General features: G+C 45.4%; 1 protein-coding gene across 2 annotated transcripts; it reads left to right on the forward strand.

The window, feature by feature from the left end:
- Nucleotides 1-10,818: 10,818 nt before the first annotated feature.
- On the forward strand, nt 10,819-93,292 carry RCOR1 (REST corepressor 1). Of its 2 annotated transcripts, XM_052693428.1 has the most exons (12): nt 10,819-11,051; nt 11,125-11,184; nt 50,568-50,651; nt 68,557-68,609; nt 72,650-72,811; nt 75,383-75,501; nt 78,852-78,930; nt 83,614-83,808; nt 84,822-84,899; nt 85,605-85,662; nt 86,186-86,415; nt 88,911-93,292. In XM_052693428.1, the coding sequence occupies exons 1-12, from the start codon at nt 10,862-10,864 to the stop codon at nt 88,950-88,952; spliced, it is 1,350 nt and encodes a 449-aa protein (XP_052549388.1). In that variant the 5' UTR covers nt 10,819-10,861; the 3' UTR covers nt 88,953-93,292. The 2 variants fall into 2 exon arrangements, with proteins under 2 accessions (XP_052549388.1, XP_052549389.1); XM_052693429.1 differs by lacking the exons at nt 10,819-11,051; nt 11,125-11,184 and adding an exon at nt 50,470-50,491.
- The last annotated feature ends 31,715 nt before the right edge of the window (nt 93,293-125,007 follow it).

The raw sequence follows: 125,007 nt of genomic DNA on the forward strand, positions 1-125,007 counted from the left end.
AAAAAATTTCCCTTCTTCTAAGAAAGGACTCATTAACTGTTGTGCTCCTCTGAGTCTGGGTGCTTCCCCATTCCCAGAGGCACAGAACTGAGCCTAATCACCAATGAGAACAACTGTGGCCTTTATTTTGGTGCAAAGCTGCACGCAAAAAAAAAAAAAAAGAAAGTCTCCTGTGTGTACAGCTGTAACACTTGCACGATTGTAGGGAAAATGGAGGAGCCCACAGCTGATTTCCAAGTCTACATCTTCCTTTTTCCTGTAATGAGTGCGATACATAATTTACACATGAAAAAAAAAAAAAGGCTTATGAAGCTGAACATTTTTTTCTTTCTGTTTATTTTCATTTGATTGCAGAAGGGCTGGGGCTGCAGCAAGCTGAGATAAGAGCCCTACCCATGCCCTGCTGCTGCGTGCACTGTATGGAGGAAGGATGGAGGGGCTGATAGTGCTTGAGGTGCTGCCGCAGGGACGTGGCTGGGTCTAACAGTTCTCAGAGAGGCCTCTCCTCTTCCCTGTTCTGACAAGGAAGAGCATGGCAGGGAGCTCTCTGTGCTGGGGGGCAACGGCAGCTTCGTCACCAGGATCCCTGCCCACACCCTGGGCTGCAGCCATAAAGTGCCGGCTGAATCCAATACTGTAAAAATTCCTCCCTGGGTGCTGTGGCAACATCACTTGGGCAATCTGTGGGCTTTGCCACCACTGAGTCTGTTAAATAGCTTGTTAGCAGCAAGGATGGCGGCGGTAAAACTTGTATGCATGATGAAAAGCAAACAATATCCTCTTCTAATCCGGTCTTTAAGGCCTGAGTTAAACAACTGTTTCAAGGGAATGCTAAGATAGAAAAGTCCATCCTTAGCAGAAGACAAATGTTTAGCTGTCTGAAAGTCCCAGTTTGTTATGGAGAGATAACAGCTCCATTAATTAGATGATCAAATATGACTTTATTAGTGAGTTGTTGAATTGGTGTGGCGTGGCTCTTGCTTGTTTGCGAGATGGCGAGCATCTTCTTTTGAGCATTTATAATGAAATTCTTCCAGCGATTCACTTACCGTAATTGCTGTAGTTCTCTAATCCGGGTATTTGCATCAGGGTTGATTATGACCTGGTTCACTGCTTTTATCTGTGCTGATTTTCAGCAACAAGAAGCCAAGCAGGTCTCTGCACAGCAGAGCGGGCCGCATTTCTGGCCTCATCCCCACCACTTTGCAGGGACTGCAGCAAAGCTACAATCGCTCTATCTGCACGCCAGACTTCTAGCACACAGTACTCATGTGTATCTCAAGGCGGGACAGACATCAATTAGCACTGCTCGCTAATGAGTGCACAGCCAGCGAACCTTGCAGTGCGCAGCGCTGTGTGAGAGGCTGAGTGCTGCTGGCAGCTGGGGGCACCCTGCAAACAGCACTGCACTATTAGGGGCATTTCTGAGCTCTCTGAGGAGTGTGATGTCCACCTGCAGTAGCACAGGGCCTGGATGAATGTGAAAGCTGAATGTGAAATGGGCTGAGTTAGGAGCAATAAGGAAAGGCGTTTGGGGTGTGCTGGAGATGCTGGGCCTGCTGTGTCCCCATCACTCCTGGTGGTGCTGTTTCTGTGGGGACTGATTCCCTTGCTGTAAGGAGCCATCTAGTGAGGGTTTACTGCACATAAAATCAAAGGAACCTTTTTTTTTATTTTGTATTTTTATTTTTTTACTGCTTCTGTAAAAAAATAGGACACATGAGCGAGCAGTGGTATTTTCCTTTTTGCCTGCCTTCCCCCCACAGACCTGCCCTCTGAACAGGCGAGAGTGAAATTGAAGACATGCAAGGCCTCGACATGGGGCCCTAAGTGGGGCTGTAGGGCTGGGCTGTCCTGCTGTGGGCAGCAGCCCCGTCTGGCCCTGTGATAGATATAATGTTTGTGGTTTTATGCTCATTTGTTGGTTTGCTGGGAGGTGTACTTTAGAGAATGATGAAGTTAAGCAGATGAAAACGCTGGCTTAGGGCTGTGAGGGTCAGCACGCTGCAGAAACATCTAGTTATTGCTCCTGAGCATCAAAAGCATGGCTATGTTACAAATCTATACTGGGTGGATGTTGCAGCCTGTAAGGTATTGCGGAAGGCACTGTGCACAGTGAGTTAAAGATTAAGCACAGCGCTGACAGCAGCTCTGAACTGCTGGCAGCAAGCTTTGGGAATACCCAAGTGGTCTCAGGATGGATCGGCAGTGATGATGTCTCCCCAAGATCTGGAGCCTCCATCCTGATGTTCACACCAGAGCCTCTTCCTCTTCTTCCTCTTTTTCCTCCTCATCCTTTGCTGGCCCCTTGTAGCTTCTCAGGGTGGAAGCTGACAAGCACGTGGGCAGCTCCACATCACTCCCAGAACTGTGCTGTGCTGCCACTGGATCAGCCTCCAGCTCCTGCCTTGCTGTTCCCCACGTTCTCCCAGCTCAGCTGCACTCCCCCAGGCTTGGCCAGAAGGGCAGCCACCATGCTGAGGAGAAATCTGGCACAAGAGTACACCCCTAGGGCAGGGAGTGGCTCCAGGCACTGGTTGCACATCAGGACAGGGAAAGCAATCCAGCTGTTACAAACAAGCCTTGATTCTGCAAAACCCATGCTGTGAATTATGAATGTCTGTCATTTTACAGTAACTATTCCTTGCCTTTTGTTTTGAAAATGCAGACAATTTTTTTTTTTTTTTTTTTTTTTACAGTAAGAAAATCCCTATTTTTGGTAGACTGAATGCATTTGACTATATTCATGACTAACAGGTTTTGTGCAATAGCTGACAGTAAAAGGTAAAATGCAAAAAAAGACAAACAGAGACAAATGGATTTGCTGTAATGGCTTCATTATGGATTTTAAAAAGTTTGCTTTTTCTTGCAGTTTGTTGTCAGAAGGAATTGACTGAATTCAGTCAAAACGGTTTGTTCTTTGTCTGTGGTCACCATAGCTACCATTTCAATCTGTTAACATAAGTGGTATTATTTTGTTCCTTTCTCTTAAACTCTATTCACAGATGCTGTTAAGATTTTCCTTTGTAAGTATCCGAAGGGTCTGGTGCAGGTCCGGCTCTGTGCTGCGCGAGCACCGGGCAGTGGGCGCTCGGCATGGACCTGCAGGAGGGAGGAGATGCTGCTGCGGCACGGGGAGGCTGCAGGGCGTGGGGCAGCTGCTGGGAGCCATGGAGCTGTGCCTGGAGAGGTGGGCGCTTGCCGGGAATGCTCCGGTAGATCCCCAGCTGCTGCACATCAGTACAAAGGCAGCAATGCCCGTGGAGGCGGTGTGCCTGCGGATGGTGTCGTCCTGTGAAGTTACATGTCACATGGGTTTTCCGTAAGGAGACATGAGATGAAGGAAGGCTACGCTGTTTAAATAAATAAGTAATAAGGTTTTATAGCCTCTACTCTCTCGCTTTTACCAGTGTCAGAATAGGCTCAGGTTGCCACTGAGTGTGGGCGTGTATCCACTCTGCACAGCACGAGTGATTGGGACATTTACTGAATAGCAGATCATCTGCATTTCACATCTTAATTGGCACTGAATGGGTGGAAAAAGTCAGCTTCTTTTTTTTTTGCTGGATGTGAAGATGACTGAGACTGTTTGTTGTCTTTTCCAGAAGCGAAGTAAACAGGTAAATGTATTGATGTGTGTCTGTGTGCTGTTCAGCTTACAGTGGGAGGCCATAAGAGGAATCAGACAGTAAAATATAGTTTTATTTCAAAAACAAAGCTCTCACTTTAAAGAATAAAGTCACTCAGTAAAGAATAAAGTTGAGTCTGTTTTTTTTTATTTAATTAAATTAATTATTTTTATTACAAAAGCCTTTGGTTAATTCTCTGCGGGTCTGATTTGCAGAGCGTCTGAGCTCTCTGCTTTCTGCCTGCTTTTAACTGGAGCTGTAGGTATTTGGCATTTCTGGCAGCCAGGGCCCTCTGCTAACGCCTGCAGAGAGTAGCTGGGGAAAGTGTGAGGAGCATTATTGTAATGAGGGGATAATTCTGTCTCTCCTTCCTGCCTTTCAGTGCAGATGAAAGAGCGCCAGGGAGTCACGTTCTCTGCACCGAAAAAGGGAATTCTGATTTCCAGGCTCTGGCTCCCCAGGGGTGGGGATGCTCTCCTATCACAACCCACAGCAAGGCACATCTGCATTTCCAGTGTAAGGCCTGTTTTTAAGGACTCCTAGCTCAGCTATAAAAATTCACTTAGCACGCATGACTAGAAACCAAATTGACAAGATAGACCAGAACTGCTCTGGGAGAGCCATTAGTTCCCCTTGTATGAAAAATCCACATTCAGAAAGAGAGAATATTGTTCACATTTAAGCAACAGGCCGCGGCTGTTCCTTCTAAGTCATGACAGCCAGTATGGAAACAGTCATTTCTAACATCGCTCCTGTGCTGCAGGCACAGACAGGGGGGGCAGCTCCCTGTGCCTGGAACTCAGCTCGGGATTAACCCAGAGCCACCCGGTGCCTCTGAGCAGGTTTGGATCTGTATACTGAAGGTTTACGCCCATGCAACTGAAGTCGTGGCATTTTCTCAAATTGTTTTAGTTGCTGATTAATCCCTCACTTGCTGCCAAATTGAGGTTGCATTGATTTTCTCTTTTCTTTTCCAGGTTTTCATGTGTTGAAGTGTTTCTTTATATAAATAGCAGTGAAGAATGAGCTTTGACTTCTTGCTCCTCCCCCCAGCCATCAGCAGCATTTGAAATATCCAGATTACATGTGGAATAAATGGAGGAGAACGTATTACATCAAAGGTTGGAGCTCTGAGTTTCTACTCTCTCTTAGAGAGGTTAGCTTGAAGCTATGACTACATGCTAGGAGAGCAATTGCAGGTGAGTTTCTATTTCCCTTCCCATGGGAATGCCAGACTGCTCCTGAGGAAAGCTGCTTCCACCACTCCAAAAAATGTTGATTTAAATGCTGAAGTGCAAGGAATTGTATTGTGAACCTTTTTTTTTTTAAACAACAACAACAAACAAACAAACAAAAACCAAAAAAACCTGCCTTAGCATTTACTGTTAACCCCCTGACTGTACGGCATCCAATCTTTCTCCCAGTGGGTCCTGTGACACAGAGCTCCCTGAGGGGATTGTGCGGACTTCTCATTCTAAACTCCAGTCACCCTAAATACCATGGCAGCTGTCCCCCACAACACCATCTCCTGACATCTAACCACACCAGCTGCCTCACTGCTGAGATGACGGCGGAGAGAAATTGAAGAAGTTTATAGAAAGTGAGTGGTGTCTTCCGGACCAGCTCTGCGCTCACTGCAGTCACTGCTATGATGAAGCAGCTCCCAAACAAAAATCTTCATCCCCTCATTTTTCTAAGGAATGATGATTCTCTTTGCAACTTATGCTCCTGTTCTGATATAGATCTTCTCTACCTAGACACAGAACGGAGTGGAGCAAAGCCATCGGCTATCCAAGGCTTTTCTGCACTGATTTTGCTAAGTGCCTCCCCCTCAGGAAGGAAAAGGATGTCTGCCTGCCCTTCCTTGTAATACAGGCTCAGTTTCTCTAAGGAGGCACCAGCTATGGGGGGTTAATGCTCCCATGTCACCCTGTCACCGCTTTCTACTTTCTCTTCTTTTGGCAGCTCAGAGGTGTGGGGTGGGGAGCAGACAGGAGGTGCATTTCCAAAGCCTTAAGGAAATCAGCTTGCTTTTGGGCATCAAGGACAAACAGGGCTCTGCAGCAACCTCATGTTTAATTAGCAGAGAGATGTTCCCAAGAGGAAGGAGACCAACACAGGGTGCTAGGGAAGGCCATATGCCCTGGGAACCTGATCCCTGCTTGAGGAAGCTCTCAGTGCACAGATGTGTGACTCCTGTTCCCCTTGGTTTTGTGAGCTATGAGAAAGCTCGTGACCAAAATGAAATAATGGGGGTTTTGTTTACACCTTACTGGGTTGGGATTGGATGGGAAGCTCTTCACAGCTCTGCCCTCCTCAAGATACGTCTGCTCCGTCCTCCTGGCATTGCCAGCCACTGCCCATGCAGGATTTCTCCTCCCCAGTGCCAGCCCACTGTGCTTTTCCTCTCGGGTCAGCCAGGAGCCGTCCCAGCCCCACACACTGTTCCACTGCTGCAGACCCCTGGTCTCTGCAGGCTGCCACATGGCCCTCCTCCTGCATCCTCTCACCCCACCACCACCCTCCTTGTGTTTGTTTTTTGTTTCTGCCAGCTTCCGCCTTGCTGCAGGATATGAGCCTTTCTCTCAGGGAAATAAAAATTTGGATTAAAATTTGCCTTTATTGCTCCCTCTCCAAAATTAGGCTGAAAGGAAGAATTTTCAGGGGAGCGCAGGAGATTTAAGGACATATTTTTAAGGTCTTTTAGTTACATTAAAATGAAATTAGATGGCCCTTGGGATTTTTCAGCAGAAGTGTTATTTTTTTTTATATAATTTCCACATAGTAACTGTTCATATCTTCAGGGATCTAAATGCCTCCAGACTTTTGAACACCAAAGTCCCATTGAAACCAAAGAGAACTGGACATCAGCTCCTGTACATTCCTTCCAAATTCTAGCTGAAGTAGTTGTCAAACTTGGAGCAAGTTCTAACGTAAAAGACTGTAAACCTGATTTCTGCTCTGCTTTAGCAGCAGTTCAGCACCAGAAAAAAAACACACGCACATTGTTGGCTCCATGAACATCTCGTTCTAAGGGTCATGTTTTCCTGATTAACAGCCTTCCAGTATTAAAAACAATCAGTCCAGAGGGTGATTAATTGTGCCTTCTGCTGCTAGCAACCAAATACATCTGTATAAACATACATATATGTACATATACATATCTGTATACAGCCGTGTAAACACACACGTACGTTCTCACTGGGGTAAGCATTTTCAGTGTGCCTTTTCTCAAGGAAAACACAATTCAGAGGAGGTGAGAGCTGCTTTTCACCACTCCAACGAAGGGGAGCAGTTTTACTTTCTGTAACCCTTTGCTGCGAGAGCTGTCAGTGAGGTGGCTGTGCCAAGAGCAATGCTGTCGTGGTGCAGACAGAGCTAATCTGGTCAGGGTGGAAAGCAAGAAATAAGCAGAAAACACTTTGCTTTTTGTCCGGGGTGTGGAATCTGTTCACTGCCAGGCATTCCTGCTGTGTTTTACTCCAGCTGTGTTCTACTTGTAGGACCCAGAGGGTTAACGGCCATAACATTTTTTTTTCATTTAAAAGTTGGCAAAGCAAGCAGCTTTTCCCTTGACAAAGATAACCGAATTTCAGTAAATTATTTAAAAAGACAGTCCTGCCTGGTCCAACCTGTTTGGCTGCAGCAAACATACAGCAACAACACTGCACTTTCCCCCCCATTTGATTTGATATCTGGGCAGATTAATCACTCAGTAACAGTTATGTCCAGAGCCCCAGTCAAGCTCAGGGGATTCAGGTGACTCAGTGCTGATGTGGAACTCCCCGCAGCCATCCCACATGCCTTAGGGAGCCCGGCAAGCCTCATGGTACAGGCAGGCCCTTGTAGGGACATGGCCAAAGGGCAGGATCCATGCAGGGAAGCAAGACCCTGCACCTACCACAGTTTCTCATTGCTCATGGGGTTTCCTCCTCATTGGCTCCAAAAGAATGAAGATTTAACATCAGGTATCTCCAGAGCAAGTGAGGTGAGCTGGGGGGCTGGGTTTGTTGCTTCAAACCTTGCTTTTCTAGCATTTGAAGCATTCAGAAACTGCATAAAGTGTGTTCACTGTTGGGGCTGAAAAATAAAATACAACTCTGTGTGTTGTGTACAGGCTCTGTGTACACAGTCGCCTACACTTGGTGCAGAGTTTTCTTTATGGCCAGAAAAGAATTTTTCAGTTTGCTTCCAGAGAAACGCTGAATCTGCCACGCTGTGTCAGGACACTCATGCAGAGCATCGAGGGTTTGGGATGAGAAAGAAACCCAGCGTTGTTCACAGGGAAGCACAAACAAACGTGAAAGCTTTCTCAATGGTTAGAAACAAAAAGCTTCATCAGCATCAAAGTTCACAGCTTCTGCAGAGAGGCTTGAGAGAAACCCCATCAGACTGCAGGCAGTGCTGTTAGCCTGCACGATGGCTGTGACACATGCAAAGTGGCTGTAATGTGACAGACCTCGGACTTCCTGCCCTGTGACACACACACACACACACACACACACATCCCTGCACCCAAGTGAGATGGGGCAGGGTCTGCCTGTGCCAGGGCATCTCCCAACCCATTGCCTGGGGAGCAGTGAGGCTGGGGAGCAGCAGGGTGCTCCTGTCCCAGTGATGGCTTTGCTGTGGTGGCTCTTATCACCATGCAGCCTGCTCCTACGAGAACTGTGTGTGGCACAAGCCTTCAGAGAGACAATGCATGAGAGGTCTGTGCCATGCACTGCTTTCATCAACTCAAACATTGCAGTCATGTTGTGTTTTGTGCAACTGATGCAGACTTTCATTCTGAAGCTTCAGTGGGTGACAGCTATGAGCAAAGGAGGAGGAAGTGAAGGAAGCCCAAAATTAGGCCTTGATTTGCAAAGCTGCATGCAAGTGTCTCAGTGAGAGTACAGCTGTTCTCCAGCTTCAGGCCTGAACTGAAGGCTAAGATACATGTCAGCCTGGCTCCGGGTGGGACCTGTAGGGCAGACTGAATCCTTGTCACTGAGGCTCAATTTTAAATGAAAAATCAAGTGTTCCCCTCCTGACCATGCGGTTTTTGGAGCAGAAATATCAGGGCACAGTGACTGAGAACAAATATTCTACCATGCTTACACTTCTGTGTACCATAAAAACATATTCCACACTGAAGAAGCAATACACTTTGCACCAGGAAATGCTTGCAGCTGCCAGTGCTGGGGTTTAAGGACATCACTATCCCCTGATTTAGAACTGATATTTGTTAAGGTAGTGACACCAAGAGTCGCTGTCATAAAAGTTTGGGTTTGTGAGCTAGAAAAAGTTATACTCGTGGAGTGTAAATAAACTTGTGTGTGTGTGCAGTAGATGAATACCATGTCGATTTAATATTTATGTGTCCATGTATCGTGCACAGAAGGAACCGATTACCCATTTGTCAGTGTGCACACACGGTGCACAGTGAGCGCAGAAGAGAAAGTAAATATCGAGGTCACCGCTCCGAAATAAACTAACACGCGTTTCAGAAATGATTACACACGTATTTATTTTCCTGATTTTAACGGAGAACGCGACAGGCGGAGGTGAGCGCGGCCCCCCAGGAGGAACTGCCAAGACGCCGACATCGCGTTGGGATCTGCGCAGGAAGAGCTCCGTGCGGAGCCGCAGCGGCCGTGGCCGCTTCCCCCTCCCCCTGTGTAAATTCTCTTGGATTAAAATGGCAGAGGGAGGAGGGGAGCGGCCGGGGCAGTTTGTCTGATAGGAGATAACCGCTGCAGTCAGACTGCAGGTTTAATTGCGTGGGCCAATAAAAATAATAATTTGAAAAAAAAAAACCCAACAACTTGCCACAGAAGTTAAAATCCAAATAAAAGGCACGCCCCGCAAGCTGCTTTACACGATTATGTATTGTTTCACCTCGGCCCAGCGCTGCCCGCAGTTGGTGCGCTGCGCCCAACGCCGGGACGGCCCCGGGTCCCCGGCAACGCTGCTCAGAGCGCACGGGGCGCCTCAATGGGCGGCTCAGGGAAGGAGGAGAGGACAAAGCGGGCACTGAGGCTGCTCGTTCCGCTGCCTCGCGTGGGCTCCCTCCCAATTTTTGGGAGCATCACGTGAGCGGTCCAACAGCACCACAGCCTCACGTGCGGCTCCGGGACGGCACTTCGCGGCAGCCCCGATCCCCCGTGTCCCACCGGGCTCCCAAGCCACGGGCTGCTGGGCTCTGCCAGGCGCAGCGGGGCCTCGTTAGCACAACGGGAACGTGGGGGGAATGGGGTGCGGGCCCCGAGACGAGCTTTAAGGTTCCTGACGGGAAGAGAGGCCGGGCTGCCGGCCGTTGCTACGAGCCTCGGCCGGACCCGTCTCATCGCTCGCTGCGCCGCTACCCGCCCTGCCGCCAGGGGGCGCCCGCGGTACCGCCCCGCTCCGTCAGGTGACCCCGGTGCCCCGCCCTGGCGGCTCTCCCCAAAAGTTGCTTCCTGCCCTCAGCCGCTCCAGGTTTCCTCGAGGCTCCCTCAGCACACCGCTGAGGTGCTTCACTGCCCCCCGGAGCAGCAGCCATCCCGCGGAGCCCCGCAGGCCAACCCGTACCCTCAGCGGCCCCTATCCCCCAGCCCTGGCACCGGGGGCTTTGTATAGAACCCATTCAAACCACGCGTAACCTTCCGCCGCGGGGGGAGAGGGGGGAGGGGGAAAGTAGTCCCTTTGCGCCCTTCTCCCGGGCCGAGCCGGCGGCGACCCCGCGGCCTCTGGCGTTCCCTGCGGGCCACGCCGTGCGGCGACCAGGCCGCCCGCGCCCCCGCCGCGCTCTGTGAGGAGCCCTCAGCCCAGAGGCACTCGCGGGCGGAGAGATCCCGCACGGAGCCCGGCCCGGCGCTACGCCTCCACCTAACCTCACAAACGGAAGCGCCGGGCCTTGGCGATGGACGGCGGGCGACAGCCAATGAGAGAACGGGATGGCCTCCCAAAATGTAGGTTGAGCCAATGGGAGCAAGGGTGGGCGGGGCCTAGAGACGGGCTAGCAACGCAGGTTGAACGGAGTCCCAGCGCAGGGCTGGGATGAGCCTCAAAGTTCGGGGCGATCGCGGCGGGGGATGTAGCGCCGCCGCCTCGGCTCCCGCCCGCCTGCTGCCGCCCGCCCCGCCCGCCCGCACGCGGCGCCTCCCCCCGGCCCGGCTCGCCGCCTCCCTCAGTTTTTAAACTCCTTTCCCCCCCCCCCCCCCCCCCTTCCCTCTCCTCCCCCCGCGTTGTTCTCCTTCCCCCCACCCCAAATGCCAGCCATGATCGAGAAGGGCCCGGAGGTGTCGGGGAAGCGGCGGGGCAGGAATAACAATACCTCCGCCGGCGCGAATCATAACAATAACGGGAATAACAAAAGTTTGGCTGCTGCCCCCAACGGGAACAGCAGCAGCAACTCCTGGGAGGAGGGCAGCTCGGGCTCCTCCAGCGATGAAGAGCACGGTGAGCGCAGCGGGGCTGGCGGGCGGCGGGCGGCGGGCGCGGCGCACGCGGTAACGCTCTCTCTGCTCCGCAGCCGGCGGCGGCATGAGGGTCGGCCCGCAGTACCAGGCGGTGGTCCCCGAGTTCGACCCCGGTGAGTCGTTGGGGGCGGAACTTGGGCGAGGGCGGGCGGGTGGCAGCCCCCGGTGTCCCCGCGCGGTTCCCCCCCTCCCCACCCTCCCTCGCGATCACACCCCGCGTGGGCTGACCCTCGGCCTTTCTCGGGGCGCCGACCCGCTGCCCGGAGCCGTGGTGCGAGGACGGAGCCCGATGCTTTCCGGAGGGCGCTTTGCGGGCGGCACCGGGAGCGGGTGGCTGCCGGCCGGGAGATGGCAGTTGGCTAACCGATCCCCCCCCCCCCCAACCCCCCCTTTTTTTTTTTTTTTTCTTCTCCCTTCCCCGACTCGTGTGTTCAACCAACTTATGAATGCCTTTGTACCTATCTCGGTCCGTATTTTTTTTTATTGTCATTATTTTATTTTTTTCCTCTCTCTCCATGAAGCCCTCCGACTTCCCCCCCAGAAATATTTCACATTCCAGCTATTCTGCTGCAGCGCTTTGTAAGCTAATTTAAAGTGGTAGGAGAGCAAATTTTGAGCAGACAAAGGAATTGTGGCTGTACGGAGAGGCAGGTGCTGGCTGCACGGCACTGGTGATGCATCTCGGCTGTATCTGGGCGCATAAAGACAGCCCGGTGACCTCCTTAGTTTGAAATGTAAGCGAATTTTGTTGCATTGTTCCTTTGTGACCTGGGCTGAGGCTACCAAAGCCCTCCTCCCATCTGGACACCTCACGTTCGGAGTTGTCCCTCGCCTTGCCCAAACTTAATGCAATCCGCCGTCCCTCTCTCTTAAAACAAAAAGAAGGATTTGGAAAGCTGTGGTGGCTCCTGATCGAGTAACCCTGACAGCAACTATTGTGTGCGTTTGGGAGGAGCGTTCCTCCTGGCCGCCCTCGTGCTGCCTGCTAATACGTTGGATGCCCTTTTATTATTATGTGGCACATATATGTCTATTTTAACTGTTAACACTCTCTGGAGGTGAATGTTTTTTTTTTTTTTTTTTTTTTTTCTTTCTCAACTTCGGTGTTACTTCTATTGATTTACAGTATACTTCTTCCCCATTCCTTTCCCTGTGTTTCTCACAAAACCCGATGGAAGCTCTGGGCACATGGGAGCTCCATGGCTGCTGGACCAGGAGGAGAAGCTGTGTGGGTGTTGGTAGTTAGCGGCAGTTGACACGGTTTTTTCACTCTGTAGGTCAAATGCAGCATCACTGTAACGCACATCGTGCTGGCTATCAGCCAGGTATTGCAACAATACTTGGGCTTTTCGGTCACCACTGTAAATGATGTTCTTTTGTGCAATTCATTTCTTTAACATAATAGGTGGGGGCTGGGGGGGGGGGGGGTACAGCATGCTTCTTCCTCTCTATTATGCGTTCAGTTATACATTGTTCTGATTTTAACTTTTAGATGTGCTGTGACCTATACGTAGGTTATTACTTTCTTCACTGTGTGTAGTGAAAGGGCGGGGGAGTGTGTGATGTGGAGAAACCACCTTTTTTCTGAGTAAATACACCTCAGCACAGCTTCAGCAGGCATGCTGGTTTGGCTGCACAGTGGGCAGCAAGCCTTAAGTACATCCACCTCAAGTACACAAGCAGTTTTCTAGTGACCTGAATGGGCACTGCATCCTTTCTTTACTTCCTCCTCCCCCCCCCTCCTTTTTTTTTTCCTTTTTCTTTTTAAAATGTATACTTTTCAGTTAGTAAGCTTCAGGTGAACTTTTGTCTGCTCATGTACTGGAGCCAATGTTGCCTGTCAAATTACTTGAGATTAATTTTTCATTGAATTGTTCCCTGAATTCTGTGACTTCTCAGTCCTCGAAGCTAAATGGCTGTGGTATGCTTATTGATGTGCCTCTTTCTCGCTATTTTTAGGAAAGCAGATCCTAAATAAGCCTTAAAGAAACCCTAAGCAAATCTGAATACACTGCACTGAGACCCTTTCAATAAACTGTAAAATTGGCCCATCTTGCTGATAATTTCAAAGTTAAATGAGTGGAATGATGTTATCAGAAGACACTGTATCTGTTTCTTGGTAGAAATGTTAGGGACTGCTTGACCAAAAGATCCTAAAATTTGAGGGTTACTTGGTGTGGAGTCCTGGTGGCTTTCACCTTCAGATTGTCTAGCTGATAAAACGCACAGGGCTCTTGCTGCTCCAGCTGTGTGTGAGGTGAAACATGGCATAGAACAGGGAGTCTGTGTGTGTCTCTATATATATAGAAAGAGAGATACGCAATGAATTTAATGAATAAAATAATGAATTCAATTATAACTTTAGTTAGATTGAGGTATATTTGTAGTGCTGACTCTTACATCACCATTTTTACGTGGGTGTTCCTCTGTCCCCACGCATTAGGGCAGAGAAAGCATTTTGTTCTGTTTATTTCTGAGCCACAAGGTAGCTGTGGCAAAGAGCAGGTAAATACGGAAAGCTTTCCTGAAATCTTTGTGTGAGGCTGGGGTGTGCAGAGAGGTAGGCAAGGCTATGGCTAGAGTACAGAGAAGTGGTGGGATGCCAGTTTGGGCCTCATGAATGTAATAGCTTCAGTGCAAAAGTACTGAGCTGAAGGGGCTGAAAGTGGAGTGTTTCCACAGTTCTTGTCTGGGTTCACACAAGAATGGTTGCTCAGGACCTCTTGATGTGGAGGAGGACAGTGGTTGTCTCTTTCAGGAGCAGACGGGGAAAATGATGAAGAATTGTGTTTCTTTTTTGGCATAATTCTTAAACCCAGCGAGTTTTTAATGCCCTGTGTGGCCAGGGAAAGGCTGTGGATGCATGAAGCTGGCAGTCTGGCTCGTAGCCCCTCAGCTGCCCCTTTAGAGGTGGCAAGGCCTGCTCTGGTGCTGGCAGGGCCTATGGCTTCCTCACTGCCTGCCTTCTTTCCTGTCCCAGGCCGCCATTTGGAAACAGTTCTTGCTGCACCGATCCCTGCTTCTCTAGTTCTCTCAGAAACAAGTCACCCGTCTGTTTCCTATAGTGTAGGACTTAAACTCTCTTATAGAGTAGTTGTTCACTAACAACGAGGCTTGTGCAGAAGTAACATTTGTATTTGATGAGCTGATGTAACTAACCGGGGAGGAGAACAGGCAAACTTCTGGGTTGAAAATACTGTGCCAGAGCTTGCTAGAATCAGTAAAATTTATACTTCAGCTGAGTTTCCCTATCTGGACTCTGTTTCACAAACATAACATGAAAATTTGCTGTCAACTCTCCTGTGCCTTCTTTTATTAGAGTTCATAGTCAAATATTTGACTTCCACCTGAAAATTGTGTATGTTGAACAAAGGCTGTTATCACCAAGTCAGCATTTCTTGAGAGTTCTCCATCTGAGACACTGAGGATTTTGAGGACAGAAAACTATTATGGTTCTTTTAATCTATATATATGAAACCCACATGTCCTATTAATGGAAAAACTTGGTGGCAGGAAACATTGCATATCCTAAAGCTAAATAAAAAATCTTTCATATGGGGAAATACTAATACTGTACTTGACCATTTTACTTGTTGCTTATTAATTTATATGCCCTTGCTGCTGGAGTATTGAAAATAGGAGGAAGAAAACATTAGTGAGTGCTTTCACTCGCACAGGGAATACAAAAGGAAGATGAAAGCTTGCATAATTTTGAGGAGTGTTAAGCCTCTCCCTTTAGGAAGTGATCTGTTCCACATTGTGGTGTGTATTGGAGGGCAGACCAGCATTTTTTTTCTTCTTTAGAGCACTACAACTTTATATTCCTTTCTTCCTCATAACTTCGTTTTTTACTGCCATGATATTGTGTGTCTTTGAATATCATTTTTATCAGTCATCTTTGCAAAGTAGAAATAGATGAGGAAAAGCTGATTCAGTTCAGCAGTGTCCTGCTGTACAGATCCAAAGTTGAGCTGTGTCTTCAGTGACTTGTTTCCAATACTGATCTCTTCCTGTTATTTCTTTGTCACACTCTAACAGTTTAAACAGTGGGAGGAAATACTCGATAGTACTTCCAGATCTAGGTGCCTACTGGAAGGTGCTTGCTGCCGTACGTCGGTGGAATCCTTGAGGATCTTGTTTTCTGTCCCACGCAGCTAGCTGTACTGCATGCTCCTGTGCAACCAATCTTCTTCTTTTCTTTCACAGCCAAGGCTGTGTTGTTTCAGTGTTGCAAAAAGAAGGGGGGGAGGGGGTAACACCCAAAAAACCTTCAAACAAAACCTTACCTTTCTAGCAGTCAGAAAGTGTTAATGCAGTCGGCTGAGAAGGAGAGAAATGCTGTCTGCTGCCTCTGATCAGAGTGCTGGTAGGGAAGTGGTGGTGCTGTGTGCTGTAGAGGGAGGTGCCTGGGGGGAGTTGGGATGCATTCATCCAACTCTGGCTGTAAGCATGGCCACCCTCCCCCTGTTTAGGATCAGAGGTGGGAGGTTATTGTGGACCAGCCCCTAGATGGTTGACACCTTTAGAATAGCTGTATTTCTTTGTTGCAGGGGTTAGGTTGTGTCTTCAGCTACTTGGCAGGATTACCCAGAAAGGTGCAGCTGAGTCATGGCTGCAGAGGCACCTATTGGGCTACACAACAGGGACTGCCACTCATTTAACAAGGGATTGTTAAAAGGCCCCTTATGACTTGCACTTGGCAAGCCCAGCTCCCAGCCAGCTTGTTCTGTTTCTTTGTTTGCAAATAAAACTGTTAGTCCTGTACCTAACAGTCTTAATAGTTTGCAAATAGACTGAGCACCCAGTAACTATAAGAGAAAATGGTATTTAGATAAGTGGACTCATAAGAACAAGAAGCAGAAAAATAGTGTGCTCTTTAAGTGAGATGTTGGGATCTATATCTAAGCAAGTGGAAAAGGCGCAACCACGCTCCTTCTACTGGAAATACTGGTATCCTGGAAGGCTATCTCATTTCCTCAAATGGCTTTGCCTTAAACACAACAGTCAGGAACTCCCTTAGTGCAGCAGTGTGTTTGGGAAAGAAGAGAGATTAACGAGGATGTTTGATCTAATCAGAAATACCAAACAAAAATATGATAATGACCAGTGTGTTTGGGCTGACAGAGGCCACATAGTTTCTTGATCAAGCCTGTTGTGTCTTGATCTTTTCACTGTTACCTGAGGAGACTCCAAAAACTTTTTCCCACTTTGGTGTTGGATATATGCTTGGAAATGAGGTGGTTAGGCTTTTGAAAAGGGGGAGCCTTATGAATTCTAGAGAATGTGATTAGATTGTGGGTCTGTTTGGAGAAGAATGGGCACCTAAAACCATTAAGCTTTGTTACAACATAACTTCCTACTTCCTAACTTGAGTTTTCAGGTAGTATTAAGTGTTTTAAATTCTGGTTGACCTTGTTCTCCTCTGCCCCCCATGAAAGATTTAGCTACTGTGGCTTGTCTTTGCAACTTCCTGCTGGGAGATGCCTCCCCTAGTTATAGTTTGCTTAGCCTCTTTCTCCATCATGGGCTGTATTGGTCTTGCCCTGCTCCTGCCACAAGGCCAGCCTCTTTGTACTCCCTGTACTGCAGAGCAGACAAGGAGCTCCTGTTGAATGCCATTGCACAGAACTTGATTTTTCAGCTGTCTCAACTCTATCTAGGTGTAAGTGGTTCTTAAGGCCAGGCTGGTCCCTGCTGCCCCAGGGGAGGGGAGATGGCTTCTGCCTCTCCTTGCTGTGCTGGTAGCTCTGCCTGTGGCTGGGGGAATGCCTCTGCCAGTCTTGTTCCTCATCAGTACATGAGGCTCACACAGTTATGTGGCAGGCAGGAAGGGAGGGTGAGGGGGGGAACTGCCTGACCACTTCCAAATCAGGAAAGTGGTGGTCACTTGTAGATGCTGGCACTATTTTATTTTATTTTATTTTTTAAATTTCCTTAAATCCAGACTGGAGACAAAGGTAAAGAGAGCAGAGCTTAAGTTGAGGAATTTTCAATCTATATCTGGCACCCTAGCAGGAGCACAGCTGTAGGTTTGGTGCTGTACCTCTTACCTATGAGCTTCTGTCCCCATGGGGACCATGTCTTAATCTGCATGGCTCCACAGTTAGCTTTCAACTCACCTGCCTGTCCTGTGAAGGGTGCAGAGATCTCATCCCAAGGCAGGGTTTCAGAGCTCTCTTGTTCCTCAAATAGTACAAGAAGTCCCTTCCCAAACTTGAATGTTGTAGTAAACAAACAAGTCTCTGGTGCAGCCAAAGCCTGTGGCTTCCTTCCCTGCCTGGCACATGTAGTGTTTATATGGGGAGGTAATAGCTGCCTCATGCACTGGCAGATGTATTAATGGCAGGACTGGAATTAATACTAGGTAGAGGGAACGCTTTGTTCTTCATAGCTGGTTCCTGCTGCTTAATGAGTTGCTCTTAAAACTCTTGTTTTCAGTTTTCAGCCCTGGTTAGTTCTGTGACTTGGCCGAGTGAGAGCTTAGAGCTCCCTGTGATTAGTCATTATAATTAGCTCAGAAGTCTTTGCCTCTGATCAAGGTGCACTGTATAATGCGGCTTACAGTGGGCTCTAGTTCTGTCACATACATTCAGTGTGCTATAAATGACAATGCATTGTTAGACATCTGTATGTATTCTTTTTTTAACCTGTGTTGCAACTTTAATAAACTTCACTGTGAACTGGGCAGGTAAATCTGAGTAATGGCTTCTCAGAACCGTGGTACTTTGTGTCTCTACTTCCCTCAGATACAACAACTTCTGGTTATGGCAAAGACTCACCGTGACAGCTGTAAGTCAAAGGCAGTAGTAAAGCACTGACTGATCCCATTGGTGAGGCTGGAGACTGAAACAGAGAGAAAACTTTGTGGTGGCAGAAAAAGCATGCTTACTTCCCAGGAAGTGTGTACCTCTGTGCACTCTGTGCACTGGGGAAGCTTCTCTTTCGAGGCTCTGATTTGGCTGTGTGACATGATGAGCAATGCCATGTTCTGAAGTGTTTAAGCTCAAAAGAAGAGTTCAAAATGCAGTTCTTCAAAATATAAAATTGATGTGTAAACTGACGGTGATCTTAACAATGCTTTTATAAGGAATCTTAGATTAGGTTTCTCTCCACAAGCTTTAATTTATAGTTCCACATGAAAGTTTTGGCTTCTTGCTTTTCGAAAGTGCAAGAGGACGTGCTGTGCTATGCCTTGCTGAAGGCAGCATACTCTACAACTGGGTTGCTTTTGTGCTCCTGTTACAGTTTGTTTTGAAATGGAACAGACTGATGTGACTGCTTTTAAGTATTGTAGTCAAACTTGCTAAAATGGCTTCACTTCTCGCTAAAGGGTTTTAGACTAAACAAGTGTGTTTACCTTTCCAAGTATCTTCAGAAATTCAGCTCTGTGCAGCAGCTAGCTCTTTGAACTTCATAAAGGAAGTATTGGTAAACGCTGCCTCTCTGGGGGGAGGAGGCTGCAGCAGTGTGATAAAATGGCAAAAATCCCCTCTTAGAAGGAAATTCTCTGTGCTTCACCCTTCAGCACCATCTTTCAGCTGTGCAGGTCCCCCTGGGGGCCATCAGCAGGGCTCCCCAGGTACTCTGTGCATGTGTGTAACCATGTATCTCTACAAGAATGCTCCCCCATCCATCAGAGACAGCAGGAAAAGTCATTCTGGCCTCAAAGTTAATTCAACTTCCTTGCTACCTGCCTTATTTCTGTACTCTTCAGCTGAATGGATTTTGTGAATAAATCTCTCAATCATCTGAAGAGAGCCTAAGGCTTGTGGTGTAGCTTTTGAATGGGAGGGATTGAACCATGCAGCTGCCTGTTGCAGACCTGCTGTCCGTAGGTATCTTGGTAGCCCGTCATGTGCAATTTTAGACAAGTAGATGGATTGAGCTTTATCTTATGTAACTACTTCCATTTGAAAGTTGGGTATTGAAAATAATTACCAGTGTACGTGACTTGGAATTGGAGTCCTTTCAGACTGCTTAACCCTCCTGTGAAAGCGCTGCTTGACAAATGTGGAATCATACCTTTGGCTTCTGGGTTCAGAACCCCCAACTAGCATGTACAAGCAAAACTGATACTTGCTTAATGTGCAGCCTCCTCTGTTAGCTGTTTCGTAGTGAGAGCCCCAGCAGAGGGGTTGCGAATGGCCAAAGGTTTGGAAGAACCACTGCTGTGTCAGGAATGGTCTCTTCTTTTCAACTGGGAAGCCAGGGCTAGGGAAGTCTGGTTTACATAACAGCATTGTTTCAGAAGCAGCTCTTTACTCAGAGCTTGCATTGAAATGGGGAACATTTCTGTTTCTTCTCCACCGTTTTTGTTGGGGGTCCAACCTTGTCCCTCTGCTCTTGTTAATAGCATCATTTTGAGTTTTGGGTGTGTATTGGCAGGAGGTTTTTTTCACTCCCCATTTTAATTGTGCTAAAAGCTATCTTTCCCACATACCATATAGCCGTTTGCTGGAGTTGCATTGTTCTGTGCTTTGGTTGCTAACAGCTGTGTAAGAAACTGAAATCCCAGCTTGTTGTACCACTCATTGTATATGATCTGGAGGTGCCAGCAGGTATCTGTTCCCTTCCTGACAGCCCTCCATCCCTGTCAGGATGTACCAGGTGCAGCATTAGTGCTGCTTTGGTGCTGTTCTCTGTCTGTGAATGCCAAAGGTGCCCCAGTGAGACCCTCTGCAGCCACCAGGCGCTGTGCACAGCAGTAGCCATGGGAACGCAGGGAGGATGACACAAGTTTAAGACTTCAACTTGTTGCTAGGCAGACCCAGCTCGATGTGGGGATTAAGTAGTCTTAACAGCAACAATAAATCACCTCTGGTATTCCACCTCTTGTGGAGGGAAGGCAGCTTGATGCTCCCCACATTTTGACTTCATCTTTGAATGGACAGGATCAAATCTGTGATGGAAGGGTTCACTGGCACCAGCCAGCTCTCCAGGAAACCTGTCCTGAGCAGCTGTTAACAGAGACACAGTGGCTTGTTGAGAAGAGGGAAGGGATGGGGCAGAGTTCTAGCAGGTCAGTTTTTGTCCAGTGTTTCCTTAAAGAACAAAGTGCTGCAAGGTAAAGCCATGCGTCGTCCCATGCAAAACTGTTGTGTGGCTCATGCAGTCTAAAAGTTGTGGCCTGCATTAAAATAGATACTGCTGAAAGTGGCGTATGCTCTAAACAAAGGTCACAGGCTTAAAATATCACAAGATTGCTTCTTAACTCTGGCTGTAAAACCTTAAAATTATGGCTAAGGCAAGATAGACACCTTATAAACTCAAAATGCTGTTGCAGACTGTGTTAGCCCAGCTGCCAGCATGTGTTGGGTGAGCTGGGTTAGAGCTATTAGCTTGGGCACTTCTGATAGCTCACCTTGTGTTTTGGCTCATCCTGTTTAATAAACAAGGGCAGCATTCCCTCGCGTTATTTTTGGAGTTGATGCCTGACAAAGGATGTATGGTAAATTATAGGGACTGCAGTGAAAGGGACTGCAGACTCAACCTCTGAGGAGAACTGGGCCTCGTGCTCCTTGAGGACTGAACTGCAGCGTGCCTTTGTCTCTGCACCTGTTGGCTCCCTGTACTCGAGCAGTAATTGGTTCTGCTCTGGCCACTGGTTTAAATGGATCTTTTTATTTTATAAACATTTGCTGTGCAGTAACTGTCAGTCCTGTTGGAATAAGGCCATCTATAGAGATGCTCCCAACTACCACCTGCTCGTTTTCTTAGGAAAATACACTCTTACCTAATTTAACCTCCCCCAGCAACTGCTTTGAAGTTGTTTTCCCCCTTCACACTGTGGCTCACTACTGCCCATTTTCCCTCTGATCACTTGAACAAACTGCGATTGTCCTAGCCTGTCCTTCCAGAAATTCCTTGCTTTTGAGGCTGAAAAATGGTTGCATGGTTTGTGCCCAAATATTTTTGTAGTCAACTCATTTAGAAGGTTTCTTTCCTTTAATATGCCTCTGCCTTTTTTCATCCCCAAGTTGCTGTTTGTGGTTCTCCCACTTTTATTACAACTAATGTACAGCTTGCAGATCCTATCTGTCCACCTTGTTGTCAGCCCAGCCCTACTCTGATTTCTGCTCTCTGTGCTCCCAAGACCTCTTACCATGTACTCTGTCACTTCCTAAGAGGCACCTTGTCTATATCAGAGTTGTTCTCTGAAGTTCCCTCTTATCACTTGAGCAAATAACTCAGCCTTCCTTGCCTTGGGATGCCTTGGGATGGTGGGAGAGCACCATCTGAGAGCCCAGGGTTGTGGCAGGGTGGGCAAGTGCCCTGCAGTACTTTCTTTTTCTGCTATAGGCTTGGTTGCAAGGCTCAGCTTTGGATGTGCTGAGCTTGGTGGTGCAGGGGGAGGAGAACAGCTGGATCTCATCTGGTGTTCCCATTGCCTCCCTTCTCCTGGTGAGCTCTGTGCAAATATTGAATGACTCGGGGGAGAGGCTTGCTGGTGGGAGCTTGGTGGCAGAGGGAAGGTTTTTCAGAGCTGTCCTCTGGCTTCCAGCCTGAGATCTGAGTTGCTTGGCAAATTGTTTCCTTCTGTGTGTGCTGGCTCTGAGCAGCGGGGCTGCTCTCTGGGAAAGTGCCACATTGTGCTTTAGTATTTTGGGTGGGTTTCTGGTTCTGTAGATTTAGTTTTGAAGGTGCTCTCCTCTGAAATCTGGTTTGGAGAGGGAGTGAGTGGGATTGCTTTATTTTCTCAGGCACCTTCAAGTGAGGCAGGAAGCTGTCCTGCGCATGCAGTACATGTACTGTCCTTACAGTGCAACCAGGGCAGGCACAAATCCTGCCAACGTCCTGTAAATTGGCAAGAGTATCTGGTTGTGTATTTAGGTAACAGATGACTTTTTTTGTTTGGTGCTGAAGCAGAGGCGGCTGGAGCTGGTGCTGTAAGTGTGCATAGCTGGTGCTGTGATGCAGGTAGTGACTTAAACAGCATTGTGTGCTGGTCTTGGAGCAGAGCTTTGGTAGCCTGAGATGGGCTGTTGTTGTTTGAGAGAGCAGGTGTGTGCTGGAGGAGCTGTGTGAACTCTCGAGCTGCATAAAGCGTGTGTGCAAGTAGTTAAGTTAGGCAAATCAGTGTCTTTTATTGCAGCAGTCTTGTTGAGATTGTTTTGGAATATAAGGGAAAAATAAATGCAAAACTTTGTAAACCCTTAATAAAAATATTTTTAGAATTCAAGGAAATCAATAAGGCGTTGGGGGAATTAGGCTTGGCAACAGTCCTCATTGCTCTGAAACTTGCAGGGAAGGGGACGGTTTCACATCCTCTTTCCTAAGTCCTTGCAAAAAGGCTGTGGGACCGGACTCCAGCCTCCTCTTCAAACCAAAGTCTCCAGCTCAGCTGGGAGGAATGCTGCTCTGTCTGGTTATCACTTGTGCTGGCAGCTGCCTTTTTGCCCAGAGCAATGCCTCCTGAGCGGCAGCAGCATGTCCTTTTGTGGCAGCTGGAGACAAGGGGACTACTGGGTGCAGCAGCGCTGCTTGCTAAACGATTTCGGTGTCTGCTGGGGCAGAGGGTGGGAGTAGGTGTAATGAGCTCCTGTGGAAGAGCTGGGCAGGAGAAACCTTTCCAGTGACTACATAGTGCCGATATAAAAAAAAGGCAGCATGTTTAATTTGCTGGAGGTTGGACCAAGCTTGGGGCAGGTGCGCACCCAGACCATTCTTAATGTGGATAGATACCTGCTGAATTGTTTGTCAAACGTGAGAATAAAAGGCAAAGGGCTGCGTTAAACCGTTTTCGATGCTGCGTCTTAAAAATAGCTTACATTTCTGAAGTGAGCAGCAGTTGCAACCAGGGTTTTAAAAATTGGCTCGGTGCTTAGAAGCCATAGTGGGAAACACCTGTGCTGCAATACGCCATGCAGCATCAAGGGATAGAATGGTTGGGTACTGCTCACTCACTGTGCTGTTGGGTGGCTGCTGAGGGGTTTCTCCTTGTGCGCTGGGTTTGCCTGAGTGCTCCTTTTGCTGCTCAGTTCTTGCTTTTTTTTCATCAGTAGGAAAAAAAAAAATCATGGAATCATAGAATGGTTTGGGTTGGAAGGGACCTTTAAGAACATCTAGTTCCAAACACTTGCTGTAGACAGGGAGACCTCCCTCTAGATCAGGTTGCTCAAAGCTCCATCCAGCCTGGCCTTGAGCCCCTCCAGGGAGGGGGAATCCACAACATCACTGGGGGCAGCCTGTTCCAGTGTCTGACCATGCTCACAGTAAAGAATTTCTTCCTAATATCTAGTCTAAACTGGCTTGATATCTGTATTTCACTGCTCTTCAAGTGATGCTGAGCCTCTGGAGTAGGAAAGAATGGATCTAGTTTGTCTTAGCTCAGTTTTACCCGTGTAGAGCTGTGGCATGCAGTTGAGACACCGATGCTGTCTTCAGACTAAGGAAGACACTACTGCACTAATGTGCTAATTTTATACTCTCTCTTGGCAGGTTGCCTTTGTAATCAAAGGGCTGGAAATTTTTCAGTTTGAACAAAATGTTCTAAGTAGCTGTTCTCTTGGTAGAAATGGATTTGGTACGGGATTCTACCTTCAAAATAAATCCATCTTTCCATATCTCCTTGGGTGCAATATTTTTAACTGTAGTTCCCTTTCTGACTAAGTGAAATTGCGGTCAAGATCTGGCTGAGACTTAGCTGTGGAGTTTCTTGAACGGAGCTGTATGTCACTGATCTCTGCCCCTCTGATGGGAATGGAGATGGGGGTATTTTTAGAAATGGTGGTTCTAGCAAATTTCAGTGGGATCGCCCTATTATGTGATTTCCACTCCTGCTTGGTTAATAACTGCGTACAGCCTTGGTATGGTCAAAATACAAAAGCTTGGTTTGAGCATTTGCTGTATTCTGGTGAGTTGTACAGTACCCAGCATGTGGGAAATTATGCAGCTGAGACTTGCTGTCTGCTTCTCATCAACAGTGTAATAGTAATTAAAAACATCTCTTGATTCCTTTGGGATTTTTGTCCTTGGTTTTAGGGAGTCGGTGAACACTGACTAGGGAACATATGTATCCACATTTTTTTTTTCCCAACTGAAATATCCATGAGTGCAGAACAGTCACAGTGCGATCACATTTTTAAAGTGGTTAGAAATGAAATGTTAACTCAAAGGCCATGTTCTGTTACTAGAAAGCTTTAAACAAATGGCAGAATTGCTTCCAGGTTGTACGAAACTTTTGTCCTTCTGTTGCCTTTTTAAAAAGTATTTTCCAGTATTCTTCAATCTATATAGATACTATAATGAGAGCTGGCTGCTAAACTTTGTTGCTTTGAGTTTGAGATGAAACAAAGCTCTGTATGCCATATGTTAAAAGGACGAGCAGATTTGACAACAAGAATGTGTTCCATCTCCTTGCATTTTGGCAAGGCTCTGTAGTCTTGGAGGCTGGCTGTACGGAGAGGGGAATCAGAGAAGATGCAAGAGGGACACAGCTTCCAGCTCTGCTAACCTTGCAAGTGTTTTAGAAGGGGGCAAGAAGAGGAGAACCGGCACAGAAGGGTGGAAATGTGGCAGTGGAAAAATTCTTTTAAATAAAATCTCATGCTCTCAATGTTCTCTTTGAAAGGTATTTTGTGTTCCCGTTCTTTCATTGTTCGGTAGATTAAATAGGTAGTTGCCAGCTCAGGTAGGTGTAAATCTAACCTCCTTGCCCTTTGGAGAACATGATCTTGAGATGTATTTCTGAGACAGGAGATGTGAACTGGAGAGGTGGGAGTGGTGGAAGGAAAGCTGTGTTCATGACAGCATCTCACTAGTCAAAGGCTGCTGTAGTTGATGACCTTGCTGAAGTGTGCTGGCTGCAGAGTGCACTGTTAATTGGTACTGCAGAGCTGGGCAGTGTGGTGGTCACCGTGGAGATGATGACTGTCTTGCTGTGACCTGTGACAAAGGTGTGCAGGGGGTTGCTCGTGAGCAGTTCAGCTGTCCTGGCAGCGTGCATTCCTCTGTTCTGAAGCCAGGCAGTGTTCCTTTGTATCTCCACTGGGGTGCAGGGACCTTTTGTGTAGTTCCTTGTGCTGCAGCAGGCCGTGAGGGAGCCAAATGGCTGCTGGCTCTGCAAAGCACATGGCAGCCAGCTGCAGGCAGAGCTGAGCAGGGAGCACCATGCAGGCTGGCCCTTGGCACGTTTGCTTGGCTAAGCAGAGATGCAAGGCATATGCTCTGCAGGGTCAGGTGTCTGAATTCACCTTTGAATGGATCTCCTCCAATCTTGTCACTTCAGGTGAGTAATACAGGTCTTATTCTTCTATCTTTATGTACTTTAGTCCTACAGCTTCTTACCTAAACATTTGTTTGACTTAAAGGGTCCCTATGATTCTTTCTCTTTCCACCTCCAACATCTTCTTTCACCAGACTCCTTTGCCTGTCTGTATGCTACAGCTGCTGCTTTATGCCTGAGCTGCACAGAACACAGTATCTCTTTCAGGGGTGGAAATAGTCTGTACCTGTATTCCTGGAGCTCTGTGAGGCTGGAATGGGGCCTGCCTAAAGTGATCACCTAGGTCATGCCAGTTCCGGTGCCTCACTCCATGCAATGACTCAACCTCCTGCTCTGAAAAATGAGCAGCACAGCCATCACTCATGTGCCACGCTAGTGTGGTGCATTCATTGCATGAGCCTCCTCTGCTCCTTGGTGTTCTTTCAGCAACAGGTGGTTATGCTGATGCTTGATTTGGCTAGGCATAACCAGGGCACTCTTCTTTAAGAGTAGGCACTTTATGCTGGCATTGTTAGGCACAAGATCCCTGTCCTACTTGGATCACAGTACTGTTATGCTCTGTTATTTCACAGATGTGTCCGTGTCAAACAACTAGGGTGACAAAGATCTTGTCAAAGCAGGTGTTCAAGTGGCTATTTAGCTTGCATTGCAGTGAGCCGTCTTCATGTAACCACAACTGAGTGAATCAGAAGTGCCAGTGAACTTTGGAGGTGGTAGGAATAGAGCTTCTGAATAGCATAAAGTAAATTTTTGGCTGTAGCCAAGCTGAGCTAGGGAGTTAGTGAAGCAAGTAAGGGGATGAAATAATGACTGTGGACAGACCCTGAAAAGAGCTGGGTGGGGGAAGCTGCCAGCTCACCAGAAATGGCTGTTCTGTGTGGTTGTCTAATTGGCAACGATAAGGGAAAAAGCACGTAGGACATTGGGATTTCATGCCAGTGTCTGAAGGGCTTGGGGGCTTGGTTGACCACGAGGTGATTTGTGAAGCTGGTTGATCATTTCCTTCCAGTGCTTAGAAACGTAATAAAGGGAGAAGGTGGGACATTGAGGGGAGAAAAATAATTTGCTTTCCCTTTTTCGGTTGTTTGAGGCTTTGGACTGTAGAATTATAAACTTGTGTTGGGATTAGAGAAAATGGATTCTCTTCAGAGTTCATGGCTCTTGGTACCTCTCTCCTCATAGGGAATCACGGGATGCTCATGTGCAATGGGGAAAGTAGCCACTATTCGTAGTTAGGGCAAGTCTTTAGTACACAGTTAATCCAGATACTAAGATGAGCAATGAACACCTCTGCTCTACACGTGTCTTCTCCATAGCTGACTCTTAATTGAGTTCTTGTGGATCTTTTTCTGTTAGCCCCCAGCTGGGTCACCCCTCTTAATGCTTATGCAGTGTAGGTTGGGCTTAGATGAATGAGAAACTAGTTGAGATTGTTTCAGCTTGGTATGCAGATATAGTGATATTTTCCTCTCCTTATTCCCCCTTCTTGTTCTGAAAAGCATTCTCCACTTGATTTTTTTTGTTTTAATTTATTTTTTAAAACGAGGAAATATCAAGGCTCTTTTTAACAAGGGCAGGTAAGCTTGGATTAGGTTACTTTGCCCCACAGCGAGGAGCGCTGACATCTGAAGATAAGGGGGGGAGGGAGAAGAAAACTCAAAAAAGGGCTTGGCTTCATTAAGCAAAGTCACCTAAAATGTTGACATCTGAGAATCATTTCTACTTGGCATAGACTGTGACAGGTGTTTCACCATAGGAAACTCATTACTTGACTTCCAGAGTGACCTTGGGCAGAAAGTTGAACCTTTTAGTTTCCCATTTTCCGTTGAAGCTAACTGTTGTTCAGCATGTGGGTGGAGTGGAGAAGCAGGCTAAAGCATTTCAGAATAAACCAGACAATGTTTTACAAAGCAGGACTGGAATCCCCCATGTAATTTGGTGGCAACTAAGATAAGGGAGAGGAGATGCCAGTGTTTGTGGTCTGTCTTGCTGATGTATCTGAAGTCTGATCTGACCACAGTGGATTAATTCATATTGTGAACAGGGAGAATTTTCCACTGTAATCTATCCTGCAAAAGTCAAAAGCATTTCTTATGGCAGGATAACTAAGGTGCATTAACTATTCCACTGTGAATTCCTGGTAGAGACAGTGTGCTTTATTGCAAAGCAGGTGCTGGGCTTGTCTAGCCATTGCATGGAGCTGCCTGTGGGCATGTGCCAGGAGTGGGGAAGGGGGAGAGAGATCTCCTTAGCAGGGAAGGCAGGAGCTAGATTTGCACCTTCTCTTTCAGCCTGCTTAGAAGAAAGAGGGATACAAGGCAAATAAACATGTGTTGAAGTTAAACTCTTTTGCCGGACCAGTGCTATGCATTATGAATAGCACTGACTTCTCTTGAAGTTTAATCCTGTCCCTCTGCTCTTAGTGGAGTGATGAGGGCCTGGAAGGCTTCCTAGGCTGTCCATCCCTGCCTGTATAAGAACATGTTTCTTCAGGTTACCTGAACTCCTGGTTGATATTGCTGCCTCTTGTGCTTGCTCCTGTAAGAGAAGCTGCTCCTGGGACCACACGATGATAAAACCTTCCGCCCTGCTTTTGCTTTGTCCTGTGCTTCTAGAATATTGCTTCTGCAGGGGAAGCCTGGCGTGGTGGAGCAACTATAGTGCTGGAGCTTGTTGGAAGAGAAACCTTCTTCCACCTTAAGCAGAGGGTTTGGAGGATGTGACTTGGCAGTTTCTCTTCCACACTTCTTTCTGTGACTGCTTCACCAGAGGGTTTCTGAGAATCCGAAGGCTTGTCCTCTGAAAATACCAAAGGGGAACACAGAATATCTGAGAAAATAAGAAAACTCTTGAGGCAGTGTGTTCTGGCATACTGGATTCAAGCATGTGCCTGGAGCCCCAAATTTCCGGCACTGAGCCCTCATCTACTGCTAAAGAAGCAGAAGTGATGCTAACAGGAGTGTGTTCGCTTCTCCTGGACTCTTCTTTAGCTGCCTCCCTAAATAACACCCTCTGTATCACTCACACCTCTGTCTCATGCCTCTGAGCTAAGCTAATTTTTCCCTGTGATGGTGTAAAACGGGGAACAAATTCCAAATCTGTATTAAATGACAATTCTGTCACTATCCCCTACTAAGAGTTGAGAGGACAGCTGGTCTGTGGAGACACCGCAACATTTGTTATCGCCGTGTGTAAGGTAGCCAGAGGGTGCTGAGTTCCTGCAGCATCCTGTGGAAGCCCTTGGTAATGGCAGTGTGTGGCACTGATTCCTTCAGCCATTCCACGTAAGGTATGTACCTGTTATTTGGGAATCTTAACAGAGCTTATGTTCAGTCAGCCCTTGGAAAGGAGAGGGTGAAATAGGTCTTAAAGAGTGTCAGCTGTCATCTCTGAAAATCACTGTCAGTTGGATAGTGGGATTATCCTGCACTCAGTTACGATGGTGCCTCAGGGTACCCTGAAGGGAATAAAATCCTTGGCAACTCTGATACAGAGACATAATGCAAAGAGGCCGTCCTGTGGTTCAAGGCCTACTGATGACCTGCTTTACCAGATGCTATCACGATATGGATAGGCAGGATCGGGTCCAAGGCTATGACCAAGTGCACCTTGCTGCTGTAGCTTGGCATGTATGTTAGGTGAGCGTACTGGTGAGCAGAGAGGAGGGCAGAAGATCAGAGCAGCAGTGAGGTTTCTGCTGGATCTAGCAGTTGAGCAACCATTGTCCTAAGCATCACACTGTGCGAAAAGTGTGCTGAGAGAAGAATAAAACCAGCACTGGCTCGGCAGCCTGCTTGTTAGTGTGCACACGAGTGTCTTGGAAATGGTTCATTAAGGTATATTGCTAGCTATACAGAATATCTTGTGTCTCAGAGGAATTGGTCTGTAGCAGTGCCTTGGTTATCGTATGACTTTTTGTAGGGTATATCTATCACACTAATAGAAATCATCCAGCTGTCATGTCTGGCAACAAAAAATTCGAGCTACTTTTTCCTGTAAACTTGCTGCTAAATGGTCACAATGTAAACAAATTGGTGGACTAAGCCTGAAATGCATGCTGCTGGCTTGGCCCTTGCTTGGTGTTGTGTGCAAAGGGGTCCCCAGGCACAGACTGGGAGGCTGGCTGCTTGCAGCTTATCTTTTCAGCACTGAATCATAGAATACCTGTGGTTGGGTCGGACCTTTGCTGTTATCCAATTGCACTTTCCCCTTGCTATGGACAAGGAATCTTCCTACCAGCTCAGGCTGCCCAGGGCCCTGTCCATCCTGGCCTTGAGTACCTCGAAGGATGGGGCATACACAGACTGGGAGAAGAACTGCCCTACTGAAAAGGACTTGGGGAAATCTGTGATTGCCGTGAGCCAGTGTGGCACTTGACCTTGCTGAACTTTGTTAGGTTCTCATGGGCCCACTTTTCAAACTTGTCCATCTGGATGGCATCCTTTTTTTCTTCCATGTCAAGTGTAGCACTCAGCTTGGTGTCATTCTTAAACTTGTTGAGGGTGCACTCAGTCCCACTGTCTAGGTCATTGATAAAGATGTTCAAGAGCACTGGTCCTAAAACAGACCCCTTCGGGACTCCACTCACCGCTGGCTACCACCTAGATATATAATAATTGACTACAGTGCTCTTCTTTATGCTTTTCAGCGAGTGATCTTTCTCAGAAACTGGCTTAGAGATATGGAAGATAGGGGTGTGCAGCACCATGTTGTGGCTGTAGTTCTGCACGTAGCGGAGCAGAAAGTGATGTTCCTGGAGTTGTGAGAGCAGTCCTTGAGGTCTGTCATTAGTCACATTGTGAATGGCTCTGCTTGAGGGCTTGCAGCATGGTGCTGCTGCTAGTCTGCAGAGCTGTTTCCACTACTTGGCTTTATCAATCAGTTAAAAATAAATTTGGAATTTCTGCATTGGCTGTTTGCTCAGCATTGAGGTGTAGGTGTAGGTTGGCTGCTGGCAGGAAGAAATCCCTTATCTGGCTGGGAAAACCCACCTTTCTACTGACAAAACTTGCTGGGAGATGGTTTGCTATAGTAGTACAAAACACAGCTCTGCTAGTGTTGCAGGATATACAGTGGGAATGCTCTGGGGATGGTTTTGTACTTGACTGCTATGAAGTAAATCCATGAACTTCAGAGCATCAGTGCCATGAGCCAAAGCCCGGTGAGGTCAGTGGAACAAGATCCCTGGGGTCAGAGAACTAGGCTGGGCCTGTACCTTTCTGCTTACTCTCCCAGATTGTGGCATGATAGTGTTTTTTTCCATCTCCCTGTAGTGTTTTTTTTATGTAGCTGTGAGATTTAACTCACAGTATTGTTTAATAATATCACCTGTGATCCTCCAAAATTATAGATTTGCAAGAGACTTGATTAGAACATAATGATGCATTAAAAAGTGCTTTCTAACTGGTCTTGGAGCTTTTATAAGAATAAAGGAGAATAAGATACAAAATATTTCATTTTCGTTTGTGAAGGTTTTTTTTTTTTTTTTTTTTTTTTTTCTAATAGCTGTCTTTAGCAATCATTTCCAGGTGGCTCACCTGGTGATGGGGTAACACTTGCTGCTCTGAACTTCTCAGGCTCACTTCTGCCAGCCTGTTTCATAAAGGCTCTGCTGTCCTGTTCACACTACCTGGCTGTAATAAATACACTGCTGTGGTGCACAAAAGAAGGATAGGAAATGGAGGGACGAAACTTGTATTCAGAACTGTTCTGATGGTAGTTGCTTGGTTCTGCTTCCTTCATTTTCCTGTGCATTAGTCTTCGGTGTACTTATTGCTGGAAAGGATAGGCGGAAGTACAGTTTTTTGTGTTCTGTGGTTTAGCAGTGATAGATCATTAGCTTCGCTAACTAACTTACACTCCTTCACTACTGCATTTTCTTCCTGGGTTTTCCAGAAGATCTTGCTGACTTGCATCAAAACAGGAAGTCTGCAGTGCTGTAAACAACCAGGTGGTTCGGTCTGATTTTTTTTTTTTTTTTTAATCCAACATTTTACTGGCCACATTAGAATTCCTTTTAGTGGCTCCAGTTGTCCTGAGCTAGGTGTTTAGACTGCCTTGTGACACACAGTAGCCTATCAAGGCTACTGGCATTGTAGAGATATTTGAGGGAGAGTGGAGTTGGTCCTGCCTTGAATCTCTGTAGTGTTTTGGCAATATTCCGTACAAAGGTGCCATATTTGAAGAAATAGCACAGTGTCGGAGCATCCTTGGACTCAGCCCAAAGGTTGCTGTCTTACTTGACTGAAGGAAGGGGAGGCTTAGTCCAGCAGCCTTTGAGGAGGAGTACACTGGATGGACACAGGATTTTGTTTCTGCGGCTCTGTTGACTCAGTGGTACCAGTATGACCACAGAAGCCTCCTTCCACCACAAGAGTGGATGTAAAATGTGGTCTGACTGCTTTTTCCACTGAGTAAAACTGCTCCGTTTGCTCTCATTTTCAACACCTGTACGGATATTTGGATTATGTCATGACTTCCTGCTTGGAGTAGCAGCTATAGGTGGGCATACTGTACTCTGCAATGAAACCTCTGGATGTGAGAATGTGAGGAACTCACATATATACTCCCTCTATAGGTCAGATATGAAGGTATCATTCTCTTGCAACATTGTTTTAAGTAAAGTTTAAGGTGTGTAGCATAACTCTGGCAACAGATCTGCAGAGGCGTAGGGTTCTGACTTGTTCTTTGCTGAAAAGCTTTTCCTGTGTGAGCTGAGCTAAGGTGTAAATCTAATCTGCTCTACCTACGGCTGTGTAACTGTTGTGGAAAATCTCCAGCCAGTTGTGAATGGCTTGCTTTTCCCCCATCCTTTATTCTCCTTCCTTTGGAGTCTCCTGTTTAGGAAGGGATTTTATGAGATCTTAAATGTTGTTTGTGAAGCTGTAACCTTTCCTAGGTAGGCAAGGTATCTCATGTACCAATTTGAGGCTGTGAAGCTAAGGTCACCTTTCATGGTGCCGTTGGAGTAAAAAGTTTCTATCCCCTCAGGCCAGGAACCATTTTAGGGAGACCTCTGATATCTAGGTCACTGGAATGGCTGATGTGAAGCAGGAGTCCTGTACAACCTGCCCAGGTAACTGGCCTGACACCGGTGTCTGCTCCCACCTGCACTGGAACTGGATGGACAAGTTGCATTTGCTGTTGGTGTCTGTACTGGAAAAGTTATGAAATAATTAAGGGTGTGACTGCAAAGCTGCCCTGCTGCGGAACTTTTTTTTTTTAACCTCCTCCACAGGCAAGTGTGGTGATCTTGTCTTGGCGAGCTGTTAATACTGAGAGAGAGATGTGTTAAATGGAAGTCTATTGCCACGGTTATCTCCAGGAGGTTGACGCTTCCCTTTGATTTGCTTCTCAACTTGGAGTGCACTGTGGTGAATATGCTCCCAAGGACTGTCGGTGCCTGTCCTGCGTGCATGTGGCAGTGTTTTCTGCCGTGGAGCCTGGTATGCTGTGCTGGTGATCTTGTTCAGACTTTCTGGCACTGTGCGTGTGTTTTGTCTGCAAAATGCTGAGTATTATTGCAAGTTTGAAGGCTGGAGGAAAATCAAGGCACAAAGGAAGATGGTTCTGCCCGGGGAGCAAAGCCTGATTCCCTACAGTGCATCCTGTGCCATGTATAGCGCTTCCGTGAATGGTTTTGTGGAGTATCTCAAGTCCTTTTATTTCTTGTCCTCAATCACTTTCAGTGGTAGTTGGAAATAAATCCATTTTCATACAGCTTATTCTTCAGAACTGCAGTGCATATGCTTTATAGCAGACGGTCTAAGCTTCTGTTGTAAGTGTGCTCAAGAGAAGACATGGGTCTCCTTTACAGCTCCTGGCTATATAAAGGTAAGGTCTTCATAAATCAGTGATGAAATGCAGGGATTCCCATTCCGAGGGACAGATCTTTAAGGTCTAAAGGAAGAAAATAGTTCACTCTTTTCATTTTAATAAATAAAGAGGTGATTTTCCTGCTATATTTAGTGTTAGGGCAACCTCACCTTGAACATGAAGTGCATTTCTGGGCTCCACACTATAAAAAGGTTGTTAAGGTTATTGAAAGCCTGCACGGGAGGGCACCTAAGCTGATGACAGGGCTGGAAGGCATGACCTGCGAGGAAAGGCCAAGGGCATTGGGCTATCCAGGCTGGGGAAGAGGAGGCTGAGAGGCAGCCTCACTGCTGAGGGAGGTGATGGAGTCAACTGTCTCTGGAGATGTTTCAGAAATGTGGAGATATGGCACTGAGGGACATGATCAGTGGGCATGGTAGGGATAGGCTGGGATTGGACTAGGTGGTCTTAGAGGTCTTTTCCAACCTTAATGATTTTATGATTTTGTACTTCCACATAGCTCCCTGAGGAGGGGAAGCATAGAGATTCTATGCTCTGCTCCTGGAACGGCAGGATGGGAACGGCACAAGGGAAGGTCAGACTGGATGTTAGGAAAAATATCTTTCTTGTAAGAGTGGTGAGACACTGGCATAGGATTCCTGATGCCCTGTGGCTGTCAGCATTCAAGAGACATTTGGACAATGCCCTCAGTAATGTGCTTTAACTACTAGTTAGTTCTTAAGCGATTGGGCAGTTGGACTTGATGATCTTTGTGGGTCCTTTCCAAGTGAATTACTCTTAAGTGTTTTTATGAATGTCTTGTAAATTGTGGGCTTGAAGTCAGAGCTGGCACGGAGACTAAAAGGCAAGTGGATGATACCTTTGACTCGTTCGTCAGTTCATCAACATAGCGTGGTGTTCCAAGAAGGCCAGATAGTTCTGTAGGGAAAGATGCAGTACATGAGACAACATTTAGTCTCTGTGGAAAGGTCATGGATGTAATGTACTAAATGTGAGAACTTGATAACAGAGGAAGAGTAAGTAATTTGTGCTCAAAATCCACTTTCTTCTCCCCAAGTACAGCATGGAAAAATCAGAAAGGGTTAGAGGTGAAAAAGCTTTAAAAGGAGATCACTGCTGCACCCAAGTTGTTCAGAGGATTTCTTGTAATTAATTAATTACCATGTTTGCTTTGTTGAAAACAACAATGAAAAAAAAAAACCAAACCAGTATGTGAAATGTTATTGGTGAGGTGTGATTGGACTTACCTTTAGTCCTTGCAGTTACCATGTTACAGCAAAAGATATTTTTATTTAGACTGGGATACTGCACTTGTTTCTTTACCCTTGCCTTAGGTCTTTATGTACTGGTTCAGAGTGAGGAGTATATATAACTTTCTGTTTGAGTTAACAATATGGATACTTTCTATTTCTGATGCTTTTCCTCCCTGCTTTGTCTCAATTTAGAGAGATACCAACTGGCAACAAATACGCTTGTTACCTTACTGTGCTGTGATGTGCTGGTCTCACTTCAGAATAGCAACAAATGTACCTTGCCTTGAAGAGTTTTATTTGAAAGCATATCTGATGAAAATTGATGTGCTAACTCAGTTATGCATGACGTGTTTCTAATTCCCAGGCTAGTAAATGAAGTTCATGTTCTTGCAGCTGATTTCTTAGAAAAAATTCTGGGAAAGAGCGGGTAGAAAGAAAAAAAAAACAAACTAATTTTCCCTGTATATCTCAAAATTTCAAAGAATGCTGCCTCTGGGTGATGCATTGAGTGATCAAGAGTGATGTTTATGCTGTAGTGTACCAGGACAGATGGTTTCCAACCTGTGAGAACACAGGGTATGGCATACACCTTTCTCTTTGTCCTCTGTGTCCCACGCTGCCAACGATTTGGATGTCTGGGACAGTTGCCTTTCTGCTTCACAAGTGTTTTTAGAGGCAAGGCATTGTTGAGAATGGTGATTTCAAGGCCATGTACAATAACACCATGACAAAGAAAGGGAAGAACAAAGGAAACTCCCCATATTTTTGAGCAATGATAGAAGTGATAGAGTTTTGTGGTTACAAGGGAGATCTGTACAAAAGAGCCAAGCTTATGTAGGAGGAGACTGCTGGTATAGCTAAATTGTGAACTTGGGGATGATGATTGCTGCTTCTATTTAAAATAAACAATCCCTTGTGTTATGTTTTTAGTGCCCAAAACTGATGGTTCTGTAGGAACAGCAGGAGGGATCTCAAAAATCTGCTTTCTTAGCAGTGTTAATAGTGCATCCTTGACCTTCACATCTGACTTGCAGCCTCAGTTTAGGAAGGTTCACAGTATGGAGGTTGATGTGAACAATCCTAAACCTGATGAGAGAGCACAGGTGACCACCTAAAGAGGCTCTGACATGGCACTGTAGTGGTCTGGGTGACTCTGATGCATATGCATACAGCTTGTGGGGGGGATAGCTCTGCAGTATTCTTCCTTCAGGAGAAGGCTGTAGGAGAAAAATGCTTACATTTTGTCTCTATATACCATAGCCCAGTACAACATTCCCTGTCCGTTTGTCTCTCTTCTCCTCCTACAGGGGAAATTCCTCCTTGCAGGTGGTGCAGTACAGCAAAGGCATGGTGCCCTTGTGTTATGTGGAGTGTTACTGCAGGGCACAAGCTCAGCCTGCTGGCACGTGACCTGTTTCAGGAATGGAGAGGCAGCCTAGAAGCTGTGTGTGAAGGCTTTATCTTTCCAACAGCATCACCCTCAGCTAAGTGAGGATTGGAAGAGAAAGGGTGGTTACTCTGTTCCCACATAGACTGCTTGGGTGGGATCTTCAGAAGAGCTTTGATCTTGACTGGGAAGTGGGGGAGGGGAGGTTACATTGCTGGTGTTGAATGGGAACAAGTCTTCCAGCCCTTCTGACTGCAGGCAAAGAACTATCCAAGGGCAGTGAACAGGAGGTGTAGAAACTGCGGTGCTCTGGTGTCACCTTTCCTAGAAATTGCTGCAGAGTTCTCTACTGGAGATAGCACTGATATTTAAACATGCTGTGAAGAGGGAGTGCTGTGTTCTTGATGCATTGCTATAGTCAAGGGTGCAAGGATTCTCAAATACAGTACACATCTTATATGGTGTTGCTTAAGTTATTGTGCCTTCTTGTGAGGAATAATTTAAAACCTGCTCTTCCAGCATCTGTGCTAGTCTCATGTGACTCTTCTACATACTGGCTGGTTATTACATAAGGAGGAGATCCTCAGGGGGATCTCATCAATGCCTATAAATACCTGAAGGGAGGGACCAGAGAGGATGGATCCAGGCTCTTCTGAATGGTGCCTAATGCGAGGACCAGAAGCAGTGGGCCCAAACTGAACCATAGAAAGTCCTGTCTGACCATCAGGCAGTGCTGTGTGGGTGATGGAGCAGTGGCACAGGCTGCCCAGGGGGCTGGAGAGAGTGGAGTCTCCTCCTTGGAGGTGTTCAAGAGCCATCTGGACGTGGTCCTGGGTGTCCCTGCTCGAGGGGGTTGGAGCAGACGGACCCAGAGGTCCCTGCCTACCTCAGCCAGTCTGTGATGCTGTGAGGTGCTGAAGTTGAGGGGGGAATATGTTGGGGCTCTGGTCCTCACCCTAGAACTGCTGTTGGACTGATGTCTTTGGATGAACTTGTTCATATGTTGCCTCTTATGGTGAAGGGAAAATGAGGGCTTTTGGAGGGGATTTTGTTTGCAAGTTAAGACTAAAACTAGTGCTAGTTAGACCAACTAGCATCTAAACTTTCTTGCTTGTAAGCTGGTGACTCTGATTCAGGACCAGCATCAGATGCAATGGGATCATCTTGTTAAGCAAGCATGGGACAGCTGGTAGTGGATGTGGAACACCACAGTGAGAGAGCAGATTTGTAAAGTTTTTTAAGAAAAGAAGCTTCTGTCTTCCTTTCTCTGTGATCATTTGGGGGAAAATGTAAGGCCCCACAAAGTCAGGAGCCTGGCAGTCTGATGCACTGTGTGCAAAAGGTGGCTACAGCTCAGGTCTTGGTTGCAAGTTGGCTCAGCTGCACTAAGAGTGGTGGTGGCTGATCCCTGTTTCACAGCCCCTCTCTTGTTGCATTGGAGGATAGATTACATACTTCTCATAAAGCAAGAGACATGTGAAATCCAGATGTCAGGGAAAAGCATCTTTCTGCAAATGCAGGACTTTCTTTCACTCTAGTGCTATGGGAATGGTGCAGGCCAGAGTGGAAACAAAGAGAGCCCTGCGTTTCTGATGAGGGTCCTCTTGGTGAATCCCCTCTCTGCAGGGGAATGCTGCATGCTCCCTGGCCTGCCGTGCCCTGTGTTCTTCGACAGCCAGCTTTCCTGTCTGGTGCCAGGGTGTCACAGCTTTTCTCTGCTCCAGCCCACATCTTTACCCATGAGGCTGTTCTGTTCTCCAGGGAGCTCTGTGCAGATCTTTTTTTTTTTTTTTTTACTCCCCTGAAGGCCCCAGCAACCTTAGCAGGGTTTAGCTCCTCAGTCTCTAATAACTCAGCTTTTCTAAATAGTGTCCCTCCCCTGAGGCTCTCTGTCCTCTTTCTGTCCCTGTGTGTTTTGTTTCCCTCGTTGCCCTGTTCTTGTTGCTGCTCTTTTTTTTTCCTTTTTTTTTTTTTTTTCCCCTTCTGCATGGATATGTCTAACACCCTGTTAAGCACTTCTATACAAGCTGGGTGAGCTGAAGTTTGGCGCTAAGAAGGCAATACAATAAAATCTGCATGGGTCACCGATGCTGAGAAGGTGATGGTGTGGGGAAAGTGCTCCGGTGGTCAGGGTGGTAACACAGGATTTGGGGTGGAGAGAACTGCAGAGTGCTTCCCAAAGCAGTTAGAGCTCACTGTGGTGCCCTGTGGAGAGCTGCTTGTCGCTTATAGGGAGTTATCCAGTGGTCACGGGGTAAAGACAACAAGCTTAACAGTTTTCAGTTTGTCCAATACAGCGTGGAACAACCTAATTGATGTATGAAGAGACACAGCTGTATTCCTATCAAACAGCTGCTGGAGGCTGGCCACTGCATTTTTCCATTATGTAATTTGTGGGAAAGGAAAACGAGACCTCTTGGCTCTTGCATAGGCAGAGATGCTCTGGCTAACATGATGGGTTTTGGAAAGAAGGAGAGGGATTCTTTTGCTCTGAGCGTGAATTAAATCTAAAAGGAATTTTTTGAAAACTCGAGAAAACTGTGGAATTTTCAGCCTCGATAAAGATGCATTTAAGTCCTGAATGGGATTTTAGTCCTCAGATTGGAGAGAGTAATGGCCCTGAACACAGTAAAATTAAGTTAATTTTGTGGCTGTGTATCAGCATGTGTGTGAGGGCTGCACTGCAGCACGTGGTGCCAGAGACGTGCTGTGGGGCAGGTAGGTGTGCTGCAGGCTCCTTCTCCTGCTCTACTGGGCAGCTGCTCCTCCTTCACTCCCGGGGCACCGGACCAGGTTCCACCCTCGGCTTCCCACCAAACCGCACTCTCCTCCTTCCAGCAGCAGGGCTTGGCTGCATTTATCTGCATTGCCAGGCTGGCACTTGGCTGCTTTCTCCTTATCTGCCTCACCCCCTCTGTCCCCTCGGTGCTCCCTGCCATGCAGTGATGGCTGCAAAGCAGCGCTTGGTCTTCCTATCCCCCTTCCCCTGGCACACTGCTTTTTTCCCTTCTGCTCTGTGTGTGAGTGCTGCTCCAATGCTTGCCACGTGGTTACTGCATGTCAAAGGCTGTGTGTGCATGAACTTCTTTCTGTGAAAGGGAATGGGGAAGGGGACCATGCCTCAAGTGTGCATGTGTGGGTACATTTTCACTGCTTTGCTTTTCCCTGAAGCAGCGCAGTGCTCTGAATGCTATGGGACTCTTTGTGCTCACCTTCTTGAACATGTCCTAATTGATTTCTTTGCAAATATGCTGTGGTATGCAAATGCTGGCACTGCTGAAGTAGCACTTGTAATCCCAAAGCGAAGGCAATTCAGGAAAATCCAGCATCCTTTCAGGGTTGTGACCCTATTTGCTCCTCTGTCCACCAGTGCTCCTGCTGCTGGCCATTGCCAACATCTCCTCTCCCCCAGCCATGGGTCCCTGGCACTCTTTAGGATTGCTTATGCTTCAACATGAAGTGGGAGTGTGGGCAGAACTCAGTGGAGAGTGTGTGCAAGGAGCAGTGAAGAAGTTATCATGCTCTGAAGTTATTAATGCGGGTGCAAGACAAACTTGTTCTGAGAGTCTTTTGGAGGCTGGGGGAGGAGGAGAGAATCCAGCAGACTTGTGTCGGAAAGTCACCTAGTGAAAGGTGAATGTTAGAGACAAAGTTATAAGATCTGTCATGTTTCCTAGCTGCATTTAAATATAGTACTTACTACTTCTCCAAGTTTGGCAAAAATGAGGGAAAAAACCGCCTGACTTGTGAAATCCGTAGGAAAATTGTGATCTAGTAGCTTTCAGGAGCTGCCTGCGTTTTAAGGACATGTTAAATCCAACCTTGCGTTTTTGGATATTTATCCTTCTAGCACCCAGCGTGGTGTGCAGGCAGCAGGAGAAGTGCTGCCTGTGCCTTGGGGAGCCTGCGAGCTAATGAATACAGCAGTCATTTCCAAGGAGAACCGGGAGCAGATTGAGGCTTTACAATCTGATTTGAAATACTGAATGTGTTATTTATGGGCTCCTATTTGATTTTGGCATTTCTGAGAGTAGGATGATGAGGAAGGATGACCCATAGAGAGGGCTCTAATGCAGGTCCTAGGAAACCTGGCTCAGCTTCTGCATGCCTGGCTCAGCTGTTCGTGTGCTGATAAAGGCTCCGGTATGACGGCAGGGGTGCTGTGAGGATAAGGACCTGGGAGACCGTCGTGAAAGGGGGTGAGAGGAGGATATGTAGCTGTCACAGATGTTTAGAAGTCGGATTTGTGTGGGTTAAACTGGGCATGCTTGCAGCCTGGTGACTGCAGTTGCACGCCGTGTTGGTGCGTGACTCAGATTGTGGGGTGGGATTTGATATATAAGCTGCTCTTACGCTCGTCTTGGCCTGAGGACAGGTGTCTTCCTGGAGATAGCTGCATCAGTATAGCAAGTTGGGGCCTTCTTTCAGAGGCTGCAGTCTCTGCCGCTGTCAGCCGAGGCACTGATGTAACCCATGGAGAACCAGCTGGAGGTAGAATTGGCGGCATTAGGTGTGGTAGAGCTGAGTTGGCCAGCCCGGCCAGGGTCCTTTGGGATGGCTGCACTGCTTCTTGTCCTCCCCACGCAGTGGTCAGTAGTACTTTGAGTTAGGCAAGAATCTGCATTTTATAATGCTGCTTTCTAGGCACTGGTTACTTTCACTAATCAGTGTGAGCTATCTCAAGAGGATGCTGTAGTGTGAACTTTGGATGGGTGGGAGGGGAAGGGGTGTTGCTGAAAGCATCGAAAAGTAATCTCTTTGCTAACATGGCTCTGACTTGCTTGCATTGGGCAATAGAAACTGTCCAGCTGGTCCTTAGCATGTGGGAAAGCTGAGTAAAATGGTGCTTGATTGGGTTGCAAATACTTGTGTGTGCTGTGAAGTTTGAAGCTTTACAGGGAAGCTGGGCCTGGTTTTTGAATAAGGAATTTCAGGGCTTTCTGAAGATGAGGTTGTGAGTGTGTCTTTTCTAAGCATGGACAAAAATCCTGTTCACCTCTGCCCTGGTTTATTCCCAAAAAGTGCTGGGGAATGGGGAAGGGTGGCTGAATCTGGCAGGTAGGGCATGCTTGTATCAGTGGTCTGAATCCCTGCCTTCAATGGGGAGGGGATGGGGAACCCACAGGCTCAGGTAAATCTCTGGGCTCTTTGCTCCTCCTGTTAGGCCATCTGCGAGGTGGTTGGGAAGCCCAGGGAAGGTTGTCCCACAACCTGTTATAGAGCAGCCACTGTGCACTTCTCACTCTGGAAAAAGCAGCACTTCTGTACTCTCCATTTCAGATGACACTTTTTTTTTTTTTCCTCTCATTTCTTATTTTCACTATTAACAGCTGAATTGTCCCTTCATCAGTAGGTAAAGACGGTATATGAAAAAGGAGGGAGTGGCTGGGGTACTGTGGATATTTGCTTGTGGAGGGGAGAATGGGCAACTTGTTCAGTCTTGTGACAGCATGGCAATAAAAATGACAGGTAAAACTTGTTGTTTAGAGCTAAACAGTATTTAGATGGGGTGAGGGGGGGAAGAGGATGAGTGAGAAGCAGCTATGTATACAATAGTGGTCTCTAAATTAGCTGCTGCATTTCTAGATAGAGATCTTGGGAGTCATAGTGGTTTTTTCATCAACTCAATGGTAATGGTGAAAAGGCAAGTGTATTGTTAAAAGCTGTTGTGAAAGCATCAGAGAACAAAACAGAACCTAATTATGGCGTGTTTTATAAATCCGTGGTGTGCCCTCTTCTCGAACAGTGTGTGCAGTTCTGGTTGTGCCCCATTTTCATCCCTCCCTCGTGCATACATGCTTCTCAGAGCTGTGAGATAACAAGATAAAGTGCAGAAATGGTTCTCCTTCTCAGTGCCAGAGAGAAGCAACACCCAGGCTGTCCTGCCTGGAAAGCAAATGAGCGAGAAGAGTGTGGTAGAGGGTCTGTGACACAGTATGAGACAAGGAGGAGGTGAGCAGGGCACAGTTACTTCTGCTTCTCATGAGCCAGGAAATGGGGCCACCAAATGAAATGTCTGGGTGGCAGCTTCAGAGCCGAGAAGGGAGTGTGTGCATGGGTTTCTTTGTTCTTCTTCAGACAGTAAACATATAATTAAATTGTAGCACTCTACCACAGGATGTTGTAGATGCCAAAATTATAAATGGGTTCAAAAAGAATTAGACAATTTGATGGACTTTTTTTTTTTTCCTCCTTCCATGAAAAGCCATTAAATCCAGTGATGCAGACGCAGTGCCAGGCTCAGGAAGTCTCTGCTCTTGCCCTGCTCTCATATGTTATCCCTAAGTGCTGTCAGTGAATAATCTGAGCAGCTCTTCTTGGTGGGGTGGGGGAGCATGGCGGAGGAGCTGGGTAGTGGGTGGGAAGAGCTGGGGGCTGGCTGCACAGAGAAATGGGAGGCCGAGTGGGTGCAGAGCTGTGTGTAGGAGTCTCTGATTGCCAAGGAAAAAAGGAGGCAACAGAATGACGATCTATGGTGGAGAAAGGAAGATGTTTGCCTTAGATTTGCTTTCATGTCAGTTTGGCTTTCAGTAGGTTTGGCAGCATCTAAATATTTGTCAGCACTGTAAACCTGGCACTTGAGAGAATCGTGCAAGAATTGTTTCTTTTTATAATTCTTTCAGTGTAGGTTTCTGTATTCAGATCTTTCTTGCATGCACGTAGGCATGGCATGGTCACTGAAATGAAAGTGGAAGGGAAATAGCATGGAGGAGGAAAGGAAGGAATCCTCTTGTCAGGTCAGCGTTCAGGGAGACTGAACAGAAACCAGCAGCAGTTGTCTCATTGGGGCTGTGGCTCACCAGTATGTGTGCATTTACCTGCTCCTGGCAGGCTTGGTGCTCTGGGTGAATACTGTGGGGCATCATGCTTCAGAGGGGCAGGGAACCTGCAGGAGCTGCAGCTTGATGTGCATGAGCATTTCTCTGGTTCTTGCTCAGGACTGCATTACATACAGCTACCAGCCCTCCTCCTTCTGATAATAATAAAAAAAAAAAAAAAATCAACGTTGCAAATCTACATTTTCCAAAAGGCTTGTGAGATCTCTGGTAAAATCTCATCCAAACATGTGTTTTCTCCTCTTAATTTAATAGTTCAACTCTTTCTTTAAAGAAACTCTGCCCCTTTCCCTCTCTGTACCAAACCCAGCCATGTCTAGACAAAAGCCTGCCATGATTAGCAGAGGTGTGATTCTCAGTGCTGCGTGTGGGGGGTGTATCCATACTTCTGATGTTATGCTAATGGATTTCCTGCTCCTCCAAGGGTTGCAGGGCTTGTGTATGCAGAACTGATGGCAATGCCTGGATTGTAATTGCATGCATATAGAAAAATAATTTTGCACTCTTGAAGTATATGGTGAAGAGCTGTTTGCTTGTATAGTTATTCAGACTTCATCTCTGGCTGCACATTGGTGCCACCTGCTTGCAGGAAAGAATGAGCGGACTCGTGTTATTCAGGAAAAATGTGAAGGCGAGGCCTCAACATCTGCTCGGCTTTGTTCAGCCTGGCCTGGGCTGCGGGCACAACGCGGGCTGCAGCTTCTGCTTTATTGCTGGCATATAAACTAGCAAGGCAGCTTGGGCCAGATATGTCCTTAAGCTCTTTTTAAGCTCTTTTTTTTTTTTTTTTTTTTTTTTTTTTTCCTTTCTTAAATCCTAAGATGTGAAGCACAGAGTGAGTGTTTGAACTTGGTTACTTGGAGAGAAAAAAAAAAAAAAGAGAGAAAAAAAAAATGTATACAGCAATATAGTTTCTTTTTTTCTCTTCCAACCTTTCTAATGATGATAATTTTTTATCGCTACAGAGTGACCTTTGTAATCATTGCTGGATGATTAATCTTTAACGGGGTGATTTTTTTTTAAAGCAGTATATATATATATATATATATATTTTTTTTTTTTTTACACTGTTGTGAAGTGTGAGATACTGTGGGTTTTGCAGCACAGTTACATCGAAGGAATAGGCCCGTGAGTCTGCATGTGCAGTGCCATGGCTCTGTTCCTAAGCCCAAGTGTGGCCTTTGTCTCCCCAGGCAGATACAGAAATGTCCTCAGAACTGTATTTGCATATAGATTGCAGTGCCAGTCGGGTGTAGTCAAGTATAGGAAGAGGTAACTGCTGCTTAATTTATAACTTCTTAATTAAAACCCTTCCTTAAGTTGCAGGATTCCCGTTTAGAAAATTCTGCTACACGTAAAGCTGTGTTCTAGCATGTACAAATATAGCATTGCTAGGAGGCATGGGCTGCTGAAGCCAGGCAGTTCTCAGAAGGCAGAGGGAAGGGGATTGCAGCACTGTGTGCTGAGCTGGAAAGTCACGTGCAGGAGGAAGGAGCCGGGCAGCAGAGTTCTCCACGTGGCGTCGAGCTGTTGCTTCAGACACCAATGCCAGCCGCAGGGAAGGAAGGTGGGGATGGCTTTTCTCCCAGCTCTTAATTTTGCTTGAATTCTCTTGTGCCCCATAAATATTTCATTGCTGTAAATGTTGTGCGCTTATGAGTGTGATGCTATGAGCCCAGGCAATATCAGTGACCCAGTGGAAAATGGCTTTTCAAACTATGGGAGCTGTGTCTCCTTTGTCTTATTTTGCTTCATGAGTGCTGTAAACAGGGGTTTTACTCTATGCAGTAAATACAAGATCAGCATCAATAAAGAAAGAATGGAATTTGGGAATGGAAGCACTTGTTTAGTCTGGCTTCACTAGAAGTAAATACATTTAGACCTAGTCCAAAATCTCTTTGAACAGCATTCAGCTGCTAAGTTACTCTGTATCAGCTCCAGCACTTCCCCCAAATAATGAAAACATACGTTCACCTCCGTATACTGTGCAGTTTTTGTTTCATGGATGATGTCAAGGGTTACATTTTAAAAGTAAGAGGGTGCTTCTTAGACCTTTTAAAAACTTGCAGTATTTGATTTAATGGTGAATTAATGCCACTTACTGGGAGGGAGGAGGAAACAAAGTGCTATTAGTAATGCAGGAGCCTTTGCAGGTGGGTATTCTGCTGTCCTGTACCTTTGGGTGTAAGCTTCAATAACTTAATGAAATAAGTTGTTTAGATCTGGATACCTTTTCTTAACTGATGCCTGACAAAAGATCAGTCAGTACCTGAAGAATTCCCTGTTTTATGGAAAGTGTTGGTTTTGTTTTGTTTTGTTTTTATAAGCTGTGTTGATTTGCTCTTTCTTTCCTGCCAAGAAAGATGGAACAGCGTGCATCTGTATCAAGCACCTGGCTGTGCTTTCTCTGTGTTACCTTTTGCTGTCTTAGCTAACAGAGGAATTCAGTAGCAGCAGATGCCCCCTCTTTGTGGCCTGTGTTGCAATGCTCTGGTAGTGATGTTTTGCAGTGTATTTTTTCTCCTTTGAAACACAGGGCTCCCATAGCTCTGAAATGCCTTATGCAGGCAGCAGAAGGAAAAAAAAAACAAACAACCCACTACAGTCTGCTGGAAGGGTTACAGAGGGAGGGGTGAGGGCTGGGAATCCTCCCTTGCAGAGCTTCATCCTGACTTGGGCAGGGTGGAGGTGAGAGCAGTGTGTCTTGGCATCTGCAGGAGGCTACGATCATACCTCTGAAGAGTCAGGAAAGGTGCCAGAACCAGTAGAGCATGCTCTTGAATGACGCAGCCACAGTGGGAGAATGCAGCATCCTTGGGCAGAGCTGCAAGATGGAGCAGCTCCCTCAACTGCAGAAACCCAGGTGTGAGCTGGCACTGCTTCTCCTTGCAGAAGCAGAAGATAGGTGATGGTGGTGGGTGGCTTCCTGAGGAGCCTTGGCTCCCTCTGAGTTTATTCTGGCACATTATGCTTCTAGCTGGGAGAAGAAAAATGAAGTGGGATGTATCAGGCTAGAACTGCGCAGCGCTGGGCTGGCTGGGGCTCCAGGTGTCCTGCCTGCCATCTGTTCCTGTGGGGATTGCGCACGCAGTCCTTCAGGCAGCACAAAGCTGTGCTGCGCTGGAGGGAGAACTTCTGCCTGTTCCCTGGTTTGTTTCTGCCCGGAGAGGCTCCTGCTATGGCTAATGGCAGTGGGATGAAGTTCTGATGAAGGCAGAGCCCCCCACATGAGTCTGCTGCTCCCTGTGCACCCACTGTGCTGTTTGGTCTCACAGCCAACTGATTTGGTTTAATAACTCAGGGAGAACTCTGCTTTTTATTTTGCCAGGTTAGTTTTAGCAAAGCTGCTCGGTTCAGATCGAAACGAGGAGGCAAGCATGTGTGAGGAGAGTAGGGTGATGCTGGCAGGGCAGGGCTCCTCTTCCTACAATAGCACCGAGGTGTTGGATGGGCTCTTGCTGTGAGATGCTGCTTTCACCCTTTGGCCTTCTGACTGAGGTGCTTCAAGGTTCTTGGCTCACCCCACTGAACGGATGTCTGGCTGGGATGAGGAGTGGTATTCTACAGCTTTCTTTCTGGGCTGATGACTGCAGCTGCTCTATGGCTCAGACTGGGAAGGGGTTGGGATCAGTCATAGAACCACAGAATTGGTTAGGTTGGAAGGAACCACAGAGGTCATTGTCTATTTCCAACCACCTGAGGAAGACACTGTGACCTGCAGGGGAGACTTCGCACCTTTGACACTGCTCAGCACTTTAGCAGTGGCCTTTTTAGTAGTTTCTGTTTGAGAACCCTTCCATTTCCCTCCTTAAAAGAAATCTTGACCTCCCTGACACAGGCTGAGAGAGAAGCACCCTTCTTGCTTGTGGTACTGCTGTGTTGGCAGAGTTTGTGCATATGGAGCGTGGTGGCTGAGGAGCCTGCAGGGCATACAAGTGTGTCCTTGCTCTTACTTTGCTCTTCCCAACACAGATCTGTGGTTTCATGCCAACACAGGTGTATTCATGATGACAAACTGAGCAGCATGTTCAGCACTCAGCTTGTTCATGCAGTTTTAATTTTAGCACTAACATAGCTTAAGCTTGCATGGAGAAAATAAGAAGTTACAACATATGCAGGAAGCCCGTTACGATACGTGCATACATGTATGTCAGGCTGCTGGTGAGGTTATGGGTGTTGCTCAGGGACTGGAGGCTGTGCTCCTTGGTCTGAGAAGCAGTTCCAGACCCCAGGGATGAGTTAATACATGTATCGTGGAATTTGCAAGGATGTTTAGGACTCAGTTCCTTGGAAGGAACTTGCAAGCTCTGCATTTCTGCTGTTTCTTCAGAAGGTCCTGGCAGGGCAGAAGCTCTGCTTCCTCCTTGGAATGAATGCAGCAGTGCATTGCTTGAGGAGGAAGGGAGAGCTTTAAGAATCCTTTCTGTGTTGACCTCACTTTCCTTTTTGTTTTCTTCCTGTTTTCTGAGCTGGGATCTCTCATGTGGGGTCTGAGCTAGACTTACCTCTGAGGCTTTAAACTGTGTGGGTGGCAGTGGCAGAGTGGGGCTGACGTGTCTGTATGTGAGTGCAAATTGAGCAGGCAGATGCTTATGAGCAAAGCTGTCCCTTACAGCAACCTTCACAGCAGGGGAAAGATGCTTTAAAAAGACTCAGAGGCAAGACATATTTTGTTTTAAATCAATCTAATGCCTCTTGGAGTCTGACTGATGCTGCTGAATGAAACCTCCCTCTTGTGGTTTCTGTTTTTCTTTTTTTTTTTTGTAGTTGTTTTGTTTGCTTTTTTTTCCCCCCTCCTTTCTTTGTGGAAATCATTGCAACAGGTTTCCAAAAGCTCGAGAAGAACTGTTGCTGGGGCTGGGGAATGTCAGCCTACAAGCAGAGGAATGGTAACTCAAACAGCAGTGTTGGCTCTGCTTTGCAAATGCACTGTGGTCAGCTGCATGTTGCTGAGATGTGTCCTCCCAGCTCAAAAACAAAAAAAAACACTGCTGCTTTTAGGATAATGTTGGCTTATGGATAGCATGTCATGCCTCATTTTTTTCCCCTTGTACTGGGTGAATTGTTTGTGGGCTTGTGCAGTCAACCAGATCTGTAAATAGGACTGACTTTAAAAATAACCTTTTCTTCACATAAAGAGTTTTAACCTGGATTTGTTGGTCTTTCACTTCTTTGTGCAGTCCATCAAAGAGTTGTCTGTGCCCATAAGGATATAGGGCAGGGTATGTTCTGGGGAAGAGGGATGGGGGTGGCTATGGAAAAGAGCAATGATCTTGTGCCTGATCAGAGGAGCTGGGCTGCCCATCTCTGCTTGGTGAAGGCAGTGAGAACTTGCATCCCCTGTGAAGTTTGGCCCTGGATCAAAGCTAAGGAGGGGCTGCTTAGAACAGGCCTCATGCCTTGGTCTCTAAGGTGAGTAGTATGGATGAAAGAGCAAGATTAACTGAAATGTCAGGTGGCCTTGTCTGCCAGTGTAGTTTCCTGAAATGCAGGTTGTCCTGCTATAACTGCACTTGCGTAAACAAGCAAAGTGACCCTAAATTGTTACCCTAAAAAAGTATAAACCTTGTCTTCTTAAGTGACTGTTTTTATGTAAAGTGTGTAATGGATCACATGCATTTAGCTTTTCAGTTTTGCCACTAAAGTGTAGAGTGTTTGAATTCACCCTTTGTGCAGGTGAAGAGATGGGGAAAGGAATTCCCTCATGTTTGTGCTCCTTGTGCTGTGTCCCTCTCAGGAGGGGATTGTGAGTGCTGCACTGTGCTCCCTCTTGGACTTGATCCCATGGATCCTTCCCAGCTCAGGATATTCTGTAATTTTCGGGGGTTCTTGCAACTCCGGCGGTGGGTTGCTGGTGTGAGGAGCTGAGCTGGGACTGAGACTGGAAGAGTTTAACTTCTGGAGATCCTATTGGTTTCTGTAGGTATTTTTAGGGGATGTGAAAGTGCTTTTCAGTGTGATACAAAGTGAGGAGAAAGCTTGCTTGCTTTCTCCACGTTTCGAACCCTTCACTGAACTAAATAGCAGGACAGATTGTGGAGTAGGGAGAGTGAGGAGCAGAATTTGATGAAGCAGAGGTTTAAGGTTGCCTTTTTCTTTACATTCCTGACCTAGACTTGATATGGAAGAGAAAATAAAATTTAATCCTAGAAGTTGCAAGACTTTTTGTAAAGTTTAAGCTATGTAGTTTTAAATTCAGACACCCTTTGTGTTCTATTTGGATGCATTCTCTACCAGAGGCTGTTTTTGCATTTCTCACTACTGATTTTCTGCCTAGTATAGATCGTAAAGAACACAGACTGTGTACAAAATATGTTGTGTGTGCAGTTGCTATCCTTGGATTAAAAAAAAAGGTATAAAAGAAAAAAAGTGATACAGAAGTTCTGTATCTACTGCCAGGCTTGCTACGAAAACTGAGAAAATGGTGGTGAAAATAAACTTTGTTTTCTGGCAAGGCTTAGGAAATAAGGTAGGCTGATGTCTGGATAATTAAAAGTAAAATTTTAGTTCCTTGTTAGTATTTACTGGTCTTCCCTTCTCCAATACTTGTTATATTTGCTTTAAACTTGATGTTGAAGTATCTTGTCATCTAACCCTGTGTGTTCTTAGCTGAGCAGATTTGGTGTTAAGAACCTCTCTGTTGCCAAGAGATGTGGTGGGTGCTCCATCCCTGGAGACAGCCAGGGTCAGGCTGGATGGCGCTCTGAGTACCTGATGGAGCTGTGGGTGTCCCTGCTCACTGCAGGGAGTTGGGCTGGGTGGCCTGTAAGGGTCCCTTCCAACTCAGTTTTGTGGTTCTAACAGCGATCAGACCATGGGCATTCATGGTACTGTAACTGCTGAACCTTCTGACGTGTTGAGTGGCCAGGAGCTGCTGCTGGTGCATTGGAGATGAAGGAGCAGATAGTGCTCTGATTTTGTTGTGCGATGAGATGTCAGGGCCCTGGCACTGCATCTTCTGTGTCACTAGTTTTCTGATCTGTTGTCTTTCCATGTATCACAAAATGGTGCAGAGAAAACAGCACTGTGTTGAAATGTTGCATAAGGCTGCAGCGTTACGTGGAGCTCTGCAGTGGCAGGAGTGCTGCGGGCACCTAATGTGAGCTGCAGGTTGCTCTGGGCCGGGGCGGCTGGCTGAGCTGACTGTGCTACTGACTCACAGGGCAAGTTTCCTTCTCTCCTCCTCTTCTTCTGATTGCTCAGCACCCAAGAACAGTAGCTTCATGAGAACATGCTGTTGAAACTTAACCTTTACCTTGAGGTTGCTCTCTTCCTAAGTACGTGCAGCTGTGGTTCTTTGCTTTTGGTGCTCTCGCTCTCAGCCGGTGCCAAGTTGGCTAATGCCAGGCTGGTTCTCACAGGTGTGATGCACCAGCGTTTCTCTGAACTGGCTGAGTAAAAGGGCTGATTTGAGACACTCTGATGTGGGGATGGGGGGATTTGAGGCCTTTTGGGATAGAGAGGAGGTTCTTAAAAGTGAAATCTGGGAGGTTCATGTGTGCATACCCTGAAGTGTTCATCTAAGTGACGTGACCAGGCTTGGGGCCTGCAGCCTGAGCACTGCTCCTCCCTTTTCATTTAGCAATGGTTGGAAGAAAAATAATCAAGTATGCTGGAAGAGAGACCTTAATTAACTTTTAATTTAGATCTAATGTATGCTGCTTAGTGCAGTGCTTGAAAGAGTGAGTTTGTGCTGTGTGTCATGTTATATAGGGAGTGATGCTTTGGAAAGAAAGAAAGAAACAAACAAAAAAAAAACAAAAAAACAAAAAACAAACAAACAAAAAAAAAACAACAAGGAAAAGCCTCAGGTCTGAATGGGAAGATGGTGTTTTTGACTCTACAGATGGGTTTCGTAGCTTGATTAAAAGCTGCAGATGTGTAGTAAGTTAGTTTAGTATCCATTTTGCATCTGAAATGACTTTCTCTATAACGTGGTTTTTATCTGTTTTCTCTGAAGCCAAACTTGCCAGACGAAGTCAGGAGAGAGAGAACCTCGGCATGCTGGTCTGGTCGCCTAATCAGAATCTCTCTGAAGCAAAATGTAAGTCTCTTCAAATTCTTCTTTTTCCTCTTTCTCTTAAACATATAGCTTAAAGAATATGAAGGTACCACTTTCAGTACAGAGGTTATGTCTGTGACCTTTTCATTATGCTTTGAAATGAATTTGAGCATTGGAAAAAAGAAAAGCCTATAAAGCAATCCTGAAAAGAACTTTGTTCCCCACTGGGCAGCTGCTCAGTGTGTCGAATCCGTGGATGCAGGGAAAGCAGCAGAAATGTGACACTTTCTTCCTTGCTATGAATTCACGATGCTTATCTGCAGGCCTACACGATATTCTTGTTTGCTGCTGGTGCTGTAGAAGATGATGAATAACTGCTGAGAGCTAAATGAAAAGTATTCTGGAGGTGGGGGTGGCAGAAATCTCTGGCGATTTGTAGTACCTTTTTCTGATAAAGACACAAAATTCACATCTGGAGCTCATGGAGGTTTGAATGCCAGAACAATTGCAGTGCCTTGGAATTCCACGTGAGGGCAATTATCAGCTCTGTGTGTGTGTGTCTGGGAGCAGGTCTCAGTGCTGTTGCCAGATGGCAGAACTAGTGCTTGAAAGGTTTGTTGAGCTATAGTTCTTCTCATGAACAAGCAGGGCTCTCTTGATTAAAGGGCTGCTGTTCGTACAGTAACTAAACCTGAGGAGGCAGATGAAAGGAGCTATTTTTGATTTTGTGCTTATTCCTTTTTAGCTTTCTGACTCCAGGATCAAGAATAAGAATTGTTATATGCCTATCTTCTGCAGTTGTTTGTGGTGATAGTATTAAACTGACCACCAGTTTTCCCCTAGATCCAAGGACTAGGATCCATCACAGCAGTTACGGGGCTTCTGCTAATTAAAGCAGCAGAGACTGTACATAAACTGTGCCAGGAAGTCACTGAGGTCTGCCCTGGGGCATTTGTTCCGCTGAGGAAGTTGCCCCTTAAATTATGAAAGGATTATACTGTGATCTGAAGATGAAAAGGGCTTTGCGAAGACGATGTCTGCCTTCTCCCTTTCCAGTGGGTGTCTTGTCTGCTCCCTGCTGGCTATTGGATGCTGAACTAAGTAAGACTGATGAGAAGTGAGATCTACTTGACAGTTATCTATGGTTGCTATATACCTTTTCAGAGGTTTCTAGCAAAACACTTTTGCCTTCACCAGAAGGAAAGACTGCATGGGTCATTTGTGACAGAGGATTTCTGTAGCTGCCTCTCAAGTGAGAGCTTGTGAATCTCAGCTGTGCTTGGGAACATTCAATTTCTGTCTGATAGGAAATGAGTTTTTTGAAGACAGAGGGAAGGTGGAAATGGAATGATGATACATGGAATTGAGTAAAATGATCCTTGACACAAAACTATGGGCGTATCAGCTAAGATATCACAAACCTAAGAAATAATTAAAACTTTAATATGACTAATTTAAAAGCTAGGTAGCAGTTGACTGTTGCTGGCACAACAGAAGCTAGGAGAAACTTTGTGCGTGTAAGGGCAAGATAACTATGTAGACACATCAGTGATTTCACCACCTAAAGATGCAGAATATTTCAGACTGCGTTTGGGGCAAAAGAAGTATGACCCTCCTGTGTGGTATGCAACATACAAAATATCTCTTAGGCACCTAACTGTGTGGAGACATGGTTGTCAAACAGCATCCAGAAGCAGTAACAACAAAGGGGAACTGGGAGAGGTGGCTGAGGGGACCTGGGATGTAGGAAAGCTCCAGCAGATGGGGGAGAGCTCTGCAGGGAGGGTGAGGGAGGGAGAGAACTGAAAAGTAAGTTGGTTGATCATTGCTTTGTCTAATTCAGTACCAAAAGAGATAACAGTTACTCCTGTCTCAACTTAGCATTATTTAAAAATTACCTATGAAAAACAATTTCTCTTGAAGATGAGTGCTTTTATTCCATGAGTCTAGAAATGGATTAATCTACAGAAATAACTTTATCTCTAATGTATTCAGCCAGAAATTGATTTGCTACTGTGTGAAAATTTGATTCAGTCTCCCTTTCTGGAATCCTTGAGTAATCCTCCTCCAACACCTAGCATTGTGCAATGTCTATAGGGCACTTTATTATGAATAACAAGCAGAGTTTCCTGTTTTATGGTACATGAAGATGAAGTATTGGGAAAAAGAAGCCTCTTCAGCTGTTCTAGTGTTCATTTATAATTTTTGGCGTTTGTTGATGATGAATCCTAATTAAATGAGGTCTCTTGAGATATCCAATAGGACCAATGATCCGCATTTCCATCAGCAATATGGAAGCTGATATGGGATTGCAGTGGAGAGAAATTGAGGATGAGCCATAGATTCATGGGATGGGAAAGTGAAGACTACTGCAGTCTTGTGGAGTGCTTTGGGTTTTTTCCTAGCTTGGACTGCTGCCTACATGGTGAGTTCTTAATGACCCAACTGCAGAGTTATAAGTCTCAGTTCTAACAGTTCTGCTCTTACCTTCTGCATCAAGGCTGATGTTTGGAAAGAAGTAGCTGGGAGAGCAGTTTTAGGGGCACAGTGAGCAAGTAATGTGACAACACTTCCACCATTGTGCTTGGCCAGGAAGATGATGGGGTTGTAAAGAGTGAGGTGCTCACTGGAATGGTTTGCTGCTTCTGAATGCTGCAGTGTTCAGGAAGAAAACTTCAGATCAGAGGCTCTAGTACTGAACACTTCTGTTCAGCTTACTGAAAAGAGACTGAAAGGGGGCTTAAATTTTCACAGAAGGGAATTTGGGCGTAGTAAAAGATGTGCATAATGCAAATGAAAGGCTGCAAGAAAAGTTCACACATGTTGAAATGAAATGCCTAAGTACGTGCTCTTCATTATTGTGATTTGCTACTGGAAGCAATGGATTCTCTGTTTTTTTTTTTTTTTTTATGCCTTTTTAAGCATCAGAATGGATTTCTCCTCCTCCTTGGAGGGGAGAAATCAATAGCTGCATGAAGCAGCAAATGGAAGGAGTTGTGCTTTCCGGGAGATTGATGCAGCCCCCTTGAGCTGTAACTGCTGTGCATCCCAGCTATTGCATCTGTTCTTAGCATGTGTATAGGCTGAAGTGTAGATGAATGAACCCTTCCAGTCACAGCGTTTTGGTACCTGTGATTACTTGTTCCATTTGTCCTCCAAAACTTTTGATCCATCCTGTGCCTGTTTTTGTGGTAAATTCTGTAGGAGTCACAGGACTTTTCTCTGTGGCTTTAGTTCTCCTTGTTTAAACTCTGTTTAGTTCTCTCTGTGGCTGTAGTTCTTGTGGCTGGGGCTGCATGTGAAGATGGAAGTTCATGTGTAAGCCAGGATGACCTGGTGGGTGTCTGCTCCAGGCTCATACAGTTAGTTAAAACTTGCTGTGGTCCCATGTGCCTTACATACTAGAGCAGTTCTGTAATCCCATTGGAGCAACCTGTCGCCTGGGTGCCATGAAATAATGGATATGGTGGAGAAGATTTTAGATAAACAGACAACTCCAACAATCCACCACCCCTAAAAAACCCCCACAAAACAACAAGAAAAAAATCACCTAAACAATGATTGCGCTCTGCTCCCCTCCAGCAAATAACCTGTAGACACACTGATTGCTTAGCTTTTTTAATGTTGTGCCTTGTTAACCACTCACTAATCCTGGTACAAATCACTTTCTGCCTTGCCCCATATTAGTATGAAAGTTCTCTATCTACTGCCAGGCTTTTGCATTTGGGGGATCACGTGCCTAGTAGTTGCCAACACTAGTGAGTTCACAAAGTTAGCCTGAAGCGAGAAGTCTGTTTTCAAGAGAGGTCACTGTGCAGTGTCTGAACATTGGACTTAAAATAACCACTCCCCTTCCAGCTGTGCTCCAAGTACCCCGTGTCCTGTGACTGGAGTCCCACCTCCAACAAAGGTTGCTCTCGGTGACGCCCCTGAAGACTTGGTGCAGCTGAGGACAGCTGCTAGGGAAGGCAGGGAAGGGCGTGAAGAGATGTGTGAGGTGACACTGAGGAGCAGGAACAGCGAGGTGGAATGTGGACATCTGCCCTCTGAGTGGCACGTGGGAAATAGGGAAGGAGAGGGTGATGGTGAGAAATGCATCGTAATGATGCTGTGGAAACTCTGTGCAGGATAGAGCTGGGCCAATGTGAAGCTATTTATAAAGCAGCAGTGTCTGTCTCTGTGCCAAGTACTCCAATGGGTGGAACATAAAAATGACATTGGGTTGGTTTAGAAATAAGTAAGTGCTGGCACACTGCAGCTGCCCAGGAGGAAGGAATGGAAACCAGGCAGGAGAATGGGATGTGATGATTGCTTTCACACATCTGTAGTTCAAAGGTGAACTACAGGAGGAGAAAGATGTATTGTTTAGCTTGAGATAAGCTCAGTTTTGGAAGTGGTTTTGTCTGCTCTGGCAGAACGTGCCTGTAGCTGTGAGTTTTGGTTTCTTGCTGTTACCAGGTGTGGGGATGTTGTGGTGGGTGTGACGAGTGGACTTGCTGTTGCTGGGCTGTTGCTGAAGTGATGGGCACCGTCCATGTTACCTGCAGGAGGGTGGATCATGGGTGGCAGCTGGTCCTCTGTCTGACCTGGTGGCTCTCCAGTCCTGTTACCCTGTGGCATCTCCTCCTGCCAGTTTGCTGCTGGCTGCCTGCTGTATGCTTTGCCCACACTGGGGGATCTGAGTAAGCTGTAGACAGCCCCCCTTTTCCTGGGGGGGGAAAGGGAAAGTGGGTGAGCCTGAGGATGTAGGGTCAGAGGAATGCTGGAGTTGCAGGAAGCAGCGAGTGCTTTCCTCAATGGGGGCTGGGGGGGGAGGGGGGGGAATTCTTAAATGTGCTGCAAATGGATCCTGGGAAGGCAGCAGCATGCCAGCTGAGGCTCTGATAGAGTGCTGGTTGCTATGGTTACGGAGGATGTTAACCCTGTAGGGTGCGTTTTGGCAAGGTTTGGAGTTAAGTGCCACCCACTCATGATGATTGGAATGGGGGGGGAGGGGGAGTGCAGAGCAGTGGTGCTCCACCCTTAACCTATGAGCTCAGTGCTGTGTCCCATCCAAGTCTGGATCATGTGCAGGGTGTTGATGTGCCTCTTGCCCTCTTTGGGATGAGAGAGTTCTGGTAGCTGTACTTGGGTGTGATGGAGAGGTCGATCCCAAAATTTTCTGAGAGCTGGCTGCCTTTAAGTGACTTGGGAATGTCTCTGTAGTTCATCTTTGTTAATCTTTGCATAGAACAGACTAGGGTTATTCTTCCATTTCTCTTTTAAGGAGACTTTACACAAGCTTGAAAATTCTTTGTCTGAATTTTCTAACCTAAAATGACTGACAGTATAAAATGTGTATCTTCTCATGTTGCTGAGTGTGCCTTTGAAAGGACTCAACACAGTCTGTGAAGAGTTCCTGTTTTCAGCACATAGCTGAGCAGGTTGTTTTAAGAATGGCTTCTGTGTGGATAGACCCTCTCACCCTGGGCTCACTTATTTTGGCTTCTAAATTCTGTGTGGGCATACGATGCCATAAGCAATTATCATTAGTTCTTATTTTCTTGGGGTATAGTGTGCCTAGGAATAAATAAATGTGAGGGGAAAACCTCAAATGGGAGAGGCTAGACTGGGGAAAGCAATCATAAAATCACTTCTAAAAAATGAAGCTTTTATTTAGCAAGACGTTTGAAATGGAAGGGGTTATTGCTTCAGAGGTACCCAAGGACCATTCCAACCCCTGCCCCATGCAGAAGCAAGAGAAGGAGGATACAGTCAGATGTATGTCAGCTGCTCTAAGTCCCTTCTCTCCAACAAAGTATCCTGCAAACAGCATCCTTGAGGTGGCTGGAATGGTGGGTTTGATTTCCACAAGTGCCCCCCCCCCCATCCACCCCCACCTTCCCTCTTATTGAAAGATGATGGGGCAGTGATCTGGATGGCACTTGGTGGGAGTGCAGCCCTCTTGGCTCCAGAATGAGAGAGTGGGGGCACCTGAGGCTTTGCCACCAGAGAGGTAGTATGAACGCTTAGCAGAGCTTCCACTTTGGTATTTGTGCTGTGGGAGGCTCCGAAAGCTGGGGTCCATGTATTGTGCTCTTTTTGCTTGGGGGTTTTCTGCTTGTTTGTGTCTGAGGTATGGTGGTGGCTTTTTCTTTTTTTTTTTTTCTTTTTTTTTTTTTTTATAGTAAGGAAAGTGTTAGCTGCCAGGTATGTGTGAGGGCAGGACTTAAGGGACTGTAATACTTGCCTGCAAATACACGCTCACCTTTTGTTGCTCTGGACAGAAAGGAAACAAAAATTGAAGATGAGCCCTCTTCCTCCCCTTCCCCCCCCCCAAAAAAAAAAACAACCAAACAAGCCAGAAAACAATTAAAAAATTAAAAAAAACAACCAACCAAAGCAAAGGAGCAAGAAACAAACAAATGAAAAAAATCCAAACCCAGCAATGCACCACTTCTGATCTTTCTGTCTGTGTGTTCCTTCTCTAGAAATAACGCTTTTGCTGTCCCAGTGACAGCAAAAAGGATTAATGGAAGAGCAGAATTGGGTTTGTGTTTATCCCTAATCCAAATTTCAAATTCTGCAGCAAACCTGGCAGCTGTGAAGCTTGGATGCAAATACAGTAACTGAAGAATACAACTCCATGAATCCAGAAATGAGATAACTGGTGTTTAATTTAAGATTCTACTTGAGTGTAGCTGTAGAAATAATGCAGTCATGGCCACTTCTACCAGCAGCTGCAGTTGCTGTGGTTAAGCAAACGCTCAGAAGATGAAGATGAAGGGATACAGTATTTCATGTGAGCTGAAGCAACTGGTAATGCTTGAAGTGGCAATATTACAAACAGCAAAAAAGATAGCAGGCTTCAAAGGCTGTGGGTGTCTCCCAGAAATGGCTGGGCTGCCTCAAACTTCACTGCAGTTCTCCTTTGTTCGTCGACTGCTGTGCTCTAGTTGCTGTTGCAGTGCTGTGTGGAAATCTCAGAGCCCAGCTCTTTCATCATTCTTACCACAGGTTGATGTTTCTGGATCCTGAATGCATATTTAAATGAGGATGAGGCTTTAACCCTCTCACAGTAGTTTGTATTAGAGCTGGAAAAGCAATCTAGTTTATTTGTGTCATTTAAGGTACAATGGATTTGTTGAGAAATATATATAAGAATAAAAACAAAAACCAACACCTCCTCTAAAAAAAATTCCTTAAGGTAGAAACTGTGCTCATGAGTATCCAGGAGAAGGCTGCCTTGTCTAAGGTAGCTGAGTAATCCTGGAGGAATTTTGTGCTGCTATGCTGGGAGGGTGGGCAGTCCCCAGTATCCTCATGTGCCTTGTTCTCTCCTGCCACCTGTTTGTTCCTTATTCTCACTGCAGTGTGAAACAGGCCTCTGAACGTGCGGAGATGACCCAGTTTGGAGGTGCCAGCTGCCACTACTGTTGCTACTGCAGGGATTGAACCAGGGCTGGCACTAGGAAGAGGCGTTTTTATAAGAGAAGTTTAGAGGCAAGATGATGTGGATGTAATGGAGTGATGATGGCAGCGTTAAGAGTCACCCTGGCAGCAAGCCTTGATTTGAAATGCGTTTGGGAGCAGTCCTAGCCAGCCTGATAGGTGCTGTGCAAGTTGTAGGACCAGTACAAGGAGAACTGGCAGGCTGCGGCTGCATCCTGCTGCTCTGGCACAGCCCTGGAACAGGCTAAGCGTGTCCCTGCCTTGCTGGCTTCAGCAGGAATGGCAGGCTCTGAGGGTTTCAGAGGGCTTAGGTCTCTTTTTCTGACTTCTTCTCTCTTACTGTAGCTTTCAGGTAAGAATAAGAAGGGTCAGCATGTGAGAGGTAGCTTTTATTCTTTTTCAATCCCAGAGCAGGTCAGCAAAAGCACCAATGGGTGCATATGGGTATGTGATGGGAGCCGTGTGTGGGAAGGAGGAGCTCTTGTATGTATGTCCTTCATTGACAAATGCTTGAGGAAGTCGTGGCCATAAGTTGGCTGTGATGAGTTAGTACTGCTGAGTATGGCTTTTACAAAGGTGCTAGCTCAGAAGGCTGAGGGTGTGTGCCAGAGCTTCCCTCACAGGAATGTGTATGCTGTAGCGTTATTTTTTCTAATTAAGAACTGCTCCTGCTGATTATTTTCCCATATTCTTTTTTTACTCCCTACATTCAAATTTTTTTCAGATCATGTGCTTCTCACACATACATGCAGTGGTAGAGGTAGCTATGAATTTTCTAGCACTGCAAGCATCAGAAACAATATAGAGTCATAGAATCACAAGGTTGGAAACGGCCTACAAGATCATCCAGTCCAACCGTCTCCTCATCACCATTGCCACCACTAGCACTAAACCACATCACACAGCTCCTCATCCAGATGCCTCTTGAACACTGCCAGGGACGGCAACTCCACCACCTCCCTGGGCAGCCATTCCAGTGCCTGACCACTCTGAGAGAAAAAGTTCTTCCTTATGTCTAATCTAAACCTCCTCTGATACAATTTGCGGCCATTACCCCGTGTCCTGCTCGTCCCTATGTATCACTCCTAGGGAAGGACTGGGCTTCTAAATCAGATTAAAGGAGTTGACCACCTACCACTGATATTCCAGGATCTCCTAGTTAGTTACATTGATTTATTGCGGGTTTTTAGGATCAGCCTTCAAGAGAGGATGTTGTATGTAATCTATGTGTCAGCATGTACTATGTGGATCTGTAGACTGGCTTTATCTAAACTGACTTAATTTCATATACTTTTTTAGTACCCTAATACCTGTCAACATAATGTACTTTGATTTCCAGGCTACTTTGAAGTGTATGTTGTCCAAGATCGGGCTGTGTAAGCCTGCTGCCTTTCTGTGAGGACCTCTTGGATGGGATAAAAACACTTCTACAATTCGTTGATTTCAGACCTTTTGGAAATGGAGTTAAAAAAACAAACAAAAAAAAACCCACCAACAACAAATGAACAAGTATAGGATTGGATATCTTGAGTGTTTATGGTTCCTGAGTGCCGGCTTGTCTACAGTAGGGTAGTCTGAATGTTTACCCAAATGTAACTTCTGATGTCCAATAGAGATGGTGTTTTTAATGTAAACCTGTTTTATTTCTCATGTTCTCCTGTTGTCTGGGAATAAGGTACCAGGAATTCTGTGAAGAACTACAGTTGTTTGTTGCTTTGGTTCATGGCCTGTCGTGTTCTCTGGTGAAGCAGCTGACCTGTTCTTGCAGCAAGCAGGAATAGAAATGTTCAGTAGATTGATGGGGCAGACAGCTAGAGGTCAGAGGCCCAGCCACCCTTGGGATACGTTGCTACCTGTAAGTTATGCAGTACCCTGTGTGCTGAGTTTCTTGTCTCTGTTGTTCTGTTCCCATGTAGCTTTCTTGCACCCAGGGGATAATGGGGCCTTTCAGGTAAGTCTGAGAAGTAATTTTTGATTCTCAGCATCCAGACGTAATAGTGCTAAGAGTGTTGTTGTGGGAAGGTACTCACTTTCTCTGGAGGGGTCAGCCCCAAACATCTGAAAATGAGTTTTTAGCTATAAATCTAGGAGTACTTCTCAGCAATACTTCAGAAGCTACAATGAAGGATTAGTTTTCATCCGACATCAAGCTGCTTTCACTTACTCCCTGTCCTTTTTGATCTTGTTCCACAACTTTTTGTCATTCAAGTGCAGAGCCCTTCTGGGTCACTGAGAACTGTCTCCGTGGTCTGCTCCAGACCATTCTTTCTCTTCCAGCTGGGCATTGGAAAGAAGGGCACCAGCAGCAAAGCATAACTACAATTAGAAGTGTTGCCTTTGTGACTAAACCCCTTGCCATCCAGGAGCAGAGGCTTCTCCTGTTCCAGCTGCAGTGGAGCTGGGGATTGTGACCACACAATCCTGCTTCCAGCAGCCATGGGTAGCTCCTCAGCATGGCTCTGACTTTTCCTCTTGCTGTCCTGCCTGATATGTCCTATCCACCTAAGTGACATTCTTTAAGGAGATGGCTAAGGGACAAATTGTTCATTTCTTTTGCCTTTGTGTGCATTATAAAGGGGGTCAGCATGGCTTCTACTCTCTTGTGACAGGTTTTATTATCAGTAGCATTAATAATGAGCTGTAATTCAACCTGATGGCTCTTCTGCTCCCACACATCCCTTCTGTGCCTGTGCCCTCATGCTTCACAAAAACCCTGGGCTGTGCTGTCTAGGGAGCTTGGCTTTGATAAAGTGGTTTTTTTTATGCTCCTATGATAGAGCATGTAACTGTTTTGATTTTAGGCAAGAGCTCTCAAAATCTTGTTGAGTGTAGGAAATGGACTTTGTGGAAGATTTTGTCCTTTTCAGAGGGCTTTGAATCTGGGTATTTGTTGGTGGCTTCTGAGACTGGATGACAGCGGGCTGCTTGATCAGTCCTTCTAGTAGTCTCTGCTGACCCAGAGTGAATGCTCTGTGTGTTTGTTTTTGTTTTTATTTTTGTGTATGAGGCTGTTTCTGTCATGAGTTACTTTGCTCACTCATTCAGAAAATGATTTTCATGGTGTTTTGTTGTTTGATGTAATTCGAAACAGGAGAATGTTCCTAGGCATGAGACCAAGGGTGGACCTTACATGATACAGCTAGTAGTCTGAATCTGTGGCTTCCCATTCTGACTCTGTCATTACTGTGTGACACACTTTATTTTTTCCCAGAGTAATGAATCTGTGGCTTTTGGAAACGAGGCACTGGATCGGCTGTTATTTAGGAGTGCAAAAATGAGTAATTTGCATAATAAAATCTTGATGAATGAGTCTTCCGACCCATGTTAATGTCTATTGCACTGAACCATCTGATGAAATGAAGATTAAAAAAGTCTACTACCTATTGTCACAAGTGTATCAATAATGTTATTTGCATTGCAAGGGCATGCTCTTGCCTTGAAGTATATAATCTGAGACTGTATAGTCTTCCCTTAGAGTTACCTCAAGCCATGGTTTGATAGCAGAATAAATCTGGCTTTAGGGCTCTTCATACTAGATTGAGAGCATTGTATTGAATAATGTGGAGAACCGTTCTGTAAACTTGCTTTGTTGTTCAGGAATGTGCCTCATTCAATTATCCTGTCTGTTGACTTCTCATCTGTGTCTTGGAAGGTCATACATGGGATGGAGTATTCCCTTCCTACTAGCAGGTACTGCATAGTAGTTTGTGTTCTTACACAGCTCCAAACCCAATGCTATGTGCTCTAGTTAATTACACCTAATAAAATCAAGTGTGTCTGTCTGATTTAGAACCAAATTTGCACTGCTGAATGAGCAAACCTTGCTCAGATCCCACATGCTCATCATGGATTAGGTTTCCAAAGTGATTTGATTGTGGCTCTGCCTATTCTTTGCTGGGTCCCGAGGGTACTGTTTCCTCTTGGCTATCAGATCTTCCTCATCCTTCCCTTCTACAGAAGGTGTGCTGCTCCTCGAGTACAGCAGTATTTGCTGTCAAGACAATTTCTAGCTGAAATGTGTTTCATGTGTAAGAAGAGTCCTCCATGTGCATCCTTATCATGACCTTTGAGGCAGAGCAGTAGCAGCATTACAGGGTGAGGGAGGTAAGTATATATAGGCAGCTGGCTTTCCTTCCTTCTGGTAGTCCTCATTAACACCTTCCTCCCCCCATCACACACAGTGCATCTGTACCAAAAGCAGTAGCTGAGCTTTTCTTGCCCTGATGTGATAGCATCAACTGAGGGGGCAACTTTAGGAACAAACTTGTGTTGGTAAAAGCTTTAAAAGAAACATGCATGCTAGCAAAAGGCCTTTCCTGGTAAACAGCTTGAAATAGTTCTGACAAGCTGCAAACAGTGTGCTGGATTTCAGTACAATTGTGTCTGCAGTACAGCCTTCTTGTTGATGCAGCAGAGCTGAAAGGCAGGTGGGTCAGATAGTTAGCCATCACTGGAGCTTCAGCTTTGGGCTTTTCTCTGGCCATGCAAGGGGGGGGACTAAGAAGGGGAAAAAAAGATGGCTAATAGGTATGTTTCTTTGCTAGCATTCATGGCTTGCTGAAGTCAAATAAGGGAGAAAGCCTGCCCAGCTGGCAGTGTGTAGGATTGCCTCTTCTGACAGCAGCTACTCATGAGGGCATTTCAGTATCTTTTGACTAAAACTCAGGGTTTGTATGACTTCACTGCAGCTTGGGTTAGGGTGCTAGCACAGCAGGAATACGCTATTTTTCACGTGGATCATGTTTCCAGCCCTGTTCCTTGGGGATTCAGGCAGATGTCTGTGCTCCCAGGTGGGATGAGGTGGCTGGGGGGGAAGGTTGTGATGTACAAGTGAAATCTGAGCTATGGGAGGTTGATGAGGAGCTACAAGATATGGTTTAGAGCTTGTGGTAGCAGTGGTAATGGGAGGACAGTTGGGCTAGATGATCTTGTAGGTCCTTTCCAACTTCTTGTGATTCTCTGATTCTAGGTGGGTGGGAGTGTGAGGTGTGCTGTGCGGTCCCTTGGCTCGGTACTGTTCCCCTGCTGCAGGGTATTCCATCTTGTTCCTGCTCAAGTAAGGTCTGTTTTTCTTTGCCCTGAGGTTGCAACAGTCTCTTGGCTCACAGGCCTTAACTCAGTTCTATCTACAGCACAATTCCTCTCACACCTTCAGTCACATGAAGTGTGTAAGCTGCCTTTGTGTCATGGTCACTGGTTCCTAAACCAGTCTTGAGAGGAGGGAAGGGAGACAGCAACGTGTCTCTGTGCTGGCTCTCCTTTCCTCCTGCCCGTGATGCACTTTTGTCTTTCCAAAAAGATGAAGCAGTTTTTCTGAGGCATACGAGCTTTTTAAAGTAAATGGGTTTTGTTTGCTTTTGTAAGTGATTCTGCCCAGGAAAGTGGTCAAGCCCATCTCTCTTTGATCTCTGCCTGCTCCCTGCTGCCTCCTGTTGCAGCTCACTTCAGTGAGGCTCTTGTCTGAATTCCTTGCTTTTTGTTCCTTCCTCCCTGTGCTGTGGCCACGAGGTGGCAGGTGTGTTCCACCGAAGCCATGAGACGGCAATGCAGCTGCTGCTGTTACAGCCGAGGTAGAAACTGTGGTTAGTTGTTTGTGTGCTATCATAACTGTGTTTTGAAATTTGGAAGAATTTTGCATGTATATGTCTAACCCATGCTCCTTACTTCCCTTATATAACACTGATTTATTCTGGGGCTTGACTTTTTTCTGCTCTGAATGAAGAGGGAGAAGAAGGGGAGATGTACAGCCACATCCGAAATTCCTCACAGGTTCCAGAATTGATCAAACCCTGTGAAGCACATTACTGAGGCTGTGAAGGCTGCTTTTTGTCCTTATTTCACCCTGTTCTGTCAGGGTATTGCATCACGTAATATGCAAAGTGTTCAGAGCTCCTGCAGTACCCCAGTAATAGGGGTGAACTGAGGTTGCAGCAACAGCTCTACCTCTGCATTCCTGTTGCGTTCTGTGGGTTTTAGCTCTCCTGCTTCTGCTGCAAACCCTGCTCAGGGTCAGTGAGTCCACCGTGCATGATGTGATGCTTGTGGGGTCTTTAAAAACCAAATAGGGTGCGGGGCACGAGGAGAGAGAGTTCTTCAAAAAGACCCACTTGGAGTGATTGCCTCATCTGATGAAATGATGATGAGGGGAGTCATCGCTTTCAGGCATTTCTCTTCTTAGAGTTCTCCCACCCTGAAATTAATGCTCTTGTTTTACATCTCTGAATTCAGTGCTCGAGGATGCAGGACTGAAAATCAGCAATGCAGTTGTTTGCTCATGTCAGGGAGAAGCGTCCCCTTTCTTTTGCCTCTAGTGAAAAATTCTTGTAGGAAGGTGGTTAGCAGGAAAAAAGGCTGTGTGAGAATATGATCTAGAAATAATCACAGCATTCAGGGGGCTGAAGGCACCATTTTGGTCACATGCTCTTCTCTTTCTACATGACAGAGGGGAGGCATCTTTGTTTGCTTCCTTTCTCATTCCCTTACATCTCCCTTCCCTGTGTTAATGCTACACTCAGGGTTTTTAGTTGTCTTATTTTTGGTCATCTCCCTTCTTGTGCTAGGAAGAGGGGATTTTTTTTAAGCATCTGAGCACTCTCTGCTGTGATGGTGTATGCAAAGCTCTGTGTTCCCATTGTGTCCACCTCTTGTGCTACTTCAGCCCTCCTGAGCATAGCTAGCTCTAGGAAGGAGCTCTCTAGGTTAGTGCTCATTGTGGGATGGGCAGGGGGGTTCTGCTAATCTCCACACTGCTAAAATGTGTACAGGATAAGAAATGTAGCCGAACTGGTAAAAAAAAAAAAAAAAAAACAACAACAAAAAAACCAACCCAGTTTATTACTCTGTTCTCTGTCCTCCCCTCATCTGGTTTCTAGTAGCAACAAGAGCCTGCACAGGAATGGTGCATTTCCTGTGTCACACATCTGTCTCTATCCAAATGTTGTCTTTGTGGCCTGGTCTGTGTATGAATTTCTTTTCAGAATTGAGAAATGAGTTGCATGGAAGGGAGAATGTTCTCATCTCCTTGGTTTGGATAAAGTTATGCTGTTAGAAGAGCTTGTGGAGGCATAGCTGATGCTGAGGAGAACGGGACAAGACTGCACTTCTGCTCTCGCTCTTCTGGAAAGCAGCTAAGAGCCATGCTGGCACGCTGTCTCTTCTGGTGCAAGCAGGGCTCTGCTCCAGGCTCCTCTGGCGCTGAGCTCTGATGTCTAAACAGATTGGTGGGTTACATGCTGAGCATGACTGAATGCCACTGACATGCAGTGGAGCAGAATTTCACGTGCCTGCTGCCCTGGGCTTGCTGGAAGTGCATCAGGGAGGCAGAGATGGAAGAGAACACTTATTTATCTAGCGTGGCATGTGAAGCATTGAGCTTGTGGCAATTCCAGGCTCTACTGGTATGAGAGACTAAAGGGATCCTGTGACTCAGTTGGTGCCATGGTCTTTCTTGCTCGCTTCGTATACAGGGAGATGGTAAAGAGGAGTAAGCGTAGGGATTGCTTAAGAGACTGTCAGACCTCTCAGATGGTGCAAGCATCAAAGCAAATGAGCCCATGATTAGCTGAGAAATGACAAGCAAAATGGGCTATATCAGCTCGTTGCCTGCCTGTGTACCAGAGTAAAGTACAATGGTATACTCCTTGTCTTATTTTTTCTTTGCCTGCAGATGCTTCTAGAAGGAGCTTTCCTGTGTGCTTGTGGTTGGTTAATGACCTTGTTGTCTTTCTCTCTTCCTCCTATGTAACAGTAAGGTGTAAAGCAGCCCCTACCATGAAAAGAAAAGCATCCTATCTCCTTTCAGCGTGTCAGATTGCTGATAGGCTATTTGGCCCTGTGGCATTCTGACTTCATTCGAGAAAAGTCCTATTGGTGTGGGGAATCCTTGCTAATGTCCTTGTGGGGCTAAGAGAGAAAAGACCACTGTGTTTTTGGGGAGTAGGAAGCATGGGGAGGAAGAAGGAAGTTTTTCATTGCTTTTAATAATCTGGCATAAGCACGCTAATATGCTGAAGAGGAGAACGACCTCATCTCTTTTCTGCATATGTTAAAGGATGAGACGCTGAAGTCAAATCAGGAACTGTGGATCTTTCTACAGTGAAAATGAGCTGGTTAATGCAGCAGTGCTTAGCATTCAGGGGCTTAATTCAGCCTTGGACTTTAGAGAATTCAGCTCCTTTCCCTCCCCCTTCCTTCACCTCCCCCTCAGACAAAATATATAGCACTGCATGTGGAATACCTGTCCTAAGGAAGCCAAGAGTACTTAGCTGAAGTACTGGGAAATGCCGCACTTAGGATTTCCTGGCAGCTTTTGCTTTTGGTATGGTTATGAAGTCTGGGAGCATGAGAAGTTGTGCATCTGCCCACATCCTGCTGATGTTCCCTTTGTTGCTCAGTGTGTGAGGAGGAGGCAGTTCCCTTTACTGTCCCCCATGCAATCCTGCTGGATCCTGTTGTCCCCCAGGGTCTTGGTCTGCAAGCTTTTTCTTTCCGTAGCAAAGCTGGCTTCAGAGGTTCCTACCTTTCTGTAGTTCACAGGATGTTCAATTAAGCAATGCAGCAATTTCAGTCAGCTTCTGTCACCTCCACAGTCTGTGCAACTGTTTTATGTTTGCATAATGCAAGAAGGGATAGTTATTGTCCCTTAGAAACAATTTGCTGACTTGGAAAGACAGATGTGTTTGTGCTGCAGGGGTGCAAATGAATGGCTGTGGCTACACCATTCCTCAAAGGGCTAATAAAACTTTGACTGAACCCCTCCAGAACATGATCCAACAGCAGTTCTGTCAGCCTTTGGGAGTGCCTGTTGTGCTCTGGTGAGTGGGGAGAGCATGTGGGAGCTTGGGTGAGCTGGAGCTCGGTAGGGTGTCCTTGCTGACGTGCAGCTGCACCCTTGCTGACTGTGCCTGTATGTCATGCATGCTCTTCTCCTGCCAGAACATGTGGCCCCAACAGTGTTCTCAACAGACTTTCCTATGGCACTTAACCCTTTTTTGCAACACCTTTGTGTGACAATTAGTTAATGCATCTTGTTGCCAAATGAAAGGCTGGTGTTGATATCAAGCGCACTGTTGTCTAATAAGGTAGGGTGTCTACTTCAACTACCTAAGTTTTATTTGTCTATAATGATGATAGGCTGAGAAGAGACTGTGCCTTTTCTGATCTATCCTGTGTTTTGCCCCATAATCACTGAGCTCACTGCTTAGGTCTCTCAGTTGAAGAAAAGAATTGAGGAGTGCCCCAATGTGAAGAAATGACTTTAAGAAATGCCACAGACTCACTGTGAATTCTCACAAAGGCAAAAAAAAAAAAAAAAAAAGAAAAAAAGTGGGAGAAGCACATGTGAGAGCTGAAGTTAATCATGAGGCACAAACTGTGGGAATTGTGGCTTCCTCAGCTGCAGTGCTCACAGCCTCATTTCCTTCCTTGGGTGCTGCGCATGCTCTCCGTGTCATTATGGGAGTAGGGTGCTCAGCACAGGAATCTCACTGCATCCCTCCCTGAGTATCTGCAGAGAAACAAAGGAGGGGGGATTTTTGAGCTCGTTATTAAGTGACTCGCCTTAGAGTTCAAAATAAGTATGTGAGTGAATTCTGGCTATGCATACCTATTTGAAGCCTTCCGGGGGACTTGCACTTCAGGGATCTTATGGTCGACCACTGCTTCCAGCGTGCTTCCAACAGGGCCAGTGGGAGTCTCACGTTGTTTTTAAGGATGCCATCTTCTCAGTGTGCCAAATAATGACCAAGCACAAGGTTCAGAAGAACGGCACTGAGTGCTGACTTTGATCTTGTCCTCAAATGGGTGCAGTTGGATGTAAAGTAAGCTCAGTCACTCATACTAAAATAGACATTTGGGTTTTAGTCCCATCCATACAAAATATAACTCCTCAGGGCATCCTCATATTATAAAGGTTAAAAGCTCGCAGGGGCCTAATAATTCATAGAAGTGGGGTTTGATCCAAGATGAGAATTGCTGAGGCATAGGACCTGACTAATTTGCCAAGATATCTGCAGTGATTGTGCAGCACCAGGATTCTGGTAGTATTGGAAGGTATGGGTTGTGTTTAAGTGTTTTGTTCTTAAGAAAACAGCTGCTTTGGGGTGGGGGAATTAAAGAAAAAAATGGGGTGCTCATATCTCTTTGAAAAACTCATGTCTATACAGTCCGGTGAACAAGATCTGTATTAGAAACTCTTCAGCAAGTAAATGAGCAGACCATAGGAGAAAGGCTTGTGTTTTTAATGCAAAAATATTTGTAGTTTTGAAATACTATATATGATGTTTCATGTTACTGACTTGAGTATCATGTATCATTTAAGCATGTTATGGATCTAGGTGTTTTTCTTCTGTTTCCTTCCTTTCTTGAATTGTTGGATTCAGTAGCTCTTCACCTGAGTTCTTTGTGGAGGATGCAGTGACCATGATTGCAGTCACAGCTGCAGGAATGGGTTTTAGCCCGAGGAGAGGAGATGAGATCATTGTATGAAATGCCCTTATTTCTTCTCTTTGTTTTTCAGTGGATGAATATATTGCCATTGCTAAAGAGAAGCATGGATACAATATGGAACAGGTAATAAACTTTTGAATGCTTACCCTACTTAAAAAGTTGTTTTCAGCAGATATTGAAACTTGTCTTAAAGTGGCTGCCTACGAGTGCCTCTTTCTTCCCCTTTGTACTGCTTGTGTTTTCTCTTCTGCTTCTCCCTAAACTGACTGTTTGCAATGGTGACCTGTCGTCTGGGAGTGTAAAGCTCACCCTGAATTTGGCATAAGAAGTCAAGATAAGAAAAACAAAACCAGCATCATAATTTCTAGCGGAGTTAGGCCATGGGCACTATGCTTCCTGTGATGACCACTCCTTGAACACTTTTGAAACCCCCAAACATCATGAAAAAGACTGGTTAGTGGGGATGGCTCATCTTTGGATAGCTGCCTGCTTGTGTTGCATTTTCTAATTGATCACTCCACATCTGCTTCATGGATGTCTTGGCAGTTATTAATGAATGAGTTGTTGAACCACCACAGACCAATATTCAGGGCTTTTTACCCTAAAACTGTATTGCAAACTGTATTGCAGTTCACAGATAACAGCTCAGGTGTCTAGCTGTCACTAAGGCTAACCAGTGCCCTTAGCTTAGAGATTGAAATCCATTTTTGAGGGGGCAAACCTCTCCTTTCCTTGGTCTAAGACTGTGTACTGATGGTCTCTGTAACTAGCATCAATTTTAACACTTGTCAAGGGAGGTGAATTGTGACTGGGAAGTTTTTCTGAGCTCTTTTTGGAGTTTCCATATTCACTAATAATTTTCCAAAAAGGTAAGGCAGGGAATTGCATGATCTTCTGTATGAGCAAATTGCATACTGTTTCTGCAAAGAGCTTCTCAGAAAACTTGCAAATTCATGAAATTCAGGCTCAGGCCATTAGCATAGAAGCCAGTGATTTGGTCAGGCAGGGGTTCTATTTAAATGACTCTGCTGTCATCTTTGAGTCAGGCTTTCAGTGGTTGATAGTCATCCTCAAAAAGATTTCTTGTGGGATGTGAGGATTGAGTTAGCCAGAAAAACTTTCAGCAAAATCAGGGATGATCAGAGTGTATATTTATAGTTTCTAAGACTAGAAAATTGCAATAAAAGGAAGAAAAAAGTACCAAAAGCCTGCGGACGTAAATCCAGAAAAAATCCCTGATGGCTCATGTCGATTGAGCTGGGTATATCCTAGTACTGGAAATAGTGGGTAATGTTTGCTAAGAGAGATTGCCTTAGGGTTTTGTGATTTCAGTGGAGAAGTATCCACCAAGTAGACTGATCCAGAAGATGGATGAAAATGAGGCTTGTGATTTTTAAACAAACTGAATTCTTCTGTTTTGGAAAACTTTATTTGGCTAACACAGATTTCTTTTCCTGTAAATGCTACAAATAGATATCTCCCACTCTTCAAGCAACTCTAGCTCATCTGTCTTCCCCCTGGCCCCTATCTTCTGAGTAGAGTAGTAGAGGTTAGGGGACTTCCAATCAGGACAGAGTAGTTGAGTTGTATGTATAAGTGCTCTTCCTAACTCTATTCTCATTCTTTCCCTAGCACTGGTGCTCTGGAGATGTGTCCCATGTCCTTTGGGATGTACATGTGCCCTGGATCTTTTAATATTTACTGGGCAGTCAAGCTAGGCACTTCTAGGAAATAGCTGGGAAGGATGTGTCTTCCATCTGCAAAGCACATTCTCACTTTGTATCAGAGGGACTAGCGTCAGGGCTTTCAAATCAGGATGATTTGTGTCACCAAGGGACACTTCCTCTTAAGCAGGTATCAGAGTCACTGTTGGCTGAGTAGCTCTGGAAAAGCCCATACAGACTCTCTGGAAGCCAGTCAGAATGAGCTTTAGGATTTGGGCTTTGCTGGCTGGTGTATTCCTGCCCACACATCTCCCCAGACAGCCATTCTCCTCGGGCCACCGTGCAGGTGGCTTGGCTAACACTGTAACACAGATTCCCATTCCTCCATCTGTGTCCCCTGCCCAAAGCCTACCATTGCTGATGAAGACGTGTCGGCTTGTTGAAGTGAATGGTGAGCTGCCTGGCTGGTGTCCGGGGCACGCACCCAGCTCTGCCCAGAGGCTCTCCCATCCAACTGGCTGCATCCATGCTGTGAGTGGCTCCTGTGCTGTTGTCCCTACTCTTCCCGTGGCCCAGTGCCATGCTGTAGGCTCCACTGCCAGCAGGTGACTGATGGGGGCTTGGGGCCGTGCTGCTAGGGCTCCCCTCAGCCTTGCCAGCTGTGGGCAGGCAAAAGGCAGCCTTCACTATGGCAGCCTGTTTCAACTGGTGCTGGCAGGCTGTTGTGCTGAGCTCTGGGAGCACTGCAGTGGGTTGGTTGTGTGCTGTGCCTCTGCCAGCCTGGATCATGTGTCCTGGGACAAAGGAGGCTGGAAAAGCTGAGTGTGAGACTCCAGAGTGCTCTCCTCAGGGAGGATGGTGGTGGAGGGGTGTATACGAATATTGTTGGTGCTTAGGCTTATCATATACATCTGACAATGCTATCATCTTTGCTGTGTTTTTTTTTTTTTTTTTATTTTAATGCATGTGGCTTTCTTGCAGCAATAAGAAAAGTCTGTCTGTATTTCATTTGCTTTGTGTAAGCAGCTATCCCGTTGGCCCTTACTAGTAATTAGCAGTATTTAACACCCAAGTGGCTCATTCCATGTTTTTCCCTTGCTTTCTCTTATGGAAGTTTTGTATAGCACTAATGTGAAGTTGGTGAGGATGATGAGACAGAAAACCTGGTCCTTGAAGCCTGCAGAGAAGCTTCTTTCGCTCCACACTTGCCAAAGTAGATGGATGTAACTGAGTTTGTGGCATCTGGGACACCTTGAGCACAACTATGTTGTGATCAAGACTTTCTCTTGTTCCAACTCTTGGCGAAAGGGGGCTTGTGAGTGGGGGATAGAAAAGTGCTCTGACAGCTCTGAAAGGCCAGCAGGGTCAGGGCAAAATCTCGGGTAAGATTAATGATTGTAATCTTGCCCCTCTGCACAGTTTCAGTGAAGCAAGAATCCAAAAAGGAACTGCTTTTTGCATAGCAAAGCATAATGGGGAAGCCCCAAATTCAGAGTGATTTAGTAGCTTTGAGTGGAATGGATGAAACTACTAGATGGGGATTACTGAGGCTGTGAAACCCAAACTGAGTTTGCATATGACAAGCAGGTTACTCTGGTGTTTTACTCAGCATGTTAGGGGTTGTTTTTTCTTTGCAGCCCTTGTGCAAGGCTGGTTTCCAGCTCTGCAGAGTCAGGCATTCCCAGAATGACTTACAGTGGTCAATGCTGTGCCAGATGCAGCCATGTGTCATAATGCATGTGAGCTGCGTGCCCTCGGGAGAGGGGTGGCTTGAGATGCACGTCTGGGGCATACAGGAGGGGCTGTTTGCAGGTGGTGAAGTAATGTTCATACTTGTCTGATTTTCAGTTCCACAGACTGCTGCAGCAAAGTGAGAGAGACATAGCCTACAGAAACAAATGAGCTGCCCCTAAATGAGATTATTTTCCCCTTTCAGATGGGGACACCTTAGCAGCAGGTCAGGGTTGCACACACTGTTTGCCCTGTGCTTTCCTGTGTTTTCATCCACCTTCTCACCTTTTCTTGCCCTGCCCCTCAAAAATAAGCCTCTAAACAACCTACAAGAACCCCTGCCACTAGAAGAACCTCCAACCTGCAGCCCTCCTGACTGTGTGGGAAATGGTGACAGTTCAGCAATGTCAAGAAGCTTCCTCAAGTTCAGTCTGGCTTTTAGGTGGCCTTCTCATGGCTTTGCTTAGCTTTTCTGTGCGTATAGTGATCAGTCTAGTTGGAATCACTTCAGTTTTTTCTTCTCCTGTCTCTCAGCTGTTACTCCTTCCTAATTTTACTATCTCCATAATTTGATTAAATTTCAATTTGCTCATTGTGTAACGATGTGGGTCAGATTCCAGGTTTCTTGCACACGCACGTGTCTGACATAGCTGGGAACTGAAAATTATGGTTAACCTGGTGCCTGAAAAAAATCCTGTAGCTGTTCCTTTGCAATGATAATGCTACTTGTGATTGCAGTTGTCCCTGTGGTGTCCTTGTTATTTCTAGGCTCTTGGGATGCTGTTTTGGCACAAGCACAACATTGAGAAATCTTTGGCGGATCTGCCAAACTTCACTCCATTCCCAGATGAGTGGACAGTGGAAGACAAGGTCTTGTTTGAGCAGGCTTTCAGTTTCCATGGGAAAACCTTTCACAGGATCCAGCAGATGGTAAGTAGTGTCAGAGGGCTGAAAAAGCAGGACAGACAATTGGACAATCTTCAGTGCCGAGCTGCTGTGTAACACTTCTGAGAGAGAGCAGGCCGAAGGGAAGATTGGAGGAAAAGTAATATTGTGACTAGATAAAAACAGCACTGCTTCTGGAGTCCATACGGAAGTGTTTTCCTGAAGTGCTTTGCCAGCTCAGTATAAATTCTGACTGTGCAATTTTTATTGGTTGGAAATTATGGTTTTCAGTCCCCTGTGTGCTGCAGTAGTGTTTGTCTCAGCTGGAGTTCAAGCATGGTCTGTACACACATGCCCACCCACACATGGAGTAAAGATTATCTCTGTGCAAAGTTGACTCCTTTCCTGCAGCTTGCTTTTTAGGAATTCATTTTGAGCGTGAAGTCTGCGCTTAATGTGATTTGGGACTGTCAGTGGATGTGTGGTGAAGGTTTGTATATCATGTCAGTCCTTTGCTTTCAATTTCTAACAATATTTTTAAAACTGTTATTGAAAGCTTCAAGGGTAGGCTTTTGCCTGAAAGGGAATTGCTGAGGTGTGCATGGGTAAGGGGGCAGGGTGTCAAAAACCCAACTTCAAGCAAGAGGTGATGAAGCTGCCTTTTGAAATATAGAGATGATGGAATGTAGATTTTTATTTTCTGAGTCTGTTTTTGACTAGCTTGCCACCAGAGAGGGAACCAAACTCTTCTCCATGCTCCTTCAACCATGATTGTGACCCATGTGGTTGCAGTTTGTTCATCTCTAAGGTGGAGGTGAAGGCCTGCGTTGCAGATCCTATCAAAGGTTAACCTACCTCCCAAGCATGAAGGGAGGTCACTGAAGAGTCAGGTCCCTTTTTTACAGAAGGTGGCAGAATAAGAGGCTTGTTCTCCTCATGTCCTCCTCGAATGTCCCCTTACTGTTCATTTGTTCTCAGAGTCCTGTAGCACCCAGTTGCATTGGTTCGAGGCTTGCACATGCTCTGGGCAGCTGATGCAGGCAGTCAGGAGAGTTCAGAAGTTGTGGACTCCTGAAGGTTGAAGCAATTTTCTTTGTTCCTCTGTTTTTAATTTACTGCTCAGGGGGAAAGAGCAGGGGCATGTCCTGTGGGGGAGGAAGGAATATGACCTGTTTAATGCCAGAGCAAAAAAATTACAACTCAGATTATGTGCAGAAACATGATGCTGTCCCTGGGTGAAGTGCATCCAGTACAGGGATGCCAAACTCATACACTGTTCCCTAGGTATATTTTTCTTTTACTGTTGCTCCCAGAAAAGCCATCCTGCATAAAAGGAATTAAATGGCACAAAGCTTTGTGTTTAGCAGGGGACAGGAATCAATGGCTCTGGAGCATGTTAGTTGTTAGTTTCTATCTGTTGGCCCATTAGCACCGGTGTGGCTTGGAACCAACAGAAGAGTCGCTGAAGCCAGGGAATGGAAGATGAGTTAGGTTATTTACCGGAGCTGATTCTGGTGTTCTGGCACTCTTAGTGTGTGCTTATAGCCAAGCTGATGTTTGTGACAAACAGCCTTGTCCCTGAGTTTGTTCTGTGGAACTCTTTAATTCCAACGTAGCAGCCTGCTGCATGGCTATTGGCAGCCCCACATCCAAATAGCTCACTGTGCAGGCACAGTGTGTATTTTGGCCTGAGCAGATGGATTTATGCCTGAGTGTAATTGTGGGCCAGGGTGGTAGTTTGGTGTGATCCATTAGGACTTAAAGTCAATATGCAGTCTGAGAACCAGCTTATCTCAAGTGAAGATTTAAGCTCTAGTATCTCAGTAATTTGGCTGTTGCTCAGTTCTGTTTTCTTCCCACTCGTGCAGCCCTTTGAGCTGAATCACAAGCTCACCTAAAACATGTTTTATTCAGCAAAAGGCTGGACTTCTATCTTGTAGAAATCCTGTGTAAGAATGTGCATGCTGAATACCTCCCAAGCAGAGTTAATGTAGCTTTAGTCTGTTCTGAGGCAGACTTCTTATTCATAACCACAGGGTAATGACGTTACAGTAAGAGGACTAAAAAAATATCTGACTTGTGGTTTTCCTATATCCTCAATTAACCATACAGTAATGTTTCACCTTTTGAAAACATCTTTTGCTGAGACCTTTGAATATGCTTCATCACATGAGTGATGTGAATGGGGCTTTTTAACCCAGTAACAAGGATTTGTTTGGGATATAGCCTGCCATTCAGCAATTCCTACATTTGCTTCCACATGCCTGTGTTAGCTTTTAGAACTGCTTGCTCACTCTCAAGGTCCTGTTTTGGGTTTGCTTTTGCTATGTTCCCTTGATGTGAAGAGAAACAGCTACCTGGCCTGGTTGGTTGAACGCTTGAGGAGATGTTCTTTAGAGATTTTAATGTCACAAATAGATGATTTTAGCCTGAAACAGTGTTTTTGTTTTTGTTTTTTTTTTTTTTGCAAGGCTGCAGAACTGTCTTTCTTGACATTCTGAGAGAATTCAAAGTAGAGAGATCAGATGTTCCTTAACAAAAACAGACCAATTGTATGTGTACTCCTGGGGATACCTTACATATAAGCGTATAAAAGGATACATGTTTAATTTGCAGCTTCCTGACAAATCAATAGCCAGTCTGGTGAAATTTTACTACTCCTGGAAGAAGACAAGGACTAAAACTAGCGTGATGGACCGTCATGCTCGTAAACAAAAAAGGGAGCGTGAGGAAAGGTAGGTTTGCAAGCAGAAAGGCTGGGTATTGACACACGCTGATTTCTTTAGACTATCTCAGACATTACTGTTAGCTTGTAAGAAACTAGCCGTAGGATTTTTCCTCATGTTTTCTGGTACCATGCCTTTTCCCCCACCCCTGTTATGCGTGTTTTGCTTTACTTAAAGCCAAAAAGAATGTGTCAGCAATTAGGTGTGCTCCCTTCACCAACACTGTGCAATTCCTGGTTGCCCTCTAGTGCAATGGTCACCATCCCAACATGCTAGGTGTTGGTTTTTTTTTTTTTCCTGATACTGCTTGGGGGTGGAGAAAATGAAATTAAAACTGATGTTTACAAGCTGTTTAGCACTGGTGTCAGCAGGGCCAGAAAACGAGTAGCACAACGTAAGTAATAAAAACTAGAAACCTGGCTTTATTTCCTCTGTAATACTCAGGAGAATGAGAACATGCACTCAGTGTGGCATAGGTTGCAGTGCAGCACCTCTGAGCCCTTGCATGTGCACCCACACCCCCTTTCCTCCGCCTTTCACATGAAAACCTGTGAGTGAGGTTTTCAGGTCAAGCTGTATTCCCTGAGATAAGTGAAGTCAGGCCATTTTTTATTTGAGTGACTGAGAAGAGGTTGCAGGGAAGCTTAGGGTAAGCCCTTTGGCAGGGATGCCCCAAGAAGTAGTGGTTGTATTGAGATCTGAGGGTGATGGTAGTCAGAAGCTTACTAGCTAGTGAGCTTTTAACTCCCGCAGGTACAGCTTTCTGTGCATGTTTGCTCTCTTGGGTACCCCTGTGTGCCACTTACAGAGGTGGCTCAGCCAGAGGTCTCGTGTCTATTGCTGGAGATAACTGCAAAGTTACTGCCACTTGGTGATTTTGCCTCATTCTGGAGCTCTAAGGCCTCAGAAACATGGTGGTCTCAGACGTTTTGGAGGGAAAGCCATCCCTTTAAACAGCAACAGGTCTGTCTGCTTAACATAGGTGCCTTCTCAACCTGTGCTAAAATACTGCTCGTGTCTTTGCAGCCAAACTTGCCCAATCTTGAAGCGTGTCTGGCTTTGGTAAACTCCTAAGTTGAGCAAAGTTCTGTAAAAGCTTTTCCCTCCAAGGAGTTGCTGCTCCAGCTGTGTGCTGGCTCCAGGGCTGGATGACGGAGCCCTGTTTGGGAGGGGGGAGGAAAGACATTTCCAGGGTTGAGACGTACTATACTGAGTCACTCAACCTCTCCCATCTTTCCACTTGATCAACAGTGCTTGTTTAACAGGCAAGACTGGGGAGAAAACTACCAGGCAGCACATTTGATGTTTGGCCTGGCTTTCTCTTCCTCACTGTGTTCTTCAATGCAGAGGCTGTCTTGATTTTCTTCTTCCCATCCTGCTTATTTCCTACTAATTTGTAAGGAAGAAAAATGTCAGTTATAAGAAATGTGTGTTTGTCTAGTACTATGTAGTTTAAAATTTTTTTTTGTCTATACTGCCTCTCTAATTTTGTTCTGTGCTCATAAAATGGAATCACTGCCATTTGGAAAGACAATTCTCTGGTCCATATCCTCTGGCCACAAGGAGGCTGGGGAAGAACTGTCTGGGCAGCCTTGTACTGTGATGTTGGAGCCTTTGAGGAAGGCAGCTAGATTGGAAATGCATAAATTTGCATTACATCTACAGCTTGATGTTAGGCTTCCCTTCTTCCCCTCCACTGTGTCAAGTAGTCAAGCCCCTACAAATCTAAGCGTTTGTCAGCATACCCACGTGGAGTGTGGGAACAAAGCTGGGTGAGTTCATGATACCCAAGTTTTGATGTAGTACTGAGCCACTGGGTGTTGGCAAAATCTCAAGAATGTCCTTCAGTTAATAATGATCATTGTCTAAAACTGCAAAAGTGAGCGAGTGGGTTTTGATCTAGTTCGTGTCTGGAGAACTTGTTGGAATTTGAGAGCAAACTGCCAGCACAGTGAAGCCTGTGGGGTTTGGTTTCTGCAGAAAGGTTGACAGCTGGGCCCAGTTGAGAACACGAGGCAGCTCTGCTGGGGATGAGGTTAAGGGAAGAGGCAGCCTGAGGTGTCTTGCTCAAGTGCTGTGCTTTCTCTTCTGTGGCTAGGCAGGGAAGTTCACCTATTCTTCAGGTTGTCATGAAAACAGCTCCCAGTGCATTTGGAACCAGGTTTTCAGGAGCTCTTGCTGGTTGTGTGCAAGGGGTCTTGTACATGCAAATCTCAGAGGGGTCCTTGAGAGTTGTATTCCTTGGAATCGTGACTGTACAAATGAACAAGCAGGAGTAGCTTGTAAAGTGGTTGTCCTCATAGTGATGGACGTCAAGTCACCCAGCAGTGAGTTCCTTAAGTGACACCTGCACAGCTGCAAGGAGGCAGCCATGAGTCACTGTTGTGAGTATTCCTTAGCACCTGCCTTACCTGTGGCACACGCCAGCCTGTTGTTCCCTGCTCCTCCAGAAATACCCACACTGAGCACAGCTCCCCTTGGGTTCTCCTGCCCAGCTTGGAGCTGCTGTGACATACCTCTTCCAGCTGAAGTTCCTCCTCCAGGCTGTGAAGTTTGACATGACAAAATAGACTTTTTTTTTCATATAGTAATTTTAAAAAAACGCTTTGATTAGATCAGCTTATTTCTTCAGTTTCTGGGCATCATCCCAAATGGTGCAATTAACTTTAGTTGTGTACAGTACAAAAACTCTAAACGGTGAAAATACATTCGATTTAATGTCTGATTAAAATTCCAATGAAGCCAAACTGTCCAGGTGTGCCAAGGTCACTTTCAATATGGCCCCAATTTCATGCATTTTATTATTCTGTAACTGATACCTCATTTTCTTTTCCAAAGGAGGATGAAATTGGAGATTGTGACTTAAAAAGAACCCAACATTTTAATGTTTGTTCTTGAGGGAGTTCATCTTGTGCATATCATTCTGGTTAAATGTTAGAGTTGTATGAAGTCTGTGTTAGAACTGCTTGCTGGTATTCTAAATCTTTGTTTCTGTCTGGGTTTGCCTGAAGTTAGAATTCGCAGTGTCTGATGTTCTTTTAAAGAAAATTTGTTAGCTGTCTATCCAGTCTCCACCCAAGCAGACTTATTTTGCATAAGTAGACCACTCTCCACTTTCTCTAAAATAAATATCTCTAGTATCTTTACAACGGAGAATTTTTTTTTACTTAAGAAACAAATAAATGGGGCAGAAGGGGAGGGGAAGCAACAAACCAAAATTGCAGACCCCTGAAGAGCCCACCCTGGTCAAAAAATATAAGGAAAGCTGCTGAATTGCATCCGTGCATTTTTTGGCATGTTATTTATAGAGACACGGAGCCTCACAAAGTAATACAGTACTGTTTACTTTTGTATTTCAGTGAGGACGAAATGGAGGAAGCGAATGGAAACAACCCTATTGATATTGAAGTTGAACAAAACAAGGAGAGCAAAAAGGAGGTATAACTCTTTTCTTACTACTGTGCAAATGAAAGTGTTTACTTACTAACTGCTTGATGTAGAAGCTGACAGTATCTAATTTTCTTTATTTGTGCTTTGTATGGTTGTCGTACAAGAAAAGAATTGTCTTCAGAATTGTTCTTCGATCAAGACAAGTATAAATAAATGAGAACAAAAGTGGAAAATCTGAAGACTTTCCAGCACATGCTAGTATACTACATGGATATTTGGAGTCTTTGTTCAGAGTTGGCTGTGTTAGCTTGAAGCACTCTCAGTGGTGGTTGAAGGCAACCTAACTATTTGCCGAGGTAGAGTAGGAGCACTTCTGTCCCTCTGTGGATGGCTTGGTGGAAGGAATATAAATCCTTTAAGCCTTTAAACCATTCTAGATAGACTAACAGGAGTATATTTGTCTATTATATAGGCTCTAAGGCAAATTCCTGATCTACTGAAATCCTTGGAGACAGTCCTGAGGGTTTCAGTGATGCCAGGATTGCAGGTACAGTTGTGAATGATAGAGGAGAGAGTTTTTGTATGGACATTTTTTGTCTGGCAGAGAGGCCTTGTCATTATGTGCAGAATATTGTGCTTACTTAAAACATACTACTTGAACCTCACTTGAGATGCTTTAATTTTAAGTTGGCATAAAGTTCTGGATGAAGCCATGCAGATAGACGTACACTTCTGAAAACTTAACTCCGTGATGCTCATCTGGAAAGCATATACTTTATTTTCAGGCATGTAACTTGTGGGTTATTTGGCCCCAAACAAAAGAACCTTGCAATTCAGCAGCAGTATGGGTTGTATGTATTTATCAGTGCTACAGGAAGATGTTTACCCTAAACCCTTCTCCTTGAAGTAACTCCATCTGCTGGCTTCGTGTAGCCTGCTTTCTCTCAGTAATGACATCTGATTTATTTTTTTAATAATCTTTGAAAGAGGCTATTTATAGGAAAACAGCACTAAAATTATTTAAAACTGTGACTGCACAACAGGCAAGAGCAAGGACCTAGAGCAGTGTTTTTTGTCAGTCACTATCAGTGAGATTAATTCTTCTAACAAATTATTTTGAAGGGAAGCAACTGAAAAAATCATAGCATTCTGGTCTGTTCTCTACACACGTGGAGTGCTCCATAGGCTTCCCTGAAACAGCCTTCCACCATCAGTGTCTCCGATTTCCTAGGAGCAGGGTTAATGTGAACATATTCATTCTTACAAGAAGCTGAGTTGTTGAAAGCCTTAAGAACACCCTAACTTGAAAGATTCTGGTTAAGTATCAATGGCATACTGTGGCTGTCCAGAATGTCTTGTGAATAATTAATAATATCATTTGAATTCCCATTTTTTTAAAATTAAAAACGTTTCTAGTTAGTATTTCACACTTTATTTTCTGAAAGACTGCATCTGCTACAGACCTTTCAATCCCTTTTATTACTGCTTCCTTCTCGAAACACCGTCTTGCTGTGAACTTGCTGCAGAAGGGGGGAACAGTAGCTCTTCGCCAGCTTTGCTGCCTCTGCTTTAAGGCCAGAGCAGAGCAGATGGCAAATAACTACCATCAAGATATTTGCAGAAAGTCTTGTATGGGAGTTGAATGCCCCTCTTTGACACTGCCCTCAGCCACAGCGTGCTCTAACCCAACTCAAAGGTCAGTTGAATTCACCAACTGTGTGCATTTACACTGGCTGCAAGGGCAGGCAGCCTTCTGGGGGCTCTTCTGGACAGTGACTGGTTGTACTGCTGGCCAGAACAAAGCTGACAACCAGCTTTGACTGAGTGGAGTTAATTCAGTTTTGCAGTACTTCAGCCTGGGGCTGATTTAAAATGCCTCGAGAGAGCAGGTATCTGGGAAGAGGGGCTGTTCCTGGTAGTTGCATTTAGTGACTTGGTCAGCCACGCACCAGCAGCCCCAGACTGTTACCGTAAAGAACCTCCCTGTCCCAGCCTCACGGAGACAATTTTTCAGCTCTTAAGATGTGTCACTTACTGTATGAGCTGTCGAGAAATACTGGGACTTCTCAGAGTATCTGAAATCTCTCATCTGTGTTTCCTCTTTTGGGGATCATTGGAGGGGGAATCTTCCCTTTTCTTAGTACTTTCAGTATTACTGCAGCTGCTCAGGTTCCCTCAGATGGTGACTCCATAATACAGATGTCAGGGTCATTTCTTAACATCTCTTCCTGGGGCAGTTGCTCCTAGAAATGCCTTGCATTTCATCCCATGCATGGATTGAGCTTGGTCTTTCCTTTTTAAACCATCAAATCTGAGTAAGCCTTCTTTGTATTAAAGGGGTTTGTATGAAGTGTTCTAGGTAGCAGTGGCAATTTCTGAATAGAGGAGTGCTGCTAAATTCTGCATTTTAATTGTTTTTCATGAGTTGATGGTGGCCAGGAAAGCAAGTTTCCAAGATAGGGTAGATTCCCAAAGTCTGTGCAGTATCACTGGAGCTTAGAGGCATTTGGAGCTGTCAAGAACCATTCTGTAATGGATCTGGAGCACAAGTCTTATGAAGAGTCGTTGAGGGAACTGGAGTTGTGTAGTCTGGAGAGGAGGGGGCTCAGGGAAGACGTTATTGCCCTCTACAACTGCCTGAAAGGAGATTGTGGTGAGATGGGGCCTGGTCTCTTCTCCTGTGTTACTGGTGATAAGACTGCAGGCAGTGGCCTCAAGTTGCACCGGGGGAGCTTCACTTTGGTGGATGTTAGGAAGAATTTCTTCTGCAAAAGAGCAGTCAGGTGCTGCAACAAGCTGCCCAGGGAGGTGGTGGAGTCACCATCCCTGGAGGTGTCCAAGAATGTTTAGATGTTGTACTAAGGGATGTGGTTTAGTGGGGAAATGTTAGTGGTAAGGGAATAGTTGAACTCTTTGATCTTGGAAGTCTTTTCCAACTCTGGTGATTCTATGATTCTGCCAGAGCTCTGGCTTTTTGTCCACAACATGGATGAGCTTCACTTTTTTTTTTTTTTTTTTTTTTTTGCACAGTGTAGAAGAGTCATCTGAAACTTGCTTTCATTTTTACTTAAAGTTGAAGCTTCTGAGATACTTGCAGTGCCAGCATTGCCTGTTGGTCACCTTATGGCTTGAACTTGATGGAGACATTACTGCATGATCCTGTGAAATTCTGTATGCAGATGAAATATGAATAAACCTGAAATATCTAACCATGTTGAATAATTTACCTGGCTCGGTTATCAAAGTGCTCGCTTCTGAAGCAGAGTGCAGAGCTTACCTCATTTGTTTGTAACTAAGCCAGCCTGATTTCTCCTGCTCCCTACTCTCCACTGCAGAAAAGAAATCTGGTCTATCTCCCACAACAATAATAGTTATTTCTTGCTCCTGGGCTTGCCTTAGGCATCATCTCTCATGAATTTCTTCATGCTAGAAGAGGCAAGAAAAAAGTTGAGAACAGACAATTGTCCACATTACTGCTCCAATATGTCTCCTGAGTCCATGCAGAGTGTGCAGGATATTGTTTGCTGCAGCTGCTCTGGGCTTTTCCAGGCTCTGGGAGGCAGAGCCAAGTGCTTACAGGGGGCTTTGTGCAACCTTGTGTGAGTTTTAGTGTTTGCTAATGAGCAAATGCCACAGATTGGGTAGAAACTGCATGTGGCTGCAAATTAGGAGGGGAACAATAGTGCTAACTGAGGCCAATGTTTTAAAACTGGCAGTGATTGAGTGGAGGATTTCAGATGTGTGGCCTCTCCTCCCTGCTTTCTCTCCTCCTGCCTGTCTTCTTCTGTTCTGTGTTCTGGGCAATATTCCAGCCACTGGATAATAAATCTTGGGTGTGTGTTGCTTATTGAGAGTAACTTCTGGAAGAGATGATTGGTATTAGGGAATCAAACGTGCTCTTTTAAGGATCTTTAGTATTGCATCTTACCTAGCATACCTGTTAGCAGTGTGCAGCTAGTGCTTTGCTTTAGCCAGAATGCATACAAAGTAGTGGTGTGTGAAGTATTCCCTTTTCCAAAAGAGATTCAAATTTTGTTTGTGGGCAAATGGCATTACTTTAATTGAACATTATATATCAGTGCAAGGCAGGAAAACTTAGCTTCCAAGAAACTGCTTAATGATCTAAGAACTGCTTTGTAGTCACCTCACTGCTTCATCTTTAGCTTTTAAATTAGTTTGCTATATCCTTTTCCTGTCTGACATAAAGAAAAGATAACTTTTTATAAACTTTGCTAGCTGTGTTCTTCTCCCGTCTCCAAGTTCCACTTTGCTTTCTTCTGCTGTTCGGCTAAAGTAATGTGTTGAGACCTGATGTCAAAGGCAGGAAGAAAGGTTTTGGAGTCTTTGCAAGTATCCAGAATATTTAAAGGACAGAAAATTCCCAAAATGGGAATGTGCTGAGAAACCAGCTTCTGCTGTGAGTGTTGAAAGCTGGCTAGAAGAAAGATTTGTATAAGACAGTGTATGCGTGACGTGCTACTTATAGCAAAACAGAATCTTCCCAATTTCAAGCTACTTCTTTCATTCTGCAAACCGAGGATGACCGAAAATGAGCACCTGAAGTATCTTGCTAATCTGAGAGCATAAATCCTTGTTTGAAAAATGACTGGTATCTAGAATTGCGTTTTTTGTGATCACTCTAGAATTCTTGTACAGAGCAGCCACAGCTTGTATGAATATTTACTTGGTCACTTAAAGCTTTTTGCACGTGTTTTATAAAATCTTTCCTAGGTGCCTCCTGCTGAAACCGTTCCTCAGGTGAAGAAGGAGAAGCACAGTACACAGGCCAAGAACAGAGCAAAGAGGAAACCTCCCAAAGGAATGTTCCTTTCTCAAGAGGATGTGGAGGCCGTTTCTGCCAATGCCACAGCTGCTACCACTGTACTCAGACAACTGGACATGGAATTAGTCTCAATCAAGCGACAGGTATGGGTGATGTAGTTGAGGAATAACTGCTAGTTTCATTGGTACTGCCTGTCACATCTGCACAATTCCCAGGAATGTGTAGCTAGATGATAACTGTGCACATCATTATGTGGCTTAATTGACAAGCTGCTGGCCTTATGCTGTAAATTAATGCAGCCTTGTGCTTTCTTCTCTTATGCTTTTGTTCTATGAGATGCCTACATTGTATCAGAAGTGAAGCAAAGGAAAATCCATAGCACTGACCTGAAGGAACTTCTTGTGGCTCTTGGTGTTTCTTACAGTTCAAAGTTCCTTCCTTTTAACTATGAATTTCCTTCAGATATCATTGATTTCACAAGTTTGATTTCAATCTGCAGCAGTCAATTTTCTTTATCTTTTCCTGTGGCACTTTTGGAACAGACCAACGTGCTTTTTTTTTTTCCTTCTTCTTTCCTAGACAGGCATCATACATACTTTCCTACATACCTTTTGTTAATCTGATGGATCTGTCTTTTAAATGGTTATGGACAAATGTTACGAACAAATGTTTTTTCAAATATCTATTAGTATAGACAGGTTTACTACATGAGTCTGTTTCCTGGATGAGAACATTTTCAGTGTTTTTTAAGTAGAGATCTGGCTCAAGCTCTTTATTAAACTTAATAGAATTGGTATTTTGGCCTGAAGCCTTCTTGGCGCTCTGGGAGAAGCAGAGCTCTCTAGCAGTTTTTGATTCATTACTTGCTGTGAACAGGGCTTTCATCTTATACTGGGCTCTATACAAACCTGGAAGTTGGAGCAGTTATTGCTCCAAACGAGTTGCAGGTAGGATAGAATAAAATAAACAAGGTCTTCTAATATCTTCTAATACTGTAATTGCACCTACATTCCTTTATTCCAAATAATTGTTTTAATCAGGAAAGATAGGTGATGAGAAGCAGGATGCTAAGGTGGTGTGTTTCCCCCTGGGGCTGCTGGAAGCTGGCCTGCCAAAGGTCTTCATGCTTGTTAAAAAGATGAAATTTTCTTTACAGATTCAAAATATCAAGCAGACAAACAGCGCTCTCAAGGAAAAACTTGAAGGTGGGATAGAACAGTACAGACTTCCAGAGGTAGGATCATTTTCTGACCCTTGTTTCTTGTGGAGATGAAAGCTAATCTGTATCACCATATCAGGGCTGTTCATCTGGTCGGTCAGCTAGGACCAGTGCCTTGTTATCAGGGTGAATCAAGACCTATACCGTGTTCACTGTTGTCATGTAATAGAAGTCGGGATGAGAGGGAAGAAGGAGCAATGCTTTACATGTGCAAATGGTTTCTAGCAGAAGTACTAGTATCCCAGATTTTTTTTCAGTCTTGTATCCCCATGCACCTGTGAGATGTGATTGCTTTGCTCTGTGTGCTGAGAAATGAGGAGGTACATTAACGGCCTGTCCTTTCTCTTGGCACTCAGTGCTTTGCTGTTTTTCTTCCAACTCTGGCACCTCATGATGGAAATAATTTGACCAAGATTACAGAGGGTGCCTGTGATAAAGACAAGTAGGTGCTTCTGAAGAGTTTGTGGCTCTTGGTTATCTGCTGAGACTGTTCCCTATCTTTTTATATCATCCGGTGACTTACAGGTGCCGTGTGTCACAGTTAACTGAATAGATGCCACACGCAGCTCTCTGGAAGCAGCGCTGCCACTAAAATGAGTGATAGTTTGACTAACAGTGAATTAATTGCTGTGTTTTTGTGAGGCTTTTATGAACTCAGTTACAAGTGGAAGTTGCTGGTTATGTTAATACAAGCTATCTGAATTTTTTTATGCCATCTAGGTTGTTCAGAAATTTAATGCACGTTGGACCACAGATGAGCAGCTTCTTGCTGTGCAAGGTATGGCACTACAAGTGTATTTGTACTTCAGGAGGTTATAATCAAATCTCTTGCATTTCATAGCTGTTCTGGTGCAGCAGCTAATGAAGGATTTTGATGTTGTTTATTAATGCATAAAAAACAGAACTGAACAAGGAAACTGTTGTCAGCCTCTCCCTCAACAATATGTGTTTTACCATATGAGCACTTGCATCTAATCTCTGCTTGTCCCTGCTTTCTGAAAGGGAAACTCTGCTGCGTCACTGCTTTGCTCTTTGTGCAACTTCTCAAGCAATACAGCCAGATTTACACAGATCTTCTAGATTTCATTGTGCCTGTCTGCTACAGCTCCTTTTCCTTCTGCGGGGCTAATCTTAATTGTGCCTCATGCACAACTGAGACTGTTTCATGCTGGTTTAATCAGAGAAGGACTTGAAAACTAGGCAGAAGTTCAGCTTTGGATCCTTTTGCTGTGACTCGAGCCTGATTTGTAGTCTTTGTGAAAATAACACTTTACTTTTGTTTTTCTTCTTGACGCTTTTAGCAATCAGGAAATATGGACGAGACTTTCAGGCAATCTCTGATGTGATTGGTAACAAATCTGTGGTGCAAGTGAAAAACTTTTTTGTAAATTACCGACGTCGTTTCAACATAGACGAAGTTCTACAGGAATGGGAGGCAGAACACGGCAAAGAGGAGACAAACGGAACCAATAGCCAGAAACCCGTAAAATCCCCTGATAATTCCACTAAAATGTCTGAAGAGGAAGACGAGGTAAATTCCATTCAAAAATGACAAAGTTTCCAATTTGAGCTCAGTTCATATACATATAGAGGGGTTTGTGTGTGTATCTTCAGTGAGTCGGTTTTTATTTCTAGAATAAATAAAGTGCAGCTGAGATTATTTTGCTTCGGCTCTACAGATCCCAACATTGATTTTGGGAATGCTAGATGTATATGAAAGTGGAAAGAGAGCACTTAGTCTGCAGCCCTCTGATGGTATCTCATCGGCACGCAGACGTTTTAATGATTCCTGCTGCTGAAACCTGATAGGTATTTATATGACTTGGATGTTTTCCCTGCACGCAGTTATCCAAGCAGTTGTTCTAGGTTTGGCTTTGTGAGACCTCACAGACTTCTGAGGCAAAGCTGTCTTTCATTTTGATCATGGAGTGGTTTCACTTGAGGGAAGGGAAGAAGTCTATAAACAATGAAGTGTGTGATACTGTTTGTTCTGGAATTACCTAGCGGCAAGATTTCCTTGAATTTACAGCAGTTTCTGTGAAGGCATTCTAGAAACAGCCTTTCTGCTCTCCTTGATGGAGGCTCACTGAGGTACTATTTTTCAAAAGACAGTGCGTGCTTAAAGTTGACTAAGAGATTGGTTTAAATACCGAAGATGGCTATAAAAATGTAATATTGACACGTTATTGCAAAACTGCATTTAAAGGTTTGTATGCTTAAAAAAAAAAAAAAATCTGATCAAGGACTTCTTTGGGGCTAGTTTTACAAGGCAGCTTGGTGTAAAAGCTGCATCTTCTCAAATGCAGTCAACAGTAAAAGGCAAATTTTGGTCTGGCATGGGCTGAATAAAAATAATTGTAAGATTTCTCCATCTACTGGATATTTTTTCCTAAGTTGCCTTGATTGTGGTTGGTTCACTTGTAGATTGCTTCTTGTTCAGATGCTCAGAGAGCAGAACTTCATTGCTTCACAAATCCTAGTAGTATGCTCTCCTAAGATGCTTATGTCTAAGGGCTGGGTCCAAAGATAAGAACAGAACCAAACTCAGAGATACGTGCATTCCTAGAAGGAGGGGAATGAAGTTGTCCTGTTTGTCTGGAATTGGAGGAGAAGCAAAGAGGCAAGTGTACTAGTCCATAGCCATCTTTGAAACGGCCAATGTCATTGCCTTTTCCTGTGACCAGTAGAGCTGTATCTCCTTGTCAGTGCTGAACTTCTGAGCCGTTGGATTTTCTGTCTTCAAATGCACTCTTGCTTCTCAAAGCTAAGATCCAAAGAGTGTCTCATTTGTGGTAGAAAGCAAATGTCCGTTAATGGCAGGAACTGGTGTGTGTTGCTGCAGCTAAGTGTTTGGATCCTGGAATGAGGTGAATTCCAGACAAGCTGGCTTAGAAGGAGGAAGGAGACTGGAGGCATGACAGCAAGGTCTGGTGATACGGCTTTGGGACAGAAGTTACAGTGCTCACGCTAACGGAAAGCACCCTGGCTGGAGTCGAGCGCGTGCTGAGTTGGTAGAAAGTGGAGCAAAACAACAGGCTGGTGGGAATAGTTGCAGAGCCCAGATAAAAGGAAGATACTGTATAACAGTACGCTGTGCCTGCAGTACAGGAAGGGATAGGGACAGCTTGTCTGCACCAGGCTGACGCAGGGTGGCAGGAGCTGCCAGCCGTGACGTACTGCATGTGCTATAAACTAGCACCGTGTGATGTGGCTTCTGGTTCTCAATGAATCCTCTTCTGGATGGTAGGAACTGCTGTGCTGTTGCTGGGAGGAGGGAAGTGCTGGCAGTGTGAAGAGGATTTTAATTACTAAGCCCTCAGCTTTTTGTAGCAGTGCCAGAGTAAGGGGCACAAGGGTGTCCCGTGGTGGAGTTCTAATGCCCACTGAGTTCTCTGAGCATATCAGACCTAAATTTTGCCGCTCAGTGTAGAGCTCCTGCCTTCAGAGGTAATGTAAGCACAGTGCTGCAAGGAGCTGGCTCACTGGTGCCTGCCAGAGTGATTCTGGGCATGAGGAGTGTGACTTGGATTATCACGTAAGCGATCTCTTTGGGCTAGGAGGGGCATTCCTGGCCTGCACTCAAGAGTGCTTCTTTCACAAGCTGCTTGGGTGGGCAGGAGATGATGTAGCTGGCCTAATGCTGCAGTGCCTCAGGTACTGTCTCCTATGGCATGTGTTGTCTGCCTGGCCCCAGCCTAACAAAAGCTTCGTCAGCCCTCTGACTTTTCTGGGCTTTCCCCTTTGGTCTGTTTTCATAGCAAGTTCCTCTTTTTTTTTTTTTTTTTTTCTTCCGCCCTCCCCCCCACTTTGAAGTGGGAAGGTGAGACATTCTTGGGTCTGGTCTTAATCCTGGTGTGGTACAGAACAGGGGAACCTGCTGTGATTTTCCCCATGTGCCAGGTTTGGCTGTTTTGTTGCTTTCAGTACTTGGGATAAAGTTTGAAGATAAAAGAAAAAGCCTGTGTATATTCATTTGTGAACTAAAAATCTTTTTTTCTTTTTTTTCCTCTTCCTCCTTCCTTCCAGGCTACTTCTGTTCTTGATGTCAGATATGCATCTGCTTCATGAGAAGGTGCTGTAGCCTAGAACAATTTGTGTTGACTACTGTGTTATCCAGGATATCAGGTATTAGCAAACCTCAGACAGCCATCTGCATCATATCTGTGGACAAGCAGCTATTACCAAAAAAAGGCAAACGCTTCCAGTCCTGTGCTACATCTGCCTTAATCTCCCCTCATTCCTTCATACTGCCTCCACTTTCTTTCAAATGCACCCAGATAGCTCAGCTCTCCATCGCATCAACGTCCTGCTTGAGCATGGGGATTTCTAGAACCAGTAACACCTGTCTGTAATTTCGACCAACCTGCAAAACAAAAGGAGCTCCTTAGCAGCCCCACAGTAACTCTACATGTTAGGAGTTCTTATAATACTTGGTCTGTAGGGTATAAGTACGTATTGCTGCATGGCCTTGTGGTCTCTGCTTCCTGTGTATTCTTACGATGACACTATTATTAGTGAGCTTTCTATAAAGGAGAGGCCTGTGCACATGCCAGTGGTGTCGTGTTTGTTCTGAAATGACGGGGCATGTTAACAAGCAATCTTGAATAATGCAAAGTGATAGGAAATGTTATCTCGAAGGTTTGGTCATTCCAAGGTTGTAAAAGTAATCGTTACACTGCTGGTGTGTGCAATTCTTTCCACTGTATTTGTGTGTTCTTGCTTCATAGAAAGCTCCCTAAATGAGCATTTTATTCCTGTATATTTTAATGGCTTTTATTTAGTGCAAAAGGGAAAACGTAACCTGAAACTGTTTGATATGCTTTTTAAACCCTGGCATTCAGCATTTGCATTGTAACTTGTTAAATGAGTGCTACACAACTTTCTTTTTCCTGATCTTCTGCGGGATTAAGTCAAAACAACTTTCTCTGGTGCCTCTCCTTTTTGGAATATGTGCCTTTTTTACATTTGGCTACCATAGGTCACTTCCAGTCCCAGTGTCTCATCCCTCTTCAGGGCGCTGTTTGCCAAAGACATCAAACTACTTCTCCCACTGGAAGTCTGGGCAAGGGTTGGAGAACAAAATTCAACTTTCAAGTAGTTTTTGGTCTCTTGGAAGTTCATTGGAGAAGAGCCGGGTTAATTTCATTGGCCATTTTAACCCCTCTGAAGCACAAGTCGCTTTCATGTTCTGAACCAAAATATGCAATTTAAAATCTAAGAGGTGCTTTTCCAAATACTTGGTGCACGCAGCTTTCAGAACCCCCAGCCCTCTGTGCTGTGATCTGTCTAGCTGGCTTGAGCTGGAGCTGTTCTTGGAAGTCCTGTGTTAGGACTTTGCACCTTGAGCAAGGCAGTTGGCTGCCGAGCAGACAGTATTTAGAGGAGCTAGAAGCAGTATTACTTCTTGCCTGGTGGAAAGCTGCAAAATAACACTAGTCACAAAGCATTTAAAAAATGGTTAATTTAATGATGTTGGAAGAAACCAACAGGTGTCTTCGCGGGTGGAGAAATGGACCTTTGCCTCTCTTCCTCTACAGAGGAGTAGGGTCAGGACAGCACGCAGCAGTGTGCGGCACCAGCTTCCTGATGCAACCTGGAGTGAGCTATTCTTGTCCTGCCCTACAGCTGAGGTGCAGTGCTCAGGTCTAGCCCCAACTTGGTGCTTGAGTCGCTGGGCCGTGCTGCGGTGGCTCAGATTTCTGTATGTAAAGCAGCTAGGTCAATGCCAGCTGGCTGCCAGAGAGCTGCAGTGACATCTCTCAGTGGTCACAGCTCAAGGAAAGGCAGGGAGGTGGCCTCAGTTACCTTTGAGGTTGTCTCTTCCTCTTGTGGGGAAAGTGATTCATCATCAGATATCGAGTGGTGACACGCAGGTGAAGGAGCAGGTGGGTATTTCTTCGGATGTGCTGCAGTGTTTAGCCCCAAAGGGGCCTGTTTTCGTCACTTCTGCAGCTGTTTCTGAGTGTATTCATTGTGGCAGCTCCAGAGAGATCCTTAGAGTTGATGAGAGGCTGGAAGGGAACCACTCCTTGTCTTCTGTTGGAAACTTCTAGTCTCTTACGTGACCCAAGTCTGTGGCAGCATCCCTGCATCTGTCTGTGTGAAGTGGCAGCTCTGAAGGTGGACCTGTGTGCATCCCATTGGTCCTACAGCTGCTGGATAGGACACCGGTTAGCCAGCGAGAGGTAGGACTAAAGGTGGGCAAACAGCACTGTGAACTGAGCTGACAGTTGTGGTGCAAAGCAGTGCTGCTCGTCAGAAGCACCCTAGTGCTAAACTTCCTGCTGATATCAGTGTGCAGAGACAGATCTGTGCCAGTGTGAGGGGACTGTGCAATCATACCAGCTGGTGGAGCTCATCAGTCTGGGCTCCTGCTGGCCACTGAGCTACCTATGAGGACTTCTCAGTTTTTGCCCTCAAATCTGTCCATCTTACAATCAGAAAAGTTGTGTTTTGGCTTCATCCCCAAGGGGTAAGGGGAAACGTGTATAATTTGTGATATTAGGAAGAAAAAAGTTGTTCAATTACTTTTCAGTTGACAGCTATCTTATTGTAGTTGAAACGTACAATATAATAGCACTGTATTTTAAAGGCTTAGTTTTTTTACATTCTCTTTGTTTTTAAATGCGATAAAATCATTTTAGCTTTTGAAAGATCAGATGGTTTGGTCTTGTTTAGGTGAAGACCCTCTTCCTTTTTAAAAATGGATCAAGCATTAGCTACATCAACTGGTTGCATTCTGATTAGAAGGGTCCACAAAGATAACTACGTAAGATAGAATATTCACTTAAATTTTGTTTCTTAAACTATCAATGTGAATGTCATAATTATATATATTTTGTGGAAAATGGGAAATAATTTCTCCTGAGTATAAGTTATTGTGCAAAATATGGTATCGTTAAAGAAAATGATAGTTTAAGTTTTAGTTTTAGAAATCTTAAAGATATAAAAGTGTATTGCATATGCATAAACAAATTTCATTTGTTCTATTTAATTTCTACGTAGTCGTGTAAAGTGCTAGGTAACTTCTTTTTTCCACTTATCCATTAAACAACCTTGTTACTTGAATATGCGTGTTTAACTGGTTTGAAACGGTGATCAATTTTTGTAGTATAATCTTACAACCAAGGGAAAAAAAACACACGCCTCAATTGTGCTTAACAGTGTAGCAACAATGTACAATCAGACACGTAAGACTATAGCAGCCATAACTGGTATGCAGCCACCGTGGTTGTCGGGATACACTTAATGCCGATGGGGATAATGGAATCCTAATATATTTTTATGAATTTGCAGCCAGGATGTCCCCATAAATATTCACTAGAACACTTTTTTAATAGATGCTCCAAGAGTGGAACTCTTATTCTCTCGCAGCAATGTCCTGACGAACATTTTTCTTTCCTGTACGAAGGCATCTGAAACGTTATGTAATAAAATACGCTCATTGTCACTTTAAATTTCAGTTCTTACTCTCTGAATTGCTGAAATGCTGTCGGTATTCTTGCACACCAAATATGAGCCAAGCAGTGCATTACACTAACTCCAACACTGGGTTTGTCAACATCCATCCCCAAGACAGTGAAGCGCAAAAAGAGTCCTAAGAGATTTCTCTGATAATTGCGTTCTTTTTTTCCAGCCTGTACAAAACTGTGCGTCCCCCATTCGATGGCCTGATACTTGCTCTTAAAAAAAAAGAAAAAGAAAAAAAAAAAAGACAAAAAAGAAAAAAAAAAGTTCTTAGCTCCAGCTTGTCTTCAGCAAGTCAAAATCTAGCGATCTTGTGCAATGCCCCCAAAGCAAATACTTTCTGCCACTCCCTGGATTAATGCAGCTTTTCCTGTTGATAGTAAAGCACAATTGCAGCGAAAGTTACAGTTCAGAAGATGGAAGGTCAGTATAGTCTATGCATGTTGTATAATAATGAGTGTTTACATTCATATTCTCCTAAAATAAAATTTATACTGGAGTGTATAGTATTCCATTATGTAGATTTTATCAATTTTGTTAACTGCTTATAGATTGCTTAAAAGAAGTTTTTTCAAGATTTTAAAAGATGTATAAGGTTAAGTTTGCAAATATAATGGAAATGCTGTATAGCTTTTGAAGTGATAAAATACTCGTCGGGATTTTAAAGAAAGTATGTTGTAATAATGCTGTTGTAAGTAATATTTTAAATGTCTTTTTTGCCTGTTTTCTATTATTCAGCACACTTACTGTGATGAATGTTCATAGCATTATAAAATTGCTTAGCCACTGAAAAGTAACATTTGGTTTTGAATTATTTTACTGTACGAGGAATTATAGTGGGGTAAATTCCTTTGTGAAATTCTACATAATTCATTTTTCTATGATTTCCAATGTTTGCTGACATCAAATAAAAATTTTTTCAAGCCATTGATGTAATAAAACGTAGTAAAAATGTGATTGATGTAAAACGCCGTTCAGAAACCCATCAGCTGCCTCTCATGTTTGGCCATGGGCACCACCCGGGGGCTTGCCCCATCCTTAGCTGTGGGTTTCCAGTGCCAGTAAAGCGTGGGGCCAGCGATTAGTCACGTCTTCATGTATGAAAGAGCGAAGAGGGTGGGGATGGCGACTGGCCTGGTGATGTGGAAGCACAGGCAGACTGGGGAGTTGAGGGTGTTCTACTGAAAAGCATCTCTGTAATCTCCCGGTGGTGGAGAGAGCTGTCCCAGCCCTATAAGGAGGCAACTGCTTCTTCAGTGGTGTTTCTTTGACGTGACTCCTTCAGCCCCTAACCTTCAAAACAAACTGCCTCCTCCTGCCCACACGCTTTCCCCAACCCCAAGCGAAACCAAGAGGAGCAGTCGGTATGCAGAGGTGAGAAACCCGGAGCTCACTGTGCCTGAACACTTACTTGGGAATTGCCTGAAGCAAAGGTAAAGCAAACTTGTGTTCCCCAAGAATGTGCTTCCAAGCAAGCGTGGTCTTTGTTCCGTAAAGAATCTGTAAAACAGCGTCCTTTTGGAGAGAAAACTGGGCATGAAACCCATTGTCTTGTTCCCTTCTATACCGTGGTCTGGCTTGGCTGCTGCGTCATCTGTGAACGAGTAAGAAATGTCATCTCTGATGTTGCTTTTAGTAAATGGTAAACAAGGTGTGTGATCTTAAAAACCAAACAAAAAAGGCTGCTGACATTTGTGGGAGAATTGTTTGCTTTTGCTGGAGGACTGGGGAGGGAATTACTACAAAAATACGAAGGGAGCTTGTTGCTGAAGTCATCAAGAAGGGAAAATCTTGAGGGCAGTGACATGCAGAATGTCAGAACTTTACCAAAAATGGAGAAATCACCTGGAAGTTTCCCTTATTGAAGTGGGAAAGTTTGCATTGAAGTTTGCACACCCAGCCTAGAAAATGGCAGCAAAGAGCAGTGACTTACAGAATTGCTCAGCATTGGGGAGATCAGGAAATGGGAGTGAGGAGAAAGCTGACAAATGTCATCTGGCTTATGCTAGTGTTCAACCAGAGATAACTTAAGGGAGAGGTGAAGAGTTGTTCTCATTTTGGATGGATGTTTTGCTGCAGTTTTCTCTAAGGTAGTTTGGAAGACAGCGTGTGAGATAATGGAAGTAAAATAAACTTCAAGAAGTTTAAGAAATGGGGGAAACTTCTGTCCATCTGCATGCTTTGGGAGAGCAGATGCGTACTTTGTCAGGCCTAGCCCGTGGAGCTGTATGGCTTAGCAGGACCTGAATGTGCTTTTACAGTGGAAGATGATTTGGTGTGTCTGACAAAAGTGAGCTGATATCCAAAAGGAAAAGATGAATAGGAGATCCAGGCAGCTGCAGTCTTCTTTATTACCTTGTGCGTGCAAGATTTAGAATTCTCCTGATTGAAAGGAGGCTGAGGTGGATTAATAAAATAGAAGAGTGGGCACGCTGGGTTTGGCAGAGAAAGGCTTGTGCCAGACTAGTCAATCTCTCATCAGCACGCACGGTTATTGCTGCCGAGCTTGTTGTCCATAATCCCTTAGAGAAAAATAAGCTTTTCTAGGGTGTAATTAATTTAGTCCTAAATTATGTGTTGAAAACTGATCTAATGCATTACATCCTGAAAGTGCTCATTTCCCACCCGGGGCTCTGCCTTAGCTGTGGGTGATGGGCACGGCCGTGCTCCCAGGAGGGGATGGGGATGTGATGGACCTGTGCATGGCAACGCGCCGTGTTGGATCTCCAGCCGGATGTTTTGTTTTTGTTTGTCTTCACATAAGATGAAATGATTCATTTGAGGAAGGGTTGGTTTGGAGGAATCTGTTTATTTTGTTTTCAATACTTGCTAAGTGTTGAGTTTCCCCAAACTGCAGCCTGGCACGTCCCATAGGCTTGTCTGTCTCCACCACTGATAACTGAATTTCTTGTCCTGCTTTCCTGTAGAGAGTCCTTGTCCTCCTTGATCCTGCATGGTGAAGCATTGGCTCAGGCTGCCCAGAGAGGTGGGAGAGTCCATATCCTACAGACAGGAACTGGGGAGATGTGGCACTGAGGGTCATGGTTAGCGGGCAGCGTGGTGGTGGGAGGATGTGTTGGAGTAGGTAATCACAGGGGCATTTCCAACCTTAGTGATTCTATGATTGCCCTCCTGTCCTATGCTATTCCTTGTGAAGGAGGAGTAAATCTGCTTCCTGCCAAGAGGCAGAGTGGGAAGTGTGGACCAGCTCTGTGAACTCCTACAGTTTCTAGACAAGGGTGTCCTTGGGAGGGTCCCAAATTTTATCAGATCTGGCACTCCTGTGACTTGGTACCATACATCAACTCTGGAAATATAGTTGTGCTGAGGGGGAAAAGCCTCACTGAACCCAATTTCTTTCTGTTCTCTTGGGCCGTGTGTCCCACTTCTCTTGAAACACCTCCAATCAGGACTGCTCAAATTCACTACCGATAAAATTATTGGTATGAATTTTCCATTCTCTTTGGCCTTTCCAATACAACTTTAGGGACTGCTTTGCTGATGCCTAAGTGACTTTGTGATCGGTATATTGTGCTGAGAGATTTGTTTGGATTTCAGAATGTTGTTTTATCGCTCTGTTATTAATGTAGCTGAGAAAAAAAAGAAAGCAGTTAATTGGATATTCTCCTTCAAGCTAATTTCCCTTTGTTGCGTCTTCTCCCTGTGTGATCAAGTCTCGCTGGCACAAATATTCCGAGAAGACACCTTTTAAGCTTAATCAAATTCTCCTTTAAAACGATTTGTGTAGAGATCCCGCTTTCACAATTAATCAGGCGAGGTTCAGCAGTGCCACGCTTGGAAGCAAACGATCCCCAGGCTGTGCTCCATCACAGCACTGCTCGGCTGGACTTCCACTGAGTGACCCAGGACCACGCTGGGACTTAAAGCAGAAAAGCAGTTTGAGAGAATTGTGATCCGGGAATAAGGAAGATAAACCAGTCAAGCGATTTGTTACCAGCGCTGCCTGCAGCCCGAGGCATGGATGGATGGCTTCTCTTCCTCCAGGAGGAACTCCTGTCTTATTTTTGTGCATCGTTAGCAGTGAGTGCTGGGATCTGCCCACGGCTCCAGGTTTGTGGCTCAATCCGGCGCCAAGGAAAAGGAAGTGTAATAAATAACCATGAACTGCCTTGCGTCTTTAGTTTATTGCAGTAATGTGAGAGTCACTGTCCTTTCTGCTTGGCTCCTGATGCTTAGAAAATCTTCTGAAATAGGAGGAGAAAACTTGATGTGTACAAATTAATTAATTGCTCCTTAGCTTCTGCTGGGTTTCTTGAGCTATTTTTGTTTAATGCTTTAAATTTGCAAGTCTTCCCGCAATGGGTTGCTTGTGCTTACGGACACTAAATTGTACAGAGTCTAATTTGAGCCTTTTCAGCAGCTTTGCCACAGTTTGCAGTTAGAGTTGGACTGGGAAAAGCAAATAACTTCACATCTTTAGAGAGCAAATGCAGTTTTAAATGATTACCTGCCAGCATCTTGTTAGTGTCTCAGGTCAAGCAGAAACTGACAAGGAAAGCTGTGCCCTGCCAGCAAAGAGATGAAGCAGCGAGATTCCAGCAATGCTTTGTCAAGTGGAGAGGGCGTCTGGTCCCTCTTCTTGTGTTTGTTGGTTGGTGAGCCTTTTGGGAGATCTTTGAGGGGGGAATTTGTACATATATGCATACATAGTCAGCTCCTTGCCCACTGGAGGTGGTCATTTCCTGGATCACAGCTGTCACAGGCACAGGTTGGCATAGGTTGGTGGTTGGACTCAGTGATCTTAGTGCTCTTTCCAATCTTAATGATTCTGTGATTCTATGAAAGGGTAGTGGAGTCATTGCTTCATTTCTGTTTTCTTGCAAAGGTACATCTGTGGATTTTTTTTGTTTAGTAACTCAGCCTTGCTCCTCCAGCCTCCTGGGATGGGGAGGTCACAGTGCTGCATAAATGAAAGCTGAGTAATTGAGATGGTTTCAAATGTCTTTGCACTTCACTAAAAACTGTAATGTTTACTTAATGCCCGTAAACACTCAGGAGAATAAGCCTTTGTTTAGAAATTCAGAACCTGGTAAAGGCTGTGCGCCTGGGGGGACTCACAGCACAGAATCATTAATATGCTCATGGAGGAGGAGCAAACTGTAATTTCTGCTTATTGCTGCTAGAATTAAGTCAACATTAACTCACCTGTGAGCTCAGAGTGGAGGGCAGCAATGTCAATGTGATAGCAGTGCTGTCTGCACTAGGTGTCTGCATTAGGTGTGTCCTTCCCACTGAGGTTAAGTCCTCAAACAATGCCCAGGTAAGGCTTGGATTGCCAGCCTGTGCAGTAACAACTTAGTTAATGTTGCACAGTTGTAGAGGAGCAATTACATACACAAGGAAGAAAGCATTTCCTAATAGCTGTTTTCCACAAAGCAACTCATTTTACGTAGCACATATAAATACAGCATCATACCGGAGATTTGTGGTAGATTACATCAGGTAGCAAAGGATTGCTTTTTGTCTCGTGTCGAGCAAGCCTGATGAGAACTTGATGCTGGTGCAAAGGTGGTTTGACCCAAGGAGCTGCACGTGGCCCTGCGGGGGAACATGGCAGGGGCTGAGGCTGAGTACTGGAGCACCTGGCCGGGGGGTGAGGCGTTGGCTGCAAGCAGGAGGCTTCTAGAAGGAGATGTCAGCGTGGGCTTGCTGCTGAAGGACGATGTTCCCTGATGCTCAAAAGGTCTTGCCCTTGATGTTGCCTTGCTCCTTGATGTTTATGGCAGACTTGGCTGTGAAGTGGCTTGGATCTAGGGCCTCTGCCTTGTCCATCTCTGTGACCATTCCCAAGCAGTGGGTGATCACTTGGCTCTGTTTCCCATTCTGGGTCTGGTTATGCACCTCAAGATTTGTTTCTCATGACAAATTTTATAGCAGGTTGTTTCCTTAGAATAGCTGGAGCTCTGGAGAAGGCTGTCCAAATGTCTTCAGCGTGTGACCATTTTTGATTCTAAATGAATTGTTTTGTTGGTAGACCCCAAGGGCTGCTTGCCTGAGTGGCTCTAGCTTGTTTTATTTTATTTTTCATCTATTAATTATTCCTATGAGATTCAGTTTGTGATTTCTGTTCAGCTGTTTCACAACTGTCTCAGTTGTGAAGACAAAATAACGTGTCATTTAAGTAAATTAGCATGTGAAAATTGAGTGTCCTTAACCATTTGATTAATGGTTGCAGAAGTCTTTGGAAGCCATGTATTTGCAGGTGGGAGCCGGCAGTGTGTGCTGCTATCTTAAATATTACCTACAGCAGAAGCTTGGGAAGAAGCTGTAGATCCTACAGGAAAAAGAGTCATTGGATGTGTCCTTACATTTCCTCTCTGCTTCCTCCAGTAGGAAGAAACTATGTGCTAAGCTTGATTCTAGTCCAGATTCCCCCAGCCAATACCGAAATCACCTAGTAAAACAGCCTCCCCTTGTCCAGTTGGGAAGCTGTGGCTTTGGAAGGGCGATGGCAGGAATGAAGAGTTGTTGGAAGAAAACGGTACAGGTTCTTGACACGTGGGAAAGAGTCACTCGGCGTACGTTGCAGAGCTGAAGGACTTCTGTGGGACAAGGCTTCTGGTCATGGAGGGTGCACAGGTGGGTGCACAGGTGGGAGCTTCAGCCCAGGCTGCTATAAGGCTAGACAGGAGTTCTTGACAAAGGAAGTCCCGGAAATAAGGTGACAAAAGCAATTAATCATGAGCAGAACTGAGTGACAGATGTCACTTCTGTATTGCTGTGAAACTGAATTTGGACGTCTTTCTGCACAACCTGTTCTTTGACAGCTTGTGTTCAATGCAGGGCTGCCAGGTGGCACTTCCAGCTGTGCCTTGCCGGAGTTTGCACAGCTCTGAGGAGGAGATGGGGAAGGTGTTCCCAGTGGCTCCTAAAGCTATTAATCTTGTCAGATGACAATCCAAGCAACGCATAGCCCAATGGGTTGGGAAATGCTCGAATAAATTACAAATCACGAGTGATTTATTTTGGGGTTTTCTCTGAAGAGAAATCTAGATGAGTATAATTTGAGGAGGAGGCATGATCTGTGCTGGAAAGCATGAAGGACCCACGCCTCTGGCGATAAATGATCAAGTGGGATGAATTTGTCTAAGTTTTGAAAGCCAGTGAGGCCCATAGCAATGATTTGTGAGCATTAACCCACCCTGTCACCACTCAGATGTTAATAGCCTTAATCCATCTCTTAGAATCTGCCTGAGACCTTCTACATGGGAGCTCCTACCCAGCCCCCAGCCTGGCCTGGGCCACTCTTCCAGACCCTCTGTGTCCATGACCCACACACACGTCCCTCCAAGAAGGGTTTTAATGTTGCAGCTGTCTTGCCATTGACAGTGGTGATTTCCACATGGTTGACTTCCACAGCTGCCAGCGATAGCAGCTGGCCCAAGCCCGTGAAGCAGCACATGTGTGCAGCTAACAGGAGCTTAGTGGGAGCAGACAGCACATGGAGCGTGGGTTCTTCACGCTGCACCGGTGTGAGATGGATCCTCCATTTGGGCAGTTTGGTATTTCACTGATGGACCTCCCCAGGCTTCCTGAGCCCAGTGCTGCTCAGAGGACAAACCACCTATGGAGGCACTGGTGAGATCTCACTGGTGAGAACTTGCTTTAATCCCCTTCCTCCCTTTCCCACACACTTCAGCAGTTCTGTTGGGTGAGGAATGCCGATTTATTTGTAATGGCTCCTGCTTGATGTGACTGTTTCCCTGGCATTCATCATATCTGTGCTTCCAGAACATCCGCTCTGTCACACCTGTAATTTATTCTTGAGCTATAGCTCTTGGAAAGGTGCCCGGGTTTGACTTCAAGCAACGATGAATTTGCAAGGTCCCTAAGCAAGTAACTTCAACACTAAGTTGCCTTTGCTGCCTTCATTTTTTTTCTATTTGGTGTCTCTCATTGAATCTCCTTCTAGATTAAAGGCCACCACCAAGCACCTCCTTCCAGATGGGCGCCTGCAGATGAGGATCTGGCTGCGTCTTAGGCTCATTTTGAGTAAAATTCAGGTTGGATATTTGGAAAAATTTCTTCTCAGCAAGAATAGTGATGCAGTGGTACAGCTGCCTAGGGAGGTGGGAGAGTTACCATCCCTGGAGGTGTTCAGGAACCATGGAGATGTGGTACTGAGGGACGTGGTCAGTAGGCATGGTGTGGGGATGGGCTGGGATTGACTGAGTGATCATTAAGGATGGAAAAGACTTCCATCCTTAATGATTCTGTGTTTCTGTGAAGTGTGGGTGTTTTATGTTTTTTCTGTTCTCATGAAAAAGCAAGCTTTACAGAACCACAATAACTCTTGTCACCCTCTGTTCAATACTGTGATGTTTGGTATTGATCAACACATAATAGTGTTCACCTGTGTTTTTTGGGATGAATTGTCTGGTAGTTTTATTATCAGATAGGTTTCTGATTTGTAGTTATACTGAAAATGCAAGCAGTGGGGTTGGAACAAGATGGTACTTGAAGTCCCTTCCAACCCAAGCCGTTCTGTGATTCTCTGTAAGTTTAATATGATCCGGTTTACAAGGCTTCTTTCTTACAAAACTGATTTCCTTTCTTTGTACCTGTCCTTGTGTTGGCCACAACTTGCATGGGCAATAAACATATGTGTGTGGCTGTTGTGCCCATGGGAACACGTCAAGAGCCCATCTCCCACTGTGGTGAAGGATACTGCGTGCAGACAGTGATTAAATGTTTGCCTAGCAAGCAGAGCAGTGTATTTAGCTGCCTGGAGGAAAAGCAGGCTTGCGGGGCTGGAGCTAAACTCATTCATTTTCTGATTCCTGAACTAATCTAACCGAAGAAAAAGAAAAAAGAAATACAAAATGAGAACATTTCTGCAGCCTCTGCAACTATGCCTCTACTTGGCAGTGTTGAGAAAAGAGGCTTTAGATGCTAAAAGCACAGTCCCTATAGCAAAGAGTGGTTTGCTGCTGATTGCCTGGGGGGGGCTGACACAGGATCTGGGGCACCCCTGGGAGAGAGAAGAGGCTCCCACATCCCTTCCGTGGGATGCCTGAGGTGGTGAGGAGCACAGCAGACTGGGCTGTGTGAGGAAGAGTTACAGAAGAGGCACTAACGCACGGCGTTCCCACAGCGCTGTGTTTTCACCACGGTAGGGAGGTTGGGGGAAATGATTGCCGCCAGGCAGCGAGGCACTGCGCCCAGGCGGCTCATCAGTATGCCAGGCAGGCTGGCTTCAGTGCAGAACTGCTCCTCCTCCTCCTCCTCCCCCCATTATCTCCTGTACCCACCTGTTGCAGTGCCTTCTGAACAGGGAGGCCAGGAAGCCGAGTGCCGGAGCCCCTGCGAGTGAACGCTGAGCTCTGGGGGATTATTAATAAGAGCCCTGTGTGGACTTGTCAGCAGGAAATGCCAGGCACACAGAGGCGAGCGCAGTGCTGAAGACACTTGTCAGTGCGTAGTCACTGTAGTAACCGACTGCGCAAAAATAAACACGGTTCTAGCAGCGTTGCTAAATTGCTCATAAATCTCTACCCGACTGACAGCACGGCCTGTGCTGTTCCAACTCAACCCAAGGACAGTGGGTTGAAATGGGGAAAGGACAGCGGGGTGCTGGGCTCCCATCGGAGCTGGTTCGTGTTTGAACCTTCGTGAGGTGAATTCCTGGCTGGGATGGTGGAATTGTAGTATGGCTCGGGTTGGAAGGGACCACAAAGGGAGAGCAGCCCTCACATCTCATCTCCTCCTGGAGAATTGCTGTGTTGATGGATGCATCTCCGGAGCCTGAAATAACTGGGAGCTATGAAGGAGGCTAAAGGAACAATAAATGAAACTATGGAAATCTCCTGCTAGCAAGCACAAGTAGGGCTTTGGTGGTTGGTGAGGAGGAATCACGATGTAGATGCTTGGCTCCGGCCAAGTGGGATTTATTGGAGTCAGCCGGCTGCCATCCGTGAACGACAGACAGGAATTATGTTCTGCACTGGGAGAGAAATTTGCAAACCCCGGTACAAAATGAGTAATAAGGGTAAATCAATTTGAGATGCACCGTGCTTATTCTGGGAACAGCAGAATGTGCAGCGCAGCGTTCAGTTCAATTGGTGGTGTTGGATAAAACGCTGCACTTCGTACACAGGCATTTACTGGTACTTCCTTTATTTTTAGAAGTCGGCTTGGCTTTTATAAACATTTTGGTGCTGTGAAAGAGTGAGTGGGAAGAGGAGCAGCGGGGTGGTGCTGAGTTCCTCCTTGTGCACCATCCCTGTGTTTCTTTCTGCCATGGAGTGCACCCAGTGTGCACCTAGCTGTGCCATGGCATCCGTCCCTGCTGTGGAGCAAACACTGCAGAGGATGAATTAAAACCATCGTGCCTTTATTTTTTTCCCCCTTTAACAGAGAACTGTAATTAAATGTCCCTTTTCTTAATACCTCCTATGGTAATTTGAGCCAACTTATTAAAGGCTCAATTACTGCTGGTACTGCACAGCCTAAGCGTGCCCCGCACCACAAGCAAGGTCAGGGCTGTGCTAATGCACATGGAGATGTGCCTGGGCTTTAATGACCTTGTTCCAAGCTCAGAGCTGCATCCGTGAACCCCTGGAGGAGGCCTTATTTTAGAAATCCTTCCTGAAAAATGGGAACAAGAATACCATATTTCTCTGATTGTGTTTAAAGAGAAAGGGTAAATTACTGGAGATGTTGTGGAGAACTTTGCTAGTCTGTGCTCGGGCTCTATTGGTGGGATGGACCAAAGAGAACAAGGTTTGTTTAGGAAAACAATGTTGCTCAGTAGGAAATTTCCTATAAGGAAATCTAACCAAGTGAGGGCAACGGCGTGGAGATGAAGTGTCAAAACGAAGCTCCAGCTGTGGAAAGGAAAATATATAGCAGCTCTGAGCAGAAAATGAAAATAAATTCATCATGCTTTTACATGCATGCTTTGCTAGGGATGTCACCGTTCAGTCAAGCTTCATGGAATCATTAGGGCTGGAAAAGACCCCTAAGACCATCCAGTCCATGAGCGTCCAACTTTCTGGCTTGCCTGGGCTGCACTGAGTTGGGTAGAGAGAAATTGTCTTGGGTCACATCAATGAAGGTTGCTCTGAATGTAATGCCTCCTATTTTATGGTGTTGGCCTTGAACAACAGAGGTGGATGTTGATGGTATGGCAGCAGAGGCTGAATCTTCTCACAGATATTCCATTACAGAATTCTGTAGAGATTTCTGACGAAATGTTACTCTTCCTGTGCTTCATCCTTGGAAAGAGTGGCCCACAAATGAGCGTACTGCAAAAAGCAGCGGCGTGAACCAGCGCGACTGAGGTGAGGGGTATTTATCTCTAGTAAGAGGAGGCTTATAGAAGTCCAGTAAAGAGACATGATCAGATTTTGGATTGCAACTCTACACGTTTCCTTTGAAAATTCTCAAGTAATGCATTTATTAACTTGACTCAAAATGAATTTACAAATAGACCAAAACGTTGATGATTTTTGAGCAATTTTCAAACCTGTCCTCATATTCCTTTATCACAAGGGGAAGCACGGCTCCACACGTTTCACTGTTCATAGGACTGTATTTAGCCAGTGTATCAGAATGTGTAAACCTTTATCCTCTGCCATCGCTGAACTGGTCCTGCCCTGCGCCCTGCTTTCAGCCCAGCTGGGGTTAGTAGTGCTCTGTGCTGTGGGAATGACCACAACGTGAGCTGTACTGGGCCATGGGTTGGACAGGCCTGGCCCACTCCAACCCCAACCCACCCTCACCTTGCCCACTGCCCCTCGGTGCGATAGCTGTATGGTAACTGAACACCTCCAGGGACAGTGACTCCCCCATTTCCCTGGGCAGCCTGTGCCACTGCATTTCTCTCCCTGAGAAGACATTTTTCTTAATATCCAACCCCCACTTTAAATAAAAAAAGAGGAAGAAAGTTAGCAGTCAATTACAAATCAACCGTCCCATGTGCATGATGAGTTCAAGGGATTGGGATGTTTTTTTTTTAATGTTTGCTTTGTGCACTTACGCTAATTGAAATGCTAGTTACATTGAATGAGTCTTTAAAAATGGCCCAGCTACGCCATATCCTAGCAAATGTCACGGGAAAAGGACATTTAATTATAGCCCGCTTCAGGAAAAAAAAAAGATTAAATTAATACTAATGTCTATTTGAAAAATATAATAAATGTTAGACTAGGTGAGGAAGCATGAACAACCACCAGAAGCTTTGCAGGATACTGCTGCTTGCAAATTCATGGGGAATTAAAACCCATTAGCATCTCAAGCGCTTTGTCCATGGAGCAGTTTTAGCGGAAGCCACAGCGATCCCCAAGGGCCACTGAGGATTCAGCCCTGGTGTCTCAAAGGGCCTTTGGAAAGAAGGACCTGCACAGCATTGCAAGAGCAGAGCATAGAATCCTTGAATTGCTTGAGTTGAATGAGACCCTTAAAGGGCTCCGAGCCCAACTCCCTGCAGTGAGCAGGGACACCTGCAGCTCCATTGGGTGCTCAGCGCTGTACGTGTCCCTGTTTGTTGCAGGGGAGTTGGACAAGCAGCAGGACTTGATGGTACCCAGAGCTAGCCTCGCCTGTGTGCATTCCAACCACCTCTGCACCAGCCATGGAGAGAAGGACTTGAAGGTTCTAGTGGATGTAAAGCCCAATGTGAGCCAGCAGTGTGTGCTTATAGCCCAGAAGGCCGCCTGCATCCTGGGCTGAGCTGGGAGAGGGGTGGCCAGCAGGAAGAGGGAGGGGATTGGGACTCAAGGGCTTGATTCAGTCACTTCTTATTTTCCCCTCTGAAACATTCTAACTTGTTACAAGCTGTGGTTGGGTAGCTGCTGTTTCCATCGCTGTTATGCAATGACTGACAGACATTTTAAATAGGTTACTGTTTTCCAATCTATAATAATGTTATTTTTTGATTCTAAGAACAATCAATATATATTTTTCCCAGCATAAACAGGCTGTGCCAAGCTTGGATGGTGAATCTGTCTTCCTTCAGTATGTTCAGAAACATTTTTTTTTTTCTTTTTCAATTTCTGTGTCTCTTTACATTGAGGTTTTGTTTTCTCTATTGCCCTTGCCTGCTATTGGGATCTGGGCTTTTCTTTTGTTTTTCTTCCCTGCCTTAGCTGTGGGGCTTTTTTTGCTTGTTCCTCAGATGCAGGCTTGCTTTCAGCACGGCGAGCTGAATCCCAGCACAGTTTCAGATGCTGATGGCCAACCGTCTCACACGCACGTATCTGATCCGAGTTCACTTGTTCAGCACTGGTTACATCTTCTTTTCAACCCCTTCACTGAAACTTCAGATAATCCATCCTCACACAGTTGCTTGAATTCTAAGGCATCCTGAGGTTCCCGCTGATGTTTCCCCAGCGGTGCCTTGATCATGGAGATGTGGGACACGGTGAGCGGGCAGTGTTGGTGGTGAGTGAACAGTTGCACCGCCTGATCACTGGGGACTTTTCCTTGATTCTATGATTCTCCTCCCGTCCTCTGCTGCGTGAAGGAGAATTAATCTGTATCTGCTGGGCTGTGGGTTTGATATAAACCTGCTATTTCAGACCTTGGCAGGCTCTATCTATGTATGAAACTGACATCCCTTGATTTTGTTGGTAAAACTGCAGTGTTCTTCTGTTTCTTTTCTCGTGTAGTCTAATAACCTGCTTGTTCTTCCCACTTGACTGTAGACTATTGAGCAAAACTAATCTTTTTGACTGTGAAAAATTATATTTATTTTAAAGCCATGCTTTGCTTGTCTTCCTTTTGAGCACATCTTCATAAAAATAAGATCTTGCATGAGCCTATTTTGATGGTATTCCTAGTGCTGGGTTCTCACTGTCTCACCACTTCCAAATTCTCGCAGGCAAGAGACAGGCATTATAATCCATTAATTAATTTCATATCTCATTTCTCCTTCACCTTTTCTGTTTTTACCCGCTCCCTTCCCTGTGTTCTTACAGCTTTGTGTGCACATGGCCAACTTTCCTGCAGTAAGGGGAAGTGATTACCCGTTTTGAGGAGTATGTTGTGTCTGTGCTGTTCCCCTGCCTGATCACCCGGCGTGGCTTAGAAGTCTTTTTCTTCCCTCCCCTACTACATGCAGTGAAAAAAATGGATTATTTGAAGCAGATATTTCCAGCTCTCCTAATCCATGGGAAAGAGATGCTGTAGTATTTATTGGCCTGTCAATAAGGTTGCCTAGAGAGAAGAAAGGGAGTTCTGCAATACAGATATGGAAAACAAATGCGTGTATGTGTATAAATGTATAAACAAATGGACATAAAAATGTTTGTTTTTAGAATATTTGTATAATGTTTGCTTTTACACATGTTTACATATACAATACGTAGTGCCACGTGCCCATGCTCTGTAAAACCTAGCGGAGGGGAAGCAGAGCAGTGTACCCACTGCCTATCAGCAGGTGTCTGCGTCAGAAGAGCATTATCTCTTAAGCCTTCCCCAAAGCTGCAAATCAACATTTTCAGAGCTGAGCCAATATAAAAGGAGCATCTCTGCATTCCATTTCTCAATTAATTTATACAAAAGCAAAAAAAAAAAAAAAAAAGTTATATATGCCAAAACCTTGACAAGTCTCCAGGCACCCCTGCTCTTGTGCAGTATTAGCAGCCTGGGTAAGGTGAGGAGTTTCCAGCGGCTGTGAGGCTGTGAGTTGCACTTAGGGATCATGATGTGTTCCTGAACTCTAGGGCACACTGCTAGAAGAGCATCTCAGACTGCTGCAAGGACAGAGCTCCAGGTCCAGGATAGTAAATTGAGTTATTCCTTGGAATTTGAACATCCCAAGTTCAATTTTTCAGGGCAGCTGATCCTCCAGTGTTAACTGGAACATTAGTCATCAAAGCAGTGGCACCAGCCCTGGTTGGTTGCCCTCTGCAGAAAGACTACAGGACAGCGTGCAGCATGACCCACACCAGAAGGCTATCAGCTGTGACTTGAGGAGCAGCCAGACGTGTCTGTCACTATTGCCAAGGAGAGTGACTGTGACCTGGACCCAGTGCCTGCTTCACAGGTCCCCAGCACGCCTGTGTCAGCTGCAGGCTGTGCTTTACTATCTCCTGGACAACTTGGCAGTGTGCGGGTCAGCTCCTGCCAAAATATGATCTACAGCTCATTGCAATGTGTGCGGAACTGAATGCTATTGGCTGGACCCAGCCTTTAAAGGGAATGCAAAATGGATGTTTCAGATAAACCCTCTGTGTTCAATTCACACAGCACAGTTCCTTAGGTATGGAAAATAGGTGTGCAGTGTAAGGGATTGGGACTGGGTGTCCGTGTTATCGTATTTCATATCGCGGGGAGGGTTCTGTGCACATAACCAGTGATAGCACTGCATCCACTCAGGTTAGGACTGACATCATGAGGCACCCTGTGCTCATTGGGGTTCTTCAGATACAGCTTTCAGTGTAAGAGAAAACAGACAGTAGTAAAAAGATAATCAAACTCTTATAATCCATCCGCTTGGAATGCATAACAGAGATACTGATTCCCCCTTATGACCACATACAATTTAGCTACTGTTTGTTTCCATGTCTACAGGGTGTCTGTAGCTCCTGGGCTGCTCTTTCCCCACATGTAAGGTAAGTTACAAGTGATTTGAAGAGAGGAAGCCTGCTAGTGAAATGCTAAACCACCGCTCCGCCTGACTACGTTTCATTTGGGTGTCTTTCATTCTCCGTTCTGGACCAGCAGCCAGCTGTGAATCGGGTTCCAGATAAGGCACTAAACACAAGCAGCTACTGTGAGCAGCCTGCCCTCTGCCTTTCAGCAGCTGTGGGAGCAGATGGCCCCAGGAAATGCATTGAATAACCGTGGACATTAAGGTGCAGCAATCCAAGAGCTCTGCTCTTCAGGCCAAGCTGAAGAGCATCTGTCTGTCACTGCTGACCAAAGCCCTGAAGTTGTTGTGGATGTCTTTGATGTGGAGAGCTGTGTTACTGGGCTATGTGGGTAATTCACAAGTAGGGATCAACCTAAGCAAAAACCAGGTGTGAGTATTGGAGATCAATGCAGGTCTTTGGTTTTGAAGCGCCTGTGCTGTGAACTCCTGAAAGGAAATGTCAGTTCCACCCCCTCTAACCAGGAACTCAGGAGGGACTCAGTTTTATACATCCAGATGTTGGTGTTGTTTTTCATAGAACTTTTATCAGCTCCTTTTCAGAGATAAATAATTAAAAAAAAAAAAAGATAACAATCCTAAAATGTGGCAGAGCTATTTAGAATTTGGGTTATGACAGGAATTGGTGAGGAAAAAAGACGCCAAGAAGGGCAGGGATACAGAGTTCCTGCTGTGGCAGAGATGAAGTCCAGGAGGCCAAGAAGACCACTGCTGGTGGGAGAGAGGTGAGGAAGTGGCTTGAGAATAGTCTAATTTCTGAGTGGTCTTGTGTGGAACCAGGAGTTGGACTCCATGATTCTTTTGGGTCGTTTCCACTATGATCTGAGGTGGGACAGGAATGCAGTGACATTTCTCAGGGGTGACCACATGACATTAAAAAAACAAAGGGCCAAAAAGGAGGCCGAAGAAGTTGCCTAAGGACAGAAAGCCAAACAACCTGCTCCCTATTTTTGGTGAAGGGGAACAATGCATGTGCTGAAATCCTGCAGCTTGGAAGGCAGCATGCTATGTTTAAAACCAAAGGTAGCTTCATTAGAGCTGTTATATTTAGCCAGTTCTGTAAAGACTCATATTTCTACGGAATATTACATAGAAACTGTTGCTATGTACAACACACCAGAAAAATGTGCTTTCTGTCCCACAGAGCTCACAATATGCCTCTGCAAATTAACTTTGTTGACAAAGGTTAAATGGTAAAAGGTAGAATGTTTAACTATGTGAATTATCAAAAACATGGATGGTGAACTCAGGGGAGAAGATCTGGCTGGGAGACTGCATCTCCTGTGCTTACATGATCATAATTCTGAAGTGGTGGAGGCTTCCAAGGATGAGCAGAGCTGGGCTGAGCTCTGCACTGGAGAGAATGGAGAAGTTTAATGGAGTTTAATGGAGTTCAATGCAGAAGAGGAGGCACAAGGTAAGGGAAGGTATGAAGAGAAGCTGGGTATGAAGAGAAACTTCTCTGAAAGAGTGGTAATGCAGTGGCACAGATGCCCAAGAAGGTGGTGGAGTCACTGTCCCTGGGAGAGCTGAAGAACCATTGAGATGTGGCACGTGGATGTGATCAGTAGGCACAGTGGTGATGAATTGGGTTGGACTTGGATGGTCTTAATGGTCTTCTCTGATCTTAATGATTCTATGATTCTGATGAAGGTAACTGGCTCTGGACAAGCTTTGATAATGTGTTCAGATGCTGATTTGCCTGTCTGGATGTTATTAGGAATCGTGTATGTCATCCAAAGAGCAGGTGGTATTGCTACTGTTGGACATACTCAATGTTTGGCTGAGCAAACTGCTCTGCCAGCCCTGGCGTCTCAAATCCCTCCGCACTACAGAAGACCTTGCTCAGCTGGGTGGAAGTGCATGCAGCCCTGTTGCTCCCCTGCTCCCTCCTCCTGCCTGGGGTTACACCTGGTGCGTTGAAGCCCTCTTGTAGATCTCAAGGAACTTGCCTCAATTCCCCAAAATGCTGAGGAGGCAGCAATAAGCTGGCAGAGGGAGGCTGGAGGATATATTGTGAGAAACGTGTGCTTCAAAACTACCACTGAAACTGCTTGTGCTCCCTGGGGAAGGCCTGCAGCTGCATTTCCCCTTGCTGGGCCTCCACCCAGAGGTGAGCCTAGAGCCCTGGGGGGGTGTGGGATGGTCTCAAGGCTGGTGCAGGGCCAGCCTGCAGAAAGCTGGGCCTTCTGCTGGCCTGTGTGTTAGCCAGGAGAGACTCTTTTGGAAGCAGCGTGCCCTGAAGCTTTGGTGAGGTGGAGATGCTGAAGCAGCTATCCATCCCCACGGATGGACTTTCAGCAGCGCATCACTGCTTGGTCCAAGCACTTTTGGAAGGTGGATACAGAGGAACCGTTCAAGGTGTCAAGTGATGGCAATGAGCAAAGAAATACTGCAGGGAAATGGTTAACCTCGGCTGTAAATACTCAGTTAAATCACCATAAACTGGGTGCAGTAATAGCTTAAGATGCTGCGAACAAATAGTCAATCGCTCAACTGCTGAATGTGGCTCCCAACCGCAATCAACATAAAAATGCTCTACCTCCAGCAGCCAGGGCTGCATCCGATCATTCTTCTGTTTGGAGCGATATCACAGCACTGGAATGTGCTTCACCAGCTTTTTAGCTGCTGACCATAATCAAGTACAGCCTTTTTCAACGTTCAGGGAGAAATGGCTGTGTTGTCAGCAGCAGAGTCTGAGCCCTGGGGAGGGGAATTCCTATGGGGACAGTGCAGCTGTGAGCAAGAGAGTTTCAGGTCTGATTGCTGGAAAGAAGGGATTTGGAGAACCAGCTGCATGTTGTGTTCTGCCTGGGCCCTCTTGTAAGGTGGTAATGTGAACTCTCATGACAGGAGGAGGAAAGCGGGATGAGGAGAGGCTCCAGGGCTTTTGCTGGTGTAGATGGAGCTGTGTATCTAGTGGCAGAGCAGCAGTACATCAAGTTGTCACTGGTGATATGCATATCCAGCAGGGGGACATGCCGGTAACCTCAAGTCTGGCTGCATGATTTCCTTCCTTCTCTCAAAAATCTTTCTCTTTTCAAAGCTCCCCTAAAATCTGTCAGCTTTTGGTCATTGATGCCTGGAGAGGCCACAGGCAAGGGCTGACATGGGTTGGACTAGATGATCTTACTGATCTTTCCAACCTTGCTGGTTCTGTAACTATATGAAAAAGCTTTGCTTTCCTGCAGTGTGTTTATTTACTCCACAATAAGATTTGCATAGAATTAGAGTGGGATGGCAGCTTGGCACATTTCCTACTGAGAAGCTTCTTTTCTAAGTAGAACCTGGTTCCATTCATTTCCAGCAAGGATCTGAATGCACTCAGGTTTGAGTAGGTCTTGATTTATGTGTGCCAGCACTTGGTTAGCTGGCAGCCCAGGGCTCTGCGTGTAGAAAAGCCTCATCCTGAAAATGATTGTTTTAATTTCATTCTCACTCTAAAGGTAGAGGACATTAGAAACCAAAGTCTTAATGGATCACGATAAAATATGGAATAACAACTACCCATTACATTTGTTATTGTCTCTTTCTTCTGTAAATCAATATAATTGAATTTCTCCTAACTTCTCTAGTATTGCATGCAGCCATGTGCAATCACAGGGGACATTGCACAAAGATGAATAAGCACAACACCGTTTTAAATGAGAAAAGCATGCAGTAGCCTCTACGTGAGATTTGCTTTGCAGCACACTCACGTCCTCCTGAGCCGTCCTGGCTCTGTCCTAGGGGGAGGACGCCTTTCCCTGCAGCAGCTGGGACTTTCTACATTATTTAAGGTAAAATATGAACTTCTGCTTGACAGCAGTGTCCCAGTCTCAGTAGCTGATGAGACATTCTGCTGAGGGTGTCAGTGAATGAGCTCCCAACTAAGGCTTGTTTCTGCCTCTTCATCTGTGTCAGACATCTCACCTGGCTGTTTATTTCTTGTCCTTTGCCAGAATTACTGCTTCCCTTCCTTTCCACGATTGGGTCAGAATGGTGCCCACCAGCCCTTATTTTACAGAGAGGTTTTACAGAAACTGAGGTACGGAGTCTTATACTGGATTACTGGGAGGCAAAGGTGGTACTGGAGGCAGAGAGTGTTTCCTGAGCTCCATGCTCTCACCTCTGGGCTGCTGCTAGCTCAGATGCCTCTTACCAATGTCTGTGCCAGTCTGGAGGGTAAGGAGGTAGAGCTGCAGCACAGCTCCTCCCAAAAGCTTTTCCTCTGTGAGCCCACAGCAGTGATTTCTTCCTATCAGTAAGTACACCTCTCCCTTAAACAATAGCATCTAGAGGCTGAATCAGCCTCTGATCCTGAGTTGGTCTTAGCTGAGATGCAGGACAAATCTCTTCAGATTTGCAGCGCCAGTCCTCTCTCCAGCATTGTAAACCACCCGGATCATCTCTGACGTAGCAGCGTGTAGCTGAGGCTCACCTCTAATCACAGCAATGACACAAAGTGGACTTTGGCGCAGGATGAGCTCCACTCAGGTGGGTAGGACGGTGCTCCAGTCACTCCAGTTCCCCTCTGCTGCAGTGGCCTGGCTGGGGGCTGGCAGCGTGTCACCACGGGAGAAGCAGCCATCACTTCAGAAAATGTGCTGGTAGAAGCCAGCATTGCAGAACATCAGCTGAGGATCCGTCCCCGAGGTTGGCAGGCTGCAGTCTCCCCTGCATTTTGTGGATTAAACCATGCTTCTGAGGCACATTACCCAGCGTATGTGGCTGGTGATGCTGTCAGCTCTGGGTGTCACTGGGCAGTGGAGCACTCTGACAGGCACATCCACTGACTGGGAGCTGTTATGCACAGTGCCCAATGGAGAAAGGCTGAAGCAGGGTTTGCTCACTCAGTGCAAGGGCACAGGCTGCACTTTGTCCTCCTGACTTGCTGCAAAGCCAGCCAGCGTGCTTATCAATCATTTACACTCTCCCCCACCACCAAGAAACTCCCTAAAAATCCCAAACCACCATAAAAATGTGTTGGCAGAATATGAGCGAGTCATGCAGGGAGATTTGGAAAACAAGATCTTGTTTTCAAAATAGATTAATGATGGCTTTGGTGCCGGGCAGTCTGCTCCTCCCACCCCCCCCCCTGGAAAAGCATTACAGGCAGGTCTGCAGGCTGGCACTGTAACTTCCTAAAAAATAAATAAAACGCTGGCTAATAATAACAGCGCCGCTACTACTGCTGCTAATAGAGCACTTCTGGCTGGCAGCAACTGCGCTTTTATGAGTCTGCTCTGAATGAGAGGAGTCGGAGAATGTGGAGGTCACAAGCTCAATTAACTGGGCTCCACCCTGGCAGGGGCAGCAGCGTTTGCTGATGGGAAGGGATGGAGTGGTCAAACCGATGCCCTGCTGGATCCTAATGCAGCCCACGCCGCTTGGAGCGCCAGCCGAAGTGGGGAAGTGAGGGCTTCTCCCCGCATCCTGCTCGAGGCTGGGCTCTGGCCGCGCTCTGCGCTGGCAGGGCTGTGCTGGCTGGAGCAGAGGGCTGGGGCTGAGCTCCACGGGCTCAGTGCGGCAGCGGGGGGACAAGCAGTCACATGCTGCTGCTGCTGCTGCAGGGCTGGAGGAGAATCCTAACGCTTGCTGCAGGATTCCCACACCCTTGCAGCACAGACTGGCACTGCATCCTGGGGGCCTCTGATTCAGCTCTTTCTCCCCTCGGTGTAGAATGCGGCAGTATGTTTCTATCAGGTGTCGTGGGCTATCAAGTGATTTTCTTAAAAGCTGCTACTCAGAGCAATCTCCCTCCACCCAGTGCTATTATTTAATGAAATCAATACACAAAATTGTTACGTGTTACGTTGTTTGTAAGCAATATGCTTTCGAGCTGAGAATTGTGTCAACATTATACAAAGCCTTTTGAATTCAGTATTCCTGTCAACTGATATGCTGATTGTGGTGTTTTGCCCAGATAGCATTCACTTGCTGAACCATAGGAAGGAAGAAATCTGGATATGCTGACAAGAAGGATGAGAGTCAGCACTACCTGCAGAGATGTGGCTGTGTGTGCTTTGGTTTTGGTGTGTTACTTGGTTTGCTCACGTACACGTGGAGCTGTAGCACAGGCTGTCAGACTGCAGCACGGGCTGCTAGCTGCAATAACAATCCAGGGGTGAGTCTGCAGAGGGGCTGGCGGTGGCTCTCAGGCTCAGCTGAGTGTCCCCACTTGCTCTGCTGAGTGCTGTGGCACCGTCAGGATGCCCCCATCCTGTGACATCTGTGCCTCTACAACAAGGTGTGTGAGAGGGCACGGCTGCTGCCAAGCCAGGCGTGCTGCTTCCCCTTCCTGAGATGATTTTTGTTTTGCAATTGCATTAGCGCACAGCTCAGTATTGAGCTGCTCTTCTTCATGTGGGAAAGGAGAGGGCAAGTGAGCTCTGCTTAATAATGCTATTGACTAAATGGTCCCAACTCATCCATGAAGTTCATTGCTCATTACGATGAACAGGCTGCAGCAATGTGTTTGGCCGCTCGCTGCTTCCAGCGGCGCTCCACAGATGAAGCAGCAGTACTGCAGCTATCACAGAGAAAAAAACTACCTTTTTTTTTTTTTCCCCCACACAAAATCATTCAAGCCTTTTTCCTTTTAAACAACAGCTTTGTGGCTTTCAACAAGAATGGTGGCAATCTGTTGAGTTACAGGCTCAGCGAGGTGCCGAATGACACACTGCTCAGAAGTGTGAGCAGTACTGGGAGAAAGTGGGGATCGAGAAGAGGACATAAGAGGATGATTCTATTCAAGAAGTGTCCTGTGCTTCTGTTTTCCAGCCTAGTTACATCAGCTGGAGCAGCGGCTTTTTGCCCTTCTCAGAGCAAAAGAATAGTTGTGCTGGCAAACATCCCTGTGCTGATGCAGTTGTATCACTCACGAAGGACTTTGCTGGCACTGTTTGCTCTCTCTCAAGAATCAGGCTCAGGTTCTCTGATGGGCTGCATTTCTATGCGGGGATTTGCTGGGAGATGCTTACCTGTAGCTGGGGAAGGTGGAATGTTGAGAAGGGAAAAGATCTTCTTTTTACAATACTCTCTGTAATCAGAAGAGCAAAGAAACACTGCACCACATGCTTTTTAAATCCCTGCAGTTACTGTGGGAACCAGCCTGAAGCCCACTTGTACCTATCACTGAGCACCCGAGCCCTTGCAGGATGTTACTGGTTGTGTAGCAGTGGAATGGAGTCTCTATCTCAGCTGCTCCAGCTCAGAGCACTGCTGGGAGCCCAACACATCTGCACTGAGCCAGGCCCAGATGTGCTCCAGAGAAGGCAGCTGAGAGTGTTTTTTTGATCTTGGAAAGCATCAGTCCTTGGTCTTGCAACTCTAAACTTAGCTCTTTATTTCACCATGAGACCAGCCCCCTGACTTCGGTGGGCCAGTGGGGAAAAAGGAGTAATGGGTACTGAACCATATGGAGGTGTTTTGTTCTGGGTGTGTGTCACACCCTCATTTTTCCATGGCAAACAGGGTCTTATGGCACAGGTTGTGTTGCCCTGTCCTCTACTCTCAATTCCTACCACTGAACAGGAAAGAGGCAGTATCTCACCCTTGTCTAGGTGTCTAAAAAGACTCCAGACTTGCTTGAAGGTGATGTCCATAGAAAACAATCTGTCTGCCTGCTCTCAGTGATACCCACCGGCACCAGTAGTGTGGGGCAGTCCTTTCTTCACGTCCAGATGACCACAGGAAATTCCAAGCCCCTGTTCCTGGCGCCATGAAATAAAATGTGCAGAATTCTCTGGACTCTGAGCTCTCCATGGAATTTTGATCCAATTTCTGACCTGGTTCAGCCATCACTGTGTATGTGTAGCACTTGAGAAGTGCTTCTGTTCAGAGCAACATTGGATCTCTGTCGGCCGGAACAGTCCAAGGCAAGTGTGTGCTACACAGGTGGAGCCATGTTCACCTGAGTGTGCTGCTGCAGGCTCAGAACATCCTGCTCGTTTTTCTCTTTGCTTCAGTCGCAGAGAAAGAAGAAGAGCACCAAGTCTACGTCCTTTGGGTCCTGGAGGAATGCCCAGCAGACAAGCAGGGGATGGTATGAAAGCATCATCTCAGGGCTCCTGGCAAGAAGGAGAAGGTGGAGAAGAAGTGGGAGACTCTTTCCCCATGGTCCCAGAGACATGAAGGGAAGGGCTCACCCTTGGCATGAGCTCTTACCCCAGCACATGGATTCACTCAGCCAAGAGGGATGAATTCGATTTTAGATGCTGAAATTTAAAAGAAGGCGTAACTGGAATGAATGGACTTTTTTTTTTTTTTTTTTTACACTGGAATCTTAAGGTAAGAAAAAATCTTACCTTAAAAATCTGGTTCAAAAATTAAATCCAGACACTGATCCTCATGTGGAAGTTGGTAGAGGTAGAGGTTGTTCTTTAGTAGCATTTGTGGCAGGATGCACTTCAGTGCAGTGCAGTGCCATAACACACAGTACATTGACACAAAGGACATATTTTAAAAATTAAACATGTGGTTTTAATTTGCTTTTAAGCTCGTGCTTTTCTTTTATGCTATTTTTAAAATATATATGTAATTCCCTGCTTTCTTCGATAGAATTAAACAAAAATCACCTCTTATTTTTAGAGGGAGGTTTGTGTGTCTTCAATACATGAAAAAACTCATTAGGTGTAAACCATTGGTTTTTACTAGTGCTAAAAGGTTACTACTGACTTCAGTATCACACTACTTTTGCCCAGAGGAATTAAAAAATCCCATTTTTCTTAGTACATTCACCAGTTATATTTGAAGATATGTTCTGTATAACCAGTTTCACTGTTATCTGCATGTAAAATCAAGTATCCTGTTTCCCCTGAGTGATAGTTGTGGGGGACTATCACTGAATGAAAAGGAAGCTTAGACTGAAAATGCAATTATATCCACAGATTGTTTAGTGTAAAGAGAAGGGCCAGCTGCAGCACGTGGAACTGCCCATATTTTCTGACACTTTCTCAATATCAGGCTGAAAATGTTCCATGAAGATCATGGGCATCTTGAAGTAAAATCTTCAGCAGCCTGAAGACTTTCTTGCCTTCGTTTATATTTTGGTTAGGTCAGAGAATGCATATTTGCACTATTCATGCTAATTATTCCCTGTGAAACAAAACCCTTATGAAATAATGCTGGAATTTCTTTTTTTTTTTTTGTCTGCCCTCTGTGGTGAGCATTGTGTTTGCTTCTATTGCACATTTTTTTCCATTTGTTTTCATGCGCTTTTGTAGCTCCTGGGGGAAAAAAAAACACAACAATAACAACAAACACATCATGTTTGCAGGATTACATAGAAGAAAGTATTACCTGCATAGTATATTTCATAGCACAAGTAGCATGCACAGCTCATCCAGCGATGCTGTCCTGTAGCTCTAAAGGTACTTCTTGTGGTGTTGTGTTATCCCACTTAGATAATTACGTGCATGCTATTGAGCATCACTTTGAAACAGTCAAGAAGGAAAGGTGAAAACTTGAATTATCTTTGCTTTCACACATTTTGGGATGTTGATAGAAAACTCAAGTCGCAACGTGAAGAGAAATGTGCATTTAACTCTCAGGAGTACAGTCTCACTTGGGTTTGGTGGATCCCCCACAAGCAGTTGTGAAACCAGATCTTGTGCTCATCCATTGGATGGCACTGGCATGCGTGTGCTTCTTACAAAAGCTGTTAGGATTAGATTAGATTAGATAAGAGAGCACTTTGAGGTCCGAGCACTGATGCTACTCCTGAAGTTTCAGAGTGCTGCCAAGCAGATCCTTGGGTAGAAGCTGAAGGAAGGCACAACATTACGAGGTACACTGCACACATCCACCAGTAGCCAGGGGACAGGATACATTCCCGATCTTACTGATGTTGGTAGGGGCTTTATCATCGGCTTCAGTGTATTTTACTCTGGCTGTCTGGTTCTTTGTGTCCAAAACACACATTTTTATCACTTGTGCAGAAAGAGAGCTCCTGCAGCTGTCGGTAGTAAGAAGTCTCTTCAAGTCAGTCACTAGGGAGCAGCTTCACTCATCTGGGAACACAGAGCCGATGTAATGCAGGATGTCAGAAAGTGGCTGTGACCAGCATCTGCAGGCACGCCAAAGAAGTCAGTTCTCTTTGACTCTGGAGAGGCAGTTCTGTGTTGGCTTCCAAAGAAATTTCCTTGCATGAGAACAGTGGGGTTTGGCCTGGAAAATGTTAGAGCAAGATAAAGGAAAGTGCAACTACAGCTGCAGATCACAGACGAGGAGTGTCTGTTGGGATGTGCCATCCTTCCTTTTCCAACCCAGAAGAATTGCTTGGTCTGGAAAGCACAAAAGATGAGGTATGAGATGGATTTAAGCTTCAAGTGTGAATTAAAGGTGGCCAGCTGCAACACTTCAGAGAGATGACAATGATCCTTCTTTCTTTTTTTGGAACAATTGAGTGTGGTGGCTCTGTAAGAAAATTAAGCCCAGAATTTTGTTCTGCACTTTTGAATGATAACTGAACTAATGTTGCTGGCAGTGACAGAGCTGCTACTGAGTCAAAAGGCAGCAGAGATTCCTGTGCTTGCCAGCAAGCTCCCAGTGGGCTGAATCTGGCTGGCAAAAACAGTTCCGTGTGTTCCCATATACCTATATGTGTACACATGTGCTCATGTGTATGCATACTTATATGTAAATAAGAGAGGTTTCTTAAATGAAAAATGAAAACTGGGGAAATAAAGCATCCCAGCCCAAAATACAACCTAAAAATGTTGTATTTTATAATATTTGTAGTAGTTAAAAAGTATTGTCTGCAAGGCCTAGATTCTAAAGCATAGTGCTAACAGACTGTGTCTTTGCTAGGTGTGTGGAATGGCATATATGGTCAGGTTATGTCACCAGAAATATCAGCAATAAGTTACACTTATCATGTATCATGGCAAGTATCTGAAGAATATATTGAATTTAATGCTGGAATCATGGTCTGGTGAAGGGTAATGCCAGTACATTTTCCCTCAGTATATGTTGAAGTGAAAGTGGCTGCTCCTTTTCCATTATTTAAATATGGGACAGAGAGAACTCTGTATTACTTGTCAATGGAGATGAATTTGGGTCTCTGAATGAGTAATTTTTTCTAGCAGATGACATAAGAGGAAAGTGAAGATGAGTTTGTTGGTTTTGTGCACTTTGGCCCTTCTGTACATCCTAGTTAAAGTGGCTTGATGATAGTTTGAAGGTAGTATTAGGCTCATCTGTTAGTCAGACTTTGAGTTAATTAACCAGCCAGCCCACTCACACTCTACGGGCCCATGTGTGAGCATGAGTCACCCACTTGGGTAACTGATATTTGTTTATTTTTAGGCAGACTACGAGGCACCCAGACGCTATGGCAATGGGTTCCAGATCAGTACTTTAAATATATGGAATATATGGGTGATTTGGATCTTGCAGATGAGAGCAGAGTCTGCTTGCTCACAACTGCTCCCATTGTAGATGATGAGGTCAGGCTCATCACATGAAGACAAATTCCTTATCCTAAGTATAGTTAAGGCTCATTCCCGAAATATACATAAAGCATTATTTTGGGATAGATCTGTGTGCGCTCTTTCAGCACTTGATTGGCCCTATACTCATAAGTGAAAAGGTTGGTCTTAATGGTGTAAGATTATAAATATGAGAGGCATTACATTAATAGTTTCTAACTTTGCATTACACTTTACTCTTGAAGCGTGGTGCAGCTGAGTCCATGAAAGCACGAGTGGTTGGCAAGGGGAAGCTCAGCAAGATCAGTGGGATTTGGGAATGGCCGTGGGGGTCTTTGGAACTCCTGGAATATGTTCCCTGTCTTTGTGGGTGATCACACTACTTAATCCCTTTAATGAACGCTCCATTTCACACTGAATTAAGCTTCTGCCCCTTGCTGCTCCAGAACTGCACCTCTTGCTTCCACTTTAAATGCATTCATGGCCTCTTCAGACCCATTTGTTCTCGTGCCAGTGCTGACTCTGCTTCAGTAGCTTTTGTCATAGAGAATGTTTCAATTTGTTTCATCAGGAGCAGGAGGAAAATTGTTCTCATCCACAATTTTGTATAGGGCATTCGAAAACTGAAGAGAGGCTTTGTCTGGCTGGGAGTCAGTGCCTTCTCCTCAAATTCACTGAAGTAATTTTCTTTGTTTCTCCTTCCTTTCCGCAATGTTTGCCACCTCACTCCTTTTCTTTACTCCATGTTTCTCCCATTGGTCCCTAGTTTTGCTGTTCTTATCCTCTAGCACACGCGTTCCCTGTCATTTCTGTCCCCATGTTGCTCCCTTTTCTCTCCAGCACCCCATCCCTCCTGGATACTGACTCTTTCACCCTGGTTTTTTGGGTTCCTCATTCAGCTCTGCTCAGCTCCCTCATTCCTGCTCCACCTGGGCCCAGGCACTGCTTATAGAAGTGCCTGAGGATTTCTGCTGGTGCCTTGAGCCAGTGGTCAGCACTTAACAGGGGTGAGACATCACCTCTTCTCCATTTCAATGAAACTGCTGCACCTTCAACCCCTGTCTCACCCCTTCTCACTTGTTTCTCTTTGCCATCTCTGATGGATAGCATCTCTCAGATGCGGCCTCAAGTGCAATGGGGAGAGAGGTGAGGGACAGCTCTGTGGGATAAAACAGTAAATGTGATCAATTTCCCTGCAGAAGTGGATTTGGACTGCAGAGAGTGCTGGGAACAGAGACAGCTGTAGTTAAATACAGTTCTGATAGCTTGTTCATATTTTTGGATGTCTCCCATCCCATATATTTAATTTAGCTGTGAGTGTGAAATATAGAGCACTATTTAAACCATGCAAATAAATCATTTATTTATTCTTACTCTATGGCAGGAAGAAAATATACTAGGAATAAGGTATCTTCTTGGAAAAGTAACGTTCTTGTATGAATTGCATTAAAGAGAATGTTGATTTAATTCTAAATTTGTTTTTTTTGGGATTTTGTCTCAATGTTTTAATATCATTGGTGTTCGCTTTTTTTTGGGCTGTATTTTGTGTAAGCAGCCACTTAATTGGCATTGACTTCATTTCATTACTACCAAGTTGATTTCTGCATTTTCTTTTTTTATTATTATTAGCATTGTAATTGCTGAATCACATTATTCCCTTCAGTTTCCATACCAAAATCCCTTAGTTTTCATTTTCCTGAAACCGAATAATTTAAGATTTTCTTTGAAATTGTTTTGGTGTTTGCATTTCATATTGGGTCACTCCTGCAATTCAATTTTTATGAGCTTTCATTATAATAGTTTCCAGGGCAATAGTACTGCAGCACGAATCCCGTGATTCTGGCAGTTGCAATGAGAAGATTTTTTCATGGACTCTTTCTATGCTATGGTTATGGTAGGATCTGGCAAACAATTTCTGACAGTTAGGGTGAAATTAAAGATGCACCCCTTGTGCTTTTGCCCCAGGGCTTAAACCAATTTGGCTTCTGAGGCAACTTCTCATGGCTGTTACAGCTTCATCCCAATTGGTTGAGCAGGTGGGGGGAAGATGCTAAGGAGGTTTTGTACTCTGTGATCAGAAAGGGATTTTCTGCAAGCCATGGAGGCCTGGCAATGGCAGCGCAATGGGGGAAGCTTTTGCACATCCCTTCTGGCTCTTGGCTCAAGCCAATAGCACAGATCTCTTGCTATTGCAAACATTCAATTAAGTCACCACTTTATTTAATAAACAATTTAAAAATATCAGTTGTAGCAAAACAAATATGGAGATGACAGGATCAGTTGTGCTTTTAGAGGTGGTGGAGAACAGAATGTCCTTTTCTGGGAAACGCTATGCTTCCAAGAGGAAAGCTGCTCCTTCACAGCATGTGCATCTCAGCTTCTCAAGGTGCTGCTTTCAAAATCCCAGGCAGCCTGGCCTGCTGACACCTATGTGCCAGTGTTTGTAGGAGCATGTGCTGTCACTCTCCCTAGGAGTTTAGATCTGGCTCCTGTCCAAATGAAAATCAGTCTCGTGAAGAATGATTTGGTAAAAGCCTAGAAAATAAGTAATTTGGATAGAGGAAAAGAAGTGATTTTCTGGCTTATGCACTGCTGTCCATTTTGGAAAAACAAAACAAAACAAAAAATACCCCAAACTCCTGAGCTTTGTTTTGAAATCTTTTATTACAAACTGACCAACAAGAAGAAGAAAATCGCCATGCTTTTCACCTAGACAGCAGCACATTTCATGCTCATTCATCAGGTATTGAGGTACTGCTGTCTGTCCTCATTTGTTGGTGTGCTGGTAGAAAGGCTGGGTCAAGGGGAGTAGCCTACAGCTGTGATCCTGAGGGGATCACTTAACATGCAGCATGGATCCAGCAACTCTGGAAAGCTGCCTTAACTTGCCTGGGTATTGTTTTCCCAGAGGGTGTTGCAAGAATTTACAAGAAGCACAGAAATTACTCGATGCCTCACTGTATTTGTTTCAGTTCCTTATTCCCTTCTATGTCTGGCTCTAGCAGCTCTTTTGGGGGGACAAATGTTCTCTAAAGGAGTCATCCTCCAGGGGAGCTTTACAATCCTTTCATCCTGGCTTAGCTACTAAATGCCTTGCAGTCTGGGAGAGTCCTGATGCTTTTACCTCTGCAAAGCAGCTCTGATCCTCCCGAATGGGCTGGATATCTTGATGGATTAGATCCCCTCCCGAGGTACCTTTCTTTTGTCATCATGCTCCTCAAAGAGATCCTCCAGGTACTGGGAACTGGACTGAAAGCTGAGTGAGTGAGTGGGGATAAAGAGGCTTAAAATGGGTATTTGCATGGGAGGGCAAGAAGTGACCCTGTGGACCCCAAGACCTTGTGTGTGTGCTGACACACAAGCATCACGTCTTCCCTGGGAGGTTTGGGAGTACCTAGGCTGTCTGAACACTACAGCTTCTGTATAACAAATTCAATTGTCAGACCTATATCTTAAAAAATGCATTCCAAATCTATTGAAAGATTACTTTCTATTTCAGTAATGATTAATTTCTGTGAAGAATTGCTGGTTTTGTTCCTGTGCCAGTGTGCTCTTGGGCTACCTATGCTCCACAGCACTCATGCTCCTTCAGCTCTTGAGGTTTCTCTCAAAGCAACACCCGGGTTATTTAAAAAAGATGACAGCCCCAAAGCAAATCAATGCAGTGTGTGAAAGTTTATGGAGTTAAATATCTATTTAGCTCTTTTTCAGTTTTGCAGGCATAAAATGAAGATGCATAAAATGTCCTGCCAGCAGCATCCTCAGTTTTCAGCAGCCTGGTCAGGGTATGAACCAGGACCCTCCTGCCAAACTCAAGATGTTTTTATCCTCCTTCCTTCCTTCCTGGGAAGTAAAGGGAGCAGCAAGAAAAGAAAAATCAAATCTCTTCACTGGAGTCTGGGCAAATAGCCTGCTCTCTGGTGCCTCCAAGTTCTTTCTGTTTAATAAAACACAGCAGAGGAGACTCTCAGGAGGCTTTCTTTGCTTCATTCAGTTCTTAAGGGTCAACGTTTTAACAACTTATTTTTTCTCACACCTGTACTATTACAATGTGTTTGTGCTGGTGCAACTCAGTGAAAAACAGGAAGAGAAGAATTGACTACTGGGATCCTCAGTCTGTCCCATAACATTTAAATGAGCTAAATGACACAGAAATATGTTCCCCCATAGTCAGCAGGAGTTTTCTCAAGCTGCTGCCTGTTTTGCAGAGGAAGACATGAACAGTGAATGGCAGATCTGCGCTGGGTAAAGGGGAAACTATGATCCCTGCTGCAAGAAACAGGTAAGATCTTCTGAACACAGAGGCAGGAAAGGCCAGGGCCTTTTGCAACAAACAACAAAGTCATTAATACAAGATAAAATGATGGAAGATTGGGATTTCTGCTCCTCTGGAGTCTGCACCAAGTGAGGAGGTCAGGATGCTGAGGAGGTTGTTGCCATCGGAGTAGCCCTGCCCAGGCTTTTCTCCAAGCCCCAGAACCACGGAGTCATTGATGGGTTTCTTTCACCTGCTCCTGGAAGAGTGATTTAGACAGGGAAACTGAGGGAAAGGATCTAGTGAAAATCCTTGTTTCCACCAGGCTGCCATGTACTTATTTTCTCATTCCCTCTGCCTGTTTCCTCCCCTCTGTCTCCATGTGCCCCTGTTTCTGGGATGTGACTGAGTTTTTGTTACAGTGCTGTGAGGGTTCTCAGGCTGAGCAGTGTCCTAAACAGCTGAAAATTGGAACAAATCATCTCAAAGGAAATGATAAGGCTACGTGCTGTGCCCTTTCTTACACAATGAGATGGAGAGGAAGAATCGGCACCAAAACAGCTGCTGTGTTTTCTGCCTCTGCAGCTCTTCTCTCTCTGTCTCTCTCTCTCTCTCTATTCATGTGCTCTTGTCTATTTCTCGGGAGAAAGAAAACAACATCTGCTCTGGCCCATTTAAAATAACCTTTTCCCTTTTGTCGAAATGGACATTTGTTGTCACTTCCAGTACCTTATAACAGCTACCCAAAGAGTGGCTATTCCTGACATTAGGTCGTTCTGTAAGCAGGAAAAATAATGAAGCCTGTTTCTCTGCAGATCTATGTTCCTATCACGTAAAGGGCAGTATTGACTTTTAAGTGAATTATACTCAAGTCTACTGTTATCTCTGCATAAAGCATAAATGATATCGTGCTCGGCAAGTCCAGGTTCTCCAGCCATCCTGCCTCCCTGGCATGTCCATTGCTTTGCTGCTGCCATCAGCAGGCTGACTTTCCTGCTCATTTCCATTTTCCCTTCACCTCATCGCTTCCATGTTTTTCTGCTGCTCCAGGCTTCTCTTGAGATTGTGTTGTCATTTCCTCCTCCTTTTTAACTCATTCTTTCCCCTAACACAAGCACTGTTCTCTCTGCAAGGTCTGTACTTGTTGCAGCAGGTAGTGGGAGGGATGTGGCCAAACAGCAGTTGCTGCCTGTGCAAGGGAACACCAGGTAACAGTGAGATTGCCCATCATGGGCCCTCCATCATGGATGCTCTTTCAAGGCCTCTTACCCCCCCACTAGCCACAGCAGACACTCCAGAATTGGCTGTGAACAAGAGCTGGGACCCATCAGCCTCCACCATTCTCTGCTGGCCATAACCCATTTCTCCTCCTGG

This window comes from Tympanuchus pallidicinctus, unplaced genomic scaffold (assembly GCF_026119805.1).
Source record: "Tympanuchus pallidicinctus isolate F22 unplaced genomic scaffold, pur_lepc_1.0 scaffold3, whole genome shotgun sequence".
Classification (NCBI taxonomy): Eukaryota; Metazoa; Chordata; class Aves; order Galliformes; family Phasianidae; genus Tympanuchus; species Tympanuchus pallidicinctus.

Bases quoted from the DNA above. Each gene is read 5' to 3' on its own strand.
- RCOR1 (XM_052693428.1), top strand. From the start codon at position 10,862: ATGCCAGCCATGATCGAGAAGGGCCCGGAGGTGTCGGGGAAGCGGCGG. The intron at 75,502-78,851 runs GTAGGTTTGCAA...TTTGTATTTCAG, and splicing joins AAAAGGGAGCGTGAGGAAAG to TGAGGACGAAATGGAGGAAG. The intron at 86,416-88,910 runs GTAAATTCCATT...CCTTCCTTCCAG, and splicing joins TGTCTGAAGAGGAAGACGAG to GCTACTTCTGTTCTTGATGT.